General features: G+C 45.4%; 3 protein-coding genes across 11 annotated transcripts; 1 reads left to right on the top strand and 2 right to left on the bottom strand.

Moving 5' to 3' along the window:
* Positions 1-18,039: 18,039 nt before the first annotated feature.
* On the bottom strand, positions 18,040-53,903 carry ZNF207 (zinc finger protein 207). 9 transcript variants are annotated; one of them, XM_075994348.1, is made up of 13 exons: positions 53,693-53,903; positions 52,282-52,409; positions 45,445-45,583; positions 43,871-44,041; positions 43,681-43,756; positions 43,136-43,183; positions 42,045-42,115; positions 40,587-40,744; positions 39,327-39,419; positions 38,085-38,327; positions 37,272-37,431; positions 33,864-37,120; positions 18,040-29,565 (listed from the first exon to the last, which is right to left on the bottom strand). In XM_075994348.1, the coding sequence occupies exons 1-12, from the start codon at positions 53,730-53,732 to the stop codon at positions 36,960-36,962; spliced, it is 1,488 nt and encodes a 495-aa protein (XP_075850463.1). In that variant the 5' UTR covers positions 53,733-53,903; the 3' UTR covers positions 18,040-29,565; positions 33,864-36,959. The 9 variants fall into 9 exon arrangements, with proteins under 9 accessions (XP_075850463.1, XP_075850464.1, XP_075850465.1 ...); XM_075994349.1 differs by having other exon boundaries at positions 18,040-29,562; XM_075994350.1 differs by having other exon boundaries at positions 43,871-44,038.
* Positions 53,904-64,111: 10,208 nt separating this feature from the next.
* On the top strand, positions 64,112-76,696 carry C18H17orf75 (chromosome 18 C17orf75 homolog). The gene is made up of 10 exons (XM_012736941.3): positions 64,112-64,305; positions 65,039-65,119; positions 67,529-67,654; positions 68,658-68,801; positions 69,051-69,108; positions 70,738-70,857; positions 71,646-71,710; positions 71,867-72,003; positions 73,704-73,807; positions 74,350-76,696. Exons 1-10 carry the CDS (start codon positions 64,166-64,168, stop codon positions 74,563-74,565), a joined length of 1,191 nt encoding a protein of 396 aa, XP_012592395.1. The 5' UTR covers positions 64,112-64,165; the 3' UTR covers positions 74,566-76,696.
* Positions 76,697-83,455: 6,759 nt separating this feature from the next.
* Positions 83,456-126,962, bottom strand: RHBDL3 (rhomboid like 3). The gene is made up of 9 exons (XM_012736701.3): positions 126,486-126,962; positions 124,889-124,912; positions 108,881-109,039; positions 106,557-106,781; positions 102,297-102,445; positions 99,873-99,985; positions 94,437-94,537; positions 86,566-86,626; positions 83,456-83,827 (listed from the first exon to the last, which is right to left on the bottom strand). Exons 1-9 carry the CDS (start codon positions 126,594-126,596, stop codon positions 83,556-83,558), a joined length of 1,215 nt encoding a protein of 404 aa, XP_012592155.1. The 5' UTR covers positions 126,597-126,962; the 3' UTR covers positions 83,456-83,555.
* Positions 126,963-135,545: the final 8,583 nt, after the last annotated feature.

Below are 135,545 nucleotides of genomic sequence, written 5' to 3'. Positions count from 1 at the left end.
TTCACTCTATTGGCATTTGCATTAATGGCATGAAAATCAGTGATGGGTAAAACAGCTGGTGCCTTAGCATGAATCAAGGCAATGGTCCTAAACTGTCCCAGTAGTCACTGTATTCTTCATCATGCAGTCGAGAAGGAAAAAAAAGCCAGTTTCATTTAGGAACGTCCTCGATGAGATAGTAAGAATTGTTAATTGTATTAAATCTTGACCCACGAATACACATCTTTTTAAAATTCTGAGTGATGAAATGGGAAGCATGCATAAATCGCTTCTGCTGCACACAGAAGTATAATAGTTGCCTCACGGAAAAGCACTTGTGCAATTCTTTGAGTTGAGCTGAACTAGCCACTTTTTTCAAGGAACACCATTTTATTTGAAAGAACAACGGATAGACAAACCATGGGTCTACATATGTGGGCAAGTAGCAGACATTTCCTCACAAATAAAGTGAGCCTGCCACTTTCAAGGAAAACAACTCAGTATTTTGTTGCAACAAAAAAAATATTAAGCTTTCAAGCAAAAAAAGGCTATTAAAATACCCATTTTTCCAACCACTTACCTGTGTGAGGCTGGATTTTTTTCATGTACTTCAACCCAGAAAACATACTGCTACAGACTGAACACAGAAGCACTTATAAGTAACTGGCTGACTTCCATTGAGCCAAATATTAAAGAGAGTCACAAAAATGCATAAATAGTGCAATTCTTACTAAGTTTTTATCTTAGAACATCTGTTTATTTCTTATGAAAACATTATTTCTGTCAACCTGTACTGGGTTTATTTATGAATGAAATAATATTTTTAAATGTTAGTTTTAATTTCTAATAGGGTTAAGTATTAATATAACCCACATAAACAAAAGCTCATTGGGCCTCAATATAATTTTCTAAGAGTGTAAAAGTATCCTAAGACCAATACATTTGAGAATTATTGGCTTAAATTTTTATTTCAGGCCGGGCGCGGTGGCTCACGCCTGTCATCCTAGCTCTCTGGGAGGCCGAGGCGGGCGGATTGCTTGAGGTCAGGAGTTCCAAACCAGCCTGAGCAAGAGCGAGACCCCGTCTCTACTATCAATAGAAAGAAATTAATTGGCCAACTAATATATATACAAAAAATTAGCCGGGCATGGTGGCGAATGCCTGTAGTCCCAGCTACTCGGGAGGCTGAGGCAGGAGGATTGCTTGAGCCCAGGAGTTTGAGGTTGCTGTGAGCTAGGCTGATGCCATGGCACTCACTCTAACCTGGGCAACAAAGCGAGACTCTGTCTTAAAAAAAAAAAAAAAATTTATTTCAGCCTTTTATGATAAGTGTTTACAGTCAATGGTTAATTTAAACTTACTGACCTGTTAAATTAATATCTGTTTTCAGACCACATTTTTTTAGCCACTACTCCTCCCACAACAGAAACTTCCTTTGCTTCCCATACCTTCCCTATGGGATTTGCTTTTTATCTTGCAAAGTGTATTCCTAACCTTTAGTAATTTCTAAGTGAGAGTCTACATTAAGCTCTCATGTCTAAAAATATTTATAACATTTATCCTTGAATATTAGTTTAGCTGTGTATAAAGCTCTAGGTTGACACATTTTTCCTTAGCATCTGAGAGAAATTACTTCCTTGTTTTGTGGCCTCTGTTTTGGCTGGCAATGTAATTGGTAATCCTTTGTAGATAGTTTTTTTCTTATTATCTATATCCTGATGTCACCATGATGTGTCTGGTGATAGATTTATCTTTTTGCTCTTGTTGTTAAGAAATGGTCTTGCTCTATAGTCCAGGCTGGACTGCAGTGGTGCTGTCATAGCTCAGTACAGCCCTGAACTCCTGGGCTCAAGGATCCTTCTGCATCTACCTCTTGAGTAGCTGGGACTACAGGCTAATGTTTTTAAAGAGATGGGGTCTTGCTATGTTGCCCAGGCTGTTCTCAAACTCCTGGCATCAAGTGATCCTCCCGCCTGTAATCCTAGCACTCTGGGAGGCCAAGGCGGGAGGCTCGCTTAAGGTCAGGAGTTCAAGACGAGCCTGATCAAGAGCAAGACCCCGTCTCTACTAAAAATAGAAGGAAATTAATTGGCCAACTAAAAATATATAGAAAAAAATTAGCCGGACATGGTGGCACATGCCTGTATTCCCAGCTACTCGGGAGGCTGAGGTAGTAGGATCACTTCAGCCCAGGAGTTTGGGGTTGCTGTGAGCTACCAGTAGGCTGATGCAACAGCACTCTAGCCCGGGCAACAGAGCAAGACTCTGACTCAAAAAACAAAAAAGTGGCTGGGCGCGGTGGCTCATGCCTGTAATCCTAGCACTCTGGGAGGCCGAGGCGGGTGGATTGCTCTGCTCAAGGTCAGGAGTTCGAAACCAGCCTGAGCTAGAGCGAAACCCCATCTCTACTATAAATAGAAATTAATTGGCCAACTAATACATGTAGAAAAAATTAGCCGGGCATGGTGGCACATGCCTGTAGTCCCAGCTACCTGGGAGGCTGAGGCAGCAGGATCACTTGAGCCCAGGAGTCTGAGGTTCTCACTCTAGCCTGGGCAACAAAGCGAGACTCTGTCTCAAAAAAAAAAAACAAAAAAAAAACTAAATTACAATGCGTGGGATAGCCATAATAAAAAAAGAAAAAAATATATTAAAACTAAAACAATGTACTCTAGATTCATGATACAAAGTACTAACTTTTCAAAAAAGCAACAAAAAAGAATCTACTCCAGATCCAAATTTCTTAATCAAGTTAAAGCTAAGAGATTTGTTACTAATTTGTCACTAGAAAAACAGATCCATGAACAATCAACTAAACAATGAATGCTTCCCTCACACCCACTCCAAAAAATAAAATTTTCATGGGTTGGCCTCACAAAAGTTGTGTCTAAACCAGAAATGCCCAGTTACGACACAATCCGAAAATAGATTTTGAGTGGCTAACCACTTCGGCACGTTGCTCACTGGCCGTGAAACCTGGCCCACAGCCAGCACTCATAGTCCGCGCGATAGACGAATCCGTTTTGCTCTTGTGTGATGAGGAAAGCTTTGACGCACTGAAAGCTTGTTTTATTTTACAGGCAGCTTTACTTGTAATGTAAATCAGAATAGGTAACTTATACATACATATTTTCATTACGCTATTTTTAAATGTTCACAATTTTATTTTGATAAATGAAAAATTAGAAAAAATTCAAAATTATAGTTTTATTTCATTCATATCATAAAGAAATAAGGCAAGTTTTTGAATACTATGATAAATTTTATTCTTTGGTATGATAAATTTCGAAGCATGGGGCTACACAAAGGCCAACATTACATTGTTTACAATAGTATCTAGTGCTACGCCTTTATTATTTTTTGAGCATACAATACATCTTCTTAATGGATTTTTCCTTTTTGTTTTATCACTATTGTAAGGCGCTGGAAAATGTCTCTAAAACGCATGAGATTTTCTGATGCAGTACAAGGGTTGTATTGCCTCGATTCGGAGTACTGTTGTAGAAGTTTTGTTATTAACACTAAAGTCGACGCTCAGCTGTGTGCCTTCATATCATGGCTGTCAGCTAACGTCGACACTCGCCTGTGCGCGTTCATCTGTGGCTATCGACTATAGTCGACGCTCGTACCAAAGTGGTTAAGCAACATGGACAAGATATTAGCTAGTTAGGACGGCTGACAGCAAGGTGAGTTTGAATTATTGTCTGGAAGGGTTCCAGCAGTGTCAAATTAAACATGTAGTCAGGTCCTGTTATAAACCAATCATTATTTTAAGTATGTGAGGAAGATTACATACCTCAAATACTAACTTTGTTCATTTACCAAATATTTATTGAGTCCAAACTATGTACCCAAACACTGTATCAAGCACAAGCTCTTGTTCTTAAGGAACTTGCCATGAATTATTAATAAAAACAATCGTATTAGGTTATTAAGTATGGAATGTCCAATTTCCTTAAGTAATAAGTTTGGCAGTTGATATCTCTGACATTTCGCTTTGACGCTTCTTGGTTTTTTTTGGTTTTTATTGTGAAGGTACATCCTCATTCTTTCAAACACATGTTTTGGCTTGTGATTATCTTTCAAAAAAATTTTGAGCAATTTTTGTGAAACCATGGATAAGTCAAAAATTCATGTTATATTTGAATATGAGTTCCACATGGAACCAATGCAGAACAGAAAGCTCCAAATATCAACGAAGTGTTTGGGAAGGATGTGGCTAATGAACACACATATGTCCATGATTTGACAAGTTCCATTCTGCGATTTTAATCTTCAAAATGAGCCATGTGGGTGACCTGACACCTAGGTAGATAATGATGAGCTAAAAGCTGTAGTGGAAGTAAGTCCATCTCAACCTACCCATGAATTAGCAGCAAGGTTTGACATTACTATTCCAACAATATTGGATCATTTGAAACAAATGGGCAAGGCAAAGAATCTGGATAGATGGGTATCACATGAATTAAATGAGCATCCAAAACCATCTCAAAGCTTGCCTTTCTTTCCGGTCATGACATAAAGGCGAAACATTTCTACACCATATTGTGGCATGTGATGAAAAATGGATTCTTTTGGACAATCTCAAGTGTTCAATGGTTGGATAAAGATGAAGTGGCAAAACACAGTCCAAAACTAAATATTCATGAAAAAAAAAGCCAATGTGTCTGTTTGGTGGTGCAGTGCTGGTATTACCCACTACAGCTTCATGAAACCTGGTCAACTGATTACAGTGGATGTCTACTGCAACCAACTGGACAAAATGATGAGGATGCTTTTTTTTTTTTTTTTTGAGACAGAGTCTCCCTTTTGTTGCCCAGGCTAGTGTGAGTGCTGTGGCGTCAGCCTAACTCACAGCAACCTCAAACTCCCGGGCTCAAGCAATCCTCCTGCCTCAGCCTCCTGAGTAGCTGGGACTACAGGCATGTGCCACCATGCCCGGCTAATTTTTTCTATATATATTAGTTGGCCAATTAATTTCTTTCTATTGATAGTAGAGACGGGTCTCGCTCTTGCTCAGGTTGGTTTGGAACTTCTGACCTCGAGCAATCCGCCCGCCTCGGCCTCCCAGAGTGCTGGGATTACAGGCGTGAGCCACCGCGCCCAGCTGAGGATGCTTTTGATGAAGCAGCTGAGGTTGGTCAATAGAGTCAGGCTGATCCTCTCTCAAGGCTACATGTTGCACAAAACTACAGAAGCTAGACTTGGAAACTCTCTGTCATCCTGCATTCACCAGACCTTGCACCAACTGACTACTACTTCTTCCAGGCTTTGGATCACTTCTTACAAGGAAAAATATTCAATTCTGAACAAGCTGTGGTAAACACCTTTCACGATTTCATCCACATTCACTTTCCAGGCTTCTTTGCTGCTGGGATAAGCAAGCTACAGTTAAGATGGTTTTGCCGTTAAGATGGCAAAACTGTATCAACAGTTTAGGTATATACTTCGATTAGCTGTACTGCTTCTTGTTTGAGATATAACAACTTTTTTTTTTTCCTTTTTTTGGTGATAAGAGCCCCAGTGTTATAGATATAACTTTTGATTCGAATTCGGACATTTCATATTTAATGATCTAATAACCAAAAAAATTGAAAGTAATTACATACTGTGTGCCAGATACTGTGCTAGATGTTATACATTTAGCATCTCACTTAATCCCATTTTAAAGATGAGGAAATCTAGGCTTAGAGGTTGACTAACTTGCCCAAGTTCGCATAGCAAAGATGTGATGCTGACATTAGAACTCCAAACTGTTTCAGGACTGAAAATCCTAACCACTGTGCATATTGCCTTTAGCAAGGAAGCTAAGACATAAAAATCTAATTATCATTTAAGGTGAAAAAGGAAAAAAGAGCTGTAGATAATTAAGGACATTCTTCTAAGTGGATGAGTGAGAATGTCTTTGTGAAGCAAGTGATGCTTGCACAAATTTTTGTAGGACGGACAGGATCTGGTTGTACAGAGAAAGGAAATGAAGGACAAGGTGTAAGAAGTACGGGGTGGTGGAAGGCATATTACATTGGAAGCTGGAAGATCTGCTTCAAGCTTTGCTCCTCTATTCCTTAACTGCATGACAAGATGCAAGCAACTTACCTCTCTAGGCTTCAGTTTATTCTTCTGTTAAATGTCCAGTTTGGTTCATTTAATAAAATACAGATGCTATATGCAGGAAGGTATTCTAAACAAAATCATTTATAAAAGTAAAATCTAGGAAACAATGTAAGTGATCAATAATCAAGAAATAGGTAAATAATTATCATGAAGACTTTCTGACAGTAATTGTGGAGATTGTAGCAATACAGAAAAATGTAACATTATAAAACTATGTGCACTATTAGAAATATACATATGAGCAAACACTAAAGGATAATATACAGAAATAAAATTTGAAAAATAAAATATACACATGCTTGATCTGTTCCCCATACCTCTTGCAAGTAAAAAAAAAAAAAACAGGCCGGGCGCTGTGGCTCACGCCTGTAATCCTAGCTCTTGGGAGGCCGAGGCGGGCGGATTGCTCAAGGTCAGGAGTTCAAAACCAGCCTGAGCAAGAGCGAGACCCCGTCTCTACTATAAATAGAAAGAAATTAATTGGCCAACTAATATATATAGAAAAAATTAGCCGGGCATGGTGGCGCATGCCTGTAGTCCCAGCTACCCGGGAGGCTGAGGCAGAAGGATCACTCGAGCCCAGGAGTTTGAGGTTGCTGTGAGCTAGGCTGACGCCACGGCACTCACTCTAGCCTGGGCAACAAAGCGAGACTCTGTCTCAAAAAAAAAAAAAAAAAAAAAACAAAAAAACCCTAGAGTTAAGACTCAAAATATAGACACATGCCAAGAAAAGATTACAGAAATATACAGGGAATAGCAATTAGTTTGGGGTAACTCCATCATTCGATATATCAAAGAGAACATTGAGACAAGAATAGGCTAAGGAGGAGTTTGGATGTTATGCTAGAGGCTGTAGGAGATCATCTTCTCAGCCAATAAGTAACATAGACACAGCAGCACCATCACTCTGGAACCTATAGTCTTATTAGCAGCCTTGGGGCTTCTGGTTTCTGTTCATGCCCTTAATCTTCTCATGAGGGCAATCTAAGACAGCTCTTAGGGATAGCAGTGATGTCAATTACCTGGCATATGAGATAATACTTTATTCTCCCTTACCTGAGGCAGATATCAATCAATCACAGTCCTCTTTCCCAATAAGCCTAGCTGCCTCAGAATATTTCTCAACATAGTGCTCCAGGAAGCCACTGTACACTAGAAATTACAGAGATTTACCATCTCCCTTCTCTTGAGCCTTAGGACCAGGACCTAACTCTTCAATTTACCTAAAAAGTACTCTCAGTAACACTATATCACAATAGGTACAAAACTTACAGATTATTGACAGGAATTCTTTATTCAGCCTAATTGTTGGCCATGTTTGAAGGCAACAAAATTCGCATTTTCAAATATGCGAAGATTCAAAAAATATATCACCTATATACCCTTTCTTAAAAATGTACCTGAAGAAATCAGAGACAGAAAGCAGATGGGTGGTTGCCAAGGATAAGGGAGAGGGAGGAATGAGGAGTTATTGTTTAATGGGTATAGAGGTTGTTTTACAAGATGAAAAGAGTTATAGAAATGGATGGTGGTGATGGCTGCACATTATGTATGTATCTAATACCATGGAACTGTACACTTAAAAATGGTTAAGAAAAAAAATGTGATTATTATATATATTTTACCATAGTAAGAAAAATTTACTTGAAGATATCCAGCTAGCCAACTAATGAAAAAAGAAAAAACACTTCTGATTTAGAATTTGTGATGTTTGAAAGGGCTAACAGTTAATAAACATTTGAAGCTAAACAAGTTTTGTAATTATGACTATAATGCAGAATGTAAATATGCTACAATTCATGAACAAAGCCACAATAACTTTTCATACAATATTCATGTAATATTATATTATTACAAAAAAGTAACAACTAATAAAATAAAAAGACCGTCTACCATATACCTTACCAAAAGATGGGGCAAACGTCAAAGATGCATAGAGAAATGTGTAAGAGAACCTCCATCAAAACGTTTACATGAGCCGGGCGCGGTGGCTCACGCCTGTAATCCTAGCACTCTGGGAGGCTGAGGCAGGCGGATTGCTCGAGGTCAGGAGTTCGAAACCAGCCTGAGCAGGAGCGAGACCCCCTCTCTACTATAAATAGAAAGAAATTAATTGGCCAACTAATATATATATAAAATTAGCCGGGCATGGTGGCGCATGCCTGTAGTCCCAGCTACTCGGGAGGCTGAGGCAGAAGGATTGCTTGAGCCCAGGAGTTTGAGGTTGCTGTGAGCTAGGCTGATGCCATGGCACTCACTCTAGCCTGGTCAACAAGCAAGACTCTGTCTCAAAAAAAAAAAAAAAACGTTTACATGGTTGTCTCTGGATGGCTGAATCAATGGTGAATTCTACTTTCTTCTTCTTTAATTTTCACCAGTGCTTGTTCCCCACTTTATGGCCTTTGGACTTGCTGCTCCTACTGCCTAAAACACCCTGTCTTTTTCACATGGCTGGCTCCTTCTCATCACTTAGATACAGCTTGCATATAATTCATCTCAGACACACTGTCCTTGATCACACAACCTACAGGAGTCCTCCACCTCCACCAACCACTATTATTTTACCCTGTTTTATTGTCTTCAGGGCACTTTATTGGTATCTGAAATTAAAAATTATCATCTATTTGTTTTATGTTCATCTCCCACACTAGAATGGAAGCTCCATGAGGGGAGGGCTTTGTCTTTGTTTCACTGATGTATCTTCCTAGGACCTTGAAACATACCATGGCCCATTATTGGTTGAAAAATGAATATATACTAATTTTGTAATGAGAACAAAAAAAAAACCCCAAACTATTTTCATTTGAGAAGAAAAGCAGAGAGAATAACTTAGTTGAAAAAGTGAAAGATGAGCCCATAAGACATCATCCTAAACAGACCTAACTGCAAAACATGTAAAAATGTGAGACCCCTAAATGTCAGAGAGGATATGGGTCAATGAGAACTCTTACATATTGCAGGTGGGATATAAATGGATTCAGCTACTTTGCAAAACAATTTGACATTCTCTTATAAAGTTTATCATATGTGGCTGGGCACGGTGGCTCATGCCTATAATCCTAGCACTCTGGGAGGCCGAGGCAGGCGGACTACTCGAGGTCAGGAGTACGAAACCAGCCTGAGCAAGAGCAAGACCCTGTTCTCTACTATAAATAGAAATTAATTGGCTAACTAAAAAATATATACATATATATACACACATATATATATAAATATATATATATATAAATTAGCCAGGCATGATGGTGCATGCCTGTAGTCCCAGCTGCTCGGGAGGCTGAGGCAGAAGGATTGCTTCAGCCCAGGAGTTTGAGGTTGCTGTGAGCTAAGCTGATGCCATGGCACTCTAGCCCAGGAAACAGAAGTGAGACTCTGTCTCAAAAAAAAAAGAAGTTTATCGTATGCATATTACCCAGCAATTCCATATGCACCAGGAGACAAAGCCTATAAATGTTCAAAGCAGAATTGTTTGTAAAGCTAAAGACTGGAAACCCAAATGTCCTTCAAAAGGAGAATGGGTACTTCTCTGTGAAGCATGCTTTAAAAAAAAAAAAGAAAAGGAAGAAGAAGGAAGGAGGAAGAGGAGGGGGAGGAAGAAGGGGAGGAGAGGGTGGAGGAGGAGAAGAACGGATAAACTCTAGTACATCAGATAATGAAATACCATGCAACAGTGAAAATGAATGCAGTGGAGCTACACAAACAAAAAGGAAGAATCTTGGTATGACTTAGCATTATTCCAATTTTACAAAGCTGAGAAACAAGCAGAAATAAACAATAGATTGTTTATTTGGGTGTGGTGGCATGATTCTGTAATCCCAGCTACTTGAGAGGCTGAGATGGGAGAATCACTTGAGCCCAGGAGTTCAAGACTAGCCTGTGCAACATAGAGAAACCCCATCTCGAAAAGTATGATAAATGTGTCTTACATATTCTTTTTTTATCAAAGACTATGTTAAAGAAAGGAAAGTTAAATAAGAAAAATAATTGGAATTTGCCGGGCGCTGTGGCTCACGCCTGTAATCCTAGCTCTTGGGAGGCCGAGGCGGGCGGATTGCTCAAGGTCAGGAGTTCAAAACCAGCCTGAGCAAGAGCGAGACCCCGTCTCTACTATAAATAGAAAGAAATTAATTGGCCAACTGATATATATATAAAAAAATTAGCCGGGCATGGTGGCGCATGCCTGTAGTCCCAGCTACTCGGGAGGCTGAGGCAGGAGGATCACTCGAGCCCAGGAGTTTGAGGTTGCTGTGAGCTAGGCTGACGCCACGGCACTCACTCTAGCCTGGACAACAAAGCGAGACTCTGTCTCAAAAAAAAAAAAAAAAAAAAAAATTGGAATTCACTTTGGATTTGATATCTATTATTCAATGTGAACACTATTCTTTTATGATTTCCATGTTGAAATTAAGTGAATGCTTTTTAAAATAATATATTAGTTCTAAAAATAAAAATTTTTAAAGATTGTATTAAGCCTCTAACTTAAAGCTAATCATATTTTACTCACAACTGTAGTCCCTAAATGTAGCATAAGTCTTCAATAAATACATATCTACTCAATTAATGATAAATGATACACAATTGAAACACTATTAATAAAAGTAGCTAACCTTTATTGAACTAGGAGCTGTATTAACCTTTATTGAACTAGGAGCTGTATTAAACACTTCACATGAAGTGTCTCCTATAACTTTCACAATCATCTCATGCAGTAGGTGCTATTATTCTTATTCTTATTCATGAAAGTACTACAAAGTTTCAAGAGAATACAAAGGAGAGAGCACCTATCTCAGCCCAGGATAGTCAAAGATTGTATTATATAACATATCCCGGATATGAGTATAGAACAATTAAACTTATATGGACACAATTTTCAATACAATTTAGACTTTTAAAGTTATGTGCAACACTTTTTTTCTTTTACACATTTAGATATACTCTGTCAGCAATAAAATTAAGGCAAATGTTCTTGGCTGGGTTCACATAAAATTTCCAAATTGTACCAGGTACCCTTTACTAATCACCTTTAACTTCGATAAAACATGTAAAAAGTACACCACTAGTTGAGGTGGAGAGAAGAAAGGAAATTACAAGCAAGATGATACAGATTGGATACTTGTCCCCTCTAAATCGCATGTTGAAATTTGATCCCCAGTGTTAGAGGTGGGGCCAAGTAAGAGGTGTTGGGGTTATGGGGACAGAGCCCCGCATGAATGGCCTCCAGCCCTTTCTGTAGTAATGAGTGAGTTCTATTAGTTCCTATGAGAGCTGGTTATTGAAAAGAGCCTGGCGCCAGCTCCCCCCTCTCCTGCTCTCCCACTTGCCATGTGACACATCTGCTCTCCCTTTGTCTTCTACTTTGGAGGTCCCTGAAGCCCTCACCCAAAGCAGATGCTGGTGTCATGTTTCTTGTACAGTCTGTAGAACCATGAGTTAAATAAACCTCTTTTCTTTATAAATTCCCCAGCCCCAAGTATTCCTTTACAGTAATACAAAACAAACACACAAGACATTTGGTTAAATCTAATAAATTACTAGTAAAGAAGCTGAAGATGTAAAGTACAATTGGGAAAGTAGGAGTTTTCAGGAGAATAGGAAATCATTGATAAAATACTAATACACAAAAATTTAAGGAAAACTTCTAAATTGAAATGGGAATTAATTTTATTGTTTGTGATGACTGAATATTTTATAAATTTGAATTATGAATCCCCAATACAAAGATGAAAAATGTTCTATCACCACTGGAAGCCTATCTCCTTCACTTCTAAAAAGATTTTCAAGTAAACAAGACCAAAAAGTGAAAAATATATGTATCTATGTTTATGAATCAAGAGATAAAAAGTCATCCTGTTAAAGAAACAGTAGCCTAAGATGTCATATTTACAAAGAACTAAGTATTTGCTGCTTTGAGGTTATAGGTTCTAATTTGCTTTACCCTATAGTTGTCCCAAACAGTTTATCTCTCTGCGTCTCTACAAAATGAGATTGCATTAAACTAAATCTTTAAGGCAACTTTTAATTCTAATATATTATGGTTCTACAAAGACACTAATTTTAAGTAGGTTTTACAAATTCCAGTCTTGGCCTGGCGTGGTGGCTCACGCCTGTAATTCTAGCACTCTGAGAGACCAAAGTGGGCGGATCGGATTGTTTGAGCTCAGGAGTTCAAGACCAGCCTGAGCAAGAGCGAGACCTGGTCTCTACCAAAAGTAGAAAAAAGTAGCTGGGCATGGTGGCGCATGCCTGTAGTCCCAGCTACTTGGGAGGCTGAGGCAGCAGGATTGCTTGAGCCCAGGAGTTTGAGGTTGCTGTGCGCTAGGATGACACCACGGCACTCCCTCTAGCCTGGGCAGCAAAGTGAGACTCTGTCTCAAAAAAAAAAAAAAAAAAAAAGATTCCAGTCTTTAAACCAGATGCAGTTCTTTTTCTTTTTGACAGAGTCTCACTCTGCTGCCCTGGTAGAGTGCAGTGGTGTCATCACAACTCACTGCAACCTCAAACACCTGGGCTCCAGCGATCCTCCTGCCTCAGCCTCCCTCCTGAGTAGTGAAGACTATAAGCACATGCCACTAGGTCCAGGTAATTTTTCTATCATTTTGTAGAGACTGGGTCTCACTCTTCCTCAGGCTGGTCTCAAACTCCTGGCCTCAAGTGATTCTCTCACCTTGACCTCCCAAAATAGTAAGATGACAGTTGTGAGCCACCACACCAGGCCTTTTTTTTTTTTTTTTTACTAAGAGATAGTTTCTTGCTGTACCACACAAGATGGAGTACAGTGGCACCATCGTACCTCACTAAAACCTTGAATTCCTGGGCTCAAGAGATCCTCCCTCCTCAGCCTCTTTTTTTTGAGACAGAGTCTCACTTTGTTGCCCAGGCTAGAGTGAGTGCCATGACGTCAGCCTAGCTCACAGCAACCTCAATCTCCTGGGTTCAAGTGATCCTCCTGTCTCAGCCTCCCAAGTAGCTGGGACTACAGGCATGCACCACCATGCCCGGCTGATTTTTCGTATTATATATTTTAGTTGGTCAATTAATTTCTATTTTTAGTAGAGATGGGGTCTTGCTCACTGTGGTTTCGAACTCCTGGCCTCCAGCAATCCGCCCACCTCAGCCTCCCAGAGTGCTAGGATTACAGGCGTGAGCCACCACGCCTGGCCCCTCCTCAGCCTCTTGAATAGCTAGGACTACAGGCACCCCACACCAGACCTGGCTCACATGTAGTAGAGTTCTGATCCTTGAACCCTGCTAGGGTAAACCAAAATAAAAGCTAAAAGTGTCTCCTTCTCCTGATGGGAAATTGGGAAGAATCGATTCAGTGTCTTGGGTTTCCAGGACTAGGATTTTCCCACCACCAGAGTATTGAATAGAGACTTTTTTTTTTTACCAGTGCCTCATTTACAAAGTTGAGTCAGAGAAGGTCATGTGCAAAAAGGACTAAGAGCATAGAGCAAAACACTGGCAGTCTGGATAAAGATCCAATTGAATTTCCAAAGAGAGATTTCACTTTGTAGATACATTCTCCTGATTCTTCCATCCCTTTTAACCATTTCCTACCCATGTAAGGTATTATAACATATTCCCCATGGATAAGGGGGATTTACTACTGTGATTTACTTTAAATTACTTGACCATATACAATGTGGTATAATGTATTATTTAGTTTAAGCTACAACTCAAGTGCCATCAAGAACACAGGGTCCCAGGGGGGTCTACTGGTGTTCTAAACAGGAAACATAACCAGAAGCAGCACCTACAAGTCAATCTGATAACCCTAGATATGTAGATCAGCTACACTTGTTTTAGACACTTCCTACTCATGCAGAACAGGCTGGATTAGAATCCAGTGAGGCTTGTATCTTTTACCCTTAAATTAATTCTGTAGAATAAATCCCCAAAACATCCTCTAACAGTGAATCCTGGTTTGTTTACCCAACACTTGCTATAAAAGGGATGGTCCTTCCTCTGAAATCTTCCTTCAAGTTCACTTTTCATGCCAGATGGTTGTTGGATTACCTGAAGGACAGAGAGCTGGGACTTCCTAGAGTCATGCATGATCAAATTGCTTACATCAATTTTCTTCTTTCATTTGGACATTGAGAATAAATGTTTGCCATGTAAACACTGGCCTTTACAACATGCTGTTCTTTGTGCAATGAATTACCTTTCTCCCACTTTACCCACTGTCCAACAAATTCCAACTCAAAGAGTCAGGTATCATTTTTATACAGTCTTCTCTCTTCAACCCTACCACCAGCAGGCAGAGTACTCCATTTCTCTTTACAACACTTTGCACACACCTCTATTATAGTATTTTTTTTTTTTTTTTTTTTGAGACAGAGTCTCACTTTGTTGCCCAGGCTAGAGTGAGTGCCGTGGCGTCAGCCTAGCTCACAGCAACCTCAAACTCCTGGGCTCGAGTGATCCTTCTGCCTCAGCCTCCCGGGTAGCTGGGACTACAGGCATGCGCCACCATGCCCGGCTAATTTTATATATATATATATCCGTTGGCCAATTAATTTCTTTCTATTTATAGTAGAGACGGGGTCTCACTCTTGCTCAGGCTGGTTTCGAACTCCTGACCTTGAGCAATCCGCCCGCCTCGGCCTCCCAAGAGCTAGGATTACAGGCGTGAGCCACAGCGCCCGGCCAATTATAGTATATTTTATAGTGCTAAAACTGTATAGTTGTTTCTCCCACTAGACTGTATGCTCTGTAAGAATGTGCTATTTTCTTCTTCTTTTTTTTTTTTTTTTTTTTAGTTTTTGTGCTTATTTTTTCTTCTTTGCATACTATTTCTGGAGTGAATTTTTTTTTTTTTTTTTTTTTTTTTGAGACAGAGCCTCACTCTGTCACCGGGCTAGAGTGCCATGGTGTCAGCTTCGCTCACAGCAACCTCAAACTCCTGGGCTCAAGTGACCCTCCTGCCTCAGCCTCCCAGTAGCTGGGACTACAGGCATGCACCACCATGCCCAGCTAATTTTTTCTACGTATTTTTAGTTGGCCAATTAATTTCTTCCTATTTTTAGTAGAGACAGGGTCTCGCTCTTGCTCAGGCTCGTTTCGAACTCCTGACCTTGAGCGATCCACCATCCTCAGCCTCCCAGAGTGCTAGGATTACAGGCGTGAGCCACCACGCCTGTCCTAAATATTTTCTTAATTATGAAATATTTAAAACATATTTAGCATATTCACATGCCTACCTCCTAGCTTTAGCTTTTTTTTGTTTTTTTTTTTTTTTTTTTGAAACAGAGTCTGGCTTTGTTGCCCAGGCTAGAGTGAGTGCTGTGGCATCAGCCTAGCTCACAGCAACCTCAAATTCCTGGGCTCAAGCAATCCTTTTGCCTCAGCCTCTCGAGTAGCCGGGGCTACAGGCATGTGCCACCATGCCCGACTAATTTTTTTTTGTAAATATATTTTTTGTTGGTCAATTAATTTCTTTCTATTTTTAGTAAAGACGGGGTCTCACTCTTGCTCAGGCTGGTTTCCAACTCCTGACCTTGAGTAATCTGCCCGCCTCAGCCTCCCAGAGTGCTAGGATTACAGGCATGAGCCACTGTGCCTGACCATAGCTTTAGCATTTTGCCATATTTGCTACAGATCTTTAAAATAAAACATAACAGATACAACAAAAGCACTTTGTATAACTTTTTCCCCCCATGAGAGGTAATCTCTACCCTAACTTTGGTATTTACCATTCCTGTGAAAATCTTACTTTTTTTACATATATGTATTCTTAGTGTTGTGTTGCACGTTTTCCAATATTATTTAAGTGCTATTGTATTGTACATATCTTAATGCAACTTGCTTTTTATGTTAATATTTATCTATGTTTATATACCTTTGTTCACTTTAACTATTTTTCATTTATTTATATATATTTAAATTATCCATTTCTCTATTAACATTTAGGTTGTTTCCAATTTTTCAGTTACAATTAATATTGCAATAGGGATTTTTCTTTATTTCCTTGTGTGTATTTCTCATTTTTCTAAGATATGTATCTAAAAGTAGAATTGGTGAATTTAGGGATAAGTGCTCCTTCAACTTTACTAACTTTTGTCAATTGCTCTCTAAAGTAGTTGAACTATTAATAGTTTAGTCTTTGTGGTAACTTCTGCTAAGAGTCCCAAACTATTAATTCTACCCTTCTCCCATCAATAAAAGTTCCTCCAAATTTCAGATGGGCACCTAGCCTACTGGAATAAATATTACCATTTCCCATCATCCTTTGCAACTATCTGTGGCCATGTGCCCAAGGTATGGTCAATGGCATATTTGTAGAGGTTAACTGGGCCACTACTAGGTAGGTCATATTCTTAAAAAGAAGAGATGGGGGCCGGGCGCTGTGGCTCACGCCTGTAATCCTAGCTCTTGGGAGGCCGAGGCGGGCGGATTGCTCAAGGTCAGGAGTTCAAAACCAGCCTGAGCAAGAGCGAGACCCCGTCTCTACTATAAATAGAAAGAAATTAATTGGCCAACTGATATATATATAAAAAAAAAAAATTAGCCGGGCATGGTGGCACATGCCTGTAGTCCCAGCTACTCGGGAGGCTGAGGCAGAAGGATCACTCAAGCCCAGGAGTTTGAGGTTGCTGTGAGCTAGGCTGACGCCACGGCACTCACTCTAGCCTGGACAACAAAGTGAGACTCTGTCTCAAAAAAAAAAAAAAAAAAAAAAAAAAAAAAGAAGAGATGGGCCTTCTCCTTGCTGGCTGGGCCACTACTAGGTAGGTCATAGTCTTAAAAAGAAGAGATGGGCCTTCTCCTTGCTGGCTGGTATATGGATATGATGGTGGTTGATAGAGTAGCTACAAGGAAACCAAAGAAAGAAAATGCCTATTACAGTTGGCAGATCAACAAATTAAAACGAACTTGTGTCTCAATTACCATATTAGCCTTATGCTCCCTATTCTAGTACTGTAAACAAGAGAAAAATAAACTTCCACTTTATTAAACCATATTATAGTTGAATCTCTGTTAAAAGAGCCAGAGTGCATAAACAAAAGCATATCCCATTGATGATACAAAGAGTTGCTGCATTATCTTTGCCAACATTTGCATCATCAGACTTTAGTTTTTGCCAAACTGAAATTTTTGAAATGGTATTACATTGTTGTTTTAACTTGCATTTCCTGACTAGTGAAGTTAAGTCACCTTTTTACAACTATTCGCCATTCTAGTCTTCTCTTTGTTGAATTGAGATAAACCAGTTGACATCCCTTGCCCATTTCTCTATTGGGTGATAAATTTCTTGTCAATTAAAAATGTTATAAGCCGGGCATGGTGGCTCACGCCCGTAATCCTAGCACTTTGGGAGGCCAAGGCGGGAGGATAGCTCAAGGTCAGGAGTTCGAAGCCAGCCTGAGCGAGACCCCGTCTCTACCAAAAATAGAAATAAATTAATTGACCAACTAAAAATATATATACAAAAAATTAGCCGGGCATGGTGGCACATGCCTGTAGTCCCCGCTACTCGGGAGGCTGAGGCAGTAGGATCGCTGAGTCCCGGAGATTGAGGTTGCTGTGAGCCAGGCTGACGCCACGGCACTCACTCTAGCCTGGGCAACATAGTGAGACTCTGTCTCAAAAAAAAAAAAAAAAAATGTTATATATTGGCCGGGCGTGGTGGTTCACGCCTGTAATCCTAGCACTCTGGGAGGCTGAGGCAGGTAGATTGTTTGAGCTCAGGAGTTTAAGACCAGCCTGAGTAAGAGCGAGACCCTATCTCTACCAAAAATAGAAAGAAGTTAACTGGACAGCTAAAAATATATAGAAAAAATTAGCCAGGCATGGTGGCATGTGCCTGTAGTCCCAGCTACATGGGAGACTGAGGCAGAAGGATTGCTTGAGCCTGGGAGTTTGAGGTTGCTGTGAGCTAGGCTGATGCCATCGTACTCTAGCCCAGGCAACAGAGTGAGACTCTATCTCAAAAAAAAAAATTACTTTTTAGAAAAGGAACAGTATATTTGTACAAATTAAGCAGGTTAAAGATTGCACATTCTTGGTAACTACTGGAATTAAATACGTTGCCTTTTTGTCTCACCACTATTTACTAATTGAGAAAATGAAGACTGATGTATGCTTAGCCAACACCCTGACAGTTATCACAGCTTTCTTTGATTTGAAGATGGCATCGAGATGAACCTACTCAATATAACATTTATGGCCTAGTAGGTGCCAACCACTATGAATCAGAAGCAGAATAACCTCTTTCAAATTCCACAGTAATAAACTTAGGTACATATTATGCCTATTTCCAAGATAAGCTGACCCATTCAAAATTGTTCACTGATTATTTTGAAATTTTACTGTTCTGATCTCAATCCTCCTAGGGTACTGCATTGCCCAGAAGTCCTCCAGAAATGAAATTCTGAGGCCAAACACTAATTCCTGTATTTATGCACACCTACAACTTACGGTTGGATCACAGTGGCCAATTACTGATTCAACTACACTATTCTATTCAGTGTCTTCTTCCCCAACATCATACTCTATCATGGTAACAGATCATCTGCCTCTTGTCTATTAACAAACCTTCCTCTCTGGGACTGTTTTTTCTCCTGTTGATATAAATTTCCACAAATACCAGCTTTCATCCAAGAAATCCCACAATGGTGACCCACAAGTATAAGTGGCCTGCAGATGTGTTTAGTCCATACTGTTCAGTATTAATTTTTTTAAAATACAAAATATCTAACTTCTCTAGAAAAATGAAATCTGGCAACCTTGGCTAACCATTGCACATAGCATAAACCTCACCTATTAGGGTCACAAGTTCACCACTCCCCACTTGGTTTGTTTCACTAATCTTCATTACCTGTCTAGTTCTTGTAGACATTTTAATTTGCAATCTTTGGTCTAGCCCTGTGGTCAGTCCCCAACACTGACCAGTGTGTGACCTGTTAAAAACAAGGATGCGGCTAGGCGTGGTGGCTCACGCCTGTAATCCTAGCACTCTGGGAGGCCGAGGCGGGCGGATTGCTCAAGGTCAGGAGTTCGAAACCAGCCTGAGCAAGAGCAAGACCCCCGTGTCTACTATAAATAGAAAAAAATTAACTGGCCAACTTATATACAAAAAGTTAGCTGGGCATGGTGGCACATGCCTGTAGTCCCAGCTACTCGGGAGGCTGAGGTAGTAGGATCACTTGAGCCCAGGAGTTTGAGGTTGCTGTGAGCTAGGCTGACACCACTGCACTCACTGGAGCCTGGGCATCAAAGTGAGACTCTGTCTCAAAAAAAAAAACAAAAAAAAAAAACACAAGGATGCAAAGCAGGTGGTTAGCAGCAGAGGGAGCTAAGATTCATCTCTATTTACAGGTACTCCCCATCACTCACATCACAGCCTGAGCTCCTCCTCCTGTCAGACCAACAGCATTAGATTCTGCATTATAGTGAGCTGTATAATTATTATATATTACAATGTGGCCGGGCTCGGTGGCTCAGGCCTGTAATCCTAGCACTCTGGGAGGCTGAGGCAGGTGGATCGATTAGAGCTCAGATTGTTTGAGTTCCAGACCAGCCTAAGCAAGAGCGAGACCCTGTCTCTACTAAAAATAAAAATAAAAGTTGGCCGGGCGTGGTGGCTCACACCTGTAATCCTAGCACTTTGGGAGGCCGAGGCGGGCGGATTGCTCAAGGTCAGGAGTTCGAAACCAGCCTGAGCGAGACCCCGTCTCTCCCAAAAATAGAAATAAATTAATTGACCAACTAAAAATATATATACAAAAAATTAGCCGGGCATGGTGGCGCATGCCTGTAGCCCCCGCTACTCGGGAGGCTGAGGCAGTAGGATCGCTGAGCCCCGGAGATTGAGGTTGCTGTGAGCCAGGCTGACGCCACGGCACTCACTCTAGCCTGGGCAACAAAGTGAGACTCTGTCTCAAAAAAAAAAAAAAAAAAAAAAAGTTAATTGGCCAACTAAAATAGAAAGAAAAAATAAATAATTATTATATATTACAATGTAACAATAAAAATAAAGGGCACAATAAATGTAATGTGCTTGAATCATCCTGAAACTACCTCTTCCTCCCCCCAGTCCATGGAAAAATTGTCTTCCATGAAACCAGTCCCTGGTTGGGACCGCTGGTCTAGCCTCCATCTATTCCAAACTACAGCTAATCTTTCACAATTAAAGAAACAAAAGCTTTTTATTCTTGCAGACATTCCACAGGACAAGTTATATTTCAAAAATCCTTCCATTCTTCCTGAACAAATTTCACTGGTTTTGAGAACAGTTCTGTCCAAGAGACCTTTGCTATTGCAAAGAATTACTCTTTAGCCAATCACTAAGTACATGTTCTAAAGATCATGCTCAAAAGAACGGCATGACTGAGTCAAGTTTAAATTGCAGAATGTTCAAATAGAGAAAGGCACCTCTCTCAGACGCTCTAATCTGTTTTAATGAACTGTTAACCCATCACTGGCAGTTTAGTTGAACCTAGCAATTACTAATGCCTATTTTTAAGTGTCATGCATCATGCAGCATGCTAGGTTTTAGGAATGCAATGAACAAAGCACTCCAGTACAAACAGGCAACATTTATGGTTAAGTACACAGTGCAATGAAAGCACATGACACTTTTAACTCTGACTCAAGCATTACAAAAGCAATAGGTGTAATCCAAAACATTTGTACCCTGTAATACTTTGAAATTTAAATAAAAAGAAAAAAGCACATATGAAGGTCATCATAGAGGCTCAGGAATTTATCAGAGGGAATTGTCTCTAAACTAGTATTTGATAGATGTGAGGAAATAGAAATTACCCAAGTCAAAGAAGTAAGGAGAGGAGATAAGGACTTTAGGCAGAGAATTAAGAGCTTCCGCAGAGTACCAAGGGGAAGTGGCAAGAAATAAAGTTGGAAAGATAAGCAGGGGTCAGATTTTTTTTTTTTTTTTTTTGAGACAGAGTCTCCCTTTGTTGCCCCAGCTAGAGTGAGTGTCGTGGCATCAGCCTAGCTCACAGCAACCCCAATCTCCTGGGCTCAAGCGATCCTCCTGCCTCAGTCTCCCAAGTAGCTGGGACTACAGGCATGTGCCACCATGCCCGGGTAATTTTTTCTATATATATTAGTTGGCCAATTAATTTCTATTTATAGTAGAGATGAGGATCTCGCTCTTGCTCAGGCTGGTTTCAAATTCCTGACCTCGAGCAATCCGTCTGCCTCAGCCTCTCAGAGTGCTAGGATTACAGGCATGAGTCACCGCGCCCGGCCTAGGGGTCAGATTATGAAGGGTCTTTAAGCCAAAAGAAGTAAACAAAGTTTCCAGGTAAAACTGTAGCCTCACTCTTGACTCCTTACCTCTTACATGTCACTTCCAACCATCCAAATTTTATCCTAGGAAAAAGCAGTTATTAAAGGAATGAGAAATAGGATAGAAAACTAAAGAAACACTAAAAGAAACAATTGTAAGACCACTAAAGCAGCAGGAGTTGATGGGATTCCTGAGCATAACAAAAAATGTTACCATATAGAATGATTACCTAGAACCAGGAACAGTGGCTCATGCCTGCAATCCTAGCACTGTAGGAGGCCAAGTCGGAAGGACCCCTTCAGGCCAGGAGTTTCTGAGCTGCCTGATCAACAAGGCAAAAGACACCCCCCCCCAAATAGAGAAATTAGCTGGGTGTGGTGGCATGTGCCTATAGTCCCAGCTACTTGGGAGGCTAGGGCAGGAAAGGAGGATCGCTTGATCCCAGGGGTTTAGAGGTTGCAGTGAGCTATGATGATGGCACTGCACTCCAGCCTGGGCAAATCAGACCCTGTTGAAAAGAAAGAAAAAAAACAAAACATCTCCAATGTGATAAAAAAAGGTGCAAATACACTATAGATATGGTAGGTATCTAGAAAGGCTTGGCTTTTCTCCTTATGAATTAGAAAGTCAAGCCATGAGACAAGTATGTGTATGGGGGCAAGGGGTAGTGACTGAAAGGACAAGAATCTGAAGAGCAGAGATGTGGAACAGCCAGTGAAGTGAAAAAGATGACTCTATCTTTACAACAGCATTGTTTCACAGTATCACAGGCCTAGCAAAGGTTGAAATGTATGGTTATACTTTGCACATTTCCATTATATATGGTTATACATTATACATCTACGATGTACAATTATAGATTGAGACACCAATTTGCAAGTTTGAATGTCTTCAGTAGCACAGCTATAACCACTATTCTTCAGAGAAAGAGTATTAATCATTTACTTGAAATATTCATCAAGCACCTAGTACAAACATAATATACAAAACTTCACTCAAGGAGAACGTCCAAGAATCAGTAGATAGAAGTAGTGAATAGTAGTGAAATACTTCAAGAAGTCAAATGGAGGTTTATTTATAAATAATTGCCTGATTTACCTTAGGTAATGGGCTCACGGATGCTCCCCACGTACAAATAATCTCAAAAAATGAATTCACTTAAAACAACTGTCAGAAAGTATACCCTTTATAGAGAATTGGGTTTCAGCAAAGTTCTACAAAGAATTCACAGGGGATAGAAATTACATGGGCATAATAGAAAGATTTTGAGGGAGGTGAGCAACATCCTACAATTGGGGGAAAATGGCAGAAAAACTGAGGTACTTAGTTTGAGAAGTGACCAAAGAAAATAACAGTCTTAAGTATAATAAAGCTAGCCTTGGTAAACACAAGAGACGCTAGTTTCAATTCACCAAGTAAATGGAAATCAGGCTCAATTACGTTTGCTGCATCTTGTTCCACACCACTAGGACAATAGTGATTAAGGAAATAGTGGCAGCCTCAGGTGATAGACTGGGATGCTTCTGAAGACTTTAAGAGCCCAAAACCAGCACTCTAGTCAACGTTATTTTTATAATAAAAATCAAATGCACTCCAATTCTTAGAGATGAAATGTGTATGTTTCATGTGGTACAAAGGATCTTTTAATGTCAAATGACATTACCACAAACTTTACAACTTTCCTTTACATGCCTCCATACTGTTGGGTTTTCCAGTCTTTCTCCTAACACTTTCATCAATTTGTCCAAATCCTATCATTCAAGACCTACTTGAAAAATCACTTTCCCTCCTGACACCATTTATTTTTACCTCTCAATGTCTTACATTTTCAATAAACCCCTGCTAAATCTATGTCTTACAAATCAAGTGTGCACTAAACCAGATGTCTGAAAAAATTTCTAATCCTTTTCTTTTTTGTGCTACTCACATTAAGGAGGGTTGGCATCACCTAAATTCTCCCATTATCACCCAGAATAATTCATCCCATGAGTTTTGGTTTTTTTTCTTGAGACAGTCTCACTTTGATGCCTGGGCTAGAGTGCATGGCATCAGCCTACCTCACAGCAATCCTCCTGCCTCAGCCTCTAGAGTAGGTGGGGCTACAGGCATGTGCCACTATCCCCGACTAATTTTTTCTATATATTTTTAGTTGGCTAATTAATTTCTATTTTTAGTAGAGACAGGGTCTTGCTCTTGCTCAGCCTGGTTTGGAACTCCTGACCTTGAGTGATCCCCCTACTCGGCCTTCCAGAGTGCTAGGATTACAGGTGTGAGCCACTGTGCCCGGACACATGAAGTTATTCTTGAATTGTTTTGGAGCAGGTTCTTATTGCTCCACTGGTCCCACCCACTAACCCACCTTGCCCCACCAACAATCAACTTTTTTTTTTTTTATCAAAAGGCAAAAGACTTATTTGAAGAGAAACCAGAGTGTAACAACCAACTTTTAATCACCAACTATATAGTACTCACCAGCCGCAAGTCCTCCAAAGGCTTCATCAGAGTAAAATTCAAATCATGTGGTCCAGTCTGTGATTTTGTCTATCTACCTCTCCAATCCACTCATTATATAAACACGCCCCCCTCCCATTCACATCTCATTTTTCATTCCTCCAAGACCCTATGCTTTCCCATCTCATGGTCTCTGCTACTCTATCTTCTGCCTGAAACACTGTTATCCACCAAGACATTTTGCAAAGGCTGGCTTGTTTTGGTCTGAGACAGTCTCACTGTTGGTAGAGTACAGTGGAATCATCATAGCTACAGTAACTTCAAACTCCTGGGCTCAGCCTGGCTCACAGCAACCTCACATTGCCGGGCTCAAGCAATCCTGCCTCAGCCTTCTGAGTAGCTGGGACTACAGGTATGCACCACCATGCCCAGCTAATTTTTTCTATATATTTTTAGTTGGCCAATTAATTTCTTTCTATTTTTAGTAGAGACGGGGTCTTGCTCAGGCTGGTTTCCAACTGCTGATCTTGAGTGATGCGCCTCCCAGAGTGCTAGGATTACAGGCATGAGCCACTGCGCCCGGCCCAGACATTCTTTATTTAATAAAAACATCTTTCTTTCTTTCTTTTCTTTTCTTTTTTTTTTTTTTGAGACAGAGTCTCACTTTGTTGCCCGGGCTAGAGTGAGTGCCGTGGCGTCAGCCTAGCTCACAGCAACCTCAAACTCCTGGGCTCGAGTGATCCTTCTGCCTCAGCCTCCCGGGTAGCTGGGACTACAGGCATGCGCCACCATGCCCGGCTAATTTTTATATATATACATCAGTTGGCCAATTAATTTCTTTCTATTTATAGTAGAGACGGGGTCTCGCTCAGGCTGGTTTTGAACTCCTGACCTTGAGCAATCCGCCTGCCTCGGCCTCCCAAGAGCTAGGATTACAGGCGTGAGCCACAGCGCCCGGCCTAAAAACATCTTTCTTATTGTTCCCAGGGCACACCAAAAGCTGCTCACAACAGCTGATGTATGTCATAATTCATTCTGAATATAAACTGTTCTGGATGTAAATCAATAAATGGGCTCAGACAAGTTACATAAATAAATATTTTATTTCTCTTTATAGGTAACAGGCACTCAAAGGTTTGTTAATGAATGAAGCAGACACTCAACCATCTACTCCTAACAAAAAGAGACTGACTGTTTTTTTGGAGGCAGTCTTGCTCTGTTGCCCAGGCTAGAGTAAAACGGTGTCATCACAGCCCACTGCAAACTCTAACTCCTGGGCTCAAGCAATCCTCCTGCCTCAGCCTATGTAGTAGCTGGGGCTACAGGCACATGCCAACACACCTGGCCAATTTTTCTATTTTTTTGTAGAAACAGGGTCTTGCAATGTCGCTCAGGCTGGTCTCGAGCAAACCTCCCACCTCGGCCTCCCAAAGTGCTAGGATTACAGGTGTGAGCCACTCTGCCTGGCCAAGGGTGGCTTTTCATAATGCAGACGCAAAAATCTTTGAACTTATAGATGAAAACAAATTAAAAATTGCTTCAGATATGAAAATAAAGCACCATTTTTCAAATGATAATTTGAGCTTATTTAAAGAATAGTAAACACCCTCAGATCACCTGAAAAAGAAACAAAACACTTCAATGCCCTTTGTGAGCCCTAGTTACCATATGGTTACATACACTAAGAAACATCTCCATCTCCAAACTCTACCAGCAAACAAAAATTAAACATGTATACATGTAAATGTGGCCCTCCATTTCACTTGTTTTGCACAAGCTTCCAGCTATGTTTTAACCAAGTAAGAATTCATAGTGACAAAATGCACCATTACCCTTGTAAAAAACTTTTTAAATAAACCCCCACAAAAATCAAAAGTATTAAGAATAGTTTCACAGTAAATAAACAGACATTAAATCAGTATTCAATTACAATCTTTACATTAGTGAGTTCATTTACTTATATAAAAATTCAGCTAATAGACTTTTTAGCTAGACCACGTTATGTATACATGGGCTAGCCATTTATCCTCCTTTGTGTGCTTTGTTCAGGACCTCCTTAGACCTTCTTAAAATCCTATCCCTTAAATGAACTGTTCTTCACTTAACTCCTTGCCAGTACAAACGAAGATTAATGATTGACTTAAGACAGGCTTCCTCTTTCCCACCCTTTAGGATCTTGTACCACTTTACAAAACAATGCTAGATGACAGGGAAAGGAATGGATCTATTTTTCAGAAATAAATCAACTTTCATAGCATAGCAATTAAACACTTTATACTTTAATCTTCATTTATTACTATCTTATTATTAATAAAATATCCCAGGGAGTCAGGGAGACTCTAAATTAAGGGATTTTTCCCCCTTGTTTATTTTAAAAAGATTGCTTCGATGCAAATTAAGTATTGGCTTAATATCATTTTACTATTATACACTGATTCCTATAATATTCCAGGAAAGAGGACAAAACATTTTCCATTTATTGATCAGCTACCTATTCTCAGTTCTAACTTGAAGTGAAAAATGGAAAACTTAATATACTGAAGTCATCAATGAATTTTTAAAAAGGACACTTAGATAATTCTTCCTGAAGATCTTTTAACAGCCACTTAGTTCTACCCTGAAAAAAGCTTGAAATAAAATTAGTATTTAAAACACCATACAAAATTATTAATATTTCAATTTAATCATTATGTGAAGAAATCTGTAAAAAATGGTAGACACATATACATTGTTGAAAAGGATATTCAATCATTCTTAATCACATATAAATAATATTCTTAAACTGTGGAAATTTGGCTACAGACTCTCATCACTATTACATGCATTTAAAGTTACATACTTACCAAATTTTCACTGTCTGTTTATCCCTGCTAAGAAAGGACACAGTTCCTTAGAAATTTACTTCACTTTAAATCTTAAAGACACAAAGAGGGTCCATACTTTGTTTAGTGCTTATCTAGAAGAATATATTACTACATCACATACATAGATATCCATTTTCAGAAAACTATCATTGCTCATACTTATAAGCATCAGAGTTAACCACTCATTGTTGGTTCACAAAGACCACAGCAGGAAATACAATGTGAAAACACCCTTAGCATACATTGACATCTAAGATATACCTAAAACCTAGAGGGGGAAAAAAATCCATGTGTTAACACTGAGGCTAAGCACAAAACAGAGCATAAAGTAATTATAAATATACTCAGAGACTAATTTTAATTGGTATGCACTGTCTCAGAAATCAGTGCCTTACCTACGTTTTTCAAGCAGGGTTAGAGTGACTTAACAACACTTGAAAATTTCAAGGCTCTCAAAGAAAACCCTGTAAGTGATTGGGCTGCATGACCAATTTCAGTAAGCCCTTCCACCCTAACTCCACTTTAATCGCTCTTAAATTACTGCAACAACTTTAAACAAGAACAGAAAGTAGTTCTCGTATTTTAATTTTACATCTATGCGATGTCTCAAAAGCATGAAAAAAATACGTTGCCTGTCAGCTAAAAAGAAAAACTAACCTATGCCGGGGATTCTGGCTCATGCCTATAATCCTAGAACTCTGGGAGGAGGCGGCAGGAGGAATCTCTAGAGTTCAATTCAAAGGCTAGGCCTCCAGCAAGAGCAAGATCCCATTTCTACTAAAAACAGAAAAAATTAGCCAGGCATGGTGGTGCATGCCTATAGTCCCAGCTACTGGGGAGGCTGAGGCAGGAGAATCGCTTTAGCTTGGGAGTTTGAGGTTGCCGTGAGCTAGGCTGAAGCCAAGGCACTCTGGCCCGGGAAACAGAGTGAGACTGTGTCTCAAAAAAAAAAAATCTTAAATGCTAGAAAAGTTTTAAGTAAAAACATTTATTCCATATCTTCATTCAAATAATTTACATGTTAAAAGTTTTTACATTTATAATCTGGTAAGTGAGCCAGGCGCGGTGGCTCACGCCTGTAATCCTAGCACTCTGGGAAGCTGAGGCGGGCGGATTGCTCGAGGTCAGGAGTTCGAAACCAGCCTGAGCAAGAGCAAGACCCCGTCTCTACTATAAATAGAAATTAATTGGCCAACTAATATATATAGAAAAAATTAGCTGGGCATGGTGGCGCATGCCTGTAGCCCCAGCTACTTGGGAGGCTGAGGCAGAAGGATTGCTTGAGCCCAGGAGTTTGAGGTTGCTGTGAGCTAGGCTGACGCCATGGCACTCACTCTAGCCTGGGCAACAAGTGAGACTCTGTCTCAAAAAAAAAAAAAAAAAGAATATAATCTGGTAAGTGAAGGGTAAAAAAATGTGAACTAGCACTGATAGGGAAATGTCAGGCAGCAAAATAATCATCTTCTATTATTCTTTATTCAAGTAATATCTAGTGAGATTTAGAAATTCAGATTGCTCACCTCTTTCATCAAAGTGTCCCATTTTAGTTCATTTTAAAAAGTAAAATTGTAATGTATAAAAGTATAAAATAGTACTCACCAGAAAGGCTGCTTTAAAGAGATGGTTTTAAGGAAAACCATTTCCACTGTATCTACGCCATTTCATATACAGATTAAACTGTGAAAGGCAATGAAACCAAGCCCCTGGGCAATTTTATATTTAAAAAAACAAGTGGATATCTTAAAATGTTTTATAATCAGTTGATAAATCTAGGTTTTTAATATTTAATGGAACACACAATTTCCATATAAGATCTGTTTCCACAATGGCTAATCACCATCTAGTTCAATAGGAATACAAGAGGAGCTAATTTTATGGCTAAACAAGTCTCAAATTAGACATCATTACACTTAAGGGGGAAAGGAGGAAACCATACATCCTAATATTGGTGCTACAGATTAGAAGTTTGGTTCAGGCTCACAGAAATTAAGTTGTATGCTTTATTCATCCCTCCTCATTGCTTGAAGTTTAGATTAACATAAAAGCACAATATTTAAATCTCTGAAGGATGGTTCAAACAATGACCTCTGATAGAATGAAAAATAATAACATAGTAACAACAACCCATCTTCCACAACCCATTGTATCCCTACTGCCCCAACAAAAGGATTACATGAAGAATCCAGCAAGATTGCTTGATAGGTAAGTCAGCTTTCATTTGAATATTAAAAATTTTATTCTTACTTCAAACAAAAATGAACGCACACTAGTGCACCGACAGGTTATAGTTTATGAAAAAAGATGAACCAAAAAAATGAGTACTGTTTACAAGTGTCACTAAAAACATTTAAGAACCAAAAAGTAGTATAAAAATTTTTCTCACTTATGATTATATACCATTTATCATTCCTAGAGGTGAGGAAACTTGCCTTTTTCTTAAGTTGATTCATACTGTAAAGTCAGAAGGTGAATATGAGAACCACCATGGAGTGGCTTAAGTAAAAGACTCTGGACCCAAAGCCCTGGACTCCATCATATACCAACAAAGGTATAACCAATGGAAACTTTCAGTGTCTTTTCCTTTAATGTATAATTTATTTACTTAGGTTCATCCACAACCAGATAATAAAGGAGCAGTATTATACCTTTATTACAACTCAGGTTAGCAAACCTAGATCTACTTGCTAGGCCCAAGTACTGAGTTTTAAAGTGTCCACTAGATTCATTATTGGCTATACTCACATTCGAGTAACTGCACAGCTTTCTTCCTTGTGTGAGTTATATGGATATGTTTGAAAAAAATAGGAACATCAGGTACTTACAGATTAAACTAACCTGTACTGGCAGGGCTGTGGGATTTTTCTTCTCTACCAGTAAGTAGCAAATGCTGAAATTCTGCTGCTAGTTAACAAAAACACAAATTGTATTAAACTGAGGAGTTCAATCCATAGTTTAAAAAATCAATGTGCATTAAATTTCCTCAGATCCTGATATTAATACATTTAAATTTTTTCCCTGAGTTTTCCAAAAGTTACCTTGCATTGGCTACTAAATTTAAAGTGAACATATGTTCACTCTAATTAGAATGCGCTAATAACAATGAAAATCTCTTGGACACGTCTCAAAAGTTAATAAACTATGTATATTCCAGTGTGAGTTGCGATGTAAATTTGGTTACCCCATAAAATTGGAGTGGACATACATCTTAAGTGTGATAATTTCTAAATTTAAATATTTAGACACACCCCCACAGAGGCAAGCAATTTTTAATAATTTTTTTTAATTTTCATAAAAACTTGATTTCATCTTCTTCCATCTTCTTAGAGGATTCTCAATTTTAAAAACGTGGACTCAAAAGCAAGTCCAGTTGCTTCTCCTTGAAGTACATAAATAAGCTAATTGGTAAAAGGGGGACTTTGCTCAATAACTAGATGCCTCTTATTTTTCTAACTCAAACTTATAACTGTAGTAATTCTTCCCTTGGTCTACCTCGGTAGTTATGCAGCCTTGCTTTATTAATGAAGACTGGGAAACAATGCTGCAAATCTTGTTTATTTTTATCTGAATGACTGCTGAACTATTTATGAATAAAATTTAATAGGCTACATTAAAATAAATCATATGGTGAAACCTCAATAACAAATGCAAACCACAAGCAGCAATGTTGTTATTTTAGATTCTTAAGTCAAACACCACCATATGATGGTTTCTCTCTCAAATAATCACTACTGGTCTATGTGATTGGGAAACATCATTCTTCATTTTTATCCAATTTGGGCATCAATGAACTTCATTGCTAGTTCCTCAAATTTAACCATAATAATAGTAAAATACAAACCAACCAACCAAGACATCTTAACAATGTCAGAGGGCTTAAAAAATACCAATATGGGACTTCATCTTTTTATAAACACAGCATTCCACAAATCCCTGACTAAATACACAGCGTATTACTGAAGCTGTATCATATCACAACCTTACACACCATTACAGCCTTTACAATTAAAGGGTGAGGTCCAAGTAATCAACTATTAAGACAGTTTATACACATCTCTCCTCTGTAGTTAATGTGATCAAAATTAGAACATTCAAATAAATTATTATATGCCTCTGAAAGAGCTTATCCATGAAAGTTTTCACTAATGAGCCACTCTTGATTTATAATAGTGTTCAATTTGCTTCAAATAGAAATAGTTCAAATTAGTGTCATTGAAGACCTCCTTTGGACTGCAAATTTCTGCCTTAATGACTTTTGCATTCTGTTTACTAAAACATTTTCCCCTGAGACTACATGGCATTAACAAATTTAATGAGATGGTCCAAATTTTCCAGAGTAATTTAGTTTCAAATGTATTATTTTTCAAGAGTTGGGAAGAAAATGAAAAGCTTTTTCTTTTAAGACTATAATATTATGTAAGAATGCACAGAGACCAGAGCTAGGATAATGTTTATTAACAGCAATTCTCTTTTGAGCCTTACTGTATATTTTTTAAATGCTACTCGGAAAAGTTGGATATATTTAATGTTATTAGAAAGCTCAAATTGAAGTCTCAGTTTTCCCATATCCTGTTCCTACTATTGGTTTGAATTAGATCCATAAGAGGATGCCTGAGAGCATGCCTAAGAACTTAATACAGTTTCAAAAATTCAGCATTAATTATGAATTATGTGACACTACACACATCATTAAAGAAAAGTGCTTCTCATTTTGCCAAGAAACATCACAGAAGTCAGATGATTTCTTTGCTATAAAAACAAAAGATTATTGAAATGATTTGGATAACAGAAAAACAAAATACTGAGAAAGAAGGGTCAAAAAAGGGAGTAAACTTCACCGTCATGTGATAGATAGCAGAAGTGGAATTAGGTGAATGTTTACTTATAAAAATCTGTCCTATGGTCAACAGTCTTATAAGTGAATCCCTCCTTTTAGAAGACATTTCCATAGAAGTTACAATAAGAGAAATGGAGTTTCATTTTGGAATAACATGCAAAGGTTATTCACTATTAGGTGTGTAAGTATCACCTTTTTCAAAAAGACATACCTGGCTTGTAAAAATTTTAGGGTAAATGTTCAGTATTTCTTTATCCCCTAACTAAAACAAGTGTTATACATGTCTACTTTTATCAGCTTACACAAAATTTTCTTAGCAAAGAAATGACTTCAATATTTTCTTTCATTTACCATGTTTTACCAGTGGACGTAATGGACACCTAAAAATTACATAATTTTCAAAATCTTATTTGAAAGAGTCACAGAACTACAAAGATATGAAAGGAACTGAATCTTATTTATCTGTATCTTCTTCAGTCAATTATGCCACCATTAGTAAATCCTTCCCACCCCCAGTACTCAGGAGCCTATTTCAATTACACTTATTCAATTATCACCATTAGATTTAAGACAAGCGCCTTCAAGAGATTTCACTATATGGGGGAATGATGGATACAAAAGAAAACAGATCTCCGGGCCGTGCACAGTGGCTCATGCCTGTAATACTAGCATTCTGTGAGGCCAAGGCAGGAGGATCGCTCAAGGTCAGGAGTTCAAAACCAGCCTGAGCAAGAAAGAGATCCTGTCTCTACTAAACATAGAAATTAATTGGCCAACTAAAAAAATATATAGAAAAAAGCTAGCTGGGCGCATGCCTGTAGTCCCAGCTACTTGGGAGGCTGAGGCAGAAGGATCACTTGAGCACAGGAGAGTTTGAGGTTGCTGTGAGCTAGGCTGACACCACAGCAGTCTACTCAGGCAACAGAGTGAGACTGTCTAAAAAAAAAAAAAAAAAAGATATCCAATTAAGGAGTCTTACACTGTGTGCTGAGGTTATAAAATATTCCAATGGAATATTCTGTCATGGAAATAACAAAAATTTTAAAAATATTTGCAGGGCGCAGTGGCACTTGCCTATAATCTCAACTACTCAGAGACTGAGACTAAGACGGGAAGACTGCTGTGCCCTGGAATTCAAGGTCATCCTGGTAGACCCTGCCTCTAAAACATAAAATAGAATACAAAATACAATATTTTAAATATCAAACTCCTTTTCCATATTTCAATAATAGCAAAAAACATCATGTTCTAATTCAGCAAATCAAAATCTGGAACTCATTTAATTCATGGGTTTTCTTTATGCTTCCAAGAATGAAAATCACACAAACAATTCTGGGTTTGCTAAATGCTATATTGTATGTTAATTGTTACTGTTCAAGAGGAAAATGCTCTCTGGATATAAGGGTGGCTCAAATACACAGAACAAAAGTAATTGAGGTTTATGTTTTTGGCCTCTTTTCCAATTCCCTCTTTTATTCTCTACAACAAATACACATACATACATACTTTTCTCACCAAATAATGGCAAATTTTAGTGGTAAACAAATGTAGATACTTTTCATGTGTGCATAAAACACTGTTAAGTAAGGCTGAAAATGAACCTCAAAAATAGTTATTCTAAAATCATAATTTAACATACTAATAACTTTACCACATGATCCAATATCAGTTTGGCTACCTAAAAATTAGTCATCTATCCATGCCGGATAGGTCTGTAATACTTGAACTCTTATTATATCAACTGTGTGGTATATATACACCTACACATACACACACATACATACTACCTTCCCATTCTTCACAGGGCTCTACATTAACATTTGCTCTAATGTGGTGGTTTTTTTCACATTAAAAATCACAAGCATTTGCAGATAACCTTTCAGCCTTAACATTCAATGCTTAAGTTTGGGAATAAGAATGTAGATTTTAGGTATCCAGTAGCATTTCCAATGATTATACATATCCTTAAGGTTAAATTGAATAGTTTGAGGAGAAAATAACCAGTAAGATTTTCCTGGAAGTGAAAGTGGAAAACTTGAATAAAACAATTCATGCCTCCAAATCAAGGGCAAATTTTATGAATTTACTTTAGTTCAATATAGTCATACGAGCTTTAGCTGATGATTATTATATAACACAAAACAAATTATATAAAACAGCATGAGATACTTTTTATTTTATGTTTAACACCACAGTCAAACGTGAATATTAATATAGAGCCTTCTCTGCCAAAAGAGTATAAAAATCCTAAGTTTAATTAAATTTAGGGGCCTTCACCAAACTTGCTGCAAGTTTGGGGACATAAATATCCAACAGCTATAAAGCTGTGAAAGCCCCCATAAGGAATAAAATAAATCCCACTTGCCTCAGACTGAACAGGGCAACACTGAGACTCAGCCTCAGCCTGTCCTATGGCAGGGCTATAGGAAGAAGAAAATTTTAATTTTAGAAAAACATTACCCAATTAATTTAAAAGACATGCATTAAATTTTTTTTAAAAAAAATCCCAATGATCAAGCAAGCAACAGAAAAAAAGAGTAGCTCTTTTTTGTTTTATTATTGTCCACTATAATTCCATTCCAAGCCCATACTTATTTTGGTTGGGGATGCCCCCCAAGAATATCTAAGTTTAATTAAGCTGAGTTTACGTGGAACGTATGACTTGATCAGTGGAATAGAGTACACTAGGAGTATTTTCCTCATATCTAATGGCAAATGTGTGAGAGATTAAGTATTCAAATAAAATAATTCCACCAACCACTCAAATGTTGGTCCTCACCTTCTGCTCTTGTTACTGTCAAACAGTAGCAAAACTTTCACAATAGAAACTAGTGCCAGACAAAATGTTTTTGTTTTTCTAAAAAATGTAGATACAAGCTAGACCCAAAGATGCCAGCCCTATTAATCTTACAACTTCCTTAATTATAGCAATCATAATGCCTGCCTGAATATATTGAGTCCCAAATGTCTTCTGTGAGGGCAACTGAGTTCACTTTGACTCAACTCCATCTATTACTTAAGGAAACTTAAGTCAGAGTTTATTATTTCAACATATTTTCTTCCATCATGATCCAAACACACTATGGACCCCAGAAGCCTTTAGGTAAAAAAGGTATTTTCTAGAAGCTTAATTATGCTTGGATACATGCAACAATTACACATTAAGTATATTAAATGGGCACCACCTCTGAGCCACATAGCTATAAATGAACTCATGCACTTATTTTAAGTGTCAATGCATAAACAACCCTTTCAATTAATTTTAAATCAGAGCTCTACCACTTATTTCTAAGTTATATTTTCTCCCTTAATATGTGAGAGCAAAAAATCTTGCTATAAAATATCAGTCCTCTTTGCATAGAACAGAGTTTTGCATAATTTTTAAAACAGGTCTACTAAACCCCTGGCGGTTTGTTGGTAAGCCTGGGAATGAAATTCTTAAGAGACATTGGTTTGTGAAAGGATCTCCTATTTAATCATTCCAAAATGAATCATGCCATTTATCTTAAGTATTTTCAACACAGGTTTTTCTTTGGCAGGATAATAAATGTGCTGCCAAATCTAAGCATATATTAATTCCAAAACCATTTAGGTAGACAGTCATTCAGTTGGGGAAGTGGTGTGGGACTCAGCAGCTAATAGAAGAAATGCATTCTTGATGATATATGGATGTTTTCTTTTCAAACTATGGAATTTTTTGCACCTCTATGGTACCACAACACAGGAACTAAAAAATCATTTGAGCAAAATATCAGATTTAAAATAGAATTCAGCTTTATAATACTTGCAAATGTTTTGTTTCAAGGAATGACTTTTACTGGTCACTTCAATACAGACTTCTGTGATGGTTAAGACATTTTTCAATACATCTTCCTTCAAATTTAAAGCCCTTATTTCCTTACAACTTCAGATTTCACATCTTTTATCTATACCTTCACATAAGTTATAAAATGTTACCACTTTCTTAGAAGTCTTAACTTTATACTGAGAAAACTTCAAATGGAGTGCATCATATCAACAATTATTTTGTATGGGTTATTTGATATTTAATCATAAAACTAACCTGCAAAAGTAAAGATCAGAAAAACTTGCCAAAATGTCAAGAGCTACTATTATAAGAGACTTGTAACACAATATACTGAATAGCAGTCATCTCTACAGATAAGTTCTCTGTAAGAACACAGTAACATTCAAAATTTCCAAGGATGAAAAGTTGAACAGTAAAGCCAAAGGCTTACTAACAGAAGGTACTCAATATATAATCAAATGAAAATGTAATCTTCCAGGAACATAAAGCAGATTTTCAATCCTTCTGTTTGTTAACCATCCTAACAGAGGCACATTTAGATTCTTAGCATTACACTTAGAATAATAATATACCAGCCCATTAACAGCACAAAAAGCTATTACTGCATGCACCTAAGCTTCTAGAAGTTTGCACCTGAAAAGCTTCTGAGGTCCATGCAGTACTGAAGTCACAAAAATAATCAAAAGGAAATGAATGGGTCTGGCACTAGGCTCTAAACATCTAAGCAGGAAGGAAAAGTTATTAAGGTTTACATATTAAAATGACATCTGACATGTACTGACACCAAAGAGGTGTGAAAGGTGAAAAGATTCCATACCTGTATTATGTAAGACTCATATATAGCTAAGCTTTTTGTTAACTAATGCATTAACATACAATTCTATATATACTGTTCAGTTTAAAATATGCAGGTAAGGAATAACCTACAACTCAAAGACAGAATCCAATAATATATCAAAACTGCATTGGTAACTATGAATTTTATTATGTGGACATCTACTATGGCATGCATCTGTACAAACCTTTTGGGCAGTGGTCCACAGCTGGGTTATGAATAAAAAGGCATAAATTTTTCTCTCATTTTATTACAATGAAGTTTAACAGTACAGAAAAGTCACATGACCTTGGTGGGTCAGATTTCTTAAACCCTGCAACATGAGGAACTCTAAATACATTAAATATTGTTACACATTCAGACTTCCAATGTACAGGTACTTGGAAACAGTTACAGCCCTCACCAAGCTAGGTTGGGGACATGAAGTCCAACAGCATCTGAAATGCTGTGAAGGCATAACTTTACAAATAGCAATGTAAGCTTACAGAACTTGCCTTTATTAAGGTGGTATGTTCATGTAATTCCAGCGCCTTCACAATTTAACGAACCAAATTTACTATACTTCACTTCTAAAAACCTAGATGAAACATGAAAAAGAAGCCATACAGTATAAATTGCAACTTCAGGAAAAGTTCCTGCTTTTATTATTCCAAATAATTTTTCCCATGTAAAATAAATGTCCAATAGTTCCTGGTATGTGGGAAGATAATGTTTGTTAAAGTCACAATGAAGCCTTATTGACGGAAGCTTGGCTATATAAACAGCACAAGTTGAGAAAAGGTTTAATCTCCAAACCTATTAGACTGGATGAAGTAAGATCAGTAGCGGCCACCTTGCGACATTACAGGAGGTCTCATTCCCATCGGAGGTCGAGGAGGCCCACCTTGGTAAGGGGGCACCATTGGCGGTCCCTGCCCATATGGCGGCATAGCACCAGGAAGATAACCTGGCATGCCTTGATGATGACCACCATACTGACCTATAAAAACACATTTAAAACACAAAAATAGATTGAGTTGGTCTATGCATTGTACTTTTAAATGCAAAAATGCATTTTACAGATAAATTTAACATTTTATGTGTATACTCAGAAAATCCACTAAACATAATAAACATAAAAAGAAGAATACCATGAGGTGGCATTGGGGGTCTCATTCCTTGTTGCTGTGGGATGCCTGGCTGTGGTGGCATCATACCTCCAATTGGTCCAACTGGTGGATTACCAATGGGGGCCTGTCCTGGTCGAGGAAGATTACGCTGGTATTTAGGTAACTGTGCCCTTCTCTCTTCCTGGGAATGAAAATAAGCACAATGTTAAATGACTAAATGCAATAAGCTTCATTAAGCATAAAGGCATGCATCTAAAATCTTTAGAGTCACAGTTTTATTCCCCAAGAAATTACTTTTGTCCCACAAACCAGTACCATTATTTAAAATCTCAATGCCTTAAAAAAAAAATTTCACCTAGTTTTATACTCCAAGCATGGCTAATCAACTTTCCAGGAATTATAAGTTGCTTAGACAAGAAACTAGTAAAGTATTATTACCAAAATCCTAAATATTAACTTTGTATCAAAATTAATTCCTTTATAGGGGCTTCAAGGGAACTGCAGGAGTCTACCTCACAATGTTTCTTCAATTAAAATATGCAAATTTATGTCTAACTAAAATGATTTTTTAAGAGAGTAAGAACCCAACTTACTGTCTTCTTTTAGAAACAGTCTGGAGGAAGGAGAGGGAAAGCATCTAAGACCAAAACATGCAATATCCATCCACTTTTAAGTATTTTGTGGTTTCTTAAAATTAAATCAAAATGGTAAAAACCACTTAGTATTAAATCATATCATAGACCATCTGAGTACAAATTAACACTTTCAAAGGGACAAATCTGCTTCAATGGTTTCAACTCAAATGCTGCTAGTAAAAAACTGAAAACAACTTACCAGTGATATATCCTCATCTGGATGGATCAACTTACTGGTTGCACTGGTTGTCGTAAGTGTAGCAGGCTTACTTGTTATTGAAGCTGCTGGTTTAGCTGCAGTACTATTTGTTGTACTAGTGGTTGAAGCTGTAGACTGCGTGTAAGCAGGGAATGTAGGCTTTGGGGGTTCTGTAGTTGTTGCCGGGGTACTATTTAAAGGCTTGAAATCTGTACCAACCGGTCCCTGGACAGCTGCCTGAGCCTGCAAAATACAATCCTTCATCAATGAAACTTCAAAACCCCAAATTATGTATCTATGAACAGTTTATCTTAAAAACAAGACACCAACATTAAAGGATCAAATTTTAAATGAAATTAAAACAAATATAAAACACTCCACAAAATTCAAGATAACCCATAAGAATATCAAAAGATGCTAGGTTAAAGTCATGTCCAGTCTAAAATACCCTAGTGAAAATAAGAAATAAGACTGTCTACGTAACTTCTCAGATGTCTTCTACCTCCTCACCAAAAGTTAAATTTACAATGCTTTGCATTTATTCCAAATTGCTAAAATACAGTGTTCTATTTTTATTATTCTAAATTAGTTGTTTAAAGTAATTAATCTATCAAGTATCCCAAACAACAAAAACCCTACAGAATATGAGTTTAGATAAACCCCAGTTACTAAATATAGCATGAACAATTATATATAAATGGTGACACATTAAAAATATGTCCTTTAAAAGTACTTCTATATTAATACAATCCCCTTTGAATTAACAATGACTGGATAATTATCATGGAGGAAAGCCTTGATTTAGGAGGATCTTTTAAGTAACAAGTTACCAGTAACAAATGTGTTACTTTTCATAACATCAAACACATCTAAAACAAGTAGACTAGGCCAACTTTAGAACCAAATGCAGAACACTAAATTTTCTTACATTAAATGTGATGCATTAAACAGCATAAATCAAAATAGCTTAATCATGCATCAGGCTAACCATTGGCCACTATAATGCATTTACTGCTTACATGCTTTTAACCCTTTAGAACCACAAGAGTTTAGGGTACTTTTTGTTGTTAGTATGAATTCAAATTTTCAAATACCATTTGACTTATATACCATTAATTTTACTTTTAGAAAATTAAACATATCATAGTATATTTTTGGACAAAAATTTGGTTTTTAAGTAGGGTCCAAAGGGTTAAGTTAAAAAGCCATTTTAACAATTTTAAACTGCAACTTCCTGCGTACTTGTGCTGTGCTAGGAAACAGAGCTTTAGAAGATGCAGACAGACTTTCTGAATTGGATGAAGCTGTACTTGAGCTTGTTACAGGTGTCCCCATCTGTAGCATAAAAGAAAGGAAACAATGAAAAGTCTCCAAACAAATGGGTGAATATAAGCCATGTGGTAGACTTTTTAGTATAGATTGCATTTTTGCAAATGCAAAATTTAATGCAATCGAATGTCATTTATTTAAAGAGGCAGGCAGTTAATGCATTTACAATAAACAAAATGAAAGAATGAGCCTCAAAAAAATTGTTTCAATTCTACACCAATAAGCCTAGTTAATAGTTAACCACTTTCTTTTCTAAAACTAATGTTTTGCATTGTGATATTACAAGAATGATACCTTAAACTGAGAATAAAGGATGCATAAACACTGACACTCCAATCCAATTCTTTTTTTTCAATCCAATTCTTTATGATTCTCTACAAAATATTTTTGACCAAAAGTTTTACATCTCTCAATAAACAAAACTCCCATCTATTATAAATAACAATGTGCTTAAAGGGTATATAAAGGTATGCTTTTAATTTGGCACCCACAAATAAAAAACCTTAAAAAAAGAAATCTAAGGGATAATCAAGGAAAAATGATGAACATATACCCTGATGTTATAAATTCAGAATGAATTAAATATGAATCTGCTTAATTTTGAATGAAACCTAAAAAAAAAACAAAGGTTTTAACCATTATGTGCATACTATATATAACAGAAGCATCATTCACTTAGGTTTTAGAAAAAGTTTTGAAAGTTTTGAAAAAAGACAAGACCAGTAGGAAATAAAAGAGTGACTAGGACAAAATTATTAAATCATGCCTTTCTAGCAACTGTCTAGCACTGGAGTTCACTGTTCTAAACTAGAAGAAGAGCCCAACAAATGATCTGCTAAGGTCCTAAGGACTTTCAACTTTAGCCTTGGTTTCATTCCACTCATAGTTCAATAGATAAAGGAGGACCTCTAAATGTTTCAAAAACTAGACTTCCATTTCTAGCTCCATCTATGAAAAAGAGTCAATAGCTATTGACAAAGTAATATTCTATCTCTGGCTCCATTAAAACTTTTATGAGTAGAGAAAATCAATGTGTAAACATGGAAGAGAATAAGCCACCATTTAAAAATATCATGAACAAAATAATTTACTTATGACAATTTCAAAGACTTCTGTAAACAACTACACTTTACCTTTACATATATTTATTCCTTTTCAGGAATTTCACCATACCTGTCCAGCACTGGGGAAAAGAGGCTTAGTAACTGGAGGCTGTGGCGCAGGTACTGTTGCTGTTGGTGCAGGTGGTCTATTAAGAATACCTGGTGCTGAAACAGCCTGTGCTTGGGTCATTGGAGGGATTCCAGGACGTGGAACAGGGGGAGGCATACCTGCAAAGAAAAAAATGTTTGGGGGACTCAAGTCACTGAAACCTTCAGTTCGTAAAAAAAATGCTTCTATACTGTAAAATTATTAACAACTGACTGCCAAACAACTCAATGAAGTCCAAGGAACTTAGTCATTTTCCCCTGCAACAATCTTGCCTCAAAAATTTTTCCCTTCCTAGGCCAGGTGTGGTGGCTCACGCCTATAATCCTAGCACTCTGGGAGTGCCGAGGCAGAAGGATTGCTTGAGCTCAGGAGTTCGAGACCAGCCTGAGCGAAAGCAAGACCCCGTCTCTACTAAAAATATAGAAGGAAATCAGCTGGACAACTAAAAAAATATATTAAAAAAATTAGCCAGGCATGGTGGCACATCCCTGCAGTTCCCGTAACCCGGGAGGCTGAAGCAGTAGGATCACTTGAGCCAGGGAGGCTGAGACAGTAGGATCACCTGAGCCCAGGAGTTTGAGGTTGCTGTGAGCTAGGCTGACGCCACGGCACTCAAGTCCAGACAACAGAGTGAGACTCTTTCTCAAAACAAAAAAAAATAATTTTCCCTTCCTTTGTATTGCTTCAGAATTTTACTAAGTAGAAGACACCACTAGACCCTGAATAGAGCAAAATAGTAATTAAGCTTACTGATTTACAAAATTCTTGAAATAAGAGAATTATTTCAATGATCAAAAATTATCTGTTCCCTGAACACTAATGCAAATTATAGTAAAAACTTTGATGAATCAAATGACCCATAAAAATTCTGAAGTTATTCCTATAAACACTTCAAACATATTTTCCTGAAATGCATCACTAGTGCTTTCTTTAAACTTCCTCAACATAAAATTTTACTCCACATTATCAAATGATCAATTATTATTCTATATATAATCTTAGCTTAGAAAAGCTAAGGTTAGCAAAGTAAAAAGTCAAAATAGCAGGGTTCTTGGTATCATAGACCCATTGAATCTACTGCTTTTGTTTCCATTGAGACAATAAAATGCACAGCATATTAGGTTTCTCTATGTGCTAAAATATTCTATATTATTTGTTTAAAATATTCGTAACAGATTCAAGTATATGGGCTTCAGTGCACAAGCTCCGTTACTCATTTTGGTTGCTTTGAAGCCTATTGTTTTTACTATTTCAAACCTCCAAAAAGGTCCACCGTAACACTTCTCACATTCATTACTTTTAGAAGAAACTTACAACCAACCTATAAAAATTTAAAAAATTATATTGCACCAATGTCCACAAATCTATTGTCTAAAAATCTTCAGGAATAAAGCCTGCCAGTCATATTAAATGTCATACCTGGTGGCATACCAGGCATCAGAGGTGGTATTCCTGGTCCAGGTGGCATCATTCCACCCATTGGCATCATTCTATTAGAAAGCAAAGTTCAAGAAATTGAAGTTAATTAACAGTATAAACTATTAGAAAATATTTTGGCTAAAGCCTGAAACAACACTAGATAAAATACTTGAATTTGACCTCTAATGTTGAAACAAACCAAGCTGAAAGAACACAACACACTAGAATAATCCTATCAAAATAAATCCTCTAAACCCCAACAAATTCTTGAGGTTCACCAGTAAAGGCAAAGAAAAAATTAAAAAATAAAAATTTTTTAATGAATCTGTCTTTGTCAACAAAACATTTACAGTCATTGAGAAAAAAATATACTCTCCTTAACATGTACAAGAAAGCAAAGTCACCTTTTTCAACTTGGAAAATATCCACAAAGAATATAAAAAAAAAATCTCTATTCAGAGTTGTCAGATTTTTCAAAAGGAAAATACTGAATGTACTCTGTGGAATAAGATTTTTTTTTAAGAACAAGGAAAAACTACTACCAAAATTAGACAGTCAAGTAAATTTAGATTGAATAATTTCTATTTACAATAGCTACCTAACACTAAACCATGACTTAAAATCCTAACCCATAATTATTTTCCTTCCCTTAAGAGCTCACCTTCAAATATCAGTGTCCAAATCACTTAAAAATAAGTTTGCAACTCTTGACTTAGACCTTTTATCTGATTAACTTCCCTATATAGATTTCATTAGAAAATTCAATTACACCCTATAATGACAAAGCATGTAATCTGGCAGAATATATACTCTTTCTTAAATATTAACAGATCCCATTACTTTTAATAGTTTGGGGAAAATAGCTGCACATTTAGAATATACTTTATTTATATGGGTCTATTACTATTTCCTCACAGATGTTTTATTTCCCTCCTTTAAGAGATCTGTGTCATTCAGCTTGCAAATTTTAGAAGTTTTAGTGAGGAAGGTTAGAAAATTTCTGAAGTCAACTGACTATATATCATTAAACACACACAAAAAAGGACATTATGATTATACCTCCTGAATTACATTATGAATGAGATGCTTACATGTTTTCACCGCAAAATGACTGGGTGTATTTTCTCTGATGATGCAATCTGTGAAAATGTATGACAAAATCAAAATCTAACTGTGATTTTCAAAATACAGTGGGAAAGTGTATTGTATACCTCTCACATCCAACAATATTTAAGTAAAAGTGATGGGCACGAGCACCTCATATTCATTTTAGTTTTGATGCTTTGACAAATAAATCATTTACAGAGTTTGCTTCTTGTCACAACTACAAAGTGTCACGGATAGTTCGGAATCTCAGAAATTCAAATCTACAACCAACTACTTTAATCACAGCAAATGCAATTGAAGCAGATGGCTGCCTACATATATCCTAAAACCCAAAAATCTACTCTCTTCAGAGGCAAATATTTCTTAAATTTATTGACTGACCCCTTTATTAGACAAGTTTAAGATTAATAGAGCCCATACCTTCTAGAAGCAAAAAATACAAAGTAACATTTAAAAACTCACATAACACCCAAAGTGAAAAGAATTATTACTAGGCACAAGCCCACAAGGCAATTATGAGTTTTCTTACCCAGGTGGCATGCCTGGCATAACTGGTGGCATTCCAGGCATCAGAGGAGGAACACCTGGCATTAATGGAGGTATGCCTACGAGTAAGAATTTCAACATAAAAAAACCACAATATTAAAGAGAGGAAGAAAGTACTATTTCAATATAGTATCAATAAAGTCCTAAGAATTTTAAGAAACCTTATGTGCTACCTGGAGGCATTCCTGGTGCTCCTGGAACTGGTGGCAGTCCTGGCTGTGCCATTGGAGGGATATAACCTTGTTGAGGTTGAACAGGTTGTGGTTGAAATGAAGTTGAGGCTGCAGAGTCATCATCATCATATTCATCAGAATCATCTTGTTGCTTCTTTTTTTGACTTTCTGCTAAACAAAGTCTTGATTAATATTTTCCATAAAGTAAAAAAAGAAAAACTAAAAAATTTCAGGACATGAACATTAAAAATACATGTATTTCAGGGCCAAGAGTGGTGGCTCACATCTGTAATCCTAGAACTTTGGGAAGCCAAGGCAAGGGGATTGCTCCAGACCAGCCTGAGCAACAGCAATAGTGAGACCCCGACTCTACAAGAAGTAGAAAATTTAGCCAGGCATGGTGGTACATGTTTGTAGTACCAGTTACTTGGGAAGGCTGAGGCAAGAGAATTGTTCAAGCCCAGGAGTTTGAGATTACAGTGCGCTATGATGATGCCACTGCACTCTAGCCCAAAAGACAGAGCAAGACTGTCTCAAAAAAACAAAAAAAAACAAAAACACACACATACTTCAATGCAGTTAGTTCATTGAGATTTTTCTTGTAAAAAATTCAATTAATACTATTCTCTACTCTTCAAAAGCAGCTTTCAGGAAGGGGGCGGGTATATACATACATAAAGAGTGAGATGTGCACCATCTGGGGGATGGTCATGCAGGAAACTCAGACTTGTGGGGGGAGGGGGGTAAAGGGCATATATTGAAATCTTAAAATTTATACCCCCATAATATGCCAAAAAAATAAATAAAAGCAGCTTTCTATTACACCCCAAAAGGTGAACTATGACAAAGTCTGACCTTCATAAAGCTCTTCAACACAAAGAAAATTTTCTAGGTGATTAATGACAGCTTCTACCATCTGGATATTATATAACATTAAATTCCAACCCGAACAATAGCATTAAAACACAAAACAAAAAACTTTAATTAGTGATTACACAAATCAAAAGAAGTTATACTTTCACTTTCGTAGGCCTTTCCTAGGCCTTGCTAATTCCACTAGGATTCAATTATGAATAAAAATATAAAATGTTTACAAAGATCCAAATGGCATTGCATATACGCAAACCAGGTATATAACTTCGTATATAAAACAAAGAAAAAAAAATAGAACTCAAAATTGAGAATTCTGAGCCAGGCACAGTGGCTCACACCTGCTAAGCCAACAGCACTTTTCGATACTGAGGCATGAAGATCAATCACTTGAGGCAAGGTGTTAAAGACCAGCCTGGGCAACACAGTGACATCCCATCTCTACAAAATAAAATTTTCATAACAAAAATTAGGCCGGTGTGGTGATACATGCCTCTAGTCTTAGCTACTAAGGATCCCGCCAATGAGGTTCACTCAAACCTAGGAATTCCGGGTTACAGTAACCTATAATCTGGCCCCGAGTGACAGAGATTTCATCTCTTAAAATATTGAGACTTTTACTATCATCCACCATTAAATTTATACTTGAAAATAATAATTCTCATTAAAGTCAGTCAGAAAAAAGAATACAGCTTAATATTTACCTTGTGTTTTCTGTTCAAGAAGTCGTCGTCTTTCATCCATGTCTTTTTCTGGAATACCTTCCATACCATATATTTCCAACTCTATGTCTGTTCTCCCAGGTATTGCATTTGGTACAGCATCTATTGTCTCTTTATGCACCTAACCCATCCCCCCAAAAAAACCACAACTTCCATTAGATAAGATAGACAAAAATGCCTCATAAAAGTCTTTGTAAGAATAATTTCAAATTACTCAAAAACCACTTAGAGTAATGGTAAAGAATAAATGATTCTATAGTGGGACTGTCTGGACTCACTTCCTAGTTTTGCTATTTACTAGCTTTGTGACACTGAGCAAGTCACTGGACCTCCCTACACTTCGCTCACTCTCTTCACTTCACCTACATACTAGAGAACATCCAGAGTTTTTAGAATTAAATAAAATGGTGACTGTAAAAGCACATGGCAGATGTCCAACACATAGTTAAGGGATCAATAACTATTCTCTCAAGTTTACCATATAATCTTCAGTGCTTGAATTATTAGCAATACCTAGTAGTTCTATCCAAACCAGAGATGTTTTGAGTCTGAACTAAGATTATGAAACAGCTTATACTAAGAATCAGAATAGGCCAGGCCCAGTGGCTCACAACTATAATCCTAGCACTCTGGGAAGCCAAGGCGGGATCCCTCAAGGTCAGGAGTTCCAAACCAGCCTGAGTGAGACCCCGTCTCCACCAAAAATAGAAAGAAAAAAAAAAAAAAAATCGACCAACTAAAAATATATATACCAAAAAAAATTAGCCAGACATGGTGGTGCATGCCTGTAGTCCCAACTACTCAGGAGGCTGAGGCAGAAGGATCACTTGAGCCCAGGAGATTGAGGTTGCTGTGAGCTAGGCTGATGCCACGGCACTCACTCTAGCCTGGGCAATAAACAAAGTGAGACTCTGTCTCAAAAAAAAAAAAAAAAAAGAATTAGAATATAGGAAATATTTTCCAAGAACAGACCTGATTAGCACTCTGGGAGGCCGAGGCGGGCGGATTGCTCGAGGTCAGGAGTTTGAAACCAGCCTGAGCAAGAGTGAGACCCCATCTCTATAGAAAGAAATTAATTGACTAACTAATATATATATATATAGAAAAAATTAGCTGGGCATGGTGGTGCATGCCTGTAGTCCCAGTACTTGGGAGGCTAAGGCAGTAGGATTGCTTGAGCCCAGGAGTTTGAGGTTGCTGTGAGCTAGGCTGACACCACAGCACTCACTCTAGCCTGGGCAACAAAGCGAGACTTTGTAACAGCAGGTATGTCTCAGATCTCAAAAAAAAGGGAAGAGATCTGAGACATACAAGCTGTTACAAACTACAAAAGGTATATTCACAGTTAGTATCACCCATAACTAATGAGGTATTTGAGGCACTTTAAGATATTTATTGTAATACACTGGAAATTTAGGACTTTTCTTTCTGTATGGTTTTGCTAGATTAAACCTTTCTAATTCTCAAATACCAATTCTCTTTCTAACTCTGGATACCTTCAGCCAATATGGTACTATCTTTGCCAGTTGTGGTTTCTTCAGCAAAAGCCACTAACTTAGGCCAGTGGACATAAAAGTATTTTGCCTATACTATAACCATCATCTGTAAGCTTATTAGAAATGCAAATTCTCAGGTCCCACCAGAGACCTGAATCAGAAACTCTAGGGTAGAGCCAACAATCGGTGTTTTGTTTTTTTTTTTTTTTTTGAGACAGTCTCGCTTTGTTGTCCAGGCTAGAGTGAGTGCCATGGCGTCAGCCTAGCTCACAGCAACCTCAAACTCCTGGGCTCGAGCGATCCTTCTGCCTCAGCCTCCCAAGTAGCTGGGACTACAGGCATGAGCCACCATGCCCGGCTAATTTTTTATATATATATATATCAGTTGGCCAATTAATTTCTTTCTATTTATAGTAGAGACGGGGTCTCGCTCTTGCTCAGGCTGGTTTTAAACTCCTGACCTTGAGGGTCTCGCTCTTGCTCAGGCTGGTTTTGAACTCCTGACCTTGAGCAATCCGCCCGCCTCGGCCTCCCAAGAGCTAGGATTACAGGCGTGAGCCACCGCGCCCGGCCAACAATCGGTGTTTTTTTTTTTTTTTTTTTTTTTTTATTCCTTATCTTGGTTCTGAGACAATCGGTGTTTTAATAAGCCCTTCTGGTGACTGTGATGCTCACTCCTGCTTGAGAACCACTGATTTCGGCTAATGACTTGGATATATTTGCCCAAGTTATACTCATTTTTCTTTCCTCCCAACATATTTGCATGTATGAACAAAAAAGTAACTAAAGAAAGCTAAGTATTTTCTTCTTAGCAATGCAGCTCACAAAAAAGATTTTAAACAATGACATGTAAATCAAATTCAAAAGTTATCTTAATTTCTAATTAAGATATATTTTACATCTATTTCTCATACTGCAATTAAAAAATCCATGGCCAAGCAAGACATGGTGGTGCACTCTAGTCCCAGCTACTCAGGAGCCTGAGGCAGGAGGATCACTTGAGTCCAGGAGTTCAAGGCTGCAGTGAGCTGTGATCAAGCCAGATGAGCAAGACCCACAGAGCAAGACTCTTACTTTAAAAAAAAAAAAAAAAATAGATAAAATTCTCTCAACAAGTAACTTCAGCATCCTGTTTCCTAAGCGTTTTTTTGGGAAACATATCGCTATTCTTCATAAATGCAGATAAAGCAGCTCATATGTTCTTTTTCTTTGAGACAGAGTCTTGCTTTGTTACCCAGGCTAGAGTGAGTGCCGTGGCGTCAGCCCAGCTCACAGCAACCTCAATCTCCTGGGCTCAAGCGATCCTCCTGCCTCAGCCTCCCGAGTAGCTGGGACTACAGGCATGCACCACCATGCCCGGCTCATTTTTTTCTATATATATTAGTTGGCCAATTAATTTCTATTTATAGTAGAGACGGGGTCTCACTCTTGCTCAGGCTGGTTTCGAACTCCTGACCTCAAGCAATCCACCCGCCACCGCCTCCCAGAGTGCTAGGATTACAGGCATGAGCCACCACGCCCGACTCATATATTCTTTAAAGAAATACAATTATTCACACACATTAAATCTTCACTGACGGCCAGGCTCCATGGCTCACTCTAGGCTAGGTGTAATCCTAGCACTCTGGAGAGCTGAGGCAGATGGATCGCTCAAGGTCAGGAGTTCGAAACCAGCCTGAGCAAGAGCGAGACCCTGTCTCTACTATAAATAGAAAGAAATTAATTGGCCGACTAATATATATAGAAAAAATTAGCTGGGCATGGTGCACATGCCTGTAGCCCCAGCTACGCAGGAGGCTGAGGCAGGAGGATTGCTTGAACCCAGGAGTTTGAGGTTGCTATGAGCTAGACTGACGCCACGGCACTCACTCTAGCCTGGGCAACAGAGTGAGACTCTGTCTCAAAAAAAAAAAAAAAAAAAAAATTAGCCGAGCATGGTCACACATGCCTGTAGTCCCGGCTACTTGGGAGGCTGAGGCACAAGGGTTGCTTGAGCCCAGGAATTTGAGGTTGCTGTGAGCTAGGCTGATGACATGGAACTTTAGCCCAGGCAACAGAGTGAGACTCTGTCTCAAAAAACTAAAACAAATAAATCTTCATTGCATTTAAGAGTGATAAGGGTTGATAAATGATAAATATATTAATTTAAAGGTGTTGGTTAGAGAACAGCATGATCTACCTAAAATCTTTCCATTATGGTACAGCCAGAATTAGATTTCTTATTTGTTTGTTTGTTTTTCTGAGACAGAGTCTCACTTTGTTGCCCAGGCTAATGTGACTGCTGTGGTGTCAGCCTAGCTCACAGCAACCTCAAACTCCTGGGCTCAAACAGTCCTACTGCCTCAGCCTCCCAGGCGTGCACCATTATGCCCGGGTAATTTTTTTTTGTATATGTATTTTTGGTTAGTCAATTAATTTCTTTCTGTTTTTAGTAGAGACAGGGTATCACTCAGGCTAGTTTCGAAGTCCTGACCTTGAGCAATCGCCTCCGAGTGCGCTAGGATTATAGGTGAGAGCCACCGCCCCCGACCTCTATATATTTTTAGTTGGCCAATTAATTTATTTCTATTTTTAGTAGAGATGGGGTCTCACTCTTGCTCAGGCTGGTTTCAAACTCATGAGCTCAAACGATCCTCCCACCTCCGCCTCCCACAGTGCTAGGACTACAGGTGTGATCTACCGCACCCTGGCCAAGGTCATATAGTCTTGGTTGAAATGACAGGAACAAGCATTGGTGAGAAACTGCTGTGAACAATGTAAATTACTAATGTCTCACCCCTATAATCCTAGTACTCTGGGAGGCCAAGGCAGGCAGATCACTTGAGGTCAGGAGTTCGAAATCAGCCTGAGCAAGAGCGAGACCCCATCTCTACTAAAAACAGAAGCAAATTAATTGGCCAACTAATATATATAGAAAAAATTAGCCGGGCATGATAGCACATGCCTGTCGTCCCAACTACTCGGGAGGCTAAGGCAGGAGGATCGCTTCAGCCCAGGAGTACGATGTTGTTGTGAGCTAGGCTAAGGCCATGGCACTTTAGCCCAGGGAAACAGAGCTGTCTCAAAAAAATAAAAATAAATTACTAATGTCCTAGGGTTTATTATCCATAAAATTGGTGTAATTTAACTGCCAGGTCCACCTTACAGGTTGCTGTGAAAATAAGCACTTAATCCATTAAAAGACGTTTCGCTATTGCAACTAAACTAATCCAGCCTCTGCTCAATTTCTCTTCTCTTCTGTATAAGTACAATTCCTTGAAAGTACAACTCCTCCACTTCCTCTCCTATTTTCTCTTTAAAGCACTCTAATCAAGCTTCCCTCTCATTACTCTTGGAACCCAATCTTGTCTAGTGCCAATAACCTCTTCAACTAATCCAATCAGACCTCTTACTTAACCAACCACCAGCAACTGACTTAGTTAAGTAACTCACTCCTGGGGCTGGGCATGGCGGCTCACGCCTGTAATCCTAGCACTCTGGGAGGCAGAGGCAGGAGGATCATTTGAGCTCAGGAGTTTGAGACCAGCCTGAGCAAGACCCCATCTCTACTTAAAAAAAAAAAAAAAAAAAAAAAAAACAATGAAATTAGCTGGACAACTAAAAAAAATTAAGCAGGCATGGTGACGCATCCCTGTAGTAGTTCCAGCAACCCCGGAGGCTGAGGCAGTAGGAGCACTTGAGCCCAGGAGTTTGAGGTTGCTGTATGCTAGGCTAATGCCACCGGCACTCCAGCCCCAGCAACAGTAAGACTCTGGGGGCTGGCTGGCTGGCTAATAAATAACAACTCCTTTAAACACCTGGTTGGCTTCCAGGACACTACTCTCTTAGGTTTCCATTCAATCTCCTTCGATGGTTCCTATTAATCTCCTGATCTCTAAATATTGGGAGTGGCTAATAGCAGGAGAGCCCTTGCACCTCTTCTCTATTCATACTATACTCCCTATGAAAAGACATCTAATAGTATCAGGGTTTAAACTAGTCATCCTTATATTCTCCCAGATTTCTTTTTTAAAACTTTTTGTAGAGATGGGGTCTCACTGTTATCCAGGCTGGTTTTTGATCTCCTTGCTTCAAGCAATCCTCCTGCCTTGGCCTCTCAAAGAGGTGGGACTATAAGCACTTTGACTTCCCAACTTTCTATTTCTAGCTCCAACTTCTCTGAACTCCAGACATGAACGTCAACCTGCTTATGTAACATCTCCATCTGGACAGTAAATAAACCTCAAAAATAACAAACCTATACTACAAAACTACCTTGTTGTCCTCATCCTTAAGTCTATTCTTCCTGGAGCTTTCTGCATCTCAGTATATAGAAAATCATTTTTTACATTAATCAGACCAACCATCTTAAGATCATCCTTAATGCCTCACTTTTTTTCATACCCCACATCAAGTATATTAGCAAATTCTGTCTCTGTCACCACCTTTTGCCTGGAATATTCCAAGTTTCCTAATTGGTCTCACTGCACTCAGGAGTCTTTCCATCCCTGCAGCCAGAATGATGCTTTGAAAGTATATTAGAGAGCACACAGCATCCCTATTCAAGCCCCTCATTTCATTTAAAGAAAGCAGCCTATAGGCCAGGCGCAGTGGCGCACACCTGTAATTCTAGCACTCTGGGAGGCTGAGGCAGAAGGATCACTTGAGCTCAGGAGTTGAGATCAGCCTGAGCAATAGAGACCTCTTCCCTACTAAAAATAGAAAAAAATTAGCCAGAGGGTGGTGGTGCATGCCTGAAGTGCCAGCTACTCAGGAGGCTGAGGCAGGAGGATCGCTTGAGCCCAGTTTGAGGTTGCTGTGAACTAGGCTGATGCCTGGGCAACTCTGTCTCAAAAAAAAAAAAAAGAAAAAAATATACTGCCATTCCTAAAGAAGCCCATGGAATGAACTGTGGAAACAAGCCTAGCCCAAAGCTACAGATTAAGACAAATAAATCCTTGAGTGGCAATGAGTAAAGGCAGCTAATTAAGTATTAATTCTGACGTACAGATCACCCACAAAATTTATATTCACTGATCCTTATTCTCTGCACCAAGTACTCAGGAGATATTTTGTGATTTCAACCTAATAGCCACCAATCTAACCTAAAAAGATATTATCAATAATTTAAAGATAAATACAAATGTAAACTCTCTTTAAAAATAAAGTCAATTTGTTTATCTTCTTGATGACTACAGAACAAATATGGTTTTCAAAAAGCTGGCTATTTTATCTTCTGCAACAAACAAAATACAGTTGTTAAAGAGTTAAGTCAACATTATGTTTTCATGTTGTTTCCAAATTACAAACAGGCAAAACCTAAATGCACAAGAAAAATCCTTACCTGCATGCAATGAATAGCTAAGCCAGGTCCTGTATACAACTTCTTATGACATATATGGCATTTAAAATGCTTTGCTTTTTGGTGCTGTATAAGGATCTTCTCATCATCAAAATCTCTATTACAATACCTGATCAATATTGTTAAGGCACAAAAATAGCACAATAATGACTGTCTATCCTAAAACAGAGATAAGATTAAAATACAGAAACACCTAAAATCAAAATGGTACTTTGTATCTCAGTGATCCGCAATAAACTTTTGTCAAATTCCTATGTTTAAAGGAGATGTTATGTGAAATTAACTTTTTTCTTGTTAAATGTCAACACGAACAAATGCACAGAGAATAAGAAAGGGTTCAATGTCAAGAAATCTCCCAGTTCTTGTCAAGACAATTATTTCATTGGATATGTAGGAGATAAAAACAATTGAAATATTAGGAATTTACCAACATTTAGAATCTAAGATTAACTACATGGTGAACAATGACACATAATTTCTAATTAACAATCCATAAAGTTGTTTCCAACTCCGTAAAAATTTATGTTGCCAAGGAATGTATTTAAATTCACAGGAGTTAAATCAATAAAGCTGAGAATTCTTACAACACTACTCAGATTGTACTAAAAGCACATTACCAAATTCGTAATTGCTTTTAAGTTACTTTTTAACCGTTATAAATAAATGCATTTCTGTAAAAAACCGTTTTACGTACTTAACTGTAAATAAAATCAATTTTAACACAAAATATTAACGCTTCCGGAAAAAGCGTTAAAGGATTCCACATTTTAACAAGAGTTTTCCTTTCTAGTAAGATAGGCGATTTTTAGTCCTGCAAAGTTGGGTAACAGATACAAGAAACCCCACCCAGTGAAAAGGCTTCCTGAAGATGAAGGCGCCTCTGGGTGAGAGACACGGAAGCTAGCTCTCCCCCACCCTGGCAAAGAAAAAAAAAAGGGGGGGGGGCTCCGAATCCAGGGTCAACCAAAAAGACAGAAAAAGTGTGTGACAGATTCTGGAAGCTCTTCCTCAAACCTCCACGGAGTCCGTCAATCAGCCGGTTACAGTCGAAGGAAGTCCCTTTGTTGAATCGTCACCAAAACAACGGAGTGTGGCTGAATAGTCCTTATGGGACACTGTCCCGGTGGAGGGGTCCACGCCGCCTCCCAGTGGGTCAAAACAGGCACCAAACAACATCCTCCTAAATCACAGAGTCACACAACCCACAACTGCCTCTCGCCCTAGGGACCCCATTTTCCGAGGAGCCTTCCCAAATCCGATCCCAGCCACCAAGCCCCCACCCCGAGGCCTATACCAGACGCCCCACGCCAAAGGCCAAATCCAGGCCTCTGCGCCCCGAGCCCATCTACCGGCACCGCAGCTCGGCCTCGACTTCAAACCCACAAAGGATATCAGCACCACGGCTTCAGCTGCTTCTTCTTCTTGCGGCCCATAACTGCGCTCTACCGACGAAGAAAAAGGAGGAGAAAAGCAGCAGGAAAAACGAGGAGAAAAATCGCTCACTTTGCCGAACCAACGGCTACCACCGCGTCCCACAGGAAACAGACACAAAATGGCCGACGGCCTCGTTTGCTGCTCCGCATCCCGTCAGCCACTGCGGCGGGAGGCGGAGCCAGGAAAGGGGGTCACATGACGCAGACCTCCGCCCTGAGTGGGTGGAGACTCGCGGCTGCGGAGAGGCAGCCGCCATTTTGTCCGCTTAAACTGTCTGCGCTTTCTCCGGCTTGGTTTGCTGATCTCTCCGGGTTTCTTTTGTTAAGCTAGCTAGCGACCTGATAGGAATTGAAAAACAAACAAGGCCGGTCATGGTGTTTCACGCCTGTAATCCTAGTACTCTGGGAGGCTGAGGCGGGCGGATCGTTTGAGCTCAGGAGCTCGGGATCAGCCTGAGCAAGAGCGAGATGCCGTCTCTACTAAAAATGAAAAGAAGTTAGCCGCCAGACAACTAAAAATAGAAAAAATTTGCAGGGCGTGGTGCTCAGCTACTCAGGAGGCTGAGGCAGGAGGATCGCTTGAACCCAGGAGTTTAAGGTTGCAGGGAGCTATAATGACGGCACTGCACTCTAATCCTGGCAATAGAGTGACTGTGTCTCAGCAACAATAAAAAGAATATGTACCTTTTATATGATGTGATGAGGAAACACGGAAACATATTTGTGGTCTTCCTCCCCAAAACGCATAACCCCAATCTATCTCCTCATGACAAAAACATCAGACAAATACCAATAAAGGGGCACCCTCTAAAAGACTTGACCAGTACTCCTCAAAACTGGCAAGGTCATCAAAAAGAAAGTCTGAAAAACTGTCACAGCTAAAAAGAGCTTAAGGTAACCTGACAGGTAGATGTAACATGGTATCCTTGATGGGATCCTGAGACAGAAAAGATACTCCGTAAAACTAAAATATGAATAAACAATGGCCTCCAATTAATAATAATGTATCAATAGTGGTTCATTAATTGTAGCAAATGTAGCATACCAATGTAAGATGCTATTAATAGGGGATAAGGTTAAGAGGATACATGGGAACTCTCTTTACTACTCATTTTTCCATAAATCTAGAACTCTTCTAAAAATTGAAGTCTGTCTTTTTTTTTTGAGACAGAGTCTCACTTTGTTGCCCAGGCTAGAGTGAGTGCTATGGCGTCAGCCTAGCTCACAGCAACCTCAAACTCTTGGGCTCAGGCAATCCTTCTGCCTCCCCAGTAGCTGGGACTACAGGCATGTGCCACCATGCCCAGCTAATTTTTTCTATATATATTGGTTGGCCAATTAATTTCTTTCTATTTATAGTAGAGACGGGTCTCACTCTTGCTCTGGCTGGTTTCCAACTCCTGACCTCGTCCAAACTGCCTGCCTCGGCCTCCCAGAGAGCTAGGATTACAGGCCTGAGCCACCACGCCCGGCCTGAAGTCTATCTTTTAAAAATGAGTATTCTTGGCTGGTTGTAGTGGCTCACAGCCATAATCCCTGCATTTGGGGAGGCTGAGGAGAATCCAGGAGTTCTAGACCAGCTTGGGTAATATTGCAAGACCCCACCTCTACAAAAAATAATAAAAATTAGCCAGGTGTCGTGGCACGCACTTGTAGTCATAGCTAATCTGGAGACTGAGCCAAGAAGGTTACTTGAGCCCAGGAGGTCAAGGATACAGTGAGCTGTGATTCCACCACTGCACTCCAGCCTGCAGGCAACAGAGGAAGACTCTGTCTGAAAAGAAAAGACATATCTTCAGACATCCAAGGGCTCAAAAAAAATTATATATACCCTCTCTTGGATGATATTGGATGCAGAATTTAACGTAACCCAGAAAAAAAATGGGATCCAACAGGGAAGAATGTGAAAATGAAATCCAGATTGGAACAGGAAAATGAACTGGGGGGGGGCACTTTATATTAGTTTCTTAGGGCTACTATAACAAATATCAAATACTAGGTCACTGAAAACAATAGAAATTTATTCTCACAATTCTGGAGGCTGAAAGTTGAGATCACTGTGACAGAAGGACATACTCTCTTGAAGCCTCCAGGGGAGAATCTATTCCGTGTCCTCTCCTAGCTTCTGGTGATGGCCAGCAATCCTAGGCATTCCTTGGTTTGTGACATGTTGGGGTATCTTAGAAATGTTAGGATGACCTAGGGATATTGCTGGTTCAATCATTAGCAAATAAAGCAGGCACACACGGGCTTGCAAAAGGATGAGGTTGAAGTATTAGAATTTTGTTTGCAAGTGCCTTTCCATGCATGTAAGGGATATAAAGATGCAGACAATTTCCAGAGTTGATTGCGAACAGGTCCTTGCATCAAATGTGAGGAAGGAGGAGAAAAACCTCCATTGTGCTATATGTGAACTAAAGTAGGCTCAACCCCCACCAGCTGACTGAATGGACCCCCTCCTGGCCGAAGGAATATCCTAAAATTAAATTGTCTGGCCGAGCACGGTGGTTCCCGCCTATAATCCCAGCACTCTGGGAGGCCGAGGCGGGTGGATTGCTCAAGGTCAGGAGTTGGAACCAGCCTGAGCAAGAGCAAGACCCCGTCTCTACTATAAATAGAAAGACATTAATTGGCCAACTAATATATATATATATATATATATATATATATATATAAAATAGCCGGGCATGGTGGCGCATGCCTGTAGTCCCAGCTACTCGGGAGGCTGAGGCAGGAGGATCGCTTGAGCCCAGGAGTTTGAGGTTGCTGTGAGCTAGGCTGACGGCACGGCACTCACTCTAGCCTGGGCAACAGGGTGAGACTCTGTCTCAAAAAATAAATAAATAAATAAATAAATAAATTGTCTGCCAGGAAGAGGGAGGTCAGACATATATTATCATGCCCCCCTCCCTTCTTGGGGACATCCTTTGTAACCCATTAAGGGTTACAAGGCCTAAGGGTATGCAAGACAAACATGCAGGTCCTCAATTTACACAACAAATCTATGTCCTGTGGCTTATTTCTGAGCTCATTATGTTAAAACATTCCAAGCCTTTAGACAAAGCTTCATGTATTTAACCAATTACAATCCATAGAACCTGTAAGCCCCCCTCCCCTTGGAGATGTCCCACCTTTTTTGGGCCAAACCAATGTATGCCTCCCATGTATTGATTGATGGCTTTACCTGTAACCCCTGTCTCTCTGAAACGTATAAAAACCAAACTGTAACCCAACCACAGGGAGTCCACTTGCCCAAGGCCTTTTGGCAGTGCCTCTTGGTCATGGTCCTCATTTGGCTCAGAATAAATCTCTTTAAAATTATTTTACAGAGGCCGGGCGCGGTGGCTCACGCCTGTAATCCTAGCACTTTGGGAGACCGAGGCGGGCGGATTGCTCGAGGTCGGGAGTTCGAAACCAGCCTGAGCGAGACCCCGTCTCTACTAAAAATACAAAGAAATTAATTGACCAACTAAAAGTATATATACAAAAAATTAGCCGGGCATGGTGGTGCATGCCTGTCGTCCCAGCTACTCGGGAGGCTGAGGCAGGAGGATCGCTTGAGCCCAGGAGTTTGAGGTTGCTGTGAGCTAGGCTTACGCCACGGCACTCACTCTAGCCTGGGCAACAAAAGTGAGACTCTGTCTCAAAAAAAAAAAAAAAATTATTTTACAGAGTTTGGCTTTTTTCCATTGATACCTGTAACCCCTGTCTCCCTGAAATGTATAAAAACAAACTGTAACCCTGCCACATCGAATCCACTTGCTCAAGGTCTCTTGGCAGTGGCTCCAGAATAAATCTCTTTAAAATTATTTTACAGGCCGGGCGTGGTGGCTCACGCCTGTAATCCTAGCACTCTGGGAGGCCGAGGCTGGCGGATTGCTCGAGGTCAGGAGTTCGAAACCAGCCTGAGCAAGAGCAAGACCCCGTCTCTACTATAAATAGAAAGAAATTAATTGGCCAACTAATATATATATATAAAAATTAGCCGGGCGTGGTGGCGCATGCCTGTAGTCCCAGCTACTCGGGAGGCTGAGGCAGAAGGATTGCTTGAGCCCAGGAGTCTGAGGTTGCTGTGAGCTAGGCTGACGCCACGGCACTCACTCTAGCCTGGGCAACAAAGTGAAACTCTGTCTCAAAAAAAAAAAAAAAAAAAAAAAATTATTTTACAGAGTTTGGCCAGGCATGGTGGCTCACGCATGTATTCCCAGCACTCTGGGAGGCCAAGGCCGGTAGACTGCTTGAGGTCAGGAGTTTGAAACCATCCTGAGCGAGACTCCATCTCTACTGAAAATAGAAAGAAATTAATTGACCAACTAAAAAAAATATATATATATATACAGACAAAATTAGCCTGGCATGGTGGCGCATGCCTGTAGTCCCAGCTTCTCAGTAGGCTGAGGCAGTAGGATCGCTTGAGCCCAGCAGTTTGAGGTTGCTGTGAGCTAGGCTGATGCCACGGCACTCACTCTAGCCTGGGCAACATAGTGAGGCTCTGTCTCAAAAAATAAATCAATAAAAATAAATAAATAAAATTATTTTACAGAGTCTGGCTTTTTTCCGTTGACATATACAATAGAATTCCCAGTGTTAACAGTGTAAATAGTTTCATCATCCCAGTGCCATCGGAGATTGGATGAGGAATGTTTAGAACAAGCAGAAGCATGAGGGCTCCAATCAATGGCACTCCCATAGGAAGTATTAATTAACACTTGTCCCTTTTCAACTCTACAATTCTCCCATCACACCCATTGGACCATATTAGCAATTTTTCTTTACTGACAATTGAGTACATTAGGGGGTGTAACATTAACTGTGGAGCTATGATTAAAAGTCCAAGCAGAAAACAAATATAGCTGTAAAGGACTAGTGCTCCCATTTTTTATAGTAGCCAACCAGGCTTGCGGCAGAGGCTGCAACCAATGGTTCCCCCACACCGATACAAATCGGGGGCCTTCAATACCAACTGTATAATTGTTTTATTTATTTATTTTTTTTATTTTTAGACAGAGTCTCACTCTGTTGCCTGGACTAGAGTGCACTGGCATCAGCCTAGCTCACAGCAACCTCAAACTCCTGGGCTCAAGAAATCCTTCAGCCTCAGCCTCCCGAGTAGTGGGACTATGGGCATGTGCCACCATGCCTGGGTAATTTTTTTCTGTATATTTTTAGTTGGCCAATTAATTTACTTCTATTTTTAGTAGAGATGCTGTCTCGCTCTTACTCAGGCTGGTTTTGAACTCCTGACCTTGAGTGATCCTCCCGCCTTGGCCTCCCAGAGTACTGGGATTACAGGCATGAGCCACCCCGCCCAGCCTCCAACTATATAATTCTTGATTTCAGCACCCTCTTCAGTAGGAACCAAAGGGCCCCAATTATCATAGGGCCCCAGCAGCCAGTTGGAATCATTAACAAATATAGGAAAAGAAGCATCAGCCTAAGGAACTCTTTGGTTTAATGGGGGGTTAGAGTTATATGCCCAATATTGATTGGTCTGATTGGAAGAGGCACCTACCGCCATGTTTATTGTGGAGATCATAGTAAGAAAAAGGGTTACAGACGTTTTTGGAGTGTTGGTTCCAGTAAGGATCGATTCAGTTTCTTGAGTCATTTTCTTCAACTGGCCCCATGTCGGTAGGGTTGCCTCCTTGGTCCTTCTCGTGACTGTCACTATCCTTTTCAGCCTCAACTTCGCCCTTTCCTCTATGGGGGTGGGTCAATGTCAACCACATTCTTTTCCAATTCATGGCAGGGCTTGATCCTCCTACTAGGAATCCATATTGTCTGGCTGTCATCTGTCAAAATACAAGCAAACCCTTGACCACAAGTTTTTACCTGCTCTTCTTTCCATTTATCTATAGTTTCATCCTTCCACCAGATAGGTTAGTGAGAAAGGGAGAGAGGCTGTCTATTCTTCTCCCAATGTTTTTCCACTGCCGTTAGGGTATCTTCTTTTCAAATATTCAAAAAATTTAGAGTAAAGAAGGCTTGATTTATTCTGTCTTTTGGTGTACACATCCCTCCCCTTTTTTGTTTAGCAAGCATAGGTTTTAAAGTTTGATGAGAACGTTCTATGATAGCCTGAACTTCAGGATTATAGGGAATGCCAGTAACATGTTTAACGTCCCAGTGTGACAGAAAACTGCAAAACCATGAGCAGAGTAAGCGGACCACTGTCTGTTTTTATGGCAGCAGGAATACCCATAGTAGAGACACAAGAATATAAACTAGAAAGTACATGATGTGGAGGGAGTGGCCATTATGAAGCCAGAGTAAGTATCTACTATAACATGTACTACACCGAGTTTACCAAATTCAGGGGTGTGAGTGACATTCATCTGCCAGAGTTCATTAGGTGAAAGGCCTCTGGGATTAACTTCAAAGGGGAGTCTGGGTTGATTAATAACTTGACGCGTAGGACAGTGAGATACAATGTTTGGCTTGATTAATTGTCATTTGAAATTTTTGAATTAAATCTTCAGTGTTAGTATGAGTCAATTGATGAAACTGAGTGGCATCCTGAACTGAGCCAGTAAGTAATTGACCCACCTTCTCATTACCAGCGGCTAATGGTCCTGGGAGGTGAGTATGAGATCTAATAGGAGTAATGATAAAAGAGACTGGCAGTCTTGAATTATTGATTGCAGATGTTGAAACAAGGCAGAAATTTCATCATTAGATGTGATAGTAATTATCTCTGTAGTATGAACTACTTGAACAATATCTCTGGAGAGGTGATATCCTGCAAAAGTTGAATGACCTCCTGTAACTCTACCTTTTGTGCTGAGGTAAAGGGAGTTGATCACACTTTTGTTATAGGTCCAGAATATCCTGCTCTACCGGTATTGCTGCCATCAGTAAAGAAAGTAGGAACTCGAGGAATTGGCACAGATTTTACTATTTTAGGTAAAATCCACTGAGTTAATTTCAAGAACTGAAACAACTTGTTTTTTGGATAATGATTATCAATTGTTCCTACAAAATCAGATAAACCTAATTGCCAGTCTATATTTTGCTGGTATGCCATTTGAATTTGAGAAGTTGTTAGGGAACTACTATTTCGACAGGGTCCTGGCCATTTTATTGTCTAAGCCACTGTGGGCCCTTAAATATAAGTTGTCCAGTTTTGCCTAAATAAGTAACAAGTTGCTTTTGCTGTCTGTGTGGTAAGAACGCCCACTCAACTATACCTTCTTCTTGAATCAATGTTGCAGAGGGAGAGTGTTCTGAGGGTAAAAAATTAAATCTATGCCCTTTTATGGGATCCACTCTAGATAACAGGGCATGATGTATGTGAGATTGAATCCAATTTAATTGCTCTTTTGCTGCCCTTGTCATCTGGTGAGCACTATTAAGATCAGGGTCACCTTTTAATATATCAAATACATTGCTTAGCGCATAAGTGGGAATGCCTAACATAGGTCTGAGCCAATTAATATCTCCCAACAGCTTCTGAAAATCATCTAAAGTTTGTAATTCGTCTGTTCTAATTTGTACTTTCTGAGGAACTATTTTATTTAGGTCTATAAGAAACCCTAGGTAAGAAAATAGGTATTCTTGCGGGGCACAGTGGCTCATGCCTATAATCCTAGCACTCTAGGAGGCTGAGGTGGGAGGATTGCTCAAGGTCAGAAGTTAGAAACCAGCCAGAGCAAGAACGAGACAGCATCTCTACTAAAAATAGAAATAAATTAATTGGACAACTAAAAATATATAGAAAAAATTAGCTGGGCATGGTGGCACATGCCTGTAGTCCCTGCTACTCGGGAGGCTGAGGCAGAAGGATTGCTTGAGCCCAGGAGTTTGAGGTTGTTATGAGCTAAGTTGCTGTGGCACTCTAGCCTGGGCAACAGAGTCAGACTCTTGTCTAAAAAAAAAAAAGAAAATGGATATTATTGAACTTTATCTTCTGCAATAATTAGACCATATTGAGGCAATAAATGTTTAGCTTCAGCATACAATTGATCTAAATTTTGTCAAGAGGGGCTGGCAAATAGAATATCATCCATACAATGAATAATATTACTATGAGAAAAAAAACGATTTCTCAATTGTTCCAAAGGTCCATTAACAAAATGCTGATATAGAGTGGGGTGGTTAAGCATGCCCAGAGGTAGCACCTTCCATTGATACCTTTGAGTAGCCTTGTGATTATTTAGAGTAGGGACTAAGAACCAAAAGAAAATTTTAAGGTTCATCCTCCCCGCTGGCTGACTAAATGGACCCCCTCGTGGCAAAAGGAATATCCTAAAACTAAATTGCCCACCAGGAGGAAGGAGGTCAAACACACCTTATCACAACCCCCTTGGTTGGATGACCCAGTTAACTTTCACCACTTGCCAGATTCTTTCTTTCTTTCTTTCTTTCTTTCTTTCTTTCTTTCTTTCTTTCTTTCTTTCTTTCTTTCTTTCTTTCTTTCTTTCTTTCTCTCTCTCTCTCTCTCTCTCTCTCTCTCTCTCTCTCTCTCTCTCTCTCTCTCTCTCTCCCTCCCTCTCTCTCTCTCTTTCTCTCTCTCTTTCTTTCTTTCTTTCTTTTCTTTTACAGTCCCTGTTGCCTGGGCTAGAGTGCCATGGTGTCAGCGTAGCTCACAGCAACCTCAAACTCCTGGGCTCAAGCGATCCTCCTGCATCAGACTCCCAAGAAGCTGAGGCTACAGGCTCCCACTGCAACACCCTGCTATTTTTTAAATTTTTAGTAGATATGGGGTCTGGCTCTTGCTCAGACTGGTCTTGAACTCCTGAGCTCAAGCTATCCTTCGCCTGGGCCTCCCAGAGTGCTAGGATTACAGACATGAGCCACCCGCACCCTCTATATACATATTTTTAGAGGCAGGGTCTCCCTCTGTCACCCAGGGCTGGAGTGTTGTGGTGTCATCATAGCTCACTATAGTGTCAAACTCCTGGGCTTTAGCAATCTGCCTCAGCCGCTGGAGTAACTGGGACTACAGACAGGAACTGCCACTCTTGGCTTATCAAACTTTTAAATCTTTGCTTATCTGCTAGGTGAAAAGTAGTACCATATACTATCATCTTTTATTTGAAGTTGAGCAGTTTATATATGTATTCTTCATTTTTATTCCTTCTGTGAACTGTTTATTTTCTATTTTTTTGTTTATTGATGAATAAGAGCCCTTCATCAATTATATATGTTGCAAATATTAAGGTCATTAAATATGAAATGTCTAATTTTGAACCAAAAGTTTAGTTTATTATATCTCAAACAAGAAGGAGCATAATTAATCAAAGTATGTGCCTAAACTATTAACTCAGTTTTGCTGTCTTAACGGTAGCTTGTTTATGCCAGCATCAAGAAGCCTGGAGAGGCCCGGCATGGTGGCTCACGCCTATAATCCTAGCACTCTGGGAGGCCAAGGCGGGCAGAGTACAAAACCAGCCTGAGGGAGACTCTGTCTCTACTAAAAATAGAAAGAAATTAATTGACCAACTAAAAATAGATATACAAAAAAAATAGCCAGGCATGGTGGAGCATGCCTGTATTCCCAGCTACTCGGGAGGCTGAGGCAGTAGGATCGCTTGAGCCCAGGAGATTGAGGTTGCTTTGAGCTAGGCTGATGCCATGGCACTCCAGCCTGGGCAACAAAGTGAGACTCTGTCTCAAAAAAATAAATAAAAATAACACAATTTTTTACTTTGTCCATAGTTTCAAAAAAATTGCTCTAAAAAAAACTTTGAAAGATGGATAAACCTTCACAATAAAATAAAACAAGAAGTGTCAAGGTGAAATGTCAGAGATACCAACTGTCAAACTTAGTACTTAAGGAAATCGGACATTTCATACTTAACCTAAATTGGGTGGGGGCTGGTTTGTCATTTGCCTTCTGACTTTGGTTTTCATTCGTGTTCTAAACTTTTATTTAGTTTTCAGGTACTCAAGATTTATTAATTTTTTTTCTGTATGGCTTCTAAGTGTTTTGTTATGTTTAAAAAGAACTTCTTAACTACAAAATGTTAAAAATTCTCTCATACTTTCATCTTTTTTTCCCTTTCCATTATAAAGTCTTAACTCTTTGGTCAAACTGGTCTGTGTTTATGTGCGTGGGTGGGTGGGCGAGTGCGTGTTTGCACGTGGGCAAGGAGGCAGGAGAGCAGCTTTATTCTTTCCATGTAGCTAGCTACTTGTACCAACTTTATCACATACTAAGCGTCCTAGACGTCTCAAACGACAGAGAAGAAAAAAAAAACCGATTTAAAAGAAATGGTGAAAGCTTTTCAGCAAAGGCCAGCTCATTCCGGCCACTACCTCCTGCAGGGAGAAAAGCCTTCCTTTCCAAGCTAGCTCCGGAGCCCGAGAACGCGGGAAACCAGCGGAACGCAGGTGTGCTAGTGCCGGGAGCCGGTCGAGCCCCACCACCTAGGACTGTACGGCAGCGGGGGAGCGCTTTGGCGGGAACACAGGGCCGCTTGGAGGCTGCCGCGATGCTCCCCTCCTTGCAGGAATCGCTGGATGGGGTCGAAAAGGAACTAGAAAGCAGCGAGGAGGGTGGCACCGCCGAGGAGCGGAGACTCGAGCCGCCACCCAGCAGCCACTACTGTCTCTACAGCTACTGCGGAAGCAGGTGCCGGCGCCCGGCCCAGCCTACCCGCCCGCCCTTGCGTCCCCGCCCCGGGCCGGCTGCCTGGCTTTGCACCCCACCCCCGGCCCAGGGCCGCTCCCAAACGCCATCTTCTCCTCTCCCAGCCGAGGTCTCTGGCCCGAAGGGCCCTCCAAGCCGTTCTTCCCGGGCCCCGTCCCGGGCTTTTGCGCCTGGCCTTCTCAAGCCTCTGCTCTCCATCTGTCCCTGTATCGTCTCCGCCCCTTCCTCTCGCCGCTGCCCTTTGTTTAGCTCAGTGTCCTGCATGCTCAATAATGTCATTGCCCATCCCCTGTCCTTTCTGTCGTCTCTCCCGTTCCCCCATTTCTGCCACACACCCCAACCCCACCCCCCTGGTTTTCCTCTGCCCTTGCTGCCTCTTACTGTCTGACTTAACTGGGGCTTTCTTGGCCCTGTAAAGTCTGGGTTTTTTTTTTTGTTGTTGTTGTTGTTGTTGTTTTTAATAAGAGTTTCCTTGAACCTGCTGGGTGTTTAGCCTTTCCTCTACCCCTTAGGTGGCCTGGAGAGAGAAGGGGCTGTTGTCAGCACTGTTTTACAGGTTTTCCCTGCCATGAGGACAGGCAATGGAGGACCCTTGTAATTTCGACTTTGCAGCATTTTAAGTTGACTCCTCGTCCTTACCTTGCTTGCGAGGCCCCCAATACTCTGCTTGATTTAGAGCCCTTAATTGATAACACTTTTGCATTTGTGCTTGCAGATTGGCACAGCAACGAGGGGACAGTGATGATGGAAGCCCAAGTGGCACAAATGCAGAAACTCCCTCTGGGGATGATTTCAGGTAAAAACAGCTTAACCATAACCCATGCATGTGCTTTTTATCCTTCCTGCATCTCTGGCCTGTAGATGTCAGTGGATACCCTGTTTCCACTGAGTCAAAGAACTTTCCCTGAGTCAAACCATCAATTCCTTCTATGCCCTAGGAACCTCATCTTGATTTCCTCATTAGCTCATTCATTCATGACTGGGGCAGATACAAATATTGATATTGTCCCTGGTGATTAGCCAGAGAGAATTATTCTGAGTTTCTTGATTGGAATTCCAATAAGATATTTGATATCATACTACAAAGAAATTTAATGTACAGTATGGTGACTATAGGTAATGACATTATATTGTATTGAAAAATCCTAAGAGAGTGGATAGTAAGTGCTCTCACCACAAAAATGAAAACTGTGAGATAATGCATGTTAATTAGCTAGGTTTAACCACTTTACAGAGTATATAGGCTTTATTTATTTATCTATTTATTTATTTGTTTTTGAGACAGAGTCTCACTCTGTTGCCCGGGCTAGAGTGCCATGGCATCAACCTGGCTCACAGCAACCTCAAACTCCTGAGCTCAAGCAATCCTCCTGTCTCAGCCTCCCAAGTAGCTGGGACTACAGGCATGTGCCACCATGCCCGGCTAATTTTTTTTTTTTTCCTTCTCCTAATGCTTCCATGTGGATCGGCTAATTTTTTCTACATTTTTTAGTTGTTTGGCTAATGTCTTTCTATTTACAGTAGAGATGGGGTCTCCGCTCTTGGTCAGGCTGGTTTTGAACTCCTGAGCTCAAATGATCCGCCCACCTGGTCCTCCCAGAGTGCTAGGATTACAGGTGTGAATCACCACGCCTGGCCCAGAATATATAGGCTTTTAGAATATATAGGCATGATGTTGTACATGATAAATACAATTTTATCTTATCAATTTAAAAATAAATTTGGGAAAAAAAGAAATTTACTTATATCTTAGAGACAAGGTCTTGCTCTGTCACCCAGGCTAGAGTGCAGTGGCACAATCATAGCTCATTGCAGCCTCAAACTCCTGGTCTCAAGCAGTCCTCCCATCTTGGCCTCCCAGAGTGCTGAGATTACAGGTCTTAGCCACCATGCCTGGCTGAAAAGAAATATATTTAAAATCCTCTTTTTGGCCGGGCACGGTGGCTCACACCTGTAATCATAGCACTCTGGGAGGCTGAGTCCGGCCGATTGCTCGAGGTCAGGAGTTCAAAACCAGCCCGAGCAAGAGCAAGACCCTGTCTTTTATAAATAGAAAGAAATTAATTGGCCAACTAATATATATAGAAAAAATTAGCCAGGCATGGTGGCACATGCTGTCGTCCCAACTACTCGGGAGGCTGAGGCAGCAGGATTGCTTGAGCCCAGGAGATTGAGGTTGCTGTGAGCTAGGCTGACGCCACGGCACTCACTCTAGTCTGGGCAACAAAGCAAGACTCTTGTCTCAAAAAAAAGATAATAAATGATAAATAAAAGATAAATAAATGAAATAAAATCCCCCTTTTCCCCCTTTGAATATTCTTTGGTAGGTCCTCTACCACACACTAGAATGTAAACTCTAGGACAGAAGGAGTTATTTCTTTTGTTAATTGATGTCTCCCTATCATGTACTTTAAGTAGTGTTTGTCACAGGGTAGACATTTAATGCATATTTGTGTTTTTGTTTGTTTTGGTTTTTTTTGAGACAGAGTCTCACTCTGTTGCCTGGGCTAGAGTGCCATTGCGTCAGCCTAGCTCACAGCAACCTCAAACTCCTGGGCTCAAGCAATCCTGCTACCTCAGCCTCCTGAGTAGCTGGGACTACAGGCATGCACCACCATGCCTGGCTAATTTTTTATATATAGTTGGCCAATTAATTTCTTTCTTTTTTTTTTTTTTTTTTTTTTGAGACAGAGTCTCGCTTTGTTGTCCAGGCTAGAGTGAGTGCCGTGGCATCAGCCTAGCTCACAGCAACCTCAAACTCCTGGGCTCGAGTGATCCTCTGCCTCAGCCTCCCGAGTAGCTGGGACTACAGGCATGCGCCACCATGCCCGGCTAATTTTTTATATATATATATCAGTTGGCCAATTGATTTCTTTCTACTTATAGTAGAGACGGGGTCTCGCTCTTGCTCAGGCTGGTTTTGAACTCCTGACCTTGAGCAATCCGCCCGCCTCGGCCTCCCAAGAGCTAGGATTATAGGCGTGAGCCACAGCGCCCAGCCCTAATTTCTTTCTATTTATAGTAGAGACGGGGTCTCGCTCTGGTTTCGAACTCCTGACCTTGAGCAATCCACCCGCCTCAGCCTCCCAGAGTGCTGGGATTACAGGCATGAGCCACCGCACCCGGCCTGATACCGTTCTTTCTGACTTAGAAGTGTGAATATATTAGTCCACTAGTAAGAAATGTGTGTCTTTTATTTGTCAAGCCTCTCCTTGGCTGATACTAATCTCCCATCTGAACTGGAGCCAGAGCTGCGCAGTTTCATTGCTAAGCGTCTTTCGAAGGGAGCGGTCTTTGAAGGGCTGGGTAATGTTGCATCTGTGGAGCTAAGGTAAGTGTAAAATATGCTGTGTCCCGAGTTTTTATTTCTGAGCTAAATATGAGAAGTGATGAGAAACTCCAAAAGATCATCTTCTGCTAGGCCTGCAGAGTTCATCTTTATTTTCTGGCAGCCTGAGCCCTGGGCCACACACATAAACATTTGCATAACAGAATTAATTGAATGTTAGAGACTCTGGTGCCTAAGTGTACTTTATTTAGTTTTGTACTTAGAAGAAAAGAATTAATTGCTAAAACTAAAATTGTAAAGTTTACAGTTTTTAAAGTGTTTTCACAAACATTGATGCGGTTTTCCTTGCAAAGGGAAGATAGAACAGATACTCTTATTTCCATTTTCAGATGAGGAATAAACTCAGAGAAGTTAGGTGGGATGCGCAAGCTAATAAGGCTAGTTTTTTTTTTTTTTTCTTATTTTTTTCTTTTTACCTAAAATGGAAATTGCATACATACTGGAAAGGCTAGTTGAATTGATATTGATGGAGTTCAGACTTAAACATGGGTGTCTTCAGTCCAATTTGAGCCATCTTTCCGTTAAACCTCTTAATAGTAGTTCAACTCTGACCATGAAGTCTGCATATAGGTCACCTCAGGAGGAAGATGAGGCCACAACCCAAGGATAAGGCCGCAGGATAAACCTGGCACATCTGCCTGAAGCATCAATGAGTGTGAAGGTTTGGGAGAGGGAAGAACATGCTTTTATTAATGTTAACATGGCTTTACTATGAACAAGAGTGAAATTTGCATGAATTTTTCACATAAGACAAGAGAATTCAAAGAAATTTCATGTATGTTAGCAGCTCCTTTACCTAAAGCCCACCAGGGTATATACATTCATTTTCCTGTGCTGCTATGAGTAAAACAAGAAGTGTGGGAAACTCTGGGCAGTTTAACAGTATTGTCAGAGCAAGAGGACCAGGGGTCAGAGCAGTCCACAGAACTAGATGCATGAGTTACCAAAATAATCATTTTACATTTTTTTCCAATTTCTTTTCTAGAATTCCAGATTACCGAGTTGGTTGTTACTACTGCCTTTTCCAACAGGAAAAGTTGCTTCCTGAAACAGCAACAGTGGAGTCAGAACATAACCCTTCAGAGTATGTGGTCTGTTTTTTAGGAGGGTCTGAAAAAGGACTTGAACTATATCCTTTCTTTGGTCTTTGAGTATATCAGGAAGGAAAACAGGAGAGGGCAAGTGGAGGAGTATCACTACCAACCTCCAAAAAGCTTTTCACTCCTTTCTGCATTTACTTGAATTTCATATCTTGACATGGCCATTTTGCATTGGCTTGTTTTAATTTACAGTTCGCATTATCTGAGAGATTTTGTTTTTCCTGTTGAGAGATAAAACACTCGATTATTCATCCTCTGTTGCTTCCTTAAGAAAATACTTTCAGGCTTGAATTGGACAAGTATATTCAAGGGCTGAAAAATAATATGAACTGTGAGGTAAGATGATTTGATCTAATAGTTTTTTTTTTTTTTTTTTTTGAGACAGAGTCTCGCTTGTTGCCCACGCTAGAGTGAGTGCCGTGGCGTCAGCTTAGCTCACAGCAACCTCAAACTCCTGGGCTCAAGCAATCCTGCTGCCTCAGCCTCCCGAGTAGCTGGGACTACAGGCTTGCGCCACCATGCCCGGCTAATTTTATATATATATTAGTTGGCCAATTAATTTCTTTCTATTTATAGTAGAGACGGGGTCTCGCTCTTGCTCAGGCTGGTTTCGAACTCCTGACCTCGAGCAATCCGCCCGCCTCAGCCTCCCAGAGTGCTAGGATTACAGGCGTGAGCCACCGCGCCCGGCTTGATCTAATAGTTTTTTTAAGACTAAAATGACTAGCATAATATACTTTTCAAATCTTATAAGTAAACAAAAAGACACCTAAATTATAGAAACTTGTTACCTTGTGGGCTAATAGAATATTTTTAAGGGAAGCTGAGAACATAGTCCTATAAGTGCTGAAAGTTTCATAAGACTGCTTCTGATGTTTCATATCTATGAAAAATTCAATCTATTAAATGAATTGGCACGTAGTAACATGTCTGGCAAGAAAGAGGATGCCCTTTTCCTGATTTCTAAGCACACAGGATTTATGTTCTAGTCGGAACTAAGGGTCCATGCAGCCTCTGATACCAAAGACATACTGTGCGATGGTATAGCTGTCCTTCATCTCAACACTAACAATTTTCCATTTGTATTAATTGATCTTTTACTCATTAGATATATCCATATTGACTAATTTATCCAGACCTTTTAAAAACTATGCTTTCGGCTTTTAGCATTTGTTAATGTTATGACTCTCATAAATTCATTGTCCATCATGTATAGTAATAGTTCCTGTTGTTTGTCATATACATACAAGATACCACAGGAGAAAGGACAGGATAGCATAGGAGTGAGCCAGAGATGCAAGTCTGGGGGAATCTGTGCTCTGAGACTAGAGCTCTTCCTATGTGACACTAGTCTCCAGAAAGCAGCATAGCCTAAAAAGCCAGATGTGTTCGTGGCAGCACATCTGACCGCTAGAGTGGGCCAGAGTGCTTTGATGAGCTCCTTGTATCCTTCCCTGTTCACATGTTGGGTTTGAATGAGTTTTCTGTTTACATTCCTTCAGTCATTCAGTGGGCATGTAATAAGATTATGTGATGCATGTTTCATACTCTGTACCAGGTGAAATGATTATTAAAGAGTATCTCCAGTGAGTGCACAATATACTGGGGGGAGATGGACATGTAAATACTCCTCCCAGTAAAGAAACAGCATGGAACCCTATCCATTCAGTCTCTTCATCTTATAGAATGCCTTTCTTAGTGTGTTTTTAAGGAAATTCAGTACAGACTTAATCCCCACTTTGTCCAACAAGCCCAGGAAAGCTATATCACAATTCGTTTTTTTAAGTTGGTAGTGTTACCTTTATAAAAGAGATGTCTGTCCCAGTTCTCACTGTCAAGAATATGGTGAAGACGATATTAAGTCCACTAAGGTGAAGGCATATTAATATTAGTTATATTAATATACATTATATTTATATTAATGCAAATATTATATTTAGCAAATTACATTGTCTCTTGATCTAGGAAAGGGGCCTGGAGAACCACATAAAGTCCTATCTGAGCAGCTGGTTTGAGGATGTTGTATGTCCAATCCAAAGAGTTGTTCTTCTCTTTCAGGAGAAGCTTACCTTTCTGCTACATGCCGTAAGTATTACCCAAACAGGAACATTTCCTTCATCAGGAATCCTTTTGGCAGAGTTTAGATTATGTAGAGACATACTCCTTTTATCTGAACATTACTCCCCCCCCCACCAAATATTCATTCAAACTATGCTTGCTATCGAGATAGACCACACTTTATTTTATATTGGCCATGGGTAGTGGCTCACGCCTATAATCCTAGCACTCTGGGACTAAGGGGCCATGCAGCCTCTGGGTCCATGCAGCCTTGGGTCCATGCAGGGACCCGACTAAGGGTCCATGCAGCCTTGGGTCCATGATTATCCCAAATTTGCCAAAAACAATAGTAATTCTAGAAATATGGAAAGGCAGGCAGATCGTTTGAGCTCAGGAGTTCAAGACCAGCCTGAACAAGAGTGAGACCCCATCTCTACTATAAATAGAAATAAATTAATTGGCCAACTAATATGTATGCAAAAAATTAGCCAGGCATGGTGGCGCATGCCTGTAGTCCCAGCTACTCGGGAGGCTGAGGCAGGAGGATTGCTTGAGCCCAGGAGTTTGAGGTTGCTGTGAGCTAGGCTGATGCCATGGCACTCTTGCCCAGGCAACAGAGTGAGACTCTGTGTCCAAAAAAAAAAAAATTTTAGTGAGCAGCAGCTGAACAAGGTTGCAGAGAGCCAATGAGCAGTGCCCATCAATTGTCATCTGTTGTTGTGGTTATTGGGGAAGGCAACGTTTAGTCATGAGTAGCTGCTCAATAGGGAAAACTGCAATACATGTATCTATCTGTCTTTATTTTTCTCTCCTAGGCCTTAAGTTATACTCCTGTTGAGGTTAAAGAATCAGATGAAAAAACAAAGAGAGACATTAACAGGTAAAGAACAGTTTTTGCAAAGAGAGAACCTTTTCCACAGTGAGCCTTGCTTTTACATTTTTAATCACCCCCATCCCCCGAGCGCAAAATGCGTTTGTTTTCTCCCTCCTATCCTATAATATTGTTTGTGGAAAAGGGCTTGTGTATGTGTGGCAGGTTTCTGAGTGTGGCCAGTCTCCAAGGACTTATTCACGAAGGCACCATGACATCTTTGTGCATGGCCATGACGGAGGAGCAGCATAAATCTGTGGTCATAGACTGCAGCAGCTCCCAGCCTCAGTTCTACAATGCAGGTGAGCCACAATCTCTGATGCAGCCTTCCTGGGTCTCTGCTGAGCCTCCATCTTTGCACTGAAAACAAATGACACAAACATGTTCTTCCCACCTTGTGCAGTTTTACATGATTATCCCAAATTTGCCAAAAACAATAGTAATTCTAGAAATATGGAAATCACATCATGCCTAGCAATTCTACTCTGCTAAAGAAATGTGTACATAAGGAAACAAGTTTTTTTTTTAAAGTTCATAAGAGCATTATTTGAAAAAACAAGGAATTGGAAGCAACTTAAATGTTTATCAACAGGAAAATTAATAACCTGCTATATTCATGTGATGGAATATTACAGAGCAGTGAAAATGAATGAACTAGAGCCACATGTGTCAGTATAGCTCCCAAGCATACTGTTTAATGAAATAGCCATTAAAGAAAAATACATGAAAGTATTAACATATATCAAATAATATATATAAGCTTAGAGATACAAAGGTATGTGGCAAAAGTTTAAAGAATTGGGAATGATAATTAATCCTTTCTGGGCCGGGCGCAGTGGCTCACGCCTGTAATCCTAGCACTCTGGGAGGCCGAGGCCGGCGGATCCCTCAAGGTCAGGAGTTCAGAACCAGCCTGAGTGAGACCCCGCCTCTACTAAAAATAGAAAGAAATTAATTGACCAACTAAAAAAATATATATACAAAAAATTAGCCAGGCATGGTGGCACATCCTGTAGTCCCAGCTACTCAGGAGGCTGAGGCAGCAGGATTGCTTGAGCTCAGGAGATTGAGGTTGCTGTGAGCTAGGCTGACGCAGCGGCACTCACACTAGCCTGAGCAACAAAGTGAGACTCTGTCTCAAAAACAACAACAAAAAATCCTTTCTGAAGGCAAAGGACCAGGGATGTGCTTGGTGAGAGGCAACCAAGGGGCTTCAACAATTTTGGCTTTTTTTTTTTTTTTTTTTTTGATTCTTCAGCTGAAACAGCAGGTGATTTATTGTATACTTGTTACACTTGGCCACAACTGAGAATAGAACTAGTCCAGTATGTCAAGTCCAGGGCAAAGGACCAGTAGGGACTGTTTTGGTATGAGCAAGATGGTTCTCTCAGAGGTGGCCTTGGCGATCGGATGGCGGTGAAGTTCTAGATCCACTGAGAGGCAAGTTCTGGACAGTAGCATGCAGTCCAACAACTTGTACTAACATCCCCGGACTCTGGCATTCCATGTTTCTGATCTTGTGGCCTTCACGTGTGCATAAGCAAGCAGTTTACTTGGACCTCTGCCTCATCTTTCTTTTGCGCTTCACCCTGCACATTCGCTTCTTCCTCCACTTGGCTCTCATGACGCAGAGATTTCTACAAAGATGGCACTAAGGCTGAGAGGTTTTGGCATTTCTTAGCCATTTGGTAAGCACACAGCTTTTTTTAGATCATTATAGGAGTCTTAAATAATTCATTATACATGTTTTTATAAAGAAATAAATGTCTTGGTGCATACCTGTAGTCCCAGCTACTGGGGAAGCTGAAGCAGGAGGATTACTTGAGCCCAAGAGTTTGAAGTTGCCATGAGCTATGATCACACCTGAGAATAGCCCCTGCACTTCAGCCTGGGCAACATAGTGAGGCTCTGTCTCTAAAAATAAAAAGGTTTTAAAAATAAATGTTTTATGCTTTGTAGGATTTCATTTTTATTGATTTAATTTCTCTAAAATATTTTGTAGGAAGCAATCGGTTTTGTGAGGATTGGATGCAGGCTTTTTTGAATGGTGCTGAAGGGGGTAACCCTTTCCTTTTCCGACAAGTACTGGAGAACTTTAAACTAAAGGTAATTAGTTGGCTGTGTGCCAGGTGCCAAATAAAATTTTTGTCTGAATTTTAATTAGTACCAATAACAGTGTAACAAATCTGCTTTTACAGCTATGATGTTTATTAATTGGGACATTCTCAAAACTGAAATCATCAGAAGACGCTTACTTTATTTTAATTTTTTCAGTAGCTTCTGCATACATATCATTTCCAATAAATTGGGTTGAATGTTTGCTTAAATGTAAGGGACATCAGTCTTACAATTTGTGACTTACCTTAGTTGCAAAGCACAAAAAAGTGGTTCAGTGCCTAAAGGGGTCAAAATTCTGATGGGTGTGTGAGTATTGTCACCTTATTTAGGAGATTTTTTAAGTATTTTTACTATATATGAGGTTTTGTTCTACCAAGAGCAAAGCATATTGACAATAAAAATGATGGAAATATTTAAAATAAGCAAATATCTCAGCAGCATATGTTAAGTTCTTAGCTAGATAGGAGATAATTTTTAAGCTTAGTTATTTTCTGACTAAACACATATTTAACTGGTTAATCTTTTTCTAGGCCATACAAGACACAAACAATTTGAAGAGATTTATCCGGCAGGCAGAAATGAACCATTATGCTTTGTTTAAATGTTACATGTTCCTTAAGAACTGTGGCAGTGGAGATATACTTTTGAAGATTGTTAAAGTGGAACATGAAGAAATGCCCGAAGCCAAAAATGTGGTAGCTGTCCTTGAAGAATTCATGAAAGAAGCTCATACCCAAAGTTTTTGATCATATGTTTTGAGATAACTGTATCATGAGGTTGTAGAGTCAAGCCTTAGTGTTCAAAATTGCAGTTGTTATGGTTGTTCATAGGATTGCTATTTGAGATTATAGGAAACTCATTCCAGATTATTTTCTTCCTTTTGGTACTTTTAAAATTTAAAAGTCTGAGGGATGTCTTCACTGAGTCCTAGATAGATATATGTGTTAGAGTTGTAGAAGTTTAGTATATCACTGGTCCCATAAATTCTAGGCTTCAGGAAGTTGTTGCTCAAAACACTCCAGAGGTGATTTTGTTTATGGCTTCTCTCAGGAGTTTTCTGCAGGATTTAGCAACTTTTACTCTCAGCAAAATCATAATACTTCTTTCTCAATAGATTGTAGCTTCCTTTAAAAACTGTAATCCTAGTCTTAGGACAGATTAGCTCCCCTACACCATTTCAAAGATCTATGCATCCTGTGGGTGCTTGATACATTTTTTTGTCTGATTGATAATGTTATGGATGATAAAGCAAGCTTTAAAGTCAATATGCAAATAAATCATGAGTAAGAAATTAAATGAGCTTTAAAAATAGGATGCACTAGCTTCAGCATAAAGCATTATCTTTGATGGAAACCTACTGCAGAAGTGGCCCCACCACCACTTTTAGTTCATTTGTTCACAGGTATTTGCCAAGAACCTGTATTTTCTTTTTTCTTTTAGATGACAGTGCTGGAGTTTTTAAGCAGTGCTGAAAAAAAAGTACACAAATTTTACAAGCAAACTAACATAAGGAATGCAAGCAGATTCTTCATATCAGTTACTCATTGATTTTAGTTTTTTCTATATTTGTTATAAGCCTTAGATTGTTTTACTCTGAATCAATTGAAAGCACCTCAGCTAGCCATTTATAATTCCCATGGAAGTCAATTGTAGCTACACACATATGATTGCAATTTGTTCTGCATAGCTCTTTAATAAATTCATTTGATAATGATTTTGTTTAGAATATCAGAAGTCTTGTGTTCTCACTGCCCTCAAGATGCTTGGAGGAACACAAGCCCATAAAATTAAGGAGTCTTCTCTTAAATGGATCTGAATTCACTTAAGTGCTGAGTTCTAACTTTCAAAATAACTGACAATGGTCTTCTGCTTTCTCCTACAAATTTAGGGGTGTGACTCACCAAGCCATTTCTTTTCCTTTAATGAGAAATACAATTCAGGATCTCCATAAATGCTTTCATATGGTTTAATTTAATAACTTGGACTGTAGGCAGTGTTGAAAAAAATCTGAGAAGCTTTGTTTGTTTTTTGAGACAGGTTCTTGCTCTGTTGCCCAGGCTAGAGTGCAGTGGCATCATCATAGCTCACTGCAACCTCAAAACTCCTGGGCTCAAGCAATCTTCCTGCATCATGCTTCCGAGTAGCTGGGACTACAGGTGCATGCCACCATGCCTGGTGAATTTTTTTTTATCTTTTATCGAGACAGGGTCTAGCTATGTTTCCCAGGCTTGTTTCAAACTCCTGGCCTTAAGGAGTCCTCCTGCTTCAGCCTCACAAAGTGCTAGGATTATAGGCATGAGCCAGTTGCATTGTTTTATAGTATTAAATTCAGAATGACTGGAAAATCAGCAATTTTATGACACTATCCTTGAGTCTGGAAAACATTTTTCATTTTCAAATTCATACATCATTCAAGAGTCCATATTGTAAATGGCATTTAAAAGCAAGTGTATTACCTGCTTCAGATCATTTGTGGATATAGGCAAGACATAATTCTCTATGTGTTTGCATATATTTTCTGTAATGTAGGCTTACTATATTACACAGTTCTATACAATAGACTTATTTTAAAAAATAAGTCTGTGACAAACTGTATATCACTACTATAGACAAGGAAAATGGTGTCATGGAATTAAATATCTTGGTCATGAGAAGAAACTCAGAGTTCATGACCAGAAACATGTACTGTATTCAAATTTTAATAAGCTAATGTATAATATTAACTTTTAAAGTTTTAAAAAGGTTTTGTCCAGACATGGAATAAATTTATGTATTGTTTGTGTGCTATACATATAGAGGCAATGTATATTTGTCATGTATCAAAATGGTCTTAGTTTATCTGTAATTATATTTCTAATAATAAAACTTACCAAGGCAGTCATTTTTATTTAATGAGCTCAATTCTCAAGCCTGACACCTATATTAATTCCCAAAAAGTTTGGGAAATTATGCTTGTTATGCTAAGGAATTTGTTGAAGAAAATCAAGTCACCAGCTAGGATACAAGATATAACTTTCTGTCTCCTCTGCCTCTTGGAGGAAGCATCAAGCAGGGCCTAAGAGCAATTTCCATCACAATGTTTTATTTATTGTCCAGTAAACTTACACCGTAGAACTCAATAACCCAAGTCACTTCCTTTCGCTCTCATTCATTATTAACCATGACAGAATGCCTGTCCCTTACTAGAGGATCACTTAAACCAGATGCCAGGAAGGCCTGCAGGCTTCTCGGAAATAAGATTCAGTTACTAGGACCACACTTTCCTAACTGTGTGTCCTCTCAGTTATTGGCAACCCCGCCGGCTTCAATGAAGTCTTTCCACTTGGAGGAGAGAGCAGCTCAGTTCTCTAATTGCCAAAGTTCCTAAACTTTGTGCCTTGCAGAGTTTAAATCACACGGTTGGATCACTGGGGTGGCATAAATGCCTGGATTCTGGAATCAGGGTTGAGAGGGAGCAGTAAATTGACAGCTGTGGTTTTTCTTGTAAACTCCTAGGGGGGCTGAGGAAGTGGAGGTCCCGTCACATGGACTCTGAATGTTCCATTGCTGTTACTGGATGGTGCAGGGCCCAATGCAATGAGACCGAATCTTTAAACAAACATCTGACACGTCTACATGTTTAGTGCCTTTGAAGTCCTGTACAAATACTTGAGGGCTGAGAGATGAACTTTGAAACCAGCAGTCTTGGGTGCGGATCCAGCTGTGTCACATGTCAGCACGTAGCTCAACTTCTCTAAGCTCTCCCCCCATGTGTAAATAAGGGGATATTTATACCCACTTCACATAAAGCAGCTGTGAAAATGCCTACCTCAGTGCCTGGCACATAGTAGGTACTCAGTAAATTGTCTTCATTTCTTTTTTTTTTTTTGAGACAGTCTCACTTTGTTGCCCAAGCTAGAGTGAGTGCCGTGGCGTCAGCCTAGCTCACAGCAACCTCAATCTCCTGGGCTCAAGCAATCCTGCTGCCTCAGCCTCCCGAGTAGCTGGGACTACAGGCATGCGCCACCATGCCCGGCTAATTTTTTCTATATATATTAGTTGGCCAATTAATTTCTTTCTTTTTTTTTTTATTTATTTTTTTCTTTTTCTTTCTTTCTTTTTTTTTTTTTTGAGACAGAGTCTCGCTTTGTTGTCCAGGCTAGAGTGAGTGCCATGGCATCAGCCTAGCTCACAGCAACCTCAAACTCCTGGGCTCAAGCGATCCTGCTGCCTCAGCCTCCCGAGTAGCTGGGACTACAGGCATGCGCCACCATGCCCGGCTGATATTATATATATTAGTTGGCCAATTAATTTCTTTCTATTTTTATGGTAGAGACGGGGTCTCGCTCAGGCTGGTTTTGATCTCCTGACCTTGAGCAATCCGCCCGCCTCGGCCTCCCAGAGTGCTAGGATTACAGGCGTGAGCCACCGCGCCCGGCAATTTCTTTCTATTTATAGTAGAGACAGGGTCTCGCTCTTGCTCAGGCTGGTTTCGAACTCCTGACCTTGAGCAATCCGCCTGCCTTGGCTTCCCAGAGTGCTAGGATTAGAGGCGTGAGCCACCGTGCCCGGCCGTCTTCATTTCTTAATTACCTTGGTATTGTTAAGTGCCTTATTAAGTTATTGGAAAAATGAGAATCTGATAGACGGGAGGAACCAGAAAAGTCAAAAGGGAAGGGTAAAGGGCCAAAGGCAAAGCTAACAGCTTTCGGCTCTCCAAGGAGCTTGCCTTTAAATGTTTCAGGTATTTGAGCTTGGAACTGGCCCACAAGAACACCAGTGCTCAAAGAGGGTTCCAGTTTCTCCTGGGGAAGTCAGTCCTCTAAACTCCAACTAGAGGTGAGATTTTTGTCTTTCAGTCTGAACTATACTAAGCTTGTTCTGGAATGGCTTCTGCAGCATTTAGAAATATGTTTTAAATGATACATAGGAAACTGAAGCAAAAGAACATTCTGGCAAACAACCCCCATGCTGAATTTAACCGGGTAGTTTAATCCGCAAACAGAAATTTAATAGTTAAGAATGGCAAAGCTACATAAACTGATAATGGTTTAGAAAAACTGGTGGAAACAACTCACTTTCCCAGGTTTCATCCATTCAAAGCCAACTTGATTGTTTAACCTCCCAAGCACCAGGCCTCACCTATGATATTTATACTCCTCTGATTTTAACCCTGGGAACATTCCTCTTTCTCAATGTCAGGATGTGTGACAGTCCCTTGAAGACCTAAAGATTAGGCTATTAGGGTGAAGGAAATCCCTAGGATACTTCAAAGAACATTTTTCCAATAATAGTCATAATATTAATCTCTCATAGGAGTGAAGGAGAGGATGGGCACCCACCAGGACACTGACACAGAGGTTCTTGACCTGAAGCCATGGATGAATTTTTTTATTCATAACTCCCTGACTTCCCAAATGATACACAAAATGTGTATATATATATATATATATATTTTTTTTTTTTTTTTTTTTTTTTTTTTTTTTTTTGAGACAGAGTCTCACTCTGTTGCCTGGGCTAGAGTGCTGTGACGTCAGCCTAGCTCACAGCAGCCTCAAACTCCTGGGCTCAAGCAATCCTGCCTCAGCCTCCCAAGTAGCTGGGACTACAGGCATGTGCCAAGACACCTGGCTAATTTTTCTATTTTTAGTAGGAACAGGGTCTCACTCTTGCTCAGGTTGGTCTCGAACTCCTGAGCTCAAAGGATCCTCCCACCTCAGCCTCCCAGAGTGCTAAGATGACAGGCGTGAGCCACCGTGCCTGGTATTTTTTTTTTTTTTTTTTGAGACAGAGTCTCACTTTCTTGCCTAGGCTAGAGTGAGTGCCGTGGTGTCAGCCTAGCTCACAGCAACCTCAAACTCCTGGGCTCAAGCGATCCTCTTGCCTCATCCTCCCGAGTAGCTGGGACTACAGGCATGCGCCACCATGCCCGGCTGATTTTTTTTTTATATTATATACATTAGTTGGCCAATTAATTTCTTTCTATTTTTATGGTAGAGACGGGGTCTCGCTCAGGCTGGTTTTGAACTCCTGACCTTGAGCAATCCGCCCGCCTCGGCCTCCCAGAGTGCTAGGATTACAGGCGTGAGCCACCTCGCCCGGCCGTGCCTGGTATTTTTATGTGAAGAGAAATTGTAGCTTTCATCAACCACTCAAAAGACTCCAGTGATTCAGGAAAGGTTAAGAACCACAGAGCTAGAAAGACCAGTGCCAAGCACCAATGCCCCAATCCGTATTTTATAAATCAAAGCTCCACTACCACCACCACCACCACCGCCACAGCTCACCCTCTCCCAAGCACCCTGACCCAGACCCAGATGACACAAGGTCCCGATACCAGCCCTCAGGTCACTTCCTGAATAACCAATGGCTTGAAAAAAAAATCTTTAATGGAATCTGTGCTCAAATAATATGTTACAACAAAAATATACAGAATGTACACAATACAAAAATATTTAGAAACAAACATTGCAGTTTGTGTGTTTCGTTCCACTTACTCAAGTCCTCGGAGGGGCAGTTCACTGTGGGGCACCGTTTTTAAGGCAGAGAGCTGGTGCTTTCCAGCCAGCACTGGGCGCAACATGAATGATGCCAGGAAAGAGCTTCCGCCACGCCCAGGAATCTGCATTGTGCATTTGCAAATTAAATCGGACACCGGGGGAGGATCCTGGCTTGGTGAGTGATGGCTCCCCTAATCCTCTGGGCAAGAATGGTTCTCATGGAAATTGAGAGTCCTATTAGCTGGCAAAAGAGCCTCATTAGGGAGCTTTTCCTAATTAAAAAACGAATGATGAATGGCGTCATTAAAGCGAAATCTCTCCTTTGAAGCTTTGTTTTCCCTTCCCTGGTTTCCGTGATTCCTCTCCCGGCCACAGCGAGGGAGTCTATCTGTGGCTGCTGCTTGGGGATTCCCTAGCTGTCATTTGCCGGTCCTGTGGATGAAAGGCCAGGCCTGCTCCCACCAGCGTGGAAAGTCACACCAGCCTCCTTGCAGCACCTGGGACAAGGAGGGACGGAGGGAGGGAGGACGAGGCCAGCCTTGGGGGTGGTAGGACCCGCTGAAGAGCAAGGCAGTCGCCAAAAGTAAACCCTGCTGACCAGAGGGCTGCCTCCTGGCCCTGGCTAGAGGCCTGGGTCGTGTGATGTGACTCTGTTGTCCCCGCTCTGTGGGCCTGGTTGGAGGTGATGGTTGGGAGAGGGCGGTGGGTGTGCAGCTGGGGCTGGTGGCCTGAGGAGTAGCTGAGGCTCCCTCCTGTCCCAGATCTGCAAGGACTGACTTAACAGGGTGGGGCACATGATACTGCCTCCTCGGTAACAACCTTCCATCCAAAGCCCTGAGGGAACTGGGTGCTTCTCTGAGGGCTTTCTGGAGTCTTCTAGTTCATTGCCTTCTCACTCCTGACTGTGGAAGACCCCTCTCTAGGCCACGCCAGACAAAGACAGGGGTGGCACTCTGCTCGCTTCCCTCACATCCCAGAGACCCCAGATGCCGGGACAGGAACCTGGACGGGATTCCCTGCCCCTCTGGGAAGGGACGGTTCCGCTCAGGCTTAGCCGGGGCTGCAGCCCATGCTAGAGGCAGCCAAGTCCTGGCCCCTTCCCCAGCCCCACCCAAATCTTCTCAGCCCCCAGCTCCACAGCCCCAGAGCTTCTCTCCTGAGAAGCTGACTCTCATCTACACCTTTCTCTCATTACAGCAGAGAACAGCAGGCAGGGCAGACAAGATGTCCCAGGCTGACGCAGCTCCGCCAAAGATCTGGGCCCAGGCTGTCCCGGCCTGGCAGTTCCCGGCATAGCTTTGGCACAAAGGTAGCATGACCCTAGGAACCATATATGGAGACCAGGACAATCCATTTAGCATCAGGCAAAGATGGGGAAGGGCTTGGCACAGACTGCAAGTGAGTGGGTGTGTCCCTGGGTGGGAAGACCCTGCGCATTTGCACGTAATCACTGGGACAGGAAGCCACAGTGGCCCAAGAGCCCCAGATGCCTGGCCCGGCTGACTCTGGGCCTCGGCATACTCAGGGGCCTGGGAAGGCATAAAGCTGGTGGGGACAGTCCCATACTTCTGCTCTTGTTCCTGCACAGACCCAGCCCTCTGCCTCCCAGGCCCGGGGTTCTTTGTCCTTCTGGACTACCAGTGGCTGGGAGTCCCATAAGCAGTGAAAAGGGGCGATATATTTTGTCAAAGGTCATCCTCCTCCCTCCCTCCATGAGGAGCCTACACCACCTCCTGCTAGGGGGTCATTCCTGCGACTTCGTATTCCCACCTGTGAAACGGGTGAGGGTGGACTTGACAGTCCCTGAGTTCCCTCCCACATCTAAGCCTCCAAGTCTACTACTGGCTGCTGCCACCTCTGGCCATCATGCACGCACCCAGCAATTCCTCTCCAGAAGCAGAGTTTCCTGTCTAAATTGGAATTCCTCTTACTGCAGCCTCCTGTCCCCCCAACTCAAATGGACACAAGGCCTCGATATTCCTGCCCCAGCCTCTCTTGCATCCCCAAGGCTCCTCCTCTCCTAAGGAAGACAGGATAGAACCTTTTCAGACACGGAGGCCATCCCAGAGGGGAGCAAGAGCAGACCCTGGCAAAGGCGAAGAAAACATCAGCATCCCAAGGGTTCCTGGAAGGGCCCGAGATTTCCCTCCAGCAGACAAGTCTCTGCTAGTCAGCAATGCTCAGGGAGGTGCCTGGGGAGGACAGGAGACGGGAAAGGGGGCAAGCTTTGCAAAAAGCAAGGATACTCGGCACCACAGAACGCCGCACCCTACCACCGCTCAGCACCTTCTCTCCTCTCAGGGACACTCTGCCACCTCAAGCCCCCTGCACAGGCTCCCACTGGCCTCACATTGTCTTTCCCATCTCACATACACGCATGCACACACACACACACACACACACAACCAAAGGAGAGGCACAAAGTAGGGCCAGGGCAGCAGAAGGAAAGAAGACGACCCTAAAAGCAAGGCAGAGCACCGAGGCTGGGCACTGGTTTGAGATGTCAACATTCTGGAGGAAAAGGAGGGAGCAGTCTAAGGTTGGGGCTGGGTCTTTCCCAGGGTGGGACTTGGGGTGAACCCCATCCCTCCTGTTTGGGTCCCTCTCACTGGGCACCCCCAGGACAAGAGTGGGGCGTGGCGCCTGCAGCACCTCCCTGCTCTGCCCAGCCCAGGCACTAGAGGCCATGCCCCAGTGCCCACCGACAGGCCCAGGAGGGCGGCACTGGGTCTCAGCCAGTGCGAAGCGAACACGTCCGCCACAGGCCCCTTCTCACCTGAGCTCCAGACCCAGCAGCTGTAGAGGGGATGCTGCCTGGCCTGCCGTCATCTCTGGGCTGGAGAAAGGCCTGCCTGGCTACGACAACCCGCGGGCCTTCCTACGTGGCTTAGGGTCTCTCGGGGTCGCGAGTGAGGAGGAGAAGGCCGCTGCTCAATCTGTGGCAGCAGAAGGGGTCCCTGGCCACATGGAATGAGCCCGGCCGAGGGGGAAGGCCACTGTCACTCCACTCCAGGCTTTCACTCTGGCCCAATGTCACTGGAACAGCCTAGAAAAACGATGGCAGCCACATCCAACTCCTCCACCAGATGCCTTTCAGGAAGGAGTTCACTGTCTGTCCGAAAACGAAATCATCACAGCAGCCCCGCTGTTCTGCCCCCGCTGCCTGTCCTCACAGAGCTGGTGATGATGAAAAGCACACAGGTACGCCCCGTGGATGCTGCGTCTCCCTCCCCTCCCCCACCCGGGGCCACCAGCCCTCACGGGGGAGGTGGCAGCTTCAGGTCCAGCAGGGTGTAGGCAAAGATGTTCCAGAAGATGGCGAACAGCACGAAGACAGTGTACATGGCCACGAAGATCCACCACAGCGACTGGTCCTGCAGCCTCTGCTCGTAGTTCCTCAGGACCACCACGCCCAGGGTGATGCCCACCGCCACGCCGCCCAGGTGCGCCACGAAGCTGGGGTGAGGGCACGGGGGGTACGCGGACGGGTGGAAGCGGAGCCACACGGCGCGCCCGAACTCCATGCTCACTGCGAGGGGAGGAAGCGGACACATGTCACAGGAGGCCCTGGGAGGGGACGCGGAGAGGCCTGTACTCCACCCGCCCCCTAGCCACCCTTCCCTGCACTGGGGACACAGCCGCAAAGGGGACAGTCAAACCTCTGCTCTGCTGGAGCTTACGGGGTCTGGCAATGGGAAACAGTTTCGGGAAGAGACACATCTGCGGGGCAGCGATAGGTGATGTAGCACCAATGCCAGCAAGAGGAGGGGGGAGTCTTTAGCTGGGGGAGTCAGGCAAGACCTCCCTAAACAGGTGACATCTGAGCTGAGTCTGAATATTGAGAGGGACCTTACTGAAAAAATACTGCGAGAAGAGCGTTCCAGGCAGAGGGGACAGCTCGTGCAGAAGCCCAGAGGCCATTGCACACACATCTGTGAGCCCTGGAGGCTCAGTTTCCCCATCTTCCCATCTGTATAAAGTCTCGGCCTCTATGTACCAGGCTACACTAGTAAAACATCAATGGCAACTTATCCCCGTTTTACACATGAGGAAACCAAGGCAAATTTGACAGGCTGAAGAAAAGCCCATTGAGAGGAACCTGTGCATCTGCTCAGCTACTACGGAATTGGCCAGCGCACCCCTGTCCACCCTGACCGCTGTGGGGCTGCGGGAGACCCCAGAGACCTTCATCCCCCTGGGGATTGCCCAGCCTTCAGGACCGGACCCTGCGACTCCAAGCATGGCCGATAGGTGGCAGAAAAGCAGCAGCCGGGGACGGCCACTGCCCTCCCCACCCGGCCTGTGCTCAGCGGGCCCTGGGTCAGATGAGGGAGGCTAGAAAGACAATGGTCTCCACCCCCAAAACAGCACTTTTGTTTTTAGGATGCTTAGAGTTGGATTCTTTTTTTCTTTATTTCTTTATTTTTTTTAGTAACTAGGCAGTTATAACAGTTGGATTTTTTTCTTTTTTTTTTTTGAGACAGAGTCTTACTCTGTTGCCCAGGCTAGAGTGAGTGCCGTGGCATCAGCCTAGCTCACAGCAACCTCAAACTCCTGGGCTCAAGTGATTCTCCTGCCTCAGCCTCCCAGTTTGCTGGAACTATAGGCACATGCCACCATGCCCGGCTAATTTTTTCTCTACATTTTAGTTGGCCAATTCATTTTCTTCCTATTTTTACTAGAGACGGGGTCTTGCTCTTGCTCAGGCTGGTCTCCCAACTCCTGACCTTGAGTGATCCTCCCGCCTCAGCCTCCCAGAGTGCTGGGATTACAGGCGTGAGCCACTGCACCCAGCAAGAATTGGATTTTTTTTGAAACAGCAGGACTCATGCTTCTCTTTTCTTCTTCAAAAGCAGACAAACTCAGAGTCCAAGTAGACACAGAAGCTATGCTCACCCCACTCCCATGCCACTGGGCCCTACTGTCCTGACTCAAGGGGTCCTCGGGTTTAAGGCAGAAAGGTCCTTTCTGGGATTAGAGAGCCTCCATCCCCATACAGGAAACTGCAAAGTGCCCCAGGGCGGGTCAGGGGCAAACCTGATTTCCTGAGAACCACAGAGTGACAGGCCAGCGACACGGAAGTGAGTGACAGTGAAGCCCTCACTGGCCTGCCCCTCCATCCCGTGTCCATCCCATGTGTCCATCCCACGTGTGCTCTGCTCCGTCTCCCGCGTACCGACACTGCAGGTGGCGGGCCCAGGCAGAGAAAGCCAAGGTGCTAGAAATGGCGCAGGCTGGCTCTGAGTCCCTGCTCTGCCATCTCTTAGCTGGGTGACCTTGGGCACCGGAACGTAACTCTCTGAGCCTTGAGTTTCTACCTGCAAATTAAGCCTAATTATACCTTTTGTAGCGTGTTTGGAGGACTGAACGAGAGACTGCGAGTTCCCTCTGCGAGTTCCCTCTTCCCACCTCCATTGCTTCTGTTCACACTCATCTCTTTCCATCTCAGAATGAGCCCTTAGGCCTCTGGTCTCTCCCCCGCCACCCCCGGTCCCTGACCCCTGACCCCTGGCCATTCTCCACACCGTAGCCTGGCTGGTTTTCTAAAACTCTGGTTATCTGTCAATAACTCTTCTTGTTGAAAGCCCTCCAGTGGCCTCTCAGGGCATTCAGGGTGAAGCATATATTTTTTCTTAGCATTTAAAGCCCTTAATGATCTGACTCCTTTATCTCTGTCCACAAATCACAATCACATACAATCCCACACCTCACTCCTAAATTTTATGAACCAACTTGCTGGCCATGACCCTTCACCCACCTGCGTCTTTGTTCACGCAGCACTTTTGCCCCAAATGCCCTCTTGCACCTTGCCTACCTGGTGACCATCTGCTTGTCTCTAGCACTCAACATGACCTCTGCAGGTAGAGCTGACCTCTCACAACCAGGGCTCTGACCAGATCCTGCTCCTAGGGCTTCCTGGATCAGTTACTGTTTATGAACCTGCTAAAATTGCACGTGTTGATACTTGTGCATGCGGGCGTGCGTATATGTGTTTTTCTGGGGACAAGGTCTCTGAAATTCAACAGGGGATCTCAAAGGATCAACTCCCTGACCTAAAAGGTTAAGAAGTTATTTTTCTTTATCTCAGTGCTGGTCATCAGGCACTTTGAGGAAGCAGCATGGTGGGACAGACGTCTCACACGTTATCAACATGTCCCACTTTTTTTTTCTTGATCATAGCCCCTGAAGGGCAGGGACTGTGCCATCTTTGTACCCCAGGGCCTGGTGCCAGGCCTTCTTCCCCCAGCCTGCCCCTTGCATACTTACTGCAGATCAAGGCCACAGCCATCCGCAGCAGTTTGAACTGGCACTTCATCCCCGACCAGTTCTAGGGAAAAGGAGAGAGTTCCGTTAGTTCCAGCTGAGATCAACTCCTCTGCGGGCGTATCTTGCTTAAGAAAACCTGACATTTAAAAAAAATAATCTCCATGAGGTCCTGAATGGGGAGGGGGTTGTGGCTTAGTAGCAGAACACACCAATGTAACTTTGAGATTTTAGGGAATGGTTTGTTTATTTCTGTCGTGAGATCTCTTGAGCTGCGCTAACAGAGGAAGAGAATCGAGATCTAGGGAGGTATCTGTCCTTGGTACGAACAGCAAACACCTGACAGGTGCATTAATTGCTGGATCCCATGGTTGCAAAGGGATACAGGATACCAAACCAAGCAAAGTCAAAAGCAGAACCATCAGGATGATAGGAGAACTCTAAATCCTGTGGATGAGGATCAAATGAGGAAACCAGCATCTTTTAGCCTAAAGAAGAGAAGACTCGGGGGTCAAGTTCATTGTTGTCAAATATCAAATGAGTTAATACAAGAAAAGGGCATTCAATTCAGTGTAACCTGCAAACAGAAGACTCAATGGATAAAAACTTCAGGGAGAGACGTTTTTTTTTTAAGCTCAGGGTAAGTTTCCATTCCTAATAAGCAGAGCTGTCCAGAGATGGAATGATCCACCCTGGGGGGCCATGAGCTTCCCACCACTAAGTTTCACACAGGGACTTCGCACCACTCACAGAGGGTACTCTAGAGGAGAACTGGGCATCGGGCAGGGGGTGGGCCAGATGGCCTTGAAATGACTCCCTCTCTCCCCTGAGAAGCTCGGAACCTCCAAAGCAGATAAACAGTACAATTATTCACCTTACAAAAGGATTTTTCAGTTTACAAAAGACTTCGCTACAGGGTTCTTTTGAGAGGCACTCCTGCAGTGCATTCAAAGCACTATTCCATTTAGAGAGAGAGAGAGAGAGAGAAATGAGGCTGGAATCTTCCTGGAACACATCAGCCCCAGGGAAGGAGTGTGCGGGGCACAGCCAGGGGACTTCTGTTCCCTCCCAACCGCCCAATCTGCCTTTGCCTCCTGGCCCGGGCCCAGCTCCAGGGCACCGTCTCGCACTTCTTTGAGGTTGTGGGAACATAGTTAAACTCTACAGAGGCCGTGCACACTGGCACATACAATAACGTCTACTAAGGAAGCTTCCCTGGAGCAAGCAGGACACAGGGAAGCTGCCAAAATGAAGGAGAAAGCCCTGTGGCATTCTGTTTCTGGGCCCCCCCACCTCCTTTCTCTATTATTCCTCACTGACCGGCAACCCCTACTTCACAGACGGTGAGGTGGGTAACCCGCGGCCCCTCTTTAGGGAGACAGCATGCTGACACGTTTCATGCTAAGAAGCAGATGGCAGGACAACGATGTCATCTGCTGGTGTCCGTCCACAGAGGAGCCTTGCCAGGGGGCTAGGAACAAAATGAGAGTTGGCGCCCTCCACTGGGGCGTGCTGGGCGGCCCCTCTGCTCCTCTCCAGGCCCAAACCCTAGCATGGGAGGAACCCTGAGAATCACCTGATAGGCTGTTTCTTGCCAAAGGGGCACACTCACTGCCAAGTAGCCAACAAGATGTCCCTCCAGCCGCTGAGATGGGGAGCTCACTACCCACTGGGGCAGCCCTGGGAAGGAGTCTCACCTGTAGGTTACATTGAAAAGTTCTTCCTGCTGGGTGTACCTTGTAATGTCCATGGATCATAATTCATCCTTTTTTTTTTTTTTGAGACAGAGTCTCGCTTTGTTGCCCAGGCTAGAATGAGTGCCATGGCATCAGCCTAGCTCACAGCAACCTCAAACTTCTGAGCTCAAGCAATCCTGCTGCCTCAGCTTCCCGAGTAGCTGGGACTACAGGCAAGCGCCACCATGCCTGGCTAATTTTTTCTATATATATCAGTTGGCCAATTAGTTTTTTTCTATTTATAGTAGAGACGGGATCTGGCTCTTGCTCAGGCTGGTTTCGAACTCCTGACCTCGAGCAATCCACCCGCCTCCGCCTCTCAGAGTGCTAGGATTACAGGCGTGAGCCACCGTGCCCGGCCTCATAATTCATCCTTAAAAGTGACACTCACGTTCACAGCAGCAGTGTTCACAATAGCCGAAAGGTAGACGCAACCTAAGTGTCTATCAACAAATGAATAACAATAAACAACATGTGATATGTACAAACACTAGAAAGCTATTCTATTCTGCCTTAAAAAGGAAGGAAATTCGGACACATGCTACGACATGGGTAAACATTGAGGACATGATGCTAAGTCACTCACAGAAATATAAATACTATGTGATTCCACTTATATGAGCAACCTAAAGTAGTTATTAATACATGCAGGAGATAGAAAGTAGAAGGGTGGTTGCCAGGGGCTGGGGGAAGGAGGGAATGGGGAGTTATTGTTTAGAGGGTTCAGAGTTCCAGTTTCACAAGATGGAAAAGATTCTGGAGGTGGGTGGTGGTTAATGGCTGCACAACAGTGTGAATGTTCTTGATACCAACAAACGATACGCTTAAAATGGTTAAGGTGGCGAATTTTATGTTAGGTGCATTTAGCACAATACAGACAAAAGTGATAGAGAACACTTCTAATATCCTTTTTCCCCATTAAAACCCTCTGGCCATCTTATCTGAGGATACGTCTCTTTCACTGTATTCTAGTGATAACGTCAGGCAGAGTGGGTTTGAACCTAAGGACCACTGTCTCCTTTAGCTGAGCTCCCTGCAGTCCCTCAGGGCCCTGCTGGGCCCCATCTTAGAAAGCACCACCTGTATTTTTGGTCTGGGCCGGCCATCGGTGGGGTGGCACAGAATTCCTTTTTCTCTAGTGTCCTCATTTGTGAATTTGAGACAACAGTACCTACCTCAATCACCCATGTCATCAGGTGGCTGTGAGGATGAAATGAATAAGCATGTGTAAAGCACTAAGAACACCTCCCAGCATATAGCAAGCATCACATAAGTGTCTGATATTAGCATCCAGACCCGAGGCAAAGGTGGTGAGTTTGTCCTGCAGAGTGGCTTTAAAAATTCTGAATCTGGGCCGGGCGGCGGTGGCTCACGCCTGTAATCCTAGCACTCTGGGAGGCCGAGGCGGGCGGATTGCTCGAGGTCAGGAGTTCGAAACCAGCCTGAGCAAGAGCGAGACCCCGTCTCTACTATAAATAAAAAAGAAATTAATTGGCCAACTAATATACATAGAAAAAATTAGCTGGGCATGGTGGCGCATGCCTGTAGTCCCAGCTACTCGGGAGGCTGAGGCAGGAGGATCACTTGAGCCCAGGAGTTTGAGGTTGCTGTGAGCTATGCTGACGCCACGGCACTCACTCTAGCCTGGGCAACAAAGTGAGACTCTGTCTCAAAAAAAAAAAAAAATTCTGAATCTGGGCCAAGTGTGGTGGCTCACACCTGTAATCCCAGCACTCTGGGAGGCCGAGGTGAGAGGATCGTTCGAGGTCAGGAGTTCAAAACCAGCCTGAGCAAGAGCGAGACCCCGTCTCTACTAAAAGTAGAAAGAAATTTGCTGGACAAATGAAAATATATAGAAAAAAAATCAGCTGGGCATGGTGGCGCATGCCTGTAGTCCCAGCTACTCAGGAGGCTGAAGCAGAAGGATTGCCTGAGCCCAGGAGTCTGAGGTTGCTGTGAGCTAGGCTGACGCCACGGCACTCTAGCCCGGGCAACAGAGTGAGACTCTGTCTCAAATAAATAAATAAATACATAAAAATTCTGAATCTGAATGACCTTGGCCAGAGCCGGGGTGCTCCAGTCTTGCCATGGCATTTCCCAGGCCAGCTTCATGAGTTTATGACACCTGCCTGGCCCCTGAGTTTGCCAGGCAGATCCAGTCTAACCCTCTGCACCGCACTTTAGGGAAGGAGACCAGGAGGTCTAGTTCAAGGTCACAGTGAGTGAGCTGCAGGCAGACGGGGTTCCTAGTCCAGGGCTCTGTCCACGCACACTTCAGAGGCCGGTCACATTCCGTCTGCCGGTGCTATCTGCCCCGGACGCCCACGAAGCTCAGCAACCAGCAGTAAATAACACGCCTCCCAACAGCTGAGGGGTTAATATGCAAAGTCACCCCTTCCCACCGGCTGCCTTATTTTCAAGACCCATTATTCCCCCCATAACACGGCTGCGCTGAAACAACAGGAGAGAAGAAAACATCGCACACACAGCCAGCACGGCTGCGGCTATAAATGCTGAAAAGCCCTTGGGCCCCTGGGAATAAAAACCTTTCTGCGGGCCCTTTGATTTCATTCTCTCCCAGAGCCTTGCAGGGTGAGCTAAGAACTCACCCACAGCAAACAAGTTGGTCATCAGTCCCCTCCGCATCTTCCTCACCTTCCTCACCCCCTACCCCCTACCCCCCCTACCCTTCCTCCCCCCCCCCCCCCGCCCCCAGGTAAGAGCTCGGAGGCTGAAACCCAGGCAGGCAGCTTCCATTCCAATATAGCTGTATATATCCCTGGTACAAACAGTTTCCTGTCAAATGGCTTCAAGAAAACCCAACACAGGAAACGTGAAAGCCTGACACAGATAAATTAGGGAGTGATTATTTGTCCTACAAAAGGACTTTTACTTATTAAAGTCAACCTTCGAACAGAAATCTTTTGCGTCTTTTAGATAACAATCTTGCCGTGTGCTTTGGTGATATGGTTCAATTTGTGAAGATTCAGATCTCAAACCTTGGGGAAATATCTATCATACAGAGCAAAATGTAAGTAAATATCTCATATATTTAAAAATGGAACTCTGGCCTATGAAGCCCTCAGGAGGCAATTAATAGATTATTCAATTAGGTGTATCCTTTATACTGCTAGTGTTTAAAATAGGAAGTCTTGATGGCAGGTCTTTTTGCATTCCAGATCTTTCGTTGAAATATTTTCTGAACTTAATTCCTTGGTGTACATAAACTGGAAGCTTTTTGAAATTCAATGTGTTTCTATAAAAAATAAGACATACTTTCATTGAAGGCAGAATCTCTCATTTAAACAGTCCTGAGAGCAGAGTGTTAAACACTTTTCTATGATGTATGCAAAAGGAACACATTTTCTCTGCATTGTTCTCTGCATAGATATCAGGCAGAATCTATAAAGAGAAAAAATTACATATACTAATATTTATAAACCCACCCACGTACATATGTACACATAGTGCCTCACAGCTGTATGGTGATTTGCCATATGGAAATGGAGATCATGTCCATTTTTTCATGTCTTCCTAACAACTACCTTGTGAAATGGGATTACAGATGAGACAACTGAGGCCCTAAGCAGTTAAGGGAAACAGATCTATGCCATTAAGACGGTGACACTGGTATCCAAATGCAGATTTTCTGACTGTGAAGTCCATGCCTTTTCTGCTTTTTGTTCTGATGCTTTATTGTACACACACACACACACACACAGACCAAATCTTCACTTTGTAATTGAAAACAATGTAGGCTGAACCATATGAAATTGCCAATAGTTAAATATTCACAGCCCACAGAAACGGCGATTTCATATGGGTTGACTCAATGCATCTCTGAATTACTCGGCACTGAGCTAATTTGGGTAAAAGCGGCCTCTTGACGAGGGGAAACTGATCTTTCTAGTGAGAATATGAGTTTTCTTTCACTGTCCATAAGCACCACACAACTTTCTAGAGAAGGACTACCTGCCCGTCATGCTCCAGGGACTGCAGAGTTCCCGGTTGGGCAGGGAAAGCCATTTGGAACGGGGAAGGCACCAGGCGATCAGATGGGGCTGCTCACTGCCGCCCCCACAGGCCACAGGCTACTGGCCAGTAGAAGCCCAAACTGCCTTCACACCTCCCTGTCCTCACATGCCCTAGCCCGGGGTCCCTGGGTGGGGTGGGCAGCCCTCACCGGAGCTGTGGGCATTGGGGCTGTCTCCATGCATCGTATGAACTCGTGTTGTTGCTTCTTCCCCACGTTCCTTTTCACTTGCCCTTGTTCATCACCACACACACACACACACACACACACATACACACACACACATCTTGGGCAGATCAACGGGAGGGAGGGAGGAGGTTAGCCTCTCCTTCCCCTACTGAAAGGAATTGGGGCAGGGGGAGGGGGGAGTGGAGCGGGCAGAATTCGGAGGAAAAGCTGTGTCTGGGGAAAGATGTGGCACTGATACAGAATGACCCATTTAAAAGGGCCATGGGAGGCAGCCCAAGCGCCTGGGTCCCCAGCAGACCGGGCCGTGCGTGTGAGTAAACACACACACCTGCACGCGCACACTCACCCTCACGCTGCCCTGTGTTTCCTGTCCCCGAAGTCCCTCTCTGAGCACTCACCTGAAGTTGCCCAAATTCAGGCCAGCAGCAAGTGTGGACAGGCATTCAGTGTCTGCCTCTCTCCCTCTCTCTCCCTCTCTGCCTCTGTGCTTGCTCTCAGGTGTGTATGTGGGAATTTGGTGAAAGGAAAAGGGACGAGGCTGGGAGTGGGGCAGGTGAGAGTGGGACCCACGAAGAAGAAAAACAGGGGAGAGTTTGAGAGCTGCAAAAACTGCAGTCACTGAGCGTTCACGCATCTGCAGCGTGGGCAGACGCAGTGACAAGGGAGGGGGGAGAACAACAGGACCCAGCAAGAAGCAACGCCTGCTCTGGACATTGTTCATGCCTTCCTTCCTGCCCTCCTTCCTTTCTTCACCAAAATTTAGTGGGCACCATCTACCATGTGCCCAGCCCTATGCCAAGTACTGGGGGAAAAGATGAGTACCAGGGAGATGGCTCCAGGCCAGCAGGGGCATCAGGCGGGGTTCGCCAGCGACTCCTTCAGCCTCCCAACTTCAGACTTCCTCCAAAATAAGGACTTTGACATCCTCTAAGACTATCAGATCCATCCCGATTTCTTGCCTTCAAGGCTTGGTCGGGTCTGAGCCCACCCTGGCCTCTTCTGTGCGGAATAGGGAATTAAGTTAACATTTGTATTAAGTGGTTACTTTCACTTTGTCTCATTTATTGCGTATCGTTCCATTTCGAAGACGTAGAAACTGAGGCACAAGGCAGTTAAGTAATTTGCCCAGGACCAATGTTTAGGAAGTGGGAAGCTGGGATTCAGATCTAGGCTGCCTGGCCCCGTGGCCAAGAAGAGAGAGAAACAGAGTGAGGTCCTACTACTGCGAGAGGCTGGTGCAGGGGAACACCACTGGAATGACTACCAGGAGATGTGGGTTCAAGTACTGATTTTGCCACAAACTTGAGTGCGACATCAGACAAATCACTGCACCTCTCTGAGCCTCCTCTCCTATTTGAGAATTTTCCTGAGATCACCTCTCTTAAGGCCCTTTTACTTTTTTTTTTTCTTCAATACAGCCCTTTTTAAAGCACAAGGTCCTTTTACTTTTAACGATCTATGACAAACAAGGAATTCCAATGACCACGCATGCCAGCAGTCAAGTTTTAACATTCTTTAAAGTTACCGAGGCCGCGGTGGCTCACGCCTGTAATCCTAGCACTCTGGGAGGCCAAGGCAGGAAGATCGCTCAAGGTCAGAAGTTTGAAACCAGCCTGAGCAAGAGCGAGACCCCGTCTCTACTAAAAATAGAAACAAATTAGCCAAACAACTAAAAACAGAAAAAATTAGCCGGGCATGGTGGCACATGCCTATAGTCCCAGCTACTCGGGAGGCTGAGGCAGGAGGATCGCTTGAGCCCAGGAGTTTGAGGTTGCTGTGAGCTAGGTTGATGCCATGGTACTCTAGCCCGGGCAACAGAGTGAGACTCTGTCTCAAAAAAAAAAAAAAAAAAATACCCAGGTCCAGCGACAGCAGAGGAGAGGGCAAGACAGACACGCGGGAAGACGAGTGCTCACCATGACGATGTTGGCCAGATGGGCAGACACCAGAGCGTACACCCCTCCAGAAGAGCCCACGACCGGCGCGGTCATGTCAGCCACAGACACCGCCAACGACCCTGGTACGGAGAGACAGCGAGATTTCTCAGGGATGCTGGACCCAGCCCCGGGCCTTGGGTTCCGCAGCCTCGGTGCTCAGACCCCAGAGCAAGGCGCTCCCTCTCTTCCTCCTTTGAGTCCACGTTGCCTTGGAGCTTCCCAGGCAATTTCAGACAGGATCCATGTATGGCCGAAAGAACCGTTTCATTCAACCTTCTTATTTTACAGATGGGAAACAAAAGACTCAAAGAAGGGAAGGGATTTGCCCCAAGTAGAACTCAGACTACGACCCGGAGCGCCTGCCTCTGTCTGACACTGTGCTCTCAGGATTCTAGAGCAATAACACAAACAGCAGCCGTGGTTGTCCCAGAAGCAGCTGCCACTTGGGGGGGCACCGTGTGTCAGGCTGGGTGACCCTTTTGCATCCATTCTTCCCTCCAACCCTCAAGACAGCCCTTCCTTCCAGGAAGATGCTTGCAGCTCACTGCAGAGATGAGGAAGCCGAGCCCAGAGTCCCCCGGTAGGAAGTGCTGGAGCTGGGATTGGAGTGCGGGTCTCACTGACACAGACTCTGTGTTCTTGACCACACAGCCTGTGCCCTTGGCCTCTCTACCCCCCACCCTTCCTCCAGCTGAGCTAAATCACAAAAGGCCAACAGGATCTCCCGGAGTAGGGCTTCTCTGGAGCAAAAAATGTCCTTGAAAAGTCACAGGGAAGAGAGAGGGAGATGATGTCATACCCTCTGGGGGAAAGGAAGGGTATAGGATGCTCGGTCTGGGGGATGACAAACTTGTGTCCTGGGAGGGAAGCTGGGCAGAGAGAAGATGGGAAATTTATTGTTCTGGTCTCATTTAAGTGTGATCAATGCTTTGGCTTCCAGGGAAGGACACAGGAGACTAAAAATAACTGGGAGGTAGAGCCCAGGGCTCCGAGGAGGAGAGGTGGCTGGCCTGGGTGAGTGTGCAGAAATCACCACTGGAAAATGCCCGCAGGCTTATGGGCCAATTAGCGGCTGGAGAGAGGAGGGACAGGCAGAAAGTCGAAAATTCTGCAGGTTCTATGGGGGGTGGAGGATCCACGACTGAGGGAGAGGCTGGAGCCAGCCTGGGGACCCAGAGGGCCTGACACCCTGGGCGTGGAGAGCCCTGTGACACCACCCACCTCCCCGCCCCCACCTCTACCGTGGCTCCTCCCTGCATTGAGATCCTTCAAAAAAAGAGATCCCCACCACCAATACTTGGTCTCAAGGGGCGATGTAATCTCTGAGAAAAAAAACAAACTGCCACGAACTGAGCACTCCCAACTCCTTCTCCCCTCCCAAGGCAACTATAAATCTTTCATGCCTTCCCTCTGGATTTAATTAGGTATTGATCTATTGTCAGATAACTTTCTTTCTTTCTTTTTTTTTTTTTTACTGCCTAGCCACAGGGTCAGCCATATATAACAAGAAAAAAAATCCCAGGGTGGCAAACAGGCAGCGGGATCTGCATGACAAAGGATTCCCACGCTCTCCTGGCGGGGCTGTCTCAGAAGGCTGCATTGCAGGGCTGCGTGGAGGGCTAGCTGCCGAGCTGCTCCTCATTAATTACCCTTGGGACAGAGGAAGCCCCGGCATCCCTGGGCCAGCCTCTCTGCTCAGAGCAGGTCCCTACAAACAGGCCCAGTGTCTGCTGTCTCATCTCCGCCAGGGGCAGGGGGGCGCCAGGGTCAAGCCCACATATGCTGACCTTATCCGCGATTCAGGGCCCTGACCCCAAAGTCAGGGCTCAGTTAGGGATTGTGGCAGGAGTATGGAAGGGGTGCGGCTGGCTAGCTGTGTGACCTTGGGCACAGCCCCCGAATTCTTGGGGCTTCAGTTTTCTCATCTGTGAAATCGAGGTCTAAGGCTTTCCAACTTTTGAACAGCAAAACCCTCTATTAAAAGGAAACCTTCCCGGAATGCCCTAACCCACAGAGCAGAGCATAGACAGCAGCTTTGGCTGAGCGGGAATGGGGGTCTCGGGAGCAGCTTGCCACCTATGGGAGGGGACCTCTAGGGTTCCTTCCAGATCAGCAATTCAATCATCTGAGTCTTGGCCTAAGATCCAGGGGCCGAGGCTCAGATCCTGGTTCTAGAATCTAGAAGGTATCTTGCCCTCCAGTCATTGTATGAAGACTTTCTTCAAGTTCCTGCAGAGGAGCCCTGGACTGGAGCAACCAGGAGAGACCAAATACAAACGTGGGGATGTGACATATAAATACTGCCCCAGGGCAGAAAGTGCAAGCCAGGAGGGACTCCCTGGGGAGCTATTATGAACTTAACCTGACCAATGACAGTTACATTCGCTAGTATGAATTCCACAGAGGTCGTGGGGGCAGAGGCCCAAAAGAGAATGGCTAACTGGAGTGACACCCCACAGCACTGCAGTGGTAGACCCAGGGACTAGTTCTAGTTAGGGCTATGAATTTTCCAGTTCTAAGTCCATGCCAGCACGTGGATAAACTGGTGACTTGGCCATCATGCATAGCTGCAATAGTTTTTTTTTTTTTGAGACAGAGTCTCACTTTGTTGCCCAGGCTAGAGTGAGTGCCATGGCGTCAGCATAGCTCACAGCAACCTCAAACTCCTGGGCTCAAGCAATCCTCCTGCCTCAGCCTCCCGAGTAGCTGGGACTACAGGCATGCGCCACCATGCCCGGCTAATTTTTTCTATATATATTAGTTGGCCAATTAATTTCTTTCTATTTATAGTAGAGACGGGGTCTCGCTCTTGCTCAGGTTGGTTTAGAACTCCTAAACTCAAACGATCCGTCTGCCTCGGCCTCCCAGAGAGCTAGGATTACAGGCGTGAGCCACCGCGCCCGGCCGCTGCAATAGTTTTAGCCTGGAAATTTTAAAAGCAGGTATTCTCCAACATCTCTCTTGGCCTTAAAAAAATCCCAATAAAAATTGGCAAAATATTGATCTTTCAGCAATGCAACTATATTTGTTTATGTATTCTTTCATTTATTCTACAAATATTTATTGCCTAACATGTGCCAAACTCTGTGCTAGGCTCTGTGGTGCACATGTGGTTTATAATCTACATGATCCATAATAAAAGCTTGGTGAGATATTTAAGATACTGGGTATTTTTGTTGTTGTTGTTGTTGTTTTTAGAGACGGGTTCTTGCTTTATCACCCAGGCTGTAGTGCAGTGGTGTGATTATCGTTCACTGCAACCTTGAAGGCCTGGGCTCAAGCGATCTTCATGCTTCAGCCTCTAGAATAGCTAGGACTATAGGTGCATGTCACCATGCCCAGTTAACTTTTTTATTAATGTTTTTTGTAGAGATGGGGGTCTTGCTATGTTGCCTAGGCTGGTCTTGAACTCCTGGGCTCAAGTGGTCCTCCTGCCTCAACCTCCCAAAGTGCTGGGATTACAGGCGTGAGCCACCGTACCTGGCCAGATGAATTACAGCATAGCCTTGGGGTTCAAACACCTGAGTGTGGGCCCAGCTCTACCACTTACAAGCTGTGTCTTCTTGGGTGAGTCTCTTAATCCTCCAAGCCTTGATTTCTGTACCTGTGCCAGGGGGAGAGTCATCATGCCCACCTACCTGGTGGGGACGTAGTAAGGATTAAACATGGCCTGCATACGTGGGCACTGAGAACTGCCAGCTGTCCAGTAGAGTGCCGTCTGTCTGTAACGGGGTCCCCTCTGGAGGAGGGACACGGAGGGGGAGGAAAGGGTGTGCAGCAGAGGCAGATCAATCAATTCAACCCCAGAGATCAATGACATGATCTGCGGTGACCGGCGTGCCCTCTGGCCTGAGTCGATGACTCAGACAGAACAGCGCACGTCATTTGCTTTATGACACAGCCTGCACGCTCTCACTGGGTTGATGGGCTCTGCTTCTGTCTGGAATCTTCCCACTCTGCAGGGGCATCACGGGAGGTGATGCCTGTGCTGTCTCCCCACCGAGTGTCACCTGGTTTGGGTGAGGTCTGAGTCATTTCAAATCTTATTTCGGTCTTCCAGGTTATTGGCACTCCCGTCTAATTGAATACTAACAGCAAGTGTTACGAGTGTCTTCCCTGTTCCTCGCCGTTTAACATCTGGGTCTCCGGGTATTTAGGTATGGGAAATGGGGCTACAAATCCCCAGATGTCAGGACGAGGGGTGTGTGGGCGGCTGAGCAAGTCTGGCACTTAGAGATGCTCATTGGACCTCTGTTCAAGGTCGCAGCCGGTGCTGGATTCTGGGAGCGGCTTGCAGGGGTGCTGTCCAAGGTGGCCAAAGTTTTACACCTCGGCACAGAGTGGGGCGAAGGAGAGGGTCCTGGGTGAATCTCCCGGGCCAGGGGTTCACCAACTAGCAGACCAGCCTCGTGCGTGGGTTGGGTGATGGGAGGGGACCCTTCCCTCTTTGGTGTCTGAATCCACACTTCTGCTCTTCCCAGGATCCCTGCCTGCCTGTTGTTTACAAGGCTGCTGCTGCCCCGCTCTCCTGATGACAACTTTAATGCCACTCAGAAAGGATTAAGATCTTACTTAAACACACACACAAAGCTCCCCTGGGCTCAGCTGTCAAGCTGAAGAGCTGAGGCGGCAAACCTTGCTAAAAAAAAAAAAAAAAAAGCCAGGAACAAAGTTGGAGGCATCACGAGGGAGATCTATGCTCAGCAACTGGCTGGGGAGACGTTTCCTGCAGAAACCCGCCCCGCTCTCCCCAGCCTGCCCTGCCACCTCTCGTCCCGCTTGGGGAGGGACAGAGCTAGAAGTCACCCTGACCACTGGCCACGTGGCAATGGTCAGCTGCCGCAGCCACAGGTGTGCCAAGTCAACTGGAGGCCCCAGACTCCTTTGGATGGAGAGAGAGCTCACTACCTCTTAGGCCAGGCTCTCCTGTTGGCGGTGGGCCATGCAAGGGGACCATGGCTGGTCTGGGATCTCCCTTTGGGTGCAGGTGCTGCCCTGGCTGGCTTCCCCCACGGGGATGCCACTGTGCCTTTGCACAGTTCACCTGGCACTGTTCCCACTGTTGCCTTGCCCTGCCCTCCTAGGAACCCCAAGGCAGATCTCATCGGCTCCCTCCTAAGGCTTAATGGGGCCAAGAGAGGTCGAGGACGTTCCCAAGCTCACACAGCTGCAACAAGGTGGGGTAAAGACTGAGCCTTGGTCAGTCGGCTTGGTCCAAATCCACCACTCCCTTCCCCTGTCCCATCACACACCCTACCTCTGGTCACAGTCCCCTGGAGGACAGCCCCAGTGGTCAGCCTTGGAGACGAGGCTCCTCTGTGTGCCCTGGAAGCCTGGGGCTTGCCCCAGCCCATGGGGTCTCCCAGCCCACCCTGGGGAGCTGTACCCTTGTGGGCACGGGGCCTACCTGCCTACCTGCCATGACGCCGGCCACATAGACAAGCCCGATTCGGGTGGCTCCATGCACCATTTCCAGGGGCACCCCCACCAGCAGCTGCAGCACCACGTTGAGTCCCAGGTGTTCTACCCTGCGACAGAGAGACCACCCTCACTCGTCCATTCATCCGTACAGCAAACACCTGGATCCTCAGAGATGCCAGGCTTCCAGCACTGAACAAAATGTCTCTGCCTTTGAGGGGCTCGTGGTCTCGGGGAGGAATGACAGCACAGGGGACCATCCGGGAAAGAGCGTTCCTTCCGGCTGGGACAGGAACACGTGCGCAGGACCTGGGTGGTGACTGGCAGTGTTTGCACGTGCCACCGTGAGAGAAGGACTAACCACAGTGAAGATCCAGCAACTCCATTGGTTAACATAGAAGAAACCAGGGCTCAGAGACGGGCAGTGACTGGCTTAAAGTCACACAGCTGGTGAGTGGCCAGGCTGGGACCACAGCCCAGGTCTCCAATCTGCCCAACCTGCTCCATTCCCCAGGCCATGCGGTGGCTCTCCCTTTGCAAGACTGCTGGTATTTAAAGAGGAAGATGTTCTCAAAACAAGGGCAAACACTGAAGATATCTCTTGTAACTTAATAATTCAAAGTTTTTCCTTAAAGTCTCATAGGAGAGGCTCCTTCCTGGTGTGAGAAGGGACCTGTTTTGCTCCAAAACTCCCAGGATCGGGAGATGGTAGCCCAGGATTTCGCACCCTGTGGATGCCTCCTCCGTGCACTGCTAAACACCTGCGAGCACATCTTGCTGCCGAACGCGTGGGGTGTCTGGCCGAGTGCGGATGTTAGCAGAAGAAACCGTTATATTAGGATTGCTAAATCAATGTGGTGCTTTCAAGTTTACAAAACACTTTAACGCCCATTATCTCACTTAAACTGACCCTACTGCACCTGGACAGCTGCACCGCTCCCTGGCGATGGTTAAAGTCAGGGAATAAGAGAGTCCGTAACAAGGGGTCCAGGTCCTGGCCTGCCTGGGTCACGGGCTCGCTCCTGGTCTGCGGGGCCCTGCCTGGAGGTCCTGCTGTGCTACGCAGAGAACATGTGGGCACCACGTGGGCACCTGCCGACTTGGGAGGGCACCTGAGAGGCAGCTCAGACAGGCTGGTCTGTGCTCTGACTTCCCGCCGTGCTGGGGTCATCTCCCCTCCACTGATGGTGCAGCTAATGGATTCCGTGGAGATTAGAAACGGCAGAAAAGCCCACCATAAAGGAGCTGGGTGACAGCGTCAGACTCACAGTCAGTAAGGCCATAGAGGTTTCTTGGTCCCGTGACCTGGTTAACAGCCCTGGAACCTGAGACTAGAACCCAGGGCTCCTGACTCCTCATCTGAGCAGGTGGGCACTGAGCCACCAGAAGCAACTGCCGGAGAAGGGCCAAGGCCACCCCTGTGGGCCTCAGCCGAGGGCATGTGTCCTGGCCACTGTGGGCACGCTGCCTCAGTTCTAGGAGGCAGGGAATGGAGCAAAGATGCTCTGGAGGCTTTGGCTGTTCTCTGGAGGCCAGAGAACAGTCCTGGATAGAAGGTGGGTAGTCGTGACCCATGGGCAGCCGGCACAGGGGAGCTATTCAACTCTTCCTTGGGGAGTCTTTTTCTGGTGAGGAACAGACATGATGGAGCCATGGGGGCCACAGCGATCCCCTTCCCATTTCTTGCCCAAGGGTCAGGCATCCCCAGGGTTTTTCCAGGCTAAGAGTGAGCCCCTCCACTTCTGTAGGGAGACTGGAAAGGGACTTTCAAGTCAGGGCTTCTACTATGTCAAAACAGTCTCCAGCCAAGATTGGTGCTCTTCAAGAGACTTGGACCTGGGTGGACGCCTGGCCAGCTGTAAGTCCTTATCATGCGGTGGGAGTCACCCATGAGAACTGATTGTGCTCCAGCCCCAAAAGAGGCTACAGGGCTCTGTGAACAGAAACTATGATCATTGCCAGAGGTCCTCAAGAAGACCCTCACCACATATGGAGACCACCTTGGGAGAAGGTGGTTCCAATAAATTAGTCCTTTATTTCACTTACAGAGGCACTCACACTCATAGTTACGGACAATAAATCTGGTGGCTGATCACATGTCCCTTTTTGCTTTGGCCACTAGGAAGCTCAGAACAAATTCTCAACCTACCTCTAGCAAGTACATAGAATCAGATGCTGTGTTATGTGTATACTGTTTTCCTTGCTAGCTTTCAGCATTTTCCTCCCTCCAGTTTCCCTTTCTCACATACTCTCAATAATGTACTTATATGTTTTGGTATTAAATGAGTTTCAAGTAGCCATCTCAAATCTTGTGCCCAATGAGATAAAAATAAACTAAAAAATATATTTCAATCCAGGCTATCTGGACCACTTATATTTCTGTAGGGACTTTCGAGAGAGCAAAAGAAGACAGGTACTCACCCCGCATGCATGAAGATGTATGTCAGGTAGCGCCACGCCTGTTCTCGGAGCTGCGGGTGGTAAACCAGCGAGTTCTTCAGGTAACGTGGGTGAGTTACCTGCAGTACAAACTGACCCAGTGACACCCCATTGTAGAGGAAAAAGGCAACCTGGATGAAAGCACAGGATGGCGAGGGCCCGTTACTAGGGCAGAACTGCCCAGGAACCTCCCTCTTGTGCCGACGCTGGGAGTCCCCGCAGGAAGTTTGCATCTTTCCTTTGCAGAGAATGAGGGACACCCCCACAGCCAGCGGCCAGCTTAGCTTCAAGCATCCCTGTCCCTCTTCTGTTTGATTACTTTGTGATAAACGGTCACAACATGCCACGTGGTCTCTCTGCCCACACCTCCTCGGTGCTAAACAGGAAGGGTTTGGATGATTTTACATTTTAATTCCAGTAATAACTCACCCAGCCTCTTGGGGAATGATGCAGTCCACATAGGTTGATTTAAAAAAACAAACTAGTGAAATACACATAGAATTTAACATTTTAATCGTTTTTTTTTTGTTTTTTTTTTGAGACAGAGTCTTGCTTTGTTGCCCAGGCTAGAGTGAGTGCTGTGGCGTCAGCCTAGCTAAACTCCTGGGCTCAAGCAATCCTCCTGTCTCAGCCTCCCAAGTAGCTGGGACTACAGGCATGCGCCACGATGCCCTGCGAATTTTTTCTATATATATTAGTTGGCCAATTAATTTCTTTCTACTTATGGTAGAGACAGGGTCTCGCTCTTGCTCAGGCTGGTTTCAAACTCCTGACCTGGAGCAATCCGCCCGCCTTGGCCTCCCAGAGTGCTAGGATTACAGGCGTGAGCCACTGCGCCCGGCCAATCAGTTTTAAGTATATAGTTCAGTGGCATTAAGTGACATGTTGTTGTACTACCGTCACTGCCATTTATCCACAGGACTTTTCATTTTGCAAAACTGAAATTCTGTTCCCATTAAACAACTCCCTATTCCCTGCTCCCTTCGGCCCCTGGAAACCACCATCCTACTTTCTGTCTCCATGCATTTGACTACTTCTAGTTACCCCATATAAGTGGAATCATACAGTATTTGTCTTGTTGTGACTGGCTTATCTCACTTAGCATGTTTTCAAGGTTCATCCATGTTGTATCATGTGTCACAGTTCCCTTCTTTTCTAAGGCTAAAAGATATTCCACTGTATGTGTATGCCACATTTGGTGTATCCATTCATCCATTGATGGGCACTTAGGTTGCTTCTACCCATTTGTTTGTTTGTTTGTTTGTTTAGAGATGGAATCTCGCTCCTTTGCACAGGCTAGAGAGTGCAGTGGTGTCATTATAGCTCACAGCAACCTCAAACTCCTGGGCTCAAGCAATCCTCCTGCCTCAGCCTCCCAAGTCGCTGGGACTATTAGCTGTGAGCCACCACACCCAGCTGCTTCTACCTTTGGGTCCTTGTGAAAAATGCTGCTATGAACACAGATGTACAGATATCTCTTCTAGTCCCTGCTTTCAATTCTTTTCGTATATACTGAGAAGTGGGATTGCTGGATCATATGGTAACTCTATGTTTAATTTTTTGAGGAAACGCCAGACTGTTTTCCATAGCAGCTGCACCACTTTACGTTCCCACCTACGGCGCACGAGGGCTCCGATTTCTCCACACCTCACCGACGCTCTGCAGAAGTTGATTCTGCACAGGACTGAAGCATACTTGTTTAAGCCCTAAAAGGGCATTTATTTTAACTCTTTCTAAAATGTACCACTTACATCCCTGTGTTCCTAATCAAGGCACGGGCATAGCTGTTTAAGGATGTCTCAGGTAACAATCTGAGCGATAAGAGCCGTGTCTTCTCCAGCAACCCCAGGACGATGTGGTTTTTGCTCCTACACTCAAGGCCTCAAATTCTTGTATTCTCTCTTTTTTTTTTGAGACAGGGTCTCGCTTTGTTGCCCAGGCTAGAGTGAGTGCCGTGGCGTCAGCCTAGCTCACAGCAACTTCAAACTCCTGGGCTCAAGGGATCCTCCTGCCTCAGCCTCCCGAGTAGCTGGGACTACAGGCATGTGCCACCATGCCCGGCTAATTTTTTCTATATATATTAGTTGGCCAATTAATTTCTTTCTATTTTTAGTGGAGATGGGGTGTCGCTGTTGTTCAGGCTGGTTTCGAACTCCTGACCTCGAGCAATCCGCCCGCCTCGGACTCCCAGAGTGCTAGGATTACAGGCGTGAGCCACTGCACCCGGCCTCTTGTATTCTTTCTTTAAGATTTGGTCTACTTAAATATTTATTTATTTTATTTATTTTGAGACAGAGTCTTGCTCTGTCACCCTGGGCAGAGTGCTGTGGTGTCATCATAGCTCGCTGCAACCTCAAACTCCTGGGCTCAAGTGATCCTCCTGCCTCAGCCTCCCAGAGTGCTAGGATTGTAGGCGTGAGCCACCGCACCTGGCACCCTACTATTTTCTGTTATGGAATCCAAAAGCCAGGTTACTAGAACTGTTTGTACGACAAAAGCCTTGGGCTTTAGCACAAGGGCTTTGAGATAGTTATTTCAGCTATTTGAGCATTTCCTAGTTTCCTCTAGATGGGTGGTTCGAGTTTACACAGCTGAGATTTCTAGACATCTGAAATAACCTGGACACAAAATCTGGTTCCTCTGGACCAGGGGTCCTCAAACTTTTTAAACTGGGGGCCAGTTCACTGTCCCTCAGACCGTTGGAGAGTGCGGCCGCACATTCCACACATGCGCACTGTGGGCCCGGGACGAGTCGGCTGCTAAGCAGGACAGGCAGCGGCCGCAAAAACACCCCGTGGGCCAGAAAAATGTCCTCGTAGGTTTGAGGATGCCTGCTCTGGACCATCTTAGGCAAATTACTTGAATTCTCTGGTTTTCAGTTTCCTGGAAATGGGTACAAATGCCTATACTTCCAGAGCGGTCATGAGGTTTAAAAGTGATAGAGTCCACAAAGAGCCAGCCCGTGTCCAGCACACACTCGGAGAACAAAGCTATAATTAGTGCGGGGCTAATGCTGGGCTAAGCCTGGGACTGTCTCAGGCTCCTGGCAGCTGTCCTCTCCTGGGCGCCCCAGGAGCTGCTCTGTCCACCTCACGCCACGCGGGTGGCCTGGCAGCAAATCCAGCTTCCAAGGCGTCTCATTATCATTGGTCCTTGGATGGAAGTTAATAAATAGACAGACACAGTAAGCGCTGGAAGAACGAGTCCAAGAATATCTCAGAAAAAAAAATCGCAAGTACAACATGAACTTAGATGAAGCCATAACAACAAACAGAGGAGCTCTGGCCTGCAGACCAGATATTCTGATGTAGAAAAACAGAAGGAAAAAGAAGGATGCCACGAAGCCTCACAATCCTGCCGTTTGATTAGGCAGGAACTTTAGGAGAACATATGCAGAGGCAGTAATTAGGCCCGTGGCTTTGGAAGAGAAACAGCAGAGATCATAAAACACCAAAGGGAAGCCAAGCATCTATTCAGGAGCTGGAGCAGGGTGGAATGCACAGGTCCTGCATGGAACAGCCGGAAGAATTCAGAGTTTCATCACAAATGGGCACTGGCACAGCCAGTGGTACCTTTGCATTCTGTTGCATAAGCAGGACAATCTTAGCATAACAATAGGTCTGGATGATTCCCCGAGGGGAGAAGGTGCTGTAAGAATGGGAAGCCCATATTTCCCTGGTCATAAACTCCCTCCCCAGAAGTGTTTGTGTGACGCTTGCTTTTGTGTTCAGAGAGCACCCATAGCCATTCTCTCTCTGCCATTTTAAATAGAGCGTCCTGGGAGAGGGCGGGGAGCTCTGGTGACTCCTGATTTTGAGGTGTGAAAATAAGAGTCCCAGGGGAGCAAATGACTGGTCCCTGTTACCCACTCGGGGAGGAAATAAAATAAATTGGCTTTCACGAGTAGGCCTGCCTAAGGCCCCCCAAATCAGTGGCCCTAGGACATTGTTTTTGTTGCTGTCGTCCTGGTGGGTGTGGTCACGTGGGGGCACTACTACATCGCGTGTTGCTTGGCGTAATAGTTGTTGGAATGTCTCTTTGCAGGGCAGGGTTATACCAACCCTTGTATTCACCATCACGGGGTCTGACTTGCACCGACAACTGCTGTCTGATCCTCAGCCATCACCCTGCGGCGGAGAAGGATGTCCCCTCCCTCATGATCTCTGACACCTTCTCAGCTTCCCCCCCCATGTCCCCCACCTCCCCAGAGCTGAGCAGCCCCTTAACCTCCCCTGTCCTTGCCTCCAGCAGTGTGACCGTGAGCATGAACCAGGGCGGAGGGCAGCAGGTGTAGCTGTCGTAGTACCACTTGCGGTCAATCTCCCGGGGCAGGGTCTCATAGGCCACGTGGCGGATCAGCCGCTGCGAGAGGCTCAGCCCCTTCTCCTCCAGCAGGGCCTTGCTGCTCAGCCTGCGGTTGCCCTGCAGGATGGCCTGGCGGAAGCTGTTGGAACGCTTGTTGCTCATCTGTGCAAGAAACGGGGCGCAGAGAGGGTTAGCGGTGGGGCCTGGGGGAGCCCCCCAACCCTGTTCCCAGCCAGCATGCTCCTCAGACCAGGCCTGAGCCCGTACCTCCCTTCCTTCTGCAGGAGTTAGTAAGAAGCAACATTCACTGAGCTCTTACCGGGTGTCAGGGATGCTTCTAAGCATGTCACATGTTTTGGCTCATTTGATACCCATGATTCTACCTCTTAGGTAAGGACCATAACTATCCCATTCTACTGGATTAGGAAACTGAGGCACAGAGAGTTTTAGGAAGCCACCAGGTTCAAACTCAGTAAGACTCCAGAGCCTGTATTTGTGTTCACTGTATCTTTTTTCCATCCACTCACTCGTCATCCATCCATCACAGTTTACAGAGCAGCTGCTAAGTGTCAGGTGTATTACCAGACACAGGGGACACGGTGGCGCTTAAGACAGACAGGTAATCAGCAGTCACAGCTCAGAGTAGTGGCTGTTGTGGGAGTATGCACGAGGGGACCTAATCTGGTCCCAAGGTGGTCAGGGAGGGCTTCCTGGAGGAGGTGGTGTCTGAGTGAGATTCAGAGTCTGCCTGACTCCAGTCCCTGAGCTCTCTGCCCTCCTCAGAGCTTCCTCCCTGGCAAGCCCCCTCTCCATCTGGTCTCCAGTACAGCCCTACTCACATAGACAGACAACGGCTAGTTGCTCCAGCTCAGATCTCGAACAGAGAAATCCCTACAGTAACCAGCGACTTGCTGTCCTGAGCTCACACAGAGAGGCTCCACTGACGCCAGGCTGGAGAGAAGCCGCTCCCGGGCCCAGAGTGGCCTGCTCTGCCCTGAGACTGAGCAGGGCATCTTCTTGCAGCAAACACACTGGCGCTGGGGCTGCCTGTGCAGTCTCAACCCCGTGGCCTGGCCTTTGGTGGCACTGCTGGGCTCCATGTCACGGGGCTCCCCTCCACAGCCCATCCCATGAATCCTGACTGTCCCTACCTCCCCAGATCAGCTCAGCTCTGTCCCCCGCCCTCCCAGAGGTCTGCTCCCTGGGTCCCTGCGTCTACTCTGAACAGCAGTAGGTTCCTCCACCCCCGAAAGCCCCGTGGCAGCTCCCTGCAATCTTGCCAACCCCTGTGCCAAGGCCGGCCCTCGGCCAAGAGGCTGTTACAACAACTCCACACCCTGGGCGTCCACATGAGAGAGCTCGCGTGGCCCAGTGACAGGCTCGAGTGGTGCCTTTGGATTCTAGGAGCCTGGGGCACTTCACACGAGTCATCTCACTCTTGCTCCTGCCACGGGTGACAATGAAGAGAGGCGACCAGCTCCATTTCACCAGGAGGGAAACTTCTGGTCTTGTATTAGTCCTGCTTGTTCATGCAGCTTCCGCCGGAGTCCCGCCCGCCCCACTGTGCGCCTGCTCAACCCCACTGAATCCCGCCGCACAGCAGCCCCCCAGATGGCATAGAACTAACTCAGTGACAAGGAAGTCCCACGCTAGATACCAGGCCACCAGGCAAGATTCACGGGCCTGCCTTCTCCAGGCCCTTCGACGACCCAAAGCATTGTCCCGGAGTCTGAAGAGCGCTGGCCTGAGCCTCCCTCCCCAGCCCTTCTCCCGCCAGCAGTTCCCCCCCTCTTCCCAGCCCTTCATCCGGGTGGAACTGACCCCACTCCCAGCTCCAGGGCTGGGGCACTGACTGGTCTGAATCAATCCACCCATCCACTGACCCAAGCTAGACCCATGGGAGGGAGAAAATCTCAGGCCTTGTACAGAAGCTACCACCAAAACCAGGCCTCTCTCTTTCTGTTTCTCCATGGTGAGGCCTGAGGGCATGAGGGCTGGAGCAGATGCAGCCACAATGGGAGGGTGTGGGATTGCCAGGGGCTGACACTGCAGAAGGCAGAGCCTGAGAGCCAAAGAGAAGATGGGTCCTGGGTAGCACCCCCTCATCTGCCGAAGCCGGGACTGTCTCAATGCTGCGGTCCCGCAGACCCCTTTCATTGTCTCAATCCCTTTAATGCATCTCAGCCGCAACCCCAAGCAGGCCCGCCCCCCCCCCCCCCCCCCGCCCGCCCGCCCCTAGGCAAGGGCCCCAGAGCGCTCACCAGGCTGACAAAGTCCTGGTAGCAGATCTGCCCGTCCGCGTGGCTGTCGGCGAGGGCCAGGAGCACCTCCCTCTTGTGCGGGTCCAGCTTGGCGCTGTGGCTCTCCAGGAGGCTGCGGAACGTGCCTGTGCTGATGTAGCCCGTGCTCCCGGGGTCGAACTGAGGGGGAAGCACAGGCAGCGGCGGGCTGAGTGGGCCAGCACGCTCTGAGCACGGAGGTGGGTGCCCCGTCTCCTCCACCACAGGCCCTGTCCCCGGCCCGCTGCCGGCACAGACCCCGTGGGGTCTGAGAGGTTTGCAAGGCCCCCTGGGAAATACCCAAACAGGGCAGGGACAACCACATACAAGCCTAGAGGGCCACACAGACCTTCAGGGCCACCCCGTCTAACACCTCTCATGGATGAGGAAACTGAGGCTGAGGTTAAACTGCCCCCCGCCCCCAGCCCTTCCTGCTGACCACGGAGAGGAAAGCAGGAATGAAGAGGTGATGAGGGCAGGGAGTTGAGGGACTTCTGGGGTTTGGGACAGGGGAGAGGATGGCAGGAAGAGGAAGTTTCAGCAGAAGACCTTCTGGGGTGACAGGCAAAGAGGAAGGGCCCGAGGGACTCCAGAGGGGCTGCCTAAGGGCCGGGGTGGGAGCACAGTCTCGCAAAATCTCAAGTCCTTGTACACGTGGCCGCCGGCCCCTCCCACACCCACACCCCTGGCGGGGCTCCCTGAAGACCCTCTGCTCGGCTGCTTCTGTTTGTTTCTGTGTGTGTCTCTGTGCATGCGTGTGCGCGTGTGCATTTCACACCATGCTCTTTTGTCCTTCGCAGCTTTGCATGCGTGGGACCCCGGCCTAGGAATCCCTCTCCTCCCTCCGCTCCCTGGGAGGCTCCCACTCACCCTTCCTGACCACTCAGCCGCCCCCTTCTCCGGAGGCTCCCCGCAGACGCGGCCTGTTCTCGCCGCGCCCCCTACACTTGGGCCAGACCTGCGGCCCCAGCCCACGCCGGCCCCTCCCTGGCTCCTCGCAGGCTGGCATCGCAGCTTTACCTCCCAGTGCTGAGCACAGAGCCCGGCCTCATGGGCACTCGGGGAAGATGTGTCAGATGAAAACACAGAGGATGTCCAGAGGAACAGACGGACACTGATCTTCCACGAAAAGCTTTGCCGGCTCAGTTAGGAAGGGCAGGGCCACATTCACCTCTCCCTGAACCTGCTGTCCATCTTTCCCCGCCGAGCCCACCCAATCCCCCAACACACACACCCCGCTGGGAAATGACGCTGACCGCCCCTCGTGGGCGCCGGGGGCCCTCCTGTCCCCAGAGTGCGTCCCCACGCAAGGCTCTGCCGCAGCCCGGACAGGCTGCTGTGAGCCGCTTAGATTTTAAAGGGCAAACAGACAGTGTGTGTGCAGGACGAGGAGGTCCGGAAGACCAAACCCATGTTTTCTGGTTTTTTTAGATAAGGTCAATGGAGAATATTTTAGAAAAGGGGATTCTGTGTGCAGCCTTTCTAAGATAATCCAAGAGAAGTAGCCAAGAGTCCCAGTCACGGAATATTCCAATTCTCCCCAGAATCCAACAAGAGAGGACATTTCTTTATTTATTTTCGAGACAGAGTCTCACTCTGCTGCCGGAGCTAGAGTGCCGTGGCGTCAGCCTAGCTCACAGCAACCTCAGACTCCTGGGCTCTAGTGATCCTCCTGCCTCAGCCTCCCAAGTGGCTGGGACTACGGGCATGCACCACCATGCCCGGCTAATTTTTTCTATATATTTGTAGTTGCCAATTAATTTGTTCCTATTTATAGTGGAGACGAGGTCTCGCTCTTGCTCAGGCTGGTCTCGAACTCCTGACCTCGAGTGATCTGCCCGCCTCAGCCTCCCAGAGTGCTAGGATTACAGGCGTGAGCCACCACGCCCAGCCCATTTATTTATTTATTTATTTATTTTTGAGACAGAGTCTCACTTTGTTGCCCAGGCTAGAGTGAGTGCCGTGGCGTCAGCCTAGCTCACAGCAACCTCAAACTCCTGGGCTCTAGTGATCCTCCTGCCCCAGCTTCCCAAGTGGCTGGGACTATGGGCATGTGCCACCATGCCTGGCTAATTTTTCTATATATTTTTAGTTGCCAATTAATTTGTTCCTATTTATAGTAGAGACGGGGTCTCGCTCTTGCTCAGGCTGGTCTCGAACTCCTGACCTCGAGTGATCTGCCCGCCTCAGCCTCCCAGAGTGCTAGGATTACAGGCGTGAGCCACCGCGCCCGGCCCATTTATTTTTTATTATTTTTTTTTTATTTATATTTTTTTACTTTTTTCTTCTTTTCTTCTATCATCAGTCCTGACCTACCGGCCCATTTATTTATTTAAAAAAAATGCTTTTAGAGACAAGGCATCCCTCTGTCACCCAGGGTAGAGTGCAATGACACAATCATCCCTCACTGCAGCCCCGAACTCCTGGGCTCAAACGATCCTCCCACCTCAGCCTCCCAAGCAGCTGGGACTACAAGCATGTGCCACCACACTTGGCTTGGGGACTATTTTAAAGCCTGTATATTCTCCCCACCTTCAAGCCAAAATGCCAGGTTTCAAGGAAGACACCTAATTGGTTCACAGCATCAAGTATTTCAGGAAACTCACTTACCTACTTGCTACTCTGTAAAGATCTTAAAGAATAAAAACACCTAATATTTGCTAAGTGTTTTCATGGGGCCAAATACTGCTCTAAGCACTTTACATAATTTCTTTGACCCCTACAACAGCCTTATGCAGCGGATCCTATTAACATCCCCATGGTACAGAGGAGGAAACAGGGGCACAGAAAAGTTAGCACAGAGCGGGTAAACGACTTGCTCAGCAGGTGGCAGCGCCAGGACGGGGCAGCTGAGCGTTGCCTCTAAATCATGGCTGGTCCCACCAACCTTCAGCCTCCAGGGGCTGCTCTTCTGCTCAGAAGCAAAATTTATGGACAAAAGCAGTTAAGTGCGGACCCAGGAGAGGCAGGGGCTCCAGGAGTCTCACAGTCCTATATTAAATAGATTTTTAAAGCAGGAAAGTGCCTCAAACAGCACCAGTTCTGACCTCCTTATTGCTTGATAAGGGAATTGAAGCCTAGAGAGGGGACGTCGCAATGGTCTCCTTTCTTGGTGCCTGGGACGCCCCCATCGCTGCAAGCCACCTGTACCAACTCCCACTCCATCGCAGCAGGGACTCGGGTCCCACAGGCCCTCCAGTGCTGGGCGGGCAAATAGGGGTGCGGGTGGGGGTGGGGGTTGAGTCCTGGGAAGCAGTACGGCAGGCACCGCAGGGGGCAGGGGTCTCTCCAGCCTCAGCTGGGGGAGGGAGCCCAGTGGCTCTGCAGGGACCAATCGCCTCCCAGGGGCTGCCTCCCAGGCTAGGGAAGGCTGCGGTGGGGGTGGGCTGGGGAGGCTGGGTCAGGCTCCAGACAAAGAACCACCTGCTCCCCTCCCCTCCCCCCCTGCTGTAGCCCTGGTGACTCCTCCAGCCCCCACCCCCACCAGGGCCTGCCCGCCCTGCCCCAGCGCAGGACAGGCTCCAGACTGCAGAGAACAAGCTGGAATCAGGCCAGTCTCGCTCTCTGCCAAAACTCTACCTTTCATGGCAGGGCCAGACAGGCCAGACAATGGGGGGTCACGGCTACCCTAATAACGAGGCCCCGGGGATGCCGGAGGATGACCGGGGGGAGGGAGAGGCAGGGATGGCGGCTGCTGGGGCTTCATGAGTGCACACAGGACACCTGTCCACCCCTGCCGCGACACCTGGGAAGAGGAGGGCGAGGGCAGGCACTGATCCTGGCCACGGGGCACGGGGGTGAGGGACAGAGCGAGGGAGACGAAGGGAGAAGGAGACTCAGAGACAGCGCGTGTCCTGAAGGCAGGAGAGGAGGGCCCCACTGCCCCAGCAGGAAGCTGAGACCTTCTAATGGAGGCTGCACCCCTCACTTGGGGGAAAAGGCAGGGCTAACCCAGTCTTGCCTCGGCCACTCTGAGGTTGGTGCGCTCTCACCCGCACGCGGCCGGAGCATAGGCAGCCTGGCAGCTCACCAGGCCCGGGGGCTCCGTGACCTGCTCCACTTGCCTGTGCCATTCAAGTGGGCAAAGTCCCCGCAAAGCTGGGCGCACCCCTCAGCCAGGGAAGCATGGCTGACCCTCTCTGGGCACCCCTCTACCCTCTGGCCTCCCGCACAGCCCGCTAGGGGGAGGAGACCTGTGGTTGGGGGAAAACAAGCCCCATAAATGCAATCTCCTCGTTAATAACGTGCTGAAGGTCCCGAAGCCCCCAGGTGCTCCGAGCCCTGGATTCGCCCACTTTAGCAGGGGGCGCTCAGGATGAGGTCTGGGCTGGTCTGGGGGTGCTGGGGGCAGCTGGAGCAGTGTGGGCTGTGAACAGGCTCTGGGAGAGCCCAGCGGCGAGCCAGGCGCCAGGGAGCACCCTGAGCTGCCTCCTGAATCGGGCCCAGCGTGGAGCCAGGGCTGGCCACTTGGGGCAACGGGAGGGCTGGCCATGTCCACGGTCAGCCGAGAAGAGGATGCTGAGTGGAGGGAGGAGACGAGCAAGGCGAGGAGCCAGCCTTGAAAAGAGTTCCAGAGGCTCTGAAGGACTTTTATTTAATCCCACCAGTACCCAATACCCAGCCGAACCCCTAGGTGGCCAGTTCCCCTCAGCCTGGGGGCTCACACACATCCCCCCTCCCCACCTTCCACCCTGCACCCCTTCCTGGGGCACTTAGTCCACCCAATTCTCTCTGTATTATTGCCATCTGGGGCTCCTTCCCCCTCTCTGGGGCAAGGGGTATGGGGAGAGTCCAGGGAGGAGCCCCCAGTTCCAGCTGCTATGCCATCTTAGTTCATTCAACCACCCTGCCTCAGTTTCCCCATCAATCAAGTAAGAATGTTCCCTTCTCAAGGAGTCGTAAGGGGGGGGTCCATGCACACCCCCATGCATATAGGCATGTCATATGCAAATGGCAGATAGGGAAAGAGAAATCCACAGCCCATGGGGGCAGCCGGCTTTCTATTGTGAATTCTTACAGTCAAGGGGCTGATGGGAAATTCAGGGTCAGGATGGGGGCTCCACGTGGCGGGGGTGAGGTGGGGCTGGGACCACTTGGATCTGTGCTGTCAGAGACACCTGGCAACACTGGGGAGAGGGAAGCAGGTCGGGAAATCACAAATCGGAGTCCAGGAGATGGGAAGGAACCTCAGTGGTTTCACTCTGCGTACTGCAGGGCTCTAGGGGCTGTGGGGCCTCAAATGGCCCAGAGCGGGTGGGAGGGGATTGCTGAGCAGCCCCTGAGCCCTCCTCGGGCAGAGCAGCTCCACTCTGAGCTACTTTCTACACTGGCCTTCTGCATACACCCGCTGAGCACCACCATAATCACAGCTGAGGTGTGGACTGTTTGCTATGTATCAGGCATGACCCCACCGAAACCTCAGGCCACCACACATCCTGGTTTGCCTGGGATGGTTCTGGCCTATGCCTGTTGTCCAAGCCTGATTATTAGCAATGCCCTCTTCACTCTCAAAGTGTCCTAATTTGGCTGACAACTTGGGTGGTCCCGCCTTATTTATTAATCTTTTTTTTTTTTTTTTTTTAAGTAGAGACGGGGTCTCGCTCTTGCTCAGGCTGGTCTCGAACTCCTGAGCTCAAGTGATCCTCCCACCTTGGCCTCCCAGAGTGCTAGGATTACAAGGGTGAGCCACCACACCTGGCCCTGCCCTATTTAAACCTTACAATAACAATACTATCGCTAGCTTCGTTTTACAGGGGAAGAAACTGAGGCTTGGAAAGCTGAGTTGCCCACCTTTGAACAGCTGGTCATTGGAGCAGATGGATTCACACCCAGGCAGAAGGCCCCAGAGCCTGCACTCTCTCCCCTCATTAGGATGCTGTGGCTAAAAAGAGTTTGAGAGGCCGGGTGCAGTGGCTCACGCCTGTAATCCTAGCACTCTGGGAGGCTGAGGCGGGCAGATTGCTTGAGGTCAGGAGTTCGAAACCAGCCTGAGCAAGAGTGAGACCCCATCTCTACTATAAATAGAAATAAATTAATTGGCCGACTAATACATATATAGAAAAAATTAGCCAGGCATGGTGGAGCATGCCTGTAGTCCCAGCTACTTGGGAGGCTGAGGCAGGAGGATTGCTTGAGCCCAGGAGATTGAGGTTACTGTGAGCTAGGCTGACGCCACGGCACTCACTCTAGCCTGGGCAAAAAAGTGAGACTCTGTCTCAAAAAAAAACAACGAAACAAAAAAATAAATAAATAAAGAGTTTGAGAGATCCCAGAACAATCCTCTTATCTGTCCATCTAACACATATTTACTAAGCATCAACTGTGGCCCAGGCATCACACCCATTTTATGAGGAAACAGGTCCAGAGAGCAAAATGAGCAAAAGAAACTAGCCCAAGGTCAGACAGCAAGTCAGAGGTCGAGATGGAAATAGTTCGGGGTTCCACACTGGGGTGGCTGGCCCCAGCCTTGCTCTCCCTTGCTGTTCTGTCCTATAAAATACAGCCCCTGGCAAAGGGTTTCCCAGTGTGTAGAACACCAGGCCCAAGATGGTATATGAAAGGAACATTCTGTGGTCCCACAGTTTGGGGGGCGCCCTTTGAGGGGGGCGGTGCACAGAACCACGTTGAGGGCTCTGCGAGGTCTTACAGTGGACAAACCTGTCTGGTTCTGTTCAGCCCAGTATTTTCCAAACTTAGTTGGCCTTAGATCATAGTATTTTTTCCACAGTCATACTGTGGAACACTCTTTGGGAAAAAAGCACGTGTCCACAGTCGAGTCAGGTTTCCCTTCTGTGAGACCCGCCCCTTTGTCAACGGTTCAGAGCCAGCCTTTTGCTTCCGTCTCCTGAGTGGCACCGGCTCCCAAGGCAGCTGACACTTTGCTGGAGTCCTCGGCAAAGCTAGAAGTCCGTGGGATCCAGGCCCAGCCGGGAGGGGGGGCGGGGGAGGGTTGACTGGGGACACCGGGGCCCCAGGAGAGGTGGAGCACTCAGAGACCAGCCTGTTAGGCCACTGAGCTGAGCTCTCAGGGACCGCACCCGCTGGAGCTGGGATTTGCCGGCTCAGCACCCAGGACAGCAGCTCTGCTTCTCCTGCAGCCCGAGAGCCAGAGCTGGCCAAGGTTCCCGAAGTTACCCAGCAGCAAGAAAGAAAGGAACACACCTATTTTATACTGCATATGTATCTGTGATTTGTGCACACTGCATTTCCAGGACAAATGCATGTCTGGTCCCTGTTCCCAGGGCTTGAGTTCTCTCCCCCAGGGGACCCACTCCCTATCCGTGATCTGGGAAGGCCCAGGACCCTCAGTGACAGGTGTCAGCACTCTTAAGGACCCAAAGGCAGCACCCAGGGCCAACGAACCAGCTGCTGTCCCAGCAAAGACCTCGTGGGTCTGGAAGGTGGGGACCTGGGATCTAGAACAGGTTCCCATCTGGGTCCCCATGTCTCCTGTCTGTCCACCAAGGCAGAATGAGCCCTGGGAGATGAACACAGGGCATGTGTGCTGGAGGCAGCTGTCCCTCCCCACTGTGGTGGGGCCTGGGGTGGGGTTACCATGGCTCATCTGCTGGCTCCTTGCATCATTACCCGGCTTCTGAGCACAGTAGAATTAAAGAGGCTGCCCAGGGCTCTATGGCTCAGCAGAGCTGTCCCCACCCAACAGCCAGAGTCCACCAGGGAACTCGGGCCCATTCATGGATATTTACAGCCCCATAAATTAGGCCCAGGCTGCAGCTGCCAGGGTCAGGAGGGGAGGTTATGGGAGCAGGAGCTTTCTCTTCCAGTTCTCCTTTCTGGCAAATGAGGATGCTAATTCGCGCCATGGAGAAAACCACCTTACACTCTTCCCCTGACCTTTTGATACTGACTTTCACAAATATTTTATGACTTCTAGTCTCATACCAACCTAGAGTAAGTTAGTCCCATTTAACAGATATGGACATCGAGGTACTTGGAGACCTGCCACCTGCCCAGAGGCACTCCCAGGGAGCAGAACAGGGCACCATGTGGCCTGCTCCAAGCTGGGGCTGCGAGTGGATTTTCAAAGACCTCAAGTCTCCCTGGGAAGGAGAGAGATCAGGTCCTAAAAACCAGGTTCTGACCCCTCCTGTCCTCCAGCCTCCCCAGATGGGGACAGGAGGGGCCCTGTGCCTGCTGCTCCCCTGGGATCTGGCCGGGCCAGGCCCCTGACAGCTGGAGAAGCTTCGCCAGGATTCCCAGTTGTACTGTTTCTGCTCTTCCAGCTGCCACCACAGGGGGCGGGGGGGGGGCAGCTCAGCCCTCTCAAGGGGCTCCCCCCAAAGCGGAGCCAGGCTCCTGAGCACCCTCCCGATAAGTCAGACAGGAATCCCAGGATGGGGCTGGCAGGCTGCGCAGGGAGCTGCAGCACTCCCCTGAGCAGAGAAGCGGGCGCCCTGGCCACGGTCCAGGCTGAGCCGCTGGGCAATCCGCACAATTCCAGAATGATTCCAGAGAACCACCTAGCTCTCCCGACGCCTGGGCAGTGGGCGGTGAGGGCTGGGGGACTGCCTCTTTCCACCCTGACAGCCGCCCCTAGGAGACCCTGCTGCTCCTCCTTCAGCACCCCAGGCCCCCCAGCACACAGACGACTCCCCTCCCCATTGCAGGCCCCGCCCCTGCCTTTGCCACACCACAGGCTCCGAGGGGGCGCTGGAGGCTGTGACTCAGAGGCGGCCCCCAGGGTACCCAGGAGAGCAGACCTAATGCCCATGCTGACTCATCCGGCCCAGCCCGACACAGCTGTCTGGGGACAGAAGCCGTGTCCCAGCCATAAAGCCCAGGAGTCTCTCCAGGGAGCAGCAGGCAGGGGGAGGGGGAGTGGATGCGAGCAGGGAGGGAGGTCTGCCATCTGCCCCCTCTCCCCTGCAGCTGGCTCCTGCTGCTTCTCCTAGAAGCCAGCAAAGGGTCCCTCTGGCCCCCCAGAAAGAGAGCTGAGAGACCCAGGGGGAGCGGAGAGGGCTATAGAGCAGGGTGGGTGGGATAAGTCACCTCCGTGGCCCTTCCATCTAGCTTCAGAAGCCACCCAGAAGCCTCACAGGCAAACACACGCAACTGCTGTAGAGGATCCTCCTTTGTTCTGTGTCTTTGGGCAAGCCCTGCCCCCCAGGCCTCAGTTTCCTCCTTTGTAAAGAGGAGGCAGCACCACTCCCCTCATGGGCCTGGGGACAATGAATGGATGTGCACGCAGCCAGACAGTCAACCTGTGCTCCCTCAAAGCTATATTTACTGACTCAAACCTGTACCTTGGGGGGGAGGGGGGGAAATGGGCATTTATTGAAACCTTAAAATCTGTACCCCCATAATATACCAAAATAAAAAAAAAAAATTAAAAAAAAAAAAAAAAAAAAAAAACCTGTACCTTGATCCAGAAAAGCCAGGGCAATGGGGCTGGGGCTGGCCCTAGTTGCTCACAGCTCAAGACACACAGGGACTCGTTTCCATAGCACAAGATGGCGCCTGGACCCAAATCTCATGATCGACCACCAGCTAAGGGTCCAGCAGGAATTGTCCAGTCGGAACACCAGACAGAGAGCAGGGCTGGCCCAGCTCACCTGGTGACCAGATGCCTCCTCTTCACTCTTCACCCTCTACCATGCACAACCCTCCCCAGGCAGCCTTTGTCCAAAAACTTCTCTCCTTTCTCCCTGGAACGTTCAGGGGGAAGGCAGCTTGATATGGTAGAAGGAACCCTGATTGATGATTTGGACCCTTTGATTGAAGATCTAGGTCTCTTATATGTCAGTGCCCTTTGTGAAAACAGTTTTTATTTCTTTCAATTCCAGTAACATTCGACAATCTGTATCAGGTGCTCACTATATACTGTGCCAAGGACTATACTCACATCATCCCATCTTCACAACAACGCTGAGGGGAAGGTGTCATTCTAGCCACTTTACAGATGTGAAAACTGAGGCCTGAAGAGGGTACCTGGCTCACCCATTGTCATGCAGCGAGTAGGAGCAGAAGTGGGACTTGACCCAGATGTGTGTCCTCTCCACCTGCCTTAGTTACTCCAGGCACCAACTAAGCGAATGGGAGTCTGCAGGGCCTGGGGGCAGGAACACAGTTCAGAGAGCAAAGTGGGGCTCTGGTCCCAGCTCTGACACAATTGCACCAAGTGACCTTAGCAAGCCACTGACTTCTGTTTCCTTATTTTGCAAAATGAGCAGACTGGGCAAGACGCTTCTATCAACCTTCTAATAACCTATGGTCCCCTTTTTTTTTTTTTTTTTTGAGACAGAGTCTCACTCTGTTGCCTGGGTAAGAGTGCTGTGGCGTCAGCCTAGCTCACAGCAACCTCAAACTCCTGGGCTCAAGCGATCCTACTGCCTCAGCCTCCCGAGTAGCTGGGACTACAGGCATGCGCCACCATGCCCGGCTAAATTTTTTTATAAATATGTATTTTTTAGTTGTTCAGCTAATTTCTTTCTATTTTTTTTAGTAGAGATGGGGTCTCGCTCTTCTGAGCTCAAGCAATCCTCCCACCTTGGCCTCCCAGAGTGCTAGGATTACAGACATGAGCCACTACATCGGCCAATCCATGGTCCTTGAGGTGGCAGCAGCCACACGGTGGTAGATGGGCCACCATGAATGTGGTAGCACCATGGTCAGAGCCTGCTCCTGGAGAGGTTACTTTAACCCAAGACAATGCATGCAGGGCTGTAGTTCGACCTGTCATTCACTCACACATGTGTGTATCTATCGTGTCAAGCAGGCAGCCAGGCAGCGTCCTATCTTGGATCCCTTAGCCCTACTGCCCAACGCTCTCAAATGCATTCAGGGGAGTGGTCAGGGACAAAGGGTGAACTCCAGCATGACTGATGGGGTCAGCGGGGCAGGAGCAGGCTAGGCAAGCTGGCTTTGTGGTGCAGGGAAGTGCACAGCCTCAAGAGTCCTGGAGGCCACTTGATAAGGGGATGGGGCTGCAGAGCCTGAGCGAGGCCTCCAGTTAAGCCCACGGCTTTGTCCGTCTCTGGGAACTCCGCTCTGTTGGTTAATCGTGTGTTCTGGGGGCCGCGGTCAATGCCGCTGTCTCTGGGGCAGGTGTTTCCTCTGTGGCTCCTTGCTAATCCCTTCAGTGGTCTCATCTGAACCTCTTTTCAGCTCCTAGAACTCCAGTAAGCCAGCGTGCAGGAGGACTACAAATGAGGTGGGTGTGAGGGTCAGCCAAGGGAAGACCTCCAGGCTGGAGGGAAGGGGGCTGGGCAGGGGAGTTTCATGGAGAAAGGAAACAGAAAAATCCTCTGGGCTCAGAAGTGGCTCTTTCTTGAAGAGCTGCCTTCTCCATAGGAGCCTGGATCTCAGAATTTTCCAGCAAATTCTGATTCCCGATCAAGAGACATTTGTTGAATGTCCACCAGAAAGTCCATCGAATATTGCATAGGGAATTCCCATTTCCATTTAATTTTCACAGTCACCATAGAGTTAAAGATTATTACCCCAAGACTGGGTGTGGTGGCTCATACCTATAATCCTAGCACCCTGGGAGGCTGAGGCAGGAGGATCACTTGAGCCCACGAGTTTGAGGTTTCTGTGAGCTAGGACTGATGCCTTGGCACTCTAGCCCAGGTGACAGAGCAAGACTATCTCAAAACAAAAAATTAATAATAAATAAGTCAAAATAAAGATTATCATCCCCATTTTACAGAGCAAGAAACTGAGGCACAGAGAGCTAATGTAGTTGCTCCCAATCGCAAAGTTGGTAAGACTTGAACCCAGGTCTACCTGCCTCCAAATCCAAAGTTCTGCCCCCAGCAGCCCACCTAAGCTGCCCCATGCTCTGTTCATATCGTTTATAATTGCAGTGGGATAGTCAATACTTGTCTGCTTTCCTTCTGGGAAATTTGCAAAACTGGGGTCTCTTTTTAGGGTCTAGGAAATGCATGCTCCCCGTGGGAAGGGGAAAAGGAAGATACAATCAGACTACTTTCAAGTCTTCCTTTTCCTTCTTGTTCTTTTGAGCTTGAAAGCAATTGTGCTTTGTTGACTTAACAAAACTGCTCCAAACCCTTTTTGCTCATTAAACATTCGGAGACTGGAGGCATTTTAAGGGTGAACCTGGAAATGGCTTTTCCAGCCCACGAAGCCCAGTCCCATATCTGCCAGTGACCCACTATATGGCCTTTGATCAAAACAAAAAAAAATTTTTTTTGAGACAGGGTCTTGCTCTGTCACCTGGGCCTTGATCAAATATTTGAGCTTGAATCAAAGCTCCCTGGGTTTCAGAAAGAGACTGAGATTGAGACTATCAAAGCATAATCTGAAAAAGAGGAGCTTGTCAGAAACCTATGGAATGAGTATAAAGCAATAACTAAAGGGTACATTACCTGTGCAAAATATCAGTAGCATAGATCAGAAATAAAAAAATAAACCCAACCACAAATCAAAATTCACCAATTGACAACATTTCTCAAACAATGTATAAAGAAAGGGTTTCTTAGTAAGAGATGGACAGGAATAAAATCCAGGTGGGGTAGAGGCTTATATGATTTCTTTTATCATAGCAAAAGTAGTAGGAAATAGAGGGGTATATTTACAAGATCTAGAGAGGATGGAAACTCTCTCAGGCCTGAAGCAAACAGGAAGAATCAAGAAGGAAAAGCCCAACAGATTTGATAGAAAAATAAGTTATTTTTTAGCATAATATTACACTATGACAACAGACTGACATTTATGTTAACTTTAAAATATATGTAAGTATTAAGGAATAAAAAAAATTTTAAGCAAATATTTAGGAAAGCCATCAAGATCCCAAATATATGAAAAGGTAATTCCATCAAGGAGAAGTTCAAATAGGCAATGAATACTTGGAACATCGGGGCTTGAACTGATGACCTGCAGGTAACTTCTGGGCCCCATGGGGAAGAGCTGGGAGAGTGGGGAGGGATGGCAAGGCTTGACCCTCCTACACCCTCTTTGAGCAGACCAAACGCCAGAATACCAGGTGGGCCAGGGAAACTTCCAAGGGACTGGGTCACCTGCTTTTGTCACCTCCAATTCCCACAAAAGGCATCCCGGCCATTTAGCTGAAGCATGACCACATAAGATGAACAAGACCAATGTCATGGTTTCAAGCCCGTGGGGTCCACTGAGCTTCATGCTGGGTCAAGGTTCTCCACATGCTGAAGAACTAGACGGCAGAGAGGGACTGGTCCAATTCCATCTCTAACACCTGGAAAACAGATCCCAGCAGGCCGGGCGCGGTGGCTCACGCCTGTAATCCTAGCACTCCAGGAGGCTGAGGCGGGCAGATCGCTCGAGGTCAGGAGTTCGAAACCAGCCTGAGCAAGAGCAAGACCCTGTCTCTACTATAAATACAAAGAAATTAATTGGCCAACTAAGATATATATAGAAAAAATTAGCCGGGCATGGTGGCGCATGCCTGTAGTCCCAGCTACTTGGGAGGCTGAGGCAGGAGGATCGCTTGAGCCCAGGAGTTTGAGGTTGCTGTGAGCTAGGCTGACGCCACGGCACTCACTCTAGCCTGGGCAACAAAGTGAGACTCTGTCTCAAACAAAAACAAAAACAGATCCCAGCAGATCTGTTTGAAACTGGGTGACCACTGGTGTCTGCTTGACTCAGAAAGGGAGGAGGGACATGCCTCCCATTCCACGGACCCCCACAAGGTGAACTCCGGAGCCACATTTGCTTGCACGGCCTCTGACAGGTGTCATGTCCCATCACCGCAGTCCGACCCGGTAGAGCTGTCTACTTCTGCATGAAATGTTAGGGAGGCTGCCTCCCCCTGACCAAACTTTTCTTTCCTAGACCTACCAAGTTCACCAACCACCAAATCCTACTTTTAGGCAGGCCCAGAGGACGGAGCAAAATGGATAAAACACTTCAGCTTTCGGGACAACCTGGCATCCTTCCAAGGCCATGTGTCCATTTGTGAGGCTTCACACCTACTCTTCCTTCAGCCCTACGGGGGGGACAGTCAAGGGACGGCTCAACAAAGTAGGGGGCGTGAAGGCAGAGGGACGAGACATCTGCCAGACGTCAAACCCACACTCAGGAGCAGCTCTCCTCAAACGCCAAGAACCCAAGGAAGGAAGATGATGGAAGAGGCTTCTAATGCTGCCTTGGGGATGGGGAGTAGGCATCAGGCAGAACTTATTGTAAAAAAAAAAAAAAAATTGCCCAGAGTAAGTTTCAGTAGTTTCTTTCCTAGAATTAATTTTTTGTCTGTTGGACCTCCCAGAAGCAGGGGGATGCTCTTTGTGACATCCAGGACTTCCTGCCAGTTGGAAAAATTAGATTTCATAGGCCACTGGCTAATATTAGGTGCTAACACGTCCTCTCTGCTCCCTCGAGTTCCGAGTTCTTTCTACTAAAGTTTACCTCCATTCACCCAAATGGCTTATTTCAAAATGTAAACACACACCCAGAAGGACTGGCAGAGGAAATAAATCAAATGAGAAAGACACAGACAGGGGAAAAAAAGAATGATACACTTTGTTCTGGGTTTTCATTCTAAATCTGGCAGGAGGTGTGAAGGGCTGGCAGCATGGTGGTAGTGGCAGCAGTGGCAGCAGCGGGTCCCCTCCTGCCTCGGGGCGTCGGGCCAGCAGCTGCTGTGCTCTCAGGAGTGGAGGGGGTGTGGGTGGCACTCAGGAGCCCAGGGAGAGATGCTCTGTCCTGTCAGGGCAGGAGCTGGTGGATGTTCCTCAAACCACAGCCAGGCCTCGTGGTTAATGTGGGTGACAGCCCCAGGCCCATCCCACTGCTATTCCACATCTTCAGTCCCACTCGGGCATCTGCATCTGGCTGACTCCTCAAGTGGAACCTGTCTGAAACCGAAGTTGTCATTTTTGCCAAGCCCTACCCTCACCACCTGATGTTCCCTTTCCCTCCTACGTTCAGAATCTCAAAGCTAGACAGGCAGTTCTTCTCATCTATTTAGGTCTACCAAGATCTTCCAGTTCTCCTACCACCATGTTTCTCTACCTTTCCATTCTCATTGTCACCTTCCAAGTCAAGGTCCCTGTCCCCATTCACTGCGGCAGGCTCCTGGCTAGTTTCTCTCATCCTGCAATCCAGCTCGCCCCTTCCCACTGGCACATGGGAGCTTTCTGAAACACGGCTTGGATCTCCTAACACCCCTGCTAAAGAGCTTCCACAGGCTTCCGCTGCCTGCAACGAAGGTCTGGGTCAAGCTACCTTTTCAGCTTTGTCTCCTTCCCCAACCCAACACATTCCCTCTGGCCCAACCAGACCAAGCTCTTAAAGTGGCACAGACTTCATGGCACAACCATTCTCACTCGAGGACTGCAGCGCTCACTCTCCTCCGGTGGGACGAAGAGGGAGAAGGAAATACACAACAGCACCCAACAGGAGAACCAACCAAAGAAGGGAACCTCGCCGAAGGTCAAATGTCCATCTCCAGATTCAACAGCCAACACTTGGCACTCCTGACTCCATGTCTTATACCTGCGCTCCAGGCATTGCAAATAATCACATGCCATTTCCCCTCTGTGGCCTCCCAGCAGCACTCTCCCACCTGTACCTCACAGTTAAAGAAACAAAATCAGACTTCACAAGAGCCCATATTGTGAGTCATGCCCCCCTACCAAGGATGGTAGAGATTTGACTTCAATGGTGGCCATGGAGGAGGTAGAAAGAGAGAGGGATTGTCAACTCAAGCCCTTGCCCCTGCTCCCCAGCCCTCCTACTGCGATTGGCTGGCAGAGAATTTCCCAGGCATTCAATGCATATTGTCCGATTTCTACAAGGTATAAACCCAGCTCTGCTGGAGTTAGGAGGAGGGGGGAGGGAGGGATCCTCTCAGGGGAGCCCATCGCCTCCTCCTGATACCTGGAGAGCAGTGCCATTCAGCCCCAGGGATGCACTAAGCCACACCCCCAGCCCACGTCACCATCTCCGTGTAGAGCGAGGGAAGCCCACGCAGGCACTGAGACTGATTTCAGGGAGAATGGAAGGAAGGAGGGGGGAATTTAACTGCTCACATACCTGATCAAACAGGACTTTCCAGTGCTGTAGGGAGGGAGGCCATGCAGGAGAGGAGGAAGAGGAGAAAAGAAAGACACACTTATTACCAAAGTCTCTGTAGCCCCCTGATGTTTCTGACATAGCCTCCCAGCTGCTGCCCAGGAGTCACCACCCGACTCAGGGACTGGCCACAAGACACGCAGGGGGGAAACCTGGGAAGAGCTCCCCAAATGACTGAGCAAAGGGCGGAGACTCACAGTAGGGGATGGGAGTGGGGGCGGGGTGCTCCTGGGGGCTGCAAGGTGCCTGTTCCTGGTTCTGGGACCGGCAGGCAAGGGATGATGAGAACTCGGGTGATTCTCAATAATAATCAAATAAATGTGTCCAACTATGTCCAAGCATCTCTAATAATTCCTGCTGCCTAAAGTGTCCATGGCTACCCCGGGCCTCGGAACGCATGCCCAGGTGCCATTCCAGCAGACCCTGCTGCAGCGGATCTTGGCCTCTATTCAGGAGAACTAACCCCAGTATAAACCCTAACATTTCCTGCAGGGTTTTTTGGGGGGTTAGGGGGAGGCTCCCGAATGCGCTGAAACGTACCCCTTCTCTTCCAAGGCTGAGTCTAAGTGGTGAGTCCATGAGATTCTACAAGGGGTTTAGGACCAGAGGGAAGTGACAGGTTTAACCACAGAAGCCAGATCTTAGACTCCCCCCAGCCCCATTCAGACTTCCCAGCTTTGGTTTTGTAGGTTGGGGGGCCTGGTTTCACTTCCATGTCTTCACCTCGGGGGAGGGATGGGGCAAGGCAGGGTGCCTGCCCAGGTTTTCACCTCGATTTGTAGGTTAACCCCGGAAGGGAGAAGCTTAAGAAACTCCAGTTCCCAGGGCTTCCTGGTGCCAGCCCCGCCGATGGCGCCCAGGGCCGGAGGGATGGAGACCCGAGCAGCAGGCGGCGGGGAAGCTCTGGGGACCCCCCACCCCATCCTCGCGCAGGGGGCCGTCCCCAGCCCCCAGCGCCGTCTTGGACTCCTGAGCCCCGGCTAGGAGCAAAACCGCTCCCAGCTCTCCTCCCCTCCCTGCTCCGGCCGGGTTCGGGGACAAGGACCGGCGTGAATTTCAATCAGTGTCGCGACAGAGCAGGTGCCGGGCGGGAGCTAATCCGGGAGCGGAGAAGGGGGTCGCCGGACTGGTACGCGCTGCCAGGGACGGGGACTCTGCGGCGCCCGCTCCTTCCCGGGCTCGGAGAGCCCGCAGGTTGCGAGTGGGAGGGGAGCGGAGTCGCTGCCGTGACGCCGCCGCCTCTGCGGGAAAACGCCGTGTCCCGGGCACTGCACCAGCGGCGGGAGGGGGCTCGGTGGCCGACGGGTCCCCGGCGCAGCAGCGGGGGCTGCCGTGTCCCGCAGGGAAGCCGCGGGAACCCAAGCGGGGAGGGGGTGGAGCGCGTGCGTTTCGGGGAGACCGGCCCCTCCGCCTCCCTCCCTCCCGCGGGGACCCGGCCAATCCGGGGCGCTCCCGCGTCACCTTGAAACCTCCAAGTTGCCCCGGGGGGCGAGACAGGGGCAGTTCTGTCCCCGGAGCCCCCCAGAAAGTTTGCCCGCGCTGGGGAGGGAGCACTTACGTCCTCCGGCGCCTCGGGCAGCCGCTCCTCGGCCTCGGGTTCCAGCTCCTCGATGCGCTCCGCCTCGGCGCAGGCGGCCACCGCGGGGCCCGGGCTGGGGTGCTCGCCCATGGCCGAGGCGGGGGCCAGGGGCCCAGGCGGGGTCCGGCGGCTGCGGGGCTCGTCCCGGGGCGCTGGGCTAACTTTGCGCCTGGGCGGCCGCGCCGCTCGGGGGGCTCGGTGCGTGCCGCGCCGCCTCCGCGCCGGCCCTGCCGCCCGCTCCCGCCCCCATGGCCCCGGCCCCCGCGCCGCCGCCGCCGCCGCCTCCTCGCGAGCCCGGGACCCCCGGCCTCTCGGCCGCCAAACTTCTCCGCGCTCGCCGCCCCGCCGGCCTCCGCCTCCGCCCCGGCCCCCGCGCCCGGCTGCGCGGCGAGGGCGCCCTTGGGCCGGCCCGGGCCCCGCCGCTGCCCGCGCTCCCTTCCCGCTTCCCGCGGCCCCCGCTCTGCGCCCGAGTCTCCTCCTCCCCGCGGACTGCTCGGGGGCGGGCGCGGGCGCGGGCGCGGGCGGGGGCGGGGCTGCTCGCGGGGACCGCCGTCCTCCGCCCGCCACCCCGGGCGCCACCACCCGGGCCAAATCGGTCAGAGCGGCGCGGCCCAGGGAGGAGGGAGGGCTGCGGCGTGTTGGCGGCGAAGTGGCTGCGCTGCCCGGGGCGGGCGCGGGAACTGCGCCGTCCCTGGCCCCATCGCCGGCAGCCTCCACTCCCGGCCCTAGTTTATCTCCCCCACCGGGTTAACGATCTCTCGGAGGCGGCAGGAGTGTGAAGGAGACAGAAGCGAGGTTTTCACGAAGTCGGCAACGTCAGGGTTAACTAGGAGTGATTTGCGGGGTGGGAGGGGGGTGCTGTGAGGACGGGATCCCCCCAACCACCCTCTCCTCTCTTCACTGCAGTCTCAGATTCCGGGAGGTCCCAGGAGGCCTAGGGATGGGGAAGTCGGATCTTCTTGGAGATGGGGGGTCCTGGGTCCCAAACCCTAAGTCTTGCCGTCCCTACCCCCAGAGCCATGTTGTGACCATGCCTGGACTTCATTTGACCACATTGGCAAAGGTGAGCCTAGGGAAGGGCCCCACCTGGGAGAGGGCAGGTAAAGAAACTAAAGCAATTAGGAATGAAGTTAATGAAAAGGAGTAGGGGATCTTTTAAAGAAAGAAAAAAAAAAACAAAACTGATGCTTTTCCCTGCAGGAAAGAACCCCCAGGAGGGACTGTCTCTCGCAGCAGAGGCTCTGCCTGTCAACAGTGCCAGTGGCCAGCTGGGACAGGTGTCCAGCTCTTCCCAGGGAGGCTCATTCTTGGCGAAATCTCTCCAGCCCCACCCCCAACCCCGTCAGTCCCCAGCCTAGCCCACACCAAGGCTGTGTCCTTCCACTCCCCTTCCCTTCCTCTTCCCACCACCCACTCAGTCACTTGCCTTTGCCCCTCTCCCTTCCTCTCAGAAACTGAGGCTCTTTTCCATTAGTGAAAGTTGCAATTAATGCTCGCATCTTAATAAAGCAAGCACATCACCCTAGCCCCAGGATCTGACCTGTGACCATCTCACTCAGCAACGACTGCTCCCTTAAACACAGAGAAGGAAATTAACTCGATTCTAATTAGGTGAGTTTGCTACAGACACCAATTTCCATCTCGGTTTCAGAAAGTGTGATCATTTCAACTATTTTTGTTTCTCACCATCCTCCTCCCCATCCCTACTCTACTAACAAGTCAAGATCCTGCCAAGATTTCCTTGTAAATAAAACCTGTCTGCATGGGGTGCGATTTTGAAAACAGCCTTCAGGGGACAGAAGAGAGGGCGACTCCCTTGTGGAATGAAGCCCAGAAGGCTTAGCCCATGCTGGGGGGGGTCCTGCCTCCCCCAGCCCTGCAATCATGTGCACGACCTGCCTGGGTGCTGGCTCTGTTAAACTTAGATCTCTGGGGCTGCAGAAGTGGCCAGGAAGCCTGGATCCTGGGACACTGGAAGGAGAAGGGCACAGAGAAGGGCTGGCCACTCTGCCGGATGTCCAGCAGCTCTGGGCTTCGGTCTGACTCCAGCTGCCCCTTGGATCCTGCCTCTTCTCCAGCGCAGGGATAGCTCTTATCGACATAGCCAACTCCACCGCCCCTTTAGCTGGAAGGGACAGTTCAGTCCCTGAACATTTACGGAACTTCTACTAAGTACCAGTGACAGAGCTTTGGGAATACGGAGGCAGGTAGGACCCAGCCCCTGCCCTCCAGAAACCCATAATTGGGGGTGACAGCCACGTTCAACACAGGGATTACTTCTGGATTCCAGGGAGGCTCATGGGGTATAGAAGTCCAAAGGAGGGGGTCCCTGTGGGCCCAAAAGCTATGCCCCCAGCACCAGACACCGTGGGAAAGGTGTAGGGGAGGCGCCTCATTCCAGGCAGAGGGGACAGCCCCAACATGGGAAGAAGCGTTACACGGGAGGCAAGCTACAAGCAATTCGGCATGGCTGGAAACTAGAGCAAGGTGCCCAAGATAAAGAGCCCAGCCTAGAGGGGAGGTTTGTGAAGGGCTCTGAATTTTATGAGAAAAGAACTTGGACCATTAGCCCAAGGGCAACGGGGAGCCATTGAGGGATTGTGAGCAGGAGAGTACTATTTTAAAAGATCCCTCTGGCTGTAGTGTGGAGCCTAGACAGGAGGGAAGTTGGCCTGAGCACAGGGACACGGGAGGTGCTGTCCAAGGAAGAGGTCATGAGGGCAGCAGCAGCTAAAGGGGAGAAGGAGGATCTGAGAAGCGTCCAGAAGGGGATGCTGTTCTTCCTTTGCTACGGCAGTTCCCTCTACCTAGAAACTCTTCCATGGTCTCTACCCGGAAGTTGCCCCATCTTTCAGGACTTAGCTCAGTAGCAAGCTCCTGCCCCTCTGAACTGAGTTTGACCCCTTGGCGTTTGCGCTGTTCTTCCCCAGGCTCTGGTCCTGTTCTGCATTGACTCCTGGCACCTGTCCCAGCTGGCCACTGGCACCGTTTACCCTGCCTTGGCAGACAGTGTCCCCAAAAATCTCCTGAGAAAGAATTTCCAAACTTTCACCAAAATGTTCCCTTTAGGAAACGGCTTCCCCTCTCCCCAGCCCCTGCTAGAATGGCCATCTGGACTTGGACACTATTAGGGCAAGTTGTGACAGTCAACATCCTCTGTGAACCTGAGGCCACCCTCTCACTTGTTGTCCTCAGTGTTGCCTAAGCCTAGCTAGCCAGCTCACTCTGACCCTTACCCCCCAGGGGAATCTGCAGCTAGGTACCACCCACGCCCCAGCAGGCAGTGGGACGTGAGGCCTGGGGGCCCATGGCCTGGAAACCTCCAGGCGTGGGAATGGCTGGGCTACCAGATGGCTTTCCTTCCACTCTATCCACTCTAACCTAAGACAGCTCACGGACTGGCACGTTCTGCACCATATTAGGGACACAGGAGGGAATGGGCATGACAGCGACTCACTTTCACTGAATAGCTGCCATGGGCCAGGCACTCATAGACGCCTGGGGGTGTGCTGTGCACAGGGGCCCCCGCCCCGGGAGAAGCCATGGGGTCTAGTGAGAGATGACAGCAAACTTATTGGCATTTATACTCTGCTCTTCATTTTTTTTTTTTTTTGAGACAGAGTCTCGCTTGTTGCCCAGGCTAGAGTGACTGCCGTGGCGTCAGCCTAGCTCACAGCAACCTCAGACTCCTGGGCTCAAGTAATCCTGCCTCAGCCTCCCGAGTAGCTGGGACTACAGGCATGTGCCACCATGCCCGGCTAATTTATATATATATATATTAGTTGGCCAATTAATTTCTTTCTATTTTATAGTAGAGACGGGGTCTCGCTCGTGCTCAGGCTGGTTTCGAACTCCTGACCTCGAGCAATCCGCCTGCCTCGGCCTCCCAGAGTGCTAGGATTACAGGCGTGAGCCACCGCGCCTGGCCTGCTCTTCATTTTGTAAGTGCCTCACACCTGTGACCTCCTTTAAAGTTCCCCCAAAGACACTCTGAGTCAATACAGAACAGGACGAAAGCCTGGGGAAGAACAGCTCAAACCCCAAGGGGTCAAACTCAGTTCAGCGGGCAGGAGCATGCTATTCAGATAAGCCTTGAACGAAAGGTGGGGCAGCTTTCAGGTAGAGAGTGTCGCAGGGTTTCTAGGTGGCGCAGGTGGCTGTGGCTGGGGCACAGAGGTAGCAAAGCCGTTGACCATATTGAGAACCTCTCGGTGGTTGAGCAGAAAGTAAGGACGGCAGGTGAAGAGGACCAGGTCGCAAAAGTCCCTGCGTGCCAGTTTGAGGAGGTTGGACGTCGCCCAGCAGGCAGTGGAGAAGCATTTTAGGAAGATGGAGCTGTCGGCAGCTCAATAGCGCCATTCCACTGACAGGTCATGAGTGCCCGTTATTGGCCGGACCCTGGCCGAGGCACTGAGAACACAAAGGGGATGAGACCAGGCTCCGGCCTCCTGGGAGAGAATTAGACAATCCTCTAATTACAGCCAGGGGGATAAGCGGGAGGAGAGGGGGAAGAGCCTTTTGGGGGCTGAGTCTCTCCAATGAATGTACCCTTGAAGAGACGGAGGGTTTTTTTTTAAGGACCCGATGTTCTGGCCCTGGCAGCGGGGACAATGGGCTGCCCCCTGAAAAGCCAGGAGCAGCTGCTGGGAGAGGTTAGGGGGTGACGGGGAGCTGAGCACTTTATTTGTGGATACCTTGAGCTAATGAGAAGCCAGGGAAGGAACATTAAGGGCTGTAATTACTGCTCCAAGCAAATGGCAGTGCCCAGAAGTTGGGGGGGGCAGGGGGTGACTTTTCTCCTCTTCCGCCCGGGCCTCTTCTTCAACAACTGTCTCCCATCCTGACATGGCCCCAGCCAGGCGCACCCCCTCCGTGCCCAGTCTCTCTCTCTAAAGCCAAACTGAACCCAGGCTGACCCCTGCGGTGCCCTCGTCCCCACCTGTAGCTCCTCTCTTCTGAGGCTCCGGCACACCAGCCCTGGGCCGCCGCCGCTCGCCTGCCTGAGATGAAGACGTTAAGTTATTTTTGACTGAGATCCAAGCCCGGGCCCTGAGTTCTTTTGTCTTCCAGGAATCCCCCAGTCATGTTTGAAGTCTGCAAGTCCAAACAGCGGACGTAGCTCAGGGAGGTGGAATCCAGCAGCCTCCATCTCCGTCTCCAGCCATCTTCCATTATTGCCTGCCGCCTGCCAGATCAAACAGGACCGGACTGCTACACGGACTTTCTTTTTCCCCCTTTCGTCTCTTCCTTTCACTCCAGGGCCCCCTCATTTTCCGAGTGGCTTAAATCATTACTGAAAGATGTCTAGGTTCACAGACCGAACCCTTTCAAAGAGAGGCGTAGGCACCTGAAAAGTTGAGCTCAGAAAAGCCTGGAAGAAACTTTCCTGGTCCCAAGATTTAGCTGATTGTACATTCAGGGAAACAGCTGCTTTGCCAGGTCTCACTTTCCTTCCTTGCCATCTCCTTGGGGCTTGGCGGGTCCCCAGGGTCCCCTTTCTGAATTCTCTTTGGGCCCCAACATGTCTGTACGACCTTCGCTTATGCTGTAGGTAGGTCCCTGTCTGTCTCCTTGGTAAACATCTTGTTCAATCTTGTGCGCCTGTCTGATGAATGCTCTCCCCCACAGAGCCTCTCCCCAGCTCTCCAGCCCAAACAAACACCTCCTTCCTCTGAATCACTTTCTTCCCTTGACTTTGCATTATATTATCTAAGTTTTATCTTCCCGATATCACAGCGTACATTCCTTGAAGGGGAGGATTGTGGCTTATTCAATGTTGCATCCATCACAATACACAACTATTGTAGGAACTGAGCAAATGTCTGTTTAATGAAAAACAGAGCATGCCTCTCTTGATATGACATGAAGTCTAATTACATAGTTATTACTCTCAGCCCACAACAAGAGACAAGTTTTATGTGATGCAGAAAAAAAATCTTCTGCATAATAATAATGCACTTGTATGCCTGCTGCTTTCATTTCAAAATACTTCCACATTTGTCATTTCATTTCATCCTCAAAAAAGTAAGCAGAACAGATACAATCGCCTCCATTTCACAAATGGGGACACTAAAATCTCTGGGCAGAGAGGAGGTGTGACTCTCCATCCCTCTTTCCAAGTGTCTTATTTTCAGCGAAATACAAAAGCCCCCGATGGTGGCAATGCCCTTGGCCCCAACCAGACCACCGCCTGGGGAGACTGTTTTCCCAGGCCAACTGGGCGGGGCTACATCAGAACACACAAGCAGGGCTTGTCCAGTTGCAAGCGGGTATGACTCAGAAACTTTGGGGCTGTCTCTGGCTTTGTAGCAAACGCTTCTATTGGTCTGTTCATCTGCTTTGTTTCTCTTATGCTATGTGTGTGATTAGTGTCCCCAGAGAAAGAGGGAATGGTCTACTTTACTTCCCACTGCACACAGCCAGGCACCAGGGGGTCCCACAGACTCTGGAGAGGAAAGGAAACAATGAGAGTCCGGAAGGGCCGTGGGCAATTAGCTGCCAGGCCAGGCAGCCATGGTAGACATTGTGCTAGAATGTACCGTCTACGAGGGCAAGGACTTGGTTTGTTCACAGCAGTATCTTTGACTCCTAGAATGATTCCTGGCACATAGAAGGTTCACAGAATGTATTTGCTCAGCGCAGGAACCTGTCCTATTTATACTTCTCCAGGCCTGCAGAAGGCCTCCCAGCAGTCAGGAAGTCTGCCCAGTGTCTGGCTTGCTAGGACTTCCTTGGCCTCCTTTGGGGAAGAATGGCAGTGCAAGTCAGCTCCAATGTCCCAGTGTCCCAAGCCAGCACCTCCTCCAGTGGGGGGCCACCGTGAAGAATGACCTGGGGTCCATGAAGCGGGCTTTGTCACCACCAGGAAGCAGCAGCAGCAACAGCAGCAGCAAGACATCCCGGAGCGCCATACTCAGTACGGCAAGAGGCAACTAGCACCGGGGAAACAGCCCTGAACAGACATACAATGGCAGTGGCGACAGCAGCAGCAGCAGCTGCCTGGGAACTCGGGCAGAGGAGTGAGACAGTGGGCACTCACATCTCTTTCCTCCATCTCAGCCGCACAGCCCGAGTGAGGCTGTGTGAGAACTTAGTGCACATTGTAAATACCATCTGTCACACTGCCTGCCCAGACTCGGCCTTCCTCCCTGGAAGGGAAGCATTCTTTATTATTTATGCAGAATGCACCCTACTTAAGTGTTGCACCACCAGGAGAGAGGGAAAAAAAAAAATAAAAGCCTGTAAGAGTCAAGGTCTGCAGGGATCTGCCCCTCCCATAGCAGCTGGTTGGGAGGGTTTGGTCGCCCGTCTTTCTGGGGTAGGAGGTTAACTCAGTCGGGCAAAAGCACAACCCTAGGAATTAGGAGGCCTGTATTCTCAGCTTAGCTCTGTCACCCGCTTGCTGCGTGACCTTGGGCGATCATGTCACCCCCGCGGGCCTCCATTCTCTCATCTGTAAATGCAGGGGTCAGACTAGATGATCCGTGACATTCCCTCCAGCTCTAAAATTCAATTGGTGTCCCTGTAACCCTTCTCGCTCCTGTGCTGGGTCAGAAGCCTGTTCATTACCCATCAGCCCCTTTTCCCAGGTTGGGGACTAGGAAATACAGCTCAGGATATGACTCTTTAGTACCTGAGATCGGGACAGGGGTCAGCAGACCTAAGTTCTTATCCAAGCTCTGTCACCCTTCAGCCGTGTGACCCTGGGGAAGGCAGTCTTCTGATCTTAGTTTTGTCGTTTGTGAAAAAAGTGGGAGGGACTAGGAGATTGCTGTAGGAGAACCCATCTCTGAATTCCATGATCTCTGGTTTTCCCTATCAAAACACTGCTAATGGCCAGGTGTGGTGGCTCACGTGCCTGTAATCCTAGCACTCTGGGAGGCTGAGGTGGGTGGATCACTCGAGGTCAGGAGTTCGAAACCAGCCTGAGCAAGAGTGAGACCCCATCTCTACTATAAATAGAAAAAACCTAATTGGCCAACTAATATATATAGAAAAACTTAGCCGGGCATGGTGGCGCATGCTTGTAGTCCCAGCTACTCGGGAGGTTGAGGCAGGAGGATCACTTGAGCCCAGGAGTTTGAGGTTGCTGTGAGCTAGGCTGACGCCACGGCACTCACTCTAGCCTGGGCAACAAAGTGAGACCCTGTCTCAAAAAACAAAACAAAACAAAAAAAACACTGCTAATAAACATCTTTACGGACCAAGCCTCTAGACATAGACATTAGTGAGACATAATTTTCTGCCTTCAATGAGCTCCAAGTCAGGAGGAAAAGACATGCTAAAGAAAAATACCCTGCAAGTGACAGGTACTAAGTAGAGATGGATGCAAAGGACATGGTGGCATAAAGGGGTCTGCCAGGTAGACGAGGCTTGCTGTGCTCCAGACAGAGGGGACTGCATGTATTAAGGCAGGAAGGTGAGACTCTGCACAGGAACCGCCCACCTGCCCATCATTAGGGTAATGGCGACATCGTGGGAGCCTTTGCATTGACCGCTTCCTCTCCCACTCCTTGAGAACAGCCCAGTACTCACTGGGCTGGGGGTGACGGGGGTTGTGGTCGATGGCTCTGTGCGGCCTCCCTGTCCATGAGGTACATCGCCAAGGAGATGAGTGACCTGAAGAACAAGTCTCCCCTTCCATCTCTTGCCTTTATCTGCTCTCTGAATTGGAGCCAGTGAAGCAGGCTGAAATCAGGGGGCTGGCTCAGATGGCCCCAGGTGACCCCCAATTCTCCAGCCTGGCACCCCATCGGGCAGGCCGGTTCCGAGGAGGAGGAACGTGGCGCTGTGCAAGATGGGGGCCGGGGCTGGCGCAGGCGGTCTCGGCTTGCCGGGCATCCTCCCCTGTGCGGCCAGAGCACGTGATCTGCCCTACAGCTGTGGCGGCCTGTTGCGGCTCCTCGGGGAGCTGTCCGAGTCCTCTGCAGAGGGATGGAGTGAACCTGTCCCTTCTCCGTGAAGGACGTCCTGCCACAGAAGGGAGCTTCTCTTCCCCCACCAGCTTCTCGATCTGGTTGCTGCAGCTCTGGTCTGCAG

This window comes from Microcebus murinus, chromosome 18, assembly GCF_040939455.1.
Source record: "Microcebus murinus isolate Inina chromosome 18, M.murinus_Inina_mat1.0, whole genome shotgun sequence".
Lineage (NCBI taxonomy): Eukaryota > Metazoa > Chordata > Mammalia > Primates > Cheirogaleidae > Microcebus > Microcebus murinus.
This window is presented reverse-complemented; position numbering and strand designations above follow the sequence as displayed.

What these genes read in the sequence shown, in the direction of transcription:
- ZNF207 (XM_075994348.1), bottom strand. Translation starts at nt 53,732, where the DNA reads ATGGGCCGCAAGAAGAAGAAGCAGCTGAAGCCGTGGTGCT. An exon ending in CAGATGAGGATATATCACTG is followed by an intron (nt 37,432 to 38,084) that starts GTAAGTTGTTTT and finishes TTTCATTCCCAG; the next exon opens with GAAGAGAGAAGGGCACAGTT. An exon ending in ACCCCCAATGCCACCTCATG is followed by an intron (nt 37,121 to 37,271) that starts GTATTCTTCTTT and finishes GTGTTTTTATAG; the next exon opens with GTCAGTATGGTGGTCATCAT.
- C18H17orf75 (XM_012736941.3), top strand. Translation starts at nt 64,166, where the DNA reads ATGCTCCCCTCCTTGCAGGAATCGCTGGATGGGGTCGAAAAGGAACTA. An exon ending in TCTGAAAAAGGACTTGAACT is followed by an intron (nt 68,802 to 69,050) that starts ATATCCTTTCTT and finishes TTAAGAAAATAC; the next exon opens with TTTCAGGCTTGAATTGGACA. An exon ending in TGGAGAACTTTAAACTAAAG is followed by an intron (nt 73,808 to 74,349) that starts GTAATTAGTTGG and finishes ATCTTTTTCTAG; the next exon opens with GCCATACAAGACACAAACAA.
- RHBDL3 (XM_012736701.3), bottom strand. Translation starts at nt 126,596, where the DNA reads ATGGGCGAGCACCCCAGCCCGGGCCCCGCGGTGGCCGCCTGCGCCGAG. An exon ending in ACCAGGACTTTGTCAGCCTG is followed by an intron (nt 106,782 to 108,880) that starts GTGAGCGCTCTG and finishes TTTCTTGCACAG; the next exon opens with ATGAGCAACAAGCGTTCCAA. An exon ending in ATCTGGCCAACATCGTCATG is followed by an intron (nt 86,627 to 94,436) that starts GTGAGCACTCGT and finishes CCTTTTCCCTAG; the next exon opens with AACTGGTCGGGGATGAAGTG.